Genomic DNA, 144,179 nt, shown 5'->3' with positions numbered 1-144,179 from the left:
CGGCGGGGAATCGATTTACGGTTTGAAATTCGAGGATGAGGGTTTTGAGCTGAAGCATGAGAGGAAAGGGATGTTGTCCATGGCGAATTCGGGCCCGGACACTAATGGCTCCCAGTTTTTTATCACTACCACTCGGACCCCTCACTTGGATGGGAAGCATGTGGTGTTTGGGAAGGTTCTTAAGGGGATGGGGGTGGTTCGTTCTGTTGAGCATCTTGCTACTGGGGAGAATGACCGTCCGGTTCAGGATGTTGTTGTGGCTGATTGTGGGGTGATTCCGGAAGGGGGGGATTATGGAGTGCTTAACTTTTTTAAGGATGGTGATAGTTATCCTGATTGGCCGGCGGATCTTGATGAGAAGCATGAGGAGCTTTCTTGGTGGATGAGTGCTGTGGATGCTATCAAAGGTTTTGGGAATGAGCAATATAAGGTGAAAGGTTTAGTTTTCATGCGAATGATTCCTTTGAGTGACTGTTTTTAGTACTGTGCTACCTTAGAGTATAATGTCTTACTATTACTTAGGAACTATGTGATTTTTGCATTATACGATAAACACAGTCTTATTTAGTGTTAGGTGAAAGGCTTAGTATACATAGGAATGATATGATTTGTATTCGTTTCAGTGATAGTTTTCACGAATATACGGCTTTAGAGCGTAATGTTTTATTGAGAATTTGGTGGCTGTCTTTCTTCTGATCATAAGCTTTGTCGTGTCGTGATGCATGGTTTCTGCAAACCAGAAGCAAGATTATAAGATGGCTGTCAGAAAGTACCGCAAAGCCTTGCGCTACTTGGACGAGTGTTGGGAGAAGGATGACATTGACAAAGGTCAATCTCATTGATTCGCTGCTCTTTTGCTGTCTTTTTTTATTTGTTGTCTGGGTTACTATATTGCTTCTTTAGTATCTTATCTTTTTGTTTTTTTGTTCTTGACTTAGCAGAAACGAGTGCTGCTTTGAGGAAGACCAAATCTCAAATCTTTACCAACAGTTCTGTAAGTACCTTGGCCATGTCATAATTTTATGTGAGCACAACTAGAGCATAGTTCTGCTACCAATTATTAGGATCTGAGATTTGAGACTAAAGATTATTATTTATTGTCAAGGACCAACTTTCCTACAAGCTTCAGTTGTTTAGGTAGATTCCTAAGCGTGGTTTTATATATCTAACCTTAACATGATTTTAGTTTTAGGGTATTATGAGGAGCTTACTTTCAATAATTAATTGTTAAGTTGAGCATCAGGCTTTCAGCATTTAGAAGCTTTAGCATGCTGAAAGACTCAAGATTGAAAATTGGAATCAATGCCTATGTTTGTTCCCCCCCCCCCTTAAAAATAAAATAAAATATACCAGATCTTCACATCTGCTTGGCTCATGTTTTACAGATTTGATGGTGTTCCTACTTTCCTGCCCTATAACTATTTTTCACTCAGTGGCCATCCACCTTATGAGTGATTATTTTATTAGAGACACCCGTGTGTTCTACACAAAAGCTCACTCTCTTAGGCTCAGACTCACAGGGCAGGGAGAAGGAGATACTGGATATGATCATGATCCAGCACACACCATCATACAATTATTATCGGACATACATACCACATACTTATACTCTGTATTTATCTTATTTTCATCAATCAGTTCACTTAAATAAATGACTTGAGTTCTGTGGTTTTGATTTTTAGGCTTGTAAATTGAAATTAGGCGATCTACAAGGAGCTGTACTAGATGCAGACTTTGCATTGCATGAGGGAGATAATGCAAAAGCTTTGTTCCGCAAAGGCCAGGTTGACATCTTACCCTGAAGAAAGTAGGATGTTGATGAAAGTGCTTAAATTGTGTGATCACTGATCACTGATCAGTGATGTATCTTTGAACAATTTAATCTGTTATTATACTTTTGAATTTTATGCAGCGCTTTTCTATTTTATTTTTTTGTAAAGCAAGATTAGACCTATGCTAGTAGGTCTCAGGCCTGTGTTTGCTTCCTTAGTTCATATGCTTTTGTGAATTGTTTGATGCCTTTAAGATTTTTTTTTGGATGTATGGTGGGAATGGGAAGGGAAAGGGAAAGGTTAAGGGGGAAGGAAAGGTAGATGCTTACCCTAGATTAGATGCAAGTATGCAACAAATTGAAAGGAATGGGTCACTAAAAGTGCATGAGAAAGATTTTATAGGGCATATGAGTATATGACAAATCCTCATTCCCTTCTTCTTTCTTACTAAACTCTGAAACAGGGAAAATACTAAAATAAGCCTTTCCCTTCCTTCTTTTTGTCTCCTAAATCCTCCATCCAAACAGATCCTCAAAAACTAATTTCGTGAGATATATCATTCATGAATTTGCAATCTTAAAATAATTATGTATATATTTAAAGCCAGTAATTTTGTTATATATGTTTTTGTCTGCCCAATCTCAGGCATATATGGCACTCAATGACATAGATGGTGCTGTTGAAAGCTTCAAGAAAGCATTAGAGTTGGAACCAAATGATGGTAGGTGGCTATTTAAATTTTGTGAATTTTAATTTCATTCATTGCTTGTGCTCATGGATGCTTTCTAGAAACTGCTTTTCTTAAATCATTTACTTTTTTTCTTCTCTTGAGAGAGGGTGTTGTTAGGAGTGAACTTCCCCGGTTGATGAAATTGTGAGGTTTTACTCATTTAGGACCATAGTTTTTGGCTTAAAGAATACCAGGGTTTAAGGAAGGCATCAATAATAACTTAATAAGGCACAATGCACAACATGATAGTCTAGTGTTTGTTCTAGCTAATAAATTACTTTCTCCATTAAATTATTTCTCTTTAGTCCCTATTTCATTGTTCTTAAACCATCCCTGTTTGGGTAAATGACACAATCACTTAAATATGAAATCTTTTGAAAGGAAATTATCTCATCAGTGTGTAGGAATTAGTATTTGTTTTTAAAGAATATGATCGTCCATGGTACATTACAATATTAAGCAGAAGTGAATGAATGTATAGAGATCTGACAAATTACTGGACCATGGCACTTGAATATTAACATTTTTGCCGGTGTTGCGAAGCCAACATGTGGTATTTCTAGTAAAGTGTAACAATTCCCTTCTCTGTTTTCAGGAGGGATCAAGAAAGAGTTTGCAGCTGCGAGGAAAAAGGTCAATAATTTCAACTTTTTTATTCCTCAACCATTTCATTTGCCATTTACTTCATGTTAGAATATAATATAAAACCATTGATGTGGCTCTTACCCAACAGCTTAAGCTTTTTGGATAAGTGGTTACTTAACATGGTATCAGAGCCTCTATGACCGAGAGGTCTAGAGTTCGATCCTTGCACCCCTCACTTTCTAATTAAAAAGTGGAATTTAATTAAGCACATGGTAGGCGGGCCGGTGCATTTATCCACGCTTCAAGCCCAAAGGGCTCTTGCGTGAGGGGGCGTGTTAAAATATAATATAAAACCATTGATGTGGCTCTTACCCAACAGCTTAAGCTTTTTGGGATAAGTGGTTACTTAACACTTCACTTTAATAGGTTTATTCTGATTACTGATTTTGGATACAGGTTGCTGATAGACGTGATCAAGAGAAAAAAGCTTATGCTAAGATGTTCAAATAGAGTTCCTGCTGTTATGGTGCATGTAGCAGCTGTATGATCTGAAAAGTTAGATTTTTGTGGGGGGTAGTCCATGTAAACATCATATATAGTATATGTTCTCGAATTTATGCTCTCTAGATTGTGAAGTTTTGATAGAGATAGTCATTTCATACCTTTTCCTTCTGCCAAACTCTTTGAGCGTCAACCATTAACTGTTGATTTTTGACAAAAGAGGCATATTGAGACGTCAGAATGAGTGCTCCCAAACTATGGTATTTGGTCGAATCACTAGTTTTTCTGGCAGCAAGTAAATATCAACCGTTCAAATCAGTAAAACTCCACTTTTGTTGATTTTTAGATTTAAGTGTTATCAGTTTTATTATAATATAGAAAGTCATATCGCTGTATGTAACTTGATTTTTGCTTTATGGATTGACTAAAGAATATGCAATGTCATCCACCCATTTTCCTTATCTTCTATTCAAGCCTTCAAGGCATTTTCTCATTTTGTACAAAAAGGATGGCTTTTTCTTTTCTGTTTTGATACTAATTCTTGATCCTCTGGACTGCTGTGGCTTTCCTCCTTCAAACTTGGCCAATGATTTGGCATTGGATGTGGGTGAAGCACTTTCTATGTTAGTTGCTACTTCCTCTTCAACAATTGCCTCTTGGCGTTTACCCTTTTCTGTGCACCATTCGCCTGTTTTGTTTCTTCTGTTCGTACTCAATGATCTGTTAGAGTAAAACTTGTTCAATCTTGATGATGCTAACTCACGGGTAGCCTCAGCAGCATGCTTTTGCTCCATAGAAGCAGAAATAAGCCAATTTGCTCGTGATATTTTTTCTCCAGCTTTTCTTTTTAGGGCATGGTAGTCTTCACGTGTAAGCTGTATGGCAGCTGTGTGACTTTCTGAATGGTTGATCTCTTGAATTGCTTCGGCGGTAGATTCTTCTACAACATCTGACTCGAGAAGCACAGCTTGAAGAGTGAGCTGCAAGGTTTGAGCTGTATTCCTCCTTAAATGCAGAGTTTGCCTCAGTTTTGCCCTTGTTTGCTTTTCTTTCTTTTCCTCAAGCTTGAGCCTTTCCATTTCATTACGCGTTTGATCCAAAACATGGTTCATCTCGTCTATCATCCTTTCTGTCTTGAGTTGGTCCTCCCTTTTGGATTTGATGCTCTCGAGTATAATCTCCAGCTTCAATTCCAACTCTGCAATGTCAGTTTCTGATGTATTTGAACTTTGTTGAGCATCAGCAAGATTAGCTTTCTGCCTCTCAAGTTCATCTATGAGAGGCTTGGAGTCAAGCCAGGATTGCATTGCACTCTCCTTAGCTCTCATGAGCTCTTCCTTTGCCTCAGCTAGTTCTGCTTTTATATCCTCGTGTCCAACACTCTGGTTATCTTCCTCTTCTCGTTCTTGGTACATGACTACCTCCAATGTTTCCTGCGTTGACTTCGTGAAGCCTTGGATAGATATAATGTGGCATCAATTATCTGTTTTGTGGTTGCTAGAATCAGTTAAATATAATGTGGTTACAGTTATCTGTTTTTTTGTGTCTGGTCGATGGGGACAATTATCTGAATGAAGTCACATTGTCATTTGAGATTTCCTAGGAAGATTGTCATCTGAAGTTGCATATTTATGAGATATCTACGAAGCATATTGTTTATACCGCTTTGCTACGTCTTGTGTGCATGTAAATACTTGGCTATATGATATGCTGCGATTGTGAGACTCATATGCTGAAAAAACCTGGTTTGGTAATTCTAGATAATTGGGAAACACCAAGGTTTGGATGTGTAGAGTTAGAGGCAGCCACCCAATAGATTCTCCTCCCCTTCTCCGTCCATAAGGTTAATTAGTATAACATCTGTGCGGCGCAGAATAATTAGTTGTCTTCTGAAGCATCAACAAAACAAAAAGAATAATGAGTTGTGATTAATAGTGTAGTTATATAACCAAAAGTATATATAGGACATAACCATCAATGCAACTTATAAAACTCGAAAATATGTAGATCCAAGTAGTAAAATATGTAAAAAAATAGATGTTCAAGAGTAGGGATTAGGATGATTTCATGTGAAAACTCTCTCATGTGCTATTATGTAATTCATTTTGTGTTTTTGTCTCTCTCTTCATATTTATTAAATATGTAAGACCCTTTAAATATTAATGAAGGGAGAAATAACACTTATGGACTACCGGTCAGGGTGTCAATGACATTCTAGGAGACCAACATAGTCTCACTTATGTTTGAGAGCGTCAGAGGATCTCTCCGAGAAGGGTTGTCAATCAACTGTGATTTTACTGGATGTATGAGGATTCAAACCCTTGACCTATGAAGATCGATGTCAAATTCAATTTGGAACTTGTGGACAGTTGTGCCAACTCAAGTTGATATAAGCAATAACGTTGATTTATTGATATATCAAGAAATGATGAATTATTTTAATCGAATCGTAGATACTTGTAAATATTCAATAAACAATCAATGAAGGTGTATATGTGTAAATGACTTAAACTATTTATCAAACTTACTTAATGATGTCAAGTGCATGCAAATTAGAATTAAACTAAACATTATAATTATAATAGTATATTATTTGTGATGTTCTTTGTTTTTTATCAGCCCAAACAGTCATACAACCCATAGTCACACATCTTGGTCGATCCAAAAGGCCTACAAATGAGTGAGCGTCATGCTGGTCGACGACTATGATGCAAAGCTGAAACTTGATCAGAGGAAAACTATAGCTAAATTGCTGAAAGTTAGTAAGACTACCCACAATGGTGTTGAAAGTGGGTAGTTTAATGTTGAAAGTGAGTTTTAATGGTGTTGAAAGTGAGTGTTGAAAGTTGGAAGGAGGAGAGAGGTGTTGAAAATTTTCAACTGTGTTGAAACCTGCCCGCGGTGACACGTGGCACGGCCTGGTTGGTTGATGCCAGGCGCGTGCCACACACGCGCAGACAGGGCGCATTACGGGCAGGCCGTGGCAGCAGGCGGGACTGTGGTGGGACGCGTGGCACGCGTCGGTTGGGCAACGACAGGCGCGTGCGTGCCACGCGTCAGAGGAGAGAGAGGACGGTCTGAGGGTGACGCGTGTCACGCGTTGATTGGTCCGGGCGATTTTTTTTTCCTAATATTTCCAACTCAATTATTTCATTCAAAAAAAATTTTAAAAAATATAAAAAATTACCAAAATTCATGATTTTTTTTTCTCTATAAATAGAGACTTGGTTCGTTTGATTTGGACACAGAAAAAAAAAAACCAAATTTTCCATCATCTTATTTATCTTATTATCTTTCTACTATCCCTTTGCTTTGAAATGGATCCCAACAAGTACCATTTCAACACCCAGAATTCTTCTAACCAAATTCCCAACAATTATCAACATCTAAATCAGTTTATTTAATTTAATTTTTATCGTAAATTTTAATTTTATGAAATCATAAAAAGAAAAATATAAAATTAAATCAAAATATGAAATAAAAGTGGTGGGGTAGGGGGTAGGGTGTTGAATGAAAAACCATTGGAGTGGGTAAAAGTTGAATGAAGTGTTGAACTGGAGAGAGAAGGTGATGTGGAGTGTTGGGAAGAGAAAAAGTGGAGTGTTGAGGGTGTTGAATGTTGAAACCATTGTGGGTAGTCTAACATGACATCCAAGAAAATGTTGGATGCCCTTAGACTACTTGCAATGGGGTAGTTGAATGGGTGTTGAAAAACCCATTCAACTGTTGAATGACTCCAATGGGGATGTTGAAAGGGTTGTTCAATGGATTCAACATGTTGAATGAATAGTGATTTGGTCCCACTCAATACACATGGCAAAATCTCATTAGTTGTTGTAATTTCCAGATTCTTATCTCATCATAATTATTTGGGGTCAATTATTTCATAGTAAATTTATTTTTTATTTAATTTTTTTTTCACCAAAATTCATCATTTTTTTTTGCATATATATAAAGACTTGGTTCATTTAATTTGGACAAAGAAAAAAAAACAACATTTTCCCCTCTAGTTTTTCTATTTAGCCTCCAATAAACTCTTGTTCGTAGCTCTAAACATATTTTTAGTGAAATGGATCCCAACAATAACCCTTTTAACACCCAAAACTCTGTCAATTACCTTTTTTGTAATTTCACTTGTTTTAATTAGTGTATTGTATTGCATTTTAAGTTTTTTGTAATTTCACTTGTTTTAATAATTACTATCCCTATATGTCGTTTTTTTTACTTGCAAGAAAAAATTAATTAAGAATATAAAATTACTAAACTAGAAAGAAAAAAAATTAACTCTAAATTATTTTAATTTAATTTAAATCGATAATTGTTATTAATATATAATCACAAAAACAAAATAATAAAAGAAAGTAAAGAATATGAAATAAAAGTGGTGGGTACTGGTAGGGTGTTGAATTTTATTAAACAGAACCATTGTAGTGAGTAAAAGTTGAATGTTTGTTGAATTATTAGATGGAAGAGAGAGAAGATAATGTGAAATGTAAAAAGTGAAAAAATATGATGTTGAATGAATTCAACCATTGTACATAGTCTTACAATCACACAACTCAATCAAACTATAGGTTTGGTCACTATTGTAAAACATTTAGTCATTACTACTGTACTTCCTTTTTTTGTCACTATTGTAAAACATTATTAATTACTACTCATATTTAGTACTTCCTCTTTTTAGAAAATTCTCTCTTTTTGTGTCTTTAGTCTTTACTCATTTGCAGGTATCTTTTCCACCTTGGACTCTCCTTACTCCCTCGGCCTCTATGCATCTCTTACCATTGTGCAAATGTACTTTCTCCTAACTTTCTCGAAGAACACTTTATCACCAACCAAAAATATTATCGATGATCAGAGTCAAGTAAGTTCTGGTTTCGTGCATGTTTAGTTTTCAGCTAGAAAGTCTGTTTGAAGTATTGAAATTCGAAATCACGATTTTCAATGCACATTCAGCCAACGGAATGCACTTGTTGGATTGAGTGAATGTGCTTTCACATTCACCCAACTGAAAACCAAACAAACTCTTCATACTCAGCTCCAAGCGCACCAAATTATGTAGCTACCAAGAAATGCCTCAACTAATAAAAAAGTCTTTTTGGTTTAAACCACACATAAGACCATTTTGTTCGAGTTAGGAGCACACCAAATTCTCTACTAAATACTTAATATAGATGCTGCCTTCACTAAGACTTAAACTCAAAATCTCTATTTAAATTAGAATAACCTCACGTCACTCCAGAGATGAATGAAGCACAAACGTGGCAACAGGGCACAGACATCCGAATTGAACGTGCTTCGTGCTTTCCTCTCAGAAGGAGCCTAGCTAATTCGGGAGTGAAAAAGACGATGAAAATATAGATTATATAATACTGTTTTGTGTTGCAAGCTATTAAAATAAAAGAAAGCGAAGCAACGATGAAATTAAGTTTGATGGTTGTTATAGACTCCGTCAACACAGAAAATATAAATTATAGTTAGCATGTTGAGTGATATATTAGAAAACAAAAAAGAGAAGCAACGAGGAAATGAAAATGTTAAAATAACATCATTTACATCCCTCGTGCTTCTTCTTATATTGTGCTTCAAATTCTTAGTTGTTCTTACCAAACCACGAACCTTAGTTCAACTGGTTAGTTGATTACTCTAGTCACATACACAGAATGGCTGAATCTTCCATCAACGATTCATTTTCAAGGTTAATTCCCCACTTTGGCTTTCCTTAACTTTGTTGCACTTCACATGGGAAATAGAGTAATCCATTTATGTCAACATTTATTTTTCACACTTGAATGTAACTATTGTAATGATAATTGAAAGTTTTCTGTTAATTTGTTCTCCTATTCCTTGTTCATTTCCATTCTTCCTTGGCAGTCCTTAAACTAATTGAAAAAATATGGTGTTGTTTAATTATAGCCATCCCCATCTAGATTTGACTGAGATTGTTGTGGTGCGTCACGGTGAAACAGCATGGAATGCTCAAGGACTGATTCAGGTACTTATTCTAATTTTCAGCTTCTGCATTATGAATTGACCGTGTGGACGGAACACTCGCTTTAACATTCTCTTTCCAACGTACATTCTCACATTTATCTGGTTAAATTCATATAGGGTTCACTAAAAATACGAGGTCAACTCCTACTTTAGTGAGGTCTACTTGAATTTCAACCAATAAATGAGAGTGTAGTAAGGTGAGTGAGTGAGTGAGTGTCACTCGCACTCTTCTTGAGTGAATAATGTTCAATAGTCACCAATAACCTTTTGTCTCTTTCACATGAAAACAAACTTTACATGTATGGTTCTGTCAAGTTTTCTTTTCTTGACTATGTTCAATTTTCTCTAATATATGTTAACAGGGACAAGCGGACATTGAATTGAATGAAGCTGGAAGAATGCAAGCAGCAGCAGTAAGTTGTTATTGTTGCATTCTTAATTTCTTTTCTTTATAGGAACCATGACTGAATTCTTGCCTCACAGTTTTGATTATTTATGCCATACAATATACCTAGCTAATTTCGGTGAATTTTACAATGGAGAATAGGTGGCTAAGAGACTATCCAGGGAACCAAAGATCTCTGCTGTATATTCTTCTGACGCTCAACGAGCACTAGAAACAGCACAGATAATTGCATCCACATGTGGAGGCCTAGAGGTTTGACCCCAAGCTCAATTTTGCATTTTAGTGCTAGCTTCACTTATCACTTAGATCACAATAACCTGATCATGATTTACAAGTGATCATGTGATATTTTGGTCTATTTTAACAATACTGAACTTTGATTGAAACTCCAGGTTTTCAAGGATTTTGACCTTAGGGAAAGACATATGGGGGAACTTCAAGGTCTTGTTTATCATGGACTAGAAAAGACTAATCCCATAGGTTACAAGGCTTTGAAGTCCGAGGATGAAAATCAAAAAATTCCAGTAAGTTATAACAATCGTTCGCATGTCCTAGTAATTTTGAGGAGAGAATTGAGATTATCGAAAGTTTAATATCTATTAACTGCTTGATGTTGACACAAGGGTACAGTATCTTCTGAGTGCTTAAGGAAAATTCAGTTTATATATGAATGTTATGAATAAGTAATTACAATGAAGTTGAATGCTTCACATGCATTATGTACAGGGCGGTGGAGAAAGTATTGTTCAACTATTTGAACGCTGCAAATCTGCATTGTTAAGGATTGGCAGAAATCATAAAGGTATAGTCCTTCCATATTGACTCCTTATGTGATCCTTCATATAGCTTTAATTGTCATGAAACTTACTTAATGTGTCCCTTTTCAAAGTTTGGTTCTCTCCCCATAGCTACATTAGATTGATGTTATATGTACTAATTGTTGCAGGGGAAAGAGTAGTTGTTGTCAGTCATGGAGCCTCCATCCACACACTTCACAAGTGGGCATGCCCAAATGAAAGGTCTACACATATACACAACACTTCCATTAGTGTTTTTCATTTGTATGGTGAAGACAAATGGACCTTGAAAATTTGGGGTGATGTTAGTCATCTCAACCAAAATGGGTTTCTGCAGTCTGGTTTTGGGGGTAACAAAACTTCTGCCTAGGCTGTAATGCTCTGTTTCCTATCTGATGTTAATGAAGATCTAAAGGAAAGAGAAGAAAGAAAGGAAAGGAATAATTTGGCCCCTATCATGGGCATGAAATTGTTCATATTTGATTTGTACCTTAGTACCAAAATTTATGTTACCATCACTGTTTAAAGGGTACAAACGGCTAGACAATAATATATTTTTGTGAGGTTTATAAATTAGCATGAAACTTATTGTTAATTGTTTCCAATTATGAGGTTTATATATTTGTATCCCTTTATCGCAAATCATCGTTTGTGAAAGTGTAATATGATATTGCGGAAATCCAACTTCTGGAAAATGTGGTTATATTACACTTATGGAGCTTGAACTTTCAAAAGCTAACCTGAATCGCCTCATCTATCCTCTTCATATGAAGTTTGGTTTCAAATCTCAGGATCGGGTCTCGTATTAGGAAGTCTAGGAGTAGTATTACTTACTTGGCCATTTTTTTTTCTGCTTTAGGTTACATTTGGTGGTCTTTGGCTGAACCATATTGCACATCATCATTTGTCTTGATTTTGGATTAATGAACAAGAAGGAACACAAAAATAGGGATACAAGTTTCTTATATGATTAGGAAGTCAGAAATATTACCATAAATAACATAAAACTTCTCCCCACACATAGATATCTAGAACTTGAAACTCTGAAAGCTAAAAAATTTAGCTTTTAGAAAGAAAGTGATGATTGAAGAACTAGCTCTTAATCCATCAATGGCAGCAAATTCTTGGACTTGTGCCACCTCTCGGGTCCGCGTCAACATCGTCTTTCAAGTCCTCGAAAGAAAATGGTGATTGAATTCAAAAAAGAGGGAAGAGAAATTAGTCGTTATGGTGCGGCACATAGCGAAGGCGATATGCCAACGACATAAACATCGTCGATGATACTATTCTCCAACTTCAACTGAAGGTTCTCGTAGGAGGACCTATCAGAGAACGTCGTAGGACTTGCAGCACATAAGCTACTCTCAATTTTAAATCTTTTATAAAATTTTAAAATTGAGATAACAAATATGTTGGTGTGTCTTCAACAGTTCGGAAAACAGTTACAAATCATTCTAACCATTGTCGTTTATGTATTTAAACTTGTACTTTTAGTGGCAGTCAAGAACCGCCGTTAATTGTATAAATGACCGCAAATAAACATCTTTTTTTATTTATTTAAAGGACTAAAATTAAATTTATTTGCAAGCTCAGGGAGTAATTTTAACATTAACTTTCAAACATCCACATAGACTTAAGTTATTTATGGTGTGTAAACTCATTCTTGGTGGCGCTTTAAAAATTGAGAAAAGCTACGCACGCAGCATTCTCACTCGCTCTCTCGTTCAGACTCACACAATGTCAGAGTCTTCCATCGACGATTCCAATTCCAGGTTCCTCAACTCATTCTTCATACTATTTTCGCATCACCATGTCCCCAATTCAATGAAAATCCCAAATTTTCATTGCTCTTCCTATTTCAATTTCAATTTTTCTCGAACTGATTAGTAAGATTATGCTCGTTTCAGCTCTCCCCATCCAGATTATGCTGAGATTGTAGTGGTGCGCCATGGTGAAACAGCTTGGAATGCTGCAAACAGAATCCAGGTGCATTTCATTGAATACGTTGTTTATGATAATCTACCTCATTTTTTTGTTGCATTAAACAAATTTGTTCATGACCATCAAGTTTTTTTTCATGAAATTCAAATAAAGATTGTTGTTATTCTGAAATAATTTCAATCACTTGGTTAGTTTCCAGCAATATCCTGAAATAACTGCTTAAGAACTCTGTACCTTTTCTTTTAGTCTTAGTTTTATATGATTAGGATTCCAATGTAGGCATACTAGGCTACATTTTTAGGAAAATTGTATATCGGTAGCTGTAGGTTATTTACAACATGAAATTTTATAAACTTCTGGTGTTTCACCAAAAGGGTCTTGTGTTTTTTCTTTTTTATAGGCAAAATGTTAGTTCTTATTTGTTACTCCCTCCGTCCCTTATTATAAGACCTTTTATTGTCTCACAATAAGGTCTTATAATAGGGGACAAAAGGAGTAGTAAATTAGTTCTTTGCCAGGGTTCACCCTGGTCCTTCACCCTGCAAATCCTTTCATTTCCCTTAACCCATCAAGTGAGGTACCCTTCCGCCCGTGAAAATATGTAACTATTGTCTCTGTCTTGTAAAAACAACTATACCGTATATCCAAAAGTTACAAACTTTGGCATTTGCGGAGGCAATGATAAAAAGTTATGGACTTCTAAAACATGAAACTAATGTTTAAAGTGAGTCTAGGATGTCCCTATTTTCTGATAGTGAATCTTAGAAAGGACCATTAATATAGTTTGCTTATTCTTTTCATACATACCCTTATGAGGCCATGACAGAGTGCTTTCTAGGTCTAACTGTTTTTCCTTGTCCTTCTACAGCAATATAAATATCTACCAACTATGTGTCTGCTATTACTAAGATTTTTTTTCTTGTGCATTATTCTTATATCAGTTTTCTTTAGAGTTTTCTGGCCTTGATTATGTTCATATTTCTTTAATATATGTAAACAGGGACAGCTGGATGTTGAATTAAATGAAACTGGTAGACAGCAAGCAGTTGCAGTAAGTTGAAACTGGCCATGACTTGATCCTTACATTACATTTTTGTTTATTTATACCTTCATTGCCCTAATTCCTGTAAACTTTTCAATTGAGGTGGCTGATAGACTATCCAGAGAATCAAAGGTCTCCATTATATATTCTTCTGACTTGCAACGGGCCTTTGAAACAGCACAGGTTATTGCATCCAAATGTGGAGGGGTAGAGGTTAGAACTCAATGTTTGCTTAATGTTGCATTTTTTATAATTTAATTGTAATAAGATAATAACCTAGTAAGGATTTCTATTTTCTAGTTTAATATGTTCAATACTTGAAGTCATTACTCCTTTGGTTTATAGGTATTCAAATGTTCTTTCTTATCATTATCAGGACCTATGGTTGACTATGCTTGACATAATCTTGCTGTTTTTGGTAATTATGAAATGCACAGTTATGAATGGTTTTTTTGCTTAGATAGTCTTAGGGTTGAAGCTATACGCGGGGAATGAGATAAAAATTGATCTGTGATGATTTGATATAAAACTTTTCCAATGGTCCTACTTTTATAAATTATTTGATCAAGACCTAGTTTAGTATTATTAGTTGCCTTAATCCAGATATACTAACTGCTAATATTAATTTTATAAGGAAATAAGGGAGGAAACACAGTGAATAGGCAACAACTCCTAAAGTTGGTTCCTCAATTAGATTACTAATTCATTTCACTATATGTTCTAAAGATATACTTAGATAACGTAAAGATATTTTAAAATCTTGACATATATACTAAAGATATTCTGAGATATTTTGTAGACTTTCTAATGTTGACATATATACTAAAGATATTCTGAGATATTTTGTAGACTTTCTAACAGATAGAAATAGAAAAATATCTCAAGTCTTACTTTAGTTGAATATTTCGTATATGCAATCTCTTCTATAACGTCACTCTTAAAATTTAAGTTTACTATTTTTTGTTTTTAATTCTTGACCAATTAAGTACAAGTGTTCTGTCAAATACTCTTCATTTTCCCCGCAATACTTACTTTTTTATTGAAACTTTAGGTTGTCAAGGATTCTGGCCTGCGGGAAAGACACCTCGGGGATCTGCAAGGCGTTGTGTATCATGAAATGACAAAATATCCCGCAGCTTATAAGGCTTTTATGTCTAAGAATGAAGATCAGGAAATACCAGTAAGTACCATAGAAGCCTACTTATAAGCATAAAATTCCTTGTCAATGAAATTACAAGGCGGTAAATTTGGACCATGCTACCTATAAACAGAAAAATAATTCAGTGGAGCATGTCCAAAGAATTTAGAAGATGATTGTTAATGATGACTTGCTGGAGGTGCATATATGCGGTTGCATATGGAAAACTGAAGAATCAGCCAAACTATGTCATATCATATGGCATAATTAAACATGAAAGATCAGTCAGATGAGTTTCGCTCATCTTCTAAATTTTCGGTTAGAGATATTTTTTTTAAAAAAGAAAATCATTTTATGCTCTGTTAGATTATCCATTTTCAAAAATCTAGAAATGCTAAGAACAACCTGTCTGACAATTCTAACAAATCATTTGGAGTCTGCTTTAAATTCCGATGTAGAACTAGCTTATTTATTCATGATCTAATTGTCCTATTTGTTTTATATAGTAACTAAATCATTGTCAGGTAGTCTTTCTTGTACCTCAGATATTTTTTTCTGGTGTTTCCGATTATAAGCTATGGCTGAAAGAAATGAGATTGTAAAAGTAAAGGTTCAACACCTGTGGCAGTGTGGCATAATGTGGAAACAAGGGTATATTCATGTATATTAAAACTTCCTATGGCATGATGTTTGTCATCCAGTTTATGTTTATGGATGCTTAATGAATATGTAAATGATAAATGCTTTAAATTTTGCATAAACATTACATTTATCCATGTACCATTATGTGCAGGGTGGTGGAGAAAGTTTTGTTCAACTTTTTGATCGCTCCACATCTGCATTGCAGAGAATCGCCTTAAAGCATCAAGGTAGGCTACCGGTAAAAGTTTTTCTGTCATGACATCTCATGGAAATTATGTTTATCCTATTAGTTATTGGTTTGATTATGAACCTTGTAGTTCATCCAATAATCTCAGTACTCTGCATGACACCCTGACTTGCCTGGTTAGATTGGCTTGAGATGCGAGTTACTTTGCCCCTATGGCACTTGATGTCTTGCTTAAACATCCTTGTCGTAAATTTATCTGAAAATCCTAATACATATATCTCATTTCAAAGTCCATTAACAGCTACATTAGGCTTATGTTATCTGTATTAATTAACTGCAGGGGAGCGTGTAGTCGTTGTCACTCATGGTGCATTCATTCGATCACTTTACAGGCGGGCCTGCCCAACCGGAAAGCCCGCTGGGAAGGTACTGAACACAAGCATCAGTGTTTTCCACTTGTATGGTGAGGACAAATGGATCTTAAAAGTGTGGGGCGATGTTAGCCATCTGAGCCAAACTGGGTTTCTGGAGTCTGGTTTTGGTGGTGATAAAACTTCTGGTTAGGCCATTGTTTCCCATCCAAAGGTAATAAAGTTTTGATTGTTTCCCATCCCAAGTTAAGGTTTAGAGGAAGAAGAGCGGAAAAGGATATTAAGTGGTGCTTTCAAATCTGATTTTGGCCTCCTATCATGGGAAGTACATATATTTTGTATGTTACCATGCAAATATATGCTCACCATGTAAGGATGTGCCTAAAGGCCTAAACAATGTTTTTTTTTGGCGGTGATGCATCAATCTGGCATTAAGAACTTTTTCTTTTTAAATCTATTCAAACTGTTAAATGTAGTGGAGAATGCAATGGTGTGCATTTCCCATTTTAGTATTATTACTTAAAAAAGGGTGAGCCTTTTGTAAGGCTACTTCAGTAGCAAGATTAATTTAAACGATGGAAATCTAAGGACTCGTTTGGCACGCCGTATTAGACATGATAGTATAAGCTTATACAATACATTATGAGTTTATTCATTGTTTGGTGATGACATTGTATTGTATAAGTTTATCCATCAAAGTCTCCTTATACGTTAAAATGACGTATAATTTAATCCATCATGTGAGTGAAGGATAAGGCATGATAAGGTTGTGACGTATAAGTCACCATCACCACCACCCTCCATTGCTGCCAACTTACACCACCATTGGCACCACCACCGCCACCGGTGTTGCCGCCACCATCCGATCACCACCGCCGTCGCCACCACCGCCCTACCGTCACCACTAGTGTTGCCGCCACCACCACCAGCGACACCACAACCACCACCCTATCGCCACCGCCACCATAATTGCCGCCACCACTCTATTGCCACCACCACCACCACTGACACCACAACCACCACCCTATCGCCACCACCACCACCATTGCCTCCACCCTCCACCGTCGCCACCATAATCGCCGCCACCACTCTATTGCCACCACCACCACCACCACTGACACCACAACCACCACCATTGCCTCCACCCTCCACCGTCGCCACCATAATCGCCGCCACCACCCTATCGCTACCACCACCACCATTGCCTTCACCTTCCACCGTCGCCGCCACCATACTGCAGCCGCCACCGCCACCGCCTTACCACCACCCTATCTTCGCCAACACCACAACCACCATCGCTGCCACCACCCGATCACCACCACTGTCGCTGCCACCATCGCCCTACCACCACCGACACCACAACCACCACCCTATCGCCACCACAACCACCATTGCCTCCACCATCCACCGTAGCCGCCACCCTACCGCAGACGCCACCCCCACCGCCTTACCACCACCACCACCACCACCACCCTATCATCGCCACCACCACAACCACCATTGTTGCCACCACCACCACCAACCTATCTCCACTGTCACCACCACCGCCACCAACACCAACCTACCACCATTGCCACCACCACCACCAACCGACCACTACTTCCATCACCACCGCCACCACCGTTATATTCACCTCCATATTTGATTTTTATTATATAACATTATTCAATACTTCACTAAACATAAAATTGCATTAATTTAAACGATATGGTAAATTATACAGAGCATGGCCAAACGCTGGATAGTATAAGAAAGTTATCAGGGCTTATACTATCAGGCCTAATACTATCAGGTCTTATACTATCAGGTCTTATACTATACGTCGCACTAAACGGGCCCTAAAGGTTTTTTACATTTCAAAGCCGAACACCAAACTAATCCTTCGGTCTAATCATTAATGAGTTAATAACACTGAGCACTTGAGTATATTATACGAAACTTTGGATGAACATATCACAACAGCTAGTTTGAGAATTGAGAGCTCAAAGCCTTTTTAAATATCGCACTGGAATCTCATATTTCTAATGTGGTAGCAAAGTCACATAGCATACTACATCCCACCCACGTGGGCTGGCTGTGCACTAGCCCTTTTTTTACTAGTCCTAGGCAAACATTGCAATATTGGCGTCACTACTCACGTGGCTCATTTGCAGCTAGTAGACTGGTGAAGGGTAAATGCACATTTTGATCTTTGAAAGTGGCAGGCGCTGTCAACTTGGTCCCTAAACTAAAAAAAAATCATCCTGCGGTTCCTAAAAGTGGCAAACATCTTTCAATTTAGTTCTTCTGTCTAAAAAAAGGGACGGACGTTAACGAAATCTCATTTTTCAAAAAAGTGGTTGAGGGGATTCAAACCTGAAATTTGAGGGAGTAAAAACAAGTCATTTACTAGTTGAACTAAACAATTTCATAGTTATAATTTGAACACAATTTTATTTATTTAACTTTCAGTTGAAACATTATCAACACCATCTTCATGGATTATCACCCCAGAAAATCTCTAATTGTTGCATTACTGTGGAACAATTTGAATTAGTATCATAGTATCATCTCAATTTATATTTACACCAACATCAAATCAAAAATATAAATTACGCAACATCATGACAGCGAATTTGCAACATAATCCAACAAAATGATTTTGAACTATTTCATTGTCCACATTATTCAACTAGGTCCTAGAAGTCATGAAACATATAAAGTTTTTTCATCTTTTTTTTCCTTTTCCTATTTTCTCTCTAATTTCTCTTTTCTTTGTATTCTTTTCATTTTGATTCCTTCTTCCGATTTTTGTATATCAACGTAAGATATACTATCTTAAACTATATGTTTAAAAAGATCTTCTAAAAGTGCGTCTCTTAAGAATGAAACTTTCAACCCCACTTCAATGATTCAAACAACCACTATGTATTAAGAAGTCATTAATTACGATTAATTAGTCTAAACTTAGAATCTTATTTGAATATTTTCTAACACTAAGAGCATCTCTAATGGTATTTCTTAGTTCTTAGTTCATAGCACTATTTATGTGGGTCGTACTGCCACATGTGCTTAAGCAACTCTTTGCAGATTTTGCTTCAATCACGAGTTCTTAGTTCTTAATACTATTCATCCGGTCCCACAATACCATTATATTAATATTTTTTATTTCCATATAATTTTGGTTTAAATGTAAATGCTAATTCAATACTTAAATTAAATGAATGAGAGAAAAAAAATTAATTTTTTATGATAAGAACTCAAAAAGTAAAACTCCTTATATAAGAACCTAATTCCTATTTTTAAGAACTCCACACCATCCCCTCCAGTGGTTAAGAACTCAGTTTTTAGTTCTTAACTCAAAAATAAGAACTAAAAATCTTGCATTGGAGATGCTCTAAAGGGCCGTCTCAACCCCTAGGCCAGTAAAGCCCTTGCTTAAGGCCCCAAATTTTTTGGTTTTTTTAAACTAGTATATATTTTAAAGGAAATTATCCAAGAATAGACTAATTAAATAACATATTGAGTGCCTAAAAGAATGGATCTTTTAAGTGCAATATTTATTTTTAATTAAATTCAATTTATTGTGTATTTTGAATTGATAAAAAGCAGAGGAAAAGTGTGATTTTTTATTTGGTCTCTCTGAATTCTTCTTCTTTTACTCTCTCCAATTCTTTCTCTATTGAAAAATAAATTTTAAGAAAAATAAATTATGATAATTTACTAAACGATTTTGCATCTTAAAAAGCCCGAGAAAATAAATTTTATTTAAATTATTTATATAAAAAAATTAATTTTATAAAAACTCAATTTTTAGAGTTCGCTTTAGGCATCAATATTTGTTGAGACGGCCCTGTCTAACTCAAGCGTACAAACTTGTTTTGTATATGATGCCGATCGGTCATAGCAAGGAATTGAACAATAAGATGCATGAAAAGTGAATGCTGACAAAGAATTGTCTTCACCAAACTTTTTTTTTCTCTCTCTCTTTGGCATCTCTCATACACACAAGTCGTTAGTTTTGCCTAATGGAGCGGAGGAAAGTGAGGAATGAATGAGTTAGAATTAATGGTGGCAGTGGTTGTGGGTGCAAAAATTTATTATTAGGTTTCCTTCTTAGTTGTGTTGTTGGGGTCTGAGAGAGTGAGCATGCGCTTTAATAGTGGGGCGCTCTGTTCAGTTTATAGGTGACAATTATGTGAGTGTCAAATGTTAAGTGCAAGCAATGTGTTTTTAAATATACATTTTTTTAAGTAAAAGATATGTATTATGAAGAAAATATTCAGGATATAATAATATACAATCCTTTTCAAAAGAAAGGGATAAAAACTTGTAAGCCGACAATAACTCAGTCTAAAAACAGAAATAACTAAATAAGAAAAACCAAAAAATACCAAGTAACAGAGGAAAGGGAAAAGAGACCCTCAACGCCAAAAACAACTCAAAAGTCTAAAAGATTCACAAATAAACACCGAAGAAACTACCTCAACTCCCTAAGAAGCTAGACTTGCGCGCATTGAGTACTTTTTTACTGTTTGATGAATTTTATTGAGAATAAGTTCAAGTAATTTTTGAAGATTTATATCATAGTTATAGATTTTGTTAACAAAACAAAAAATAAATATAATTTATTTATTAGTAATGAAAATTATTTATTAAATGCAGCATCGGATGCATGCATGAATCAACTGAAGAAGTATTCTTCTTTTGTTTTAGTAAATATTTACTATTTTTATAATCTTAATTTTTAATATAGTGAGCGAACAATTGTTTACCAATATTTATTCAGTATAAAAAAATATTACTAAGACTAAAGATATTGCATTACTTATGTTCATCAATGATTTCTTTCAGTTGGTTCTCAGTGGCATGATTGCCACAACTTCTTTTTCTAACATGCATCATTATGGTTTTAAAAAGGTCAACGCTTATATTTATTTGTACTTCTTGCTGTTGGGGCAGGCATGGACAGTAGGGAAAGAGGGAAGAGGAATGAAATTCATGGATGTTAACTTGGACCTTACAACTATTCCATCTGAATTATACCAAGGTGCATGCAGGTTGATCAGTTGTGTGTTCCAATTAAAGTTCCCGCAAAATTGACCAGATATGTCATATTTGGTTTTCAAATATTTCACTTGACCAACAAAAGAAGCCTCTCGTTTGTAGAAGAGATAGAGTCTCATATAGTTCAGGTTTGATCTATGAGCGGTGCGTATGGAAAAAACATTTGTTGGTGTTGGGGTTGATCGTTAAGTCTCACATTGCCAAATTTCTAAAATAAAGAAAGAGGTTAAAAATTAACTATTGGAGAAGTCCCACATTGCTTGGTATGGTGAAACAAGGGGAAGACCAAGGTTATATATTAGACCTAGATTCTTTATTTTTAGATGTATCAGTCATTAGCACTTTAAACTTATATCTGACTTAGTTTATATATTTGCTTTGTGAAAGTGTGGTTGTACCGGGGCATTGGGGTGAGAGTGAGAGAAGTATATGTGTTGTAACAATTTTCACATAGTGATAATTATCTGGTTGTCGGTTTAGACAACGGTCGTGGTTTTTTCTCCGGTTTTTGAGTTTCCACGTTGTATTCTTGTGTTGTTGATTGCGCTTCTGGTTTATTTCACTTCTTCAGCTGTGTTGTTTCCCAACAGTGGTATCAAGAGCTTCGGTTCGATGAGATATCACAATTTTTAGTATGCTCTGTGGTTGTAGTATTATCTGATCTTCCACATTAGAAAAGAAGTGTGATATTGTGAAGGTGCTGAAGAAGAAGTTTGCAGCTTCTATGTCTTATTCAAGCGCTATGAAATTTGACATAGAGAAGTTTGATGGAAGAATCAACTTTGACTTGTGGAAAGAACAAGTCAAGGATGTGCTGATACAATCAGGATTACACAAGGCGCTGAAAGGAAACACTTCCAACATGGAGGCCGACAAGTGAGAGGAACTAGGTTTGAGGGCTGCAAGTGCAATTCGTCTGTGTTTGCAAAAGAATGTTCTTGCAAATGTGCAGAATTTGTCATCAACCAATGAACTATGAGAGAAACTTGAAGGGTTATATCAGGCAAAGAGCATCTTAAATCGGTTGTTGCTGAAGGAGCAATTCCACAATCTGCGCATGGATGAAGGTACGAAAATATCTGATCATCTTAGTACTTTGAATAATATCATCTCCGAGCTGGAATCTATTAAGGTTGAGATTGATGATGAAGATAAAGCGTTAAGGCTCATTTTGTCCCTTCCATCTTCCTATGTTCATCTGAAACCTATTTTGATGTATGGGAAGGAAAGTTTGAGTTTTGAAGAAGTTGCAACTAAAATTATTTCTGAAGAAATGAGAATGAAAAATGATGAAAGCACTTCATCAAGCTCAATATTGCTAACTGGAGGTGGGGCTAATGGGAAGAAGATCCATGCAAAGAATCTGGTGTGCTGGAAGTGTGGAAAGTCTGGGCATGTGAAGAGAAATTGTCCAGGTGGAGTAGTATCTGAAAATGACTCTGAGGTAAGTACTAGCACGATCTCCCTTGTTCTGGGAGATGATGGTGATCTCATTGATGCAAGGTGTGTGGTGAGAGGTGTCGGTGGCTGAAAAACTTCCTGGAAGCCAACATGGGAGTTGCGCCATAAAATTTCAGCAAGGTTTCGACATGTGGAAATTCTTGGAATGGTTTAGTTCTAAGTGAAGAAAATTATTGGATGATTTATTTCCAAGTGATGTGTACTCTTTATGGTGGAGTATGATTGTCGGTATAGACAATGTAAGCGGAAGATGTGTAACTCTTACAATCAAGGTGAAGATTGTTGGGGTTGATTGTCAAGTCCCACATTGCCAAGTTTCTAAAATAAAGAATGAGGTTAAAAATTAGCTATTGGAGAAGTCTCACATTGCTTAGTGTGGTGAAGCAAGGGGAAGACCAAGGCTATATATTAGACCTAGGTTCTTTGTTTTTAGATGTATCAGTCAGTAGCACTTTAAGCTTATATCTGACTTAGTTTAAATATTTGTTTTGTGAGAGTGTGGTTGTACTGAGGCATTGGGTGAGAGTGAGAGAAGTCTGTGTGTTGTAACAATTTTCACATAGTGATAATTCTCTGGTTGTCGATTTAGACAACGGTCGTGGTTTTTTTTTTCTTCTGGTTTTGTAGTTTCCACGTTATATTCTTGTGTTGTTGATTGCGCTTCTAGTTTATTTCACTTCTCCAGTTGTGTTGTTTTCCAACAGTTGGGAGTGACCTACCTACTTAATGTGATTTTCAAGCATCGAGAAATTAGTCTCATGACTGTCGACTGTGGAGATACGTTCAGAAAAAAATATAAAATAAAAGATAGTGTTTCATAATCATGGGTACAATGAAATCGGTTGTATCAAACTAAACTCATGCAGCTAATTTGGATAAAATAATTAAATTTCATATCCTCAGTAGAAGCAAACTCCACAAGAACACCACGAGCCCCGAGTAATTTAACTTGCACTGAACTAAACCCATGCATGCGTAATTCATCCCTCACCCCTTCTATCAAACGAACTCCATACAAGGTAGCATACAAGCACTGCTTTGAAGCCATATCTTTTCCTCGTTATCCATAAGGTACACTGCATTCATATTCCGCTCCTGCGAATCTGCCTGAACCTGTTTAATATTCTTTTTTGGCCTCCATGCCTTCCCTTGCACCATAAAATCATTTGTGATGCCCTCCCCGGTGGTATGCCTGTCATGCTCTTTTATTAGTTGGTACCTCGCTTTCTTCACCTCTAGATAAGCTCCTTTCCAACTTGATACCATTGAACATGCGGATGACCCTCCATGTTTCTTAATCTAAATTGAATCTCACAAAACCAAACCTCAGACAACGCCTTGCCCTCTTTTGAGTTGGCACAAAAACATCTCACAATTCTCCTGTTTTCCAAAGTGTTCCATACTAAGGTCTACTTAAGGGATGAAGGAATATTCTTAGTAAACCCTAGTAGAGCATAAATGGAAAGATATGTAAAATAAGGAAATATTTTCATTAATGATAAAAAATGTCCCTAGTTCAATGATGGACCCCCCTTATATAGTGGGTGTAGTCCTTATCTAGAAGATTCTTGGATTTGGGCTCTATTTAGATAAGGCTCAAATCCCAATACAAATAGGACAGAATAGGCCCAGATTCATACATAAGGCATGTCCTTATTCGCTACTTTAATAGTCGCTCAGCTTAGCACCTACTTATCAGGCGAGGGTTCCTTGTGCCGCCCTTGTAGTTGCCCTTGCATTATTCACAATCCTTTCTTGGTGATTCCGGGCGGGTTAAGGCTTGTGACGTGCCCGCCCGGTCCACAAAGATTGCCTCAATTTTTGTACGAGTAACTCTGCCACTCAATCCATCAACGAAAACCGCAAAGGATCCCCCTAGGAACTACCTTCCTTCTATGTCGAACCTCCACTCTCTCCTTCCATGGAGCCACTGCCCTAGTAGATCTCCCTTCCATTTCCACTTAATTAACTCTCTACCGAGGATACTAGATTTTCAATTATATAAAAATACAGCTTTAGTCTATGAGATATAAATAATTTAAAATCACTTTTTAAAGTGAAAAACATTTATTATTTTTGTTGACAAATACAAATGATTTTTTTAATAAATCACTTAAAATAAAATTAATTACTTTTTGAAGACAAAATCATTTTTTAAGCAATAACAAATGGGCTCATTAATTAGTTGTTCAAGATAAATTTTATCCCATTAACATCATCTCATGATAACATTTTTTTTTGAAAGTAATCTCATGATAACTTAAGATATAAGAATACAGCAAAAAAAATAGGTGCTGGCTGTGGTACCTTGAGTCAATTCAAGGCGTGATATCCAAAATGAGTTAAATTAGTTGTAAAAACTTATATATTCGTCAAAAGTTTGACTTTATTATATCATAGTAATGTAGTATTTCATTCTCAGATACATGAATTTTGTTTGTTGTGCTTTTTAATCTTTGTTCTTCCGTAAAATATGGTAATTTGGCGCGCATCGCCACCATCATCGTTCGTCTTCACTACTCGTTTATTAAATAACTTAATGTGGGTATTACACCCAAAAATAATTATGGGTATCACAGAATTTACCAAAAAAAAATATTACACCAAAAATGATAACTTAAGAATGGAAAATTAATGTCATGATAAATACTACCTCCGGTCCTATTTATAAGCAACAAAAAAAAATTCACATAGTTTAAGAAATGTAGTTAAACTAGATAAAATGCATTAAATATGTCTTGAATCAAAATAAACTTTCAAAATTACCCTTCGTTATTAGTGTTGGAAAGTGGGAAAAAGAGAGAATAATTAATGAGACACATTTAACAAGTTAGAATTAATAAGGGTATCATGGGAAAAAATAATTAATATAGCTCAAACTTTCATTTGGTTCTTATAAAAATGACCAAAAATTTTCTTCTCTTTCATGCTTATAAATAAGACCGGAAGTAGTAGTTTTCAGTTGGATGTTCGCAGGTCAAATATCATCCGATATTTTAAAGGGGGTTGTCTATATAGGTGGTGATGTAAACACTGATACAAATATGTTGCGAATTATTTATTTTACAGTTAATTTTCGGATAACTAGATGGTACAACCTAGGGAAAGCCTATTTTTAAATTGAATAATTAAGCTCTGTGTAAAATCTATACTTATATTAAAACACTAATATTCCAAGAAATTTTCTGCAAAGAGAGCTATCCAACCCTCTTCCATCCAATCCCAAGTTTACACCTGTCCCCTCATGTATTATTTTATTACTTTTTTATTCTCTCTTTCTTCATTCTGATGGGGCCCTTTCTCTAAAATAATACTCCCTCCGGTCCTATTTATAAGCAACAAAAAAAAATTCACATAGTTTAAGAAATGTAGTTAAACTAGATAAAATGCATTAAATTTGTCTTAAATTAAAATGAACTTCCAAAATTACCCTTTGTTATTAGTGTTGGAAAGTGGAAAAGAGAGAGAATAATTAATGAGACACATTTTACAAGTTAGAATTAATAAGGGCATCATTGAAAAAAATTAATTAATATAGCTCAAACTTTCATTTGGTTCTTATAAAAGGACAAAGATTTTTCTTCTCTTTCATGCTTATAAATAGGACCGGAGGGAGTAATATTTTATTCTCTTTCTCTTCAGATGACCCCCTCCTCTCTCAAATAATATTATTTTATTCCCTCTCTCCTTCAATTTAATTTTTTCCTTCATTTGTTTTAATGATTCCCTTTTCCCATGCATTATTTCCCACACTTTATTTTATTTTCGAAATACTTTTAACCTTAAATTTGACTAACATTCATTATTAATTCACATTAATTATTCACTACCTACTTCTCATCCAATCACTATTTAACAACTTAAACAATTTGAAAAATTTGTTCACAATATTTAATGTCACCACTAACCTAGCCAATCAGATATTACTCACCATTTTTTAATCTATAATATAACTATCATTAATTATCACTACCCATTTATTGACTAATCAAATTTCTTCTGATATAAAAATTCATCCATAATTTTAGCTAAAATTAAAACCACCTCAATCATTGACCAATCAGATTTAAACAGCCCTTTATTCTCATTTAAATTCTACACGTGCAATGTCTTTTCAAACTCTCCACCTACTAATTCGATATTGTTCTAAATAAATAAAAAATCAATGCCTCCCAATTTGACCAGTAAGAAATGGAGAAATCAAAATCTGGTCAAATTTATGTTAACATGTGCTAAGCATTGCATTGAAACTAATTCCAATGACATTCATCATCTATATTCCCTATACAAGATTTAAGATTCAGAGTTTAATTTTATAGTTTCTATCAAAAATAATTTAGTGGATTCATGAGGCTTTACATATAAATAACACATGAATTTTGTTTCAAATAATCAAACCTTCTTTCTCTATACCCGTTTCTTCCTCCCCAAACTCTTCTCTCTCTTTTCAGTCCCTTTCTTCTGCCTCTCCCTCTTCCTCTCTAAGCATCTGATCTAACTACTTGATATTAACTTCCTCTTTTATTTCTATTTCGTACATTAGTCTGTATAATTTTTTCCCTCTGCTTTTTTCCCCTGTTTTTCATCGCTTCTTTCTCTTTACTACTATCTATCTCCCACTCTCCTCCCTCTTCCACTAACCCATTATCCTTTTGCAATAACACCTCATTTACCTCTCCTTCTTTTCAAGCCCATGATTTCAAGTGCGACTTTTCTTTGCCACCATGGTTGCGATTGTGGCTTTGAGATGATTAAAAATCGTGCTTACTATTTGGGAAAGGTAAATGTTTTCTTTTTTTATTTCTTTTTTTTTTATTTGGTTGAAGGATTTTGATTCTGATTTTATTTTGATTTTGAGTTTCCTTTGTTTTCCATGTTCATTTTCACTACTATATTTTGATTTTGGATCTTCTATATGTTTGTTATGATCTTGATTATGTTTCTAATTTATACCATTTTAAACTTAAATTTGCAGATCTGTTGCAACAATAGGTAAGAACAATTTGTCAGCTTAGTGACTTAATTTGATGTTCACTTAGTTTCAATTGTGTAAAGCACTCATTTATGTTTTGTAGACACAATATATATGGTTGTTAATTAAACATAATTTGCACTCATTGATGCTTTCAAGTTTTGCAGTTGGGACTAGAGGATCAAAATAGGTAATTTGGAAGTTAGCATTTCACCTTACTCTCCCTCTAGAGTTTCAATTTATTGGAAGTTTCCATTAATCAAGGTTCATTCTTTTCATTTTAGAGTTTACATTTATCAAAGATGTTTTTGTTTCCTTTCATATTTTGCCTTTGACGTTTTGGTTTTGTTTTTTTTTTTGGTACAAAACAGGTTAAAAAACCAAAAATCCAAAAGACTAAGGCCTCAAGAAAAGAGTGCTACGATAATCCTCTGATAACAAGGGGATGTATGGAGGGACATGTGTCATGTAACGAATTTAGTTGAATTTAGCTGCTTTTGAAATTCTTTTGAATAATTTTATTATAATATATATATATAATATTATCATTAATTATCGGGTAATACTAAAATAATCTCATGCAGCGGATATTGGACCTTTACATTACTTTTCTTTTTTCATGTATTATACGATAGTTAGTGGAAAATATAAAAATCAAATTTAGAGTTTAAATATTAAGAAAAAAAATAAGTTTTGATAGAAATTTTTTAAATGTAGCCTACATGAGAAACATTTTGCATGAAAATACTTTCAAATTGAAACTAACAGAAATTTGTTCATTTACAATTATAATATTTTTCCTAAACTTTTTAAATAATTTAAGAGTAGATATAAAGAAGCATTATGATTTGATTTGTATCTGTGTTTAATTCATTCTTTATTTTATAGGTACTTCCTGCAGAGATTGTAAAAGCAGCATTGCTACCTAAATATTGGGTTATGCGAGATCAGAAAAACGAGATATTTTACTGTGAATTGGTTTGAAACTCAATGAGATTCTGAGTGCACCTTCAAGAATGGGTGGAGGAAATTCATCAAAGCTAATAACTATTGAGAATCATTCTGTTTGGTTTGGACTTCATATAGATGATCCACATGTTATTCATGTTGGAGTCCTGAACCAATTAATTTCGTAAAAGAATTTCCTACATTTGGATCCAATCATGGGAATTTTTGCAGTTGTGTTTTTAATTTATCTTGGTGGTTAAAAATTGGATAAATTGGATTTTAAATCCAACAATTTTGTGTGCTGCCCTGGAATGTTGTATTTTTCCACCAAAGATATCTATGACAATTTTTAATTATATATTATTATAATATTATATATAATAGTATTATTATTGCATATTTTACATTTTTCGTATGATATAAATTGTGTATAATTATTTAGAGATAGAAAAAATGAAATAAAAAAATGAAAAATTATTTAATTTATTATATTCTTACATCATAAACACATTGATCAAATATAAAATTTATTTTATTGATATTTATCATTTATATAAAAATATTAATTCATATATTAAAAATAATTTATTATATGTTCAGAAATATACCCCCGTGCAACGACACTGATAAATACACTAGATTATAACTTGATTTTTCAAAACATAACTATTTGATGCAGTAAACAAATAATAAAAGTGCTTTAACCCACATTTGTAGAAAAAGTTGTGAAAAATGTTACCTAAAATCCTTAGTTTCATAAACTGACTCATTGATCTCTTCTTCTGACCTCCCACTAGAATATGCATCGTGTTTCTTTGATATAATAATATTTTTTTGATTCATTATTTATCTCTTATAGGGATAATGGCCATGGTTTGGATTAGACAAATTTTGCTTATATTAAAACACTAACATTCTAAGAAATTTTCTGCAAGGAGAGCTATCCAACCCTCTTCCATCCAATCCCAAGCTTACACCTGTCCCCTCATGTATTATTTTATTACTTTTTATTCTCTCTTTCTTTATGCTGATGAGGCTCTTTCTCTAAAATAATAATATTTTATTCTCTTTCTCTTCAGATGGCCCCCTCCTCTCTCAAATAATATTATTTTATTCCCTCTCTCCTTTAATTTAATTTTTTCCTTCATTTGTTTTAATGATTCCCTTTCCCCATGCATTATTTCCCACACTTTATTTTATTTTCGAAATACTTTTAACCTTAAGTTTGACTAACATCTATACTTATATTAAAACACTAACATTCCAAGAAATTTTTTGCAAGGAGAGCTATCCAACCCTCTTCCATCCAATCCCAAATTTTGCTTACCTATTGTGAGGTAAAGTAAGAGTTAAGGTTCTACCTGATTTGAAAAATCCTTGAGTTGATTATGCTTATCCACTCTTTCAAATACCCTGCACCCATTCATGATTTCTAATATGTACACTTTTATCCCTAACCTTGATATGATGATATGGCTACATAATTACAGATTAATAGCAGAGCTATAAGTTCAAAAACACTTAAATTGGTACACCTAAAAGTTCATGTGGTTTTCTTTATTTATTGATTGATCTACTGATCTATATTTGTTTTATAAACAATATGATAGTCTATTGTTACTAAAAGACTCTCTTTATTTGGCGTGAATCAGGCTAGAACATCTACTTGCTTACATTGATAGGCAAACAGAAGCAATTACGGGAAATGAGGTTTTGCTGGTGCGAATAATTGTTGGTAGAAATTGCTCTAAAGGAGGAAGATTTTCAATTGAATTATATAAATAAAATATTGTTTGTATAGGAGCGTATTGATAAATTAATCAACTGGTAATATATTTATGCTAACCGAAATGCTAACTTTTTTATTAATTTCAAATAAACTTCTTAAAAATTAAAATTTGATAGTTCGTAACTATTTCAGCATATGAAGTTAGGAATAATTATTATGATTTTTAAATATCATTGTAATATTATGTAATATTCTAATCTTATTAATTTTGACTTTTAAAATTTCTTCCAGTTTTGACCGGAAAGAACTTTTAATTATTATTATTGCTGCCAAGAATTTATAAAGAAATACTTCTTTTGCTAATTCAGACGGTGGCGTTATAATTCAATATTTTTAGAAGTAAAAATATATTAAACTATGATAAATATGGTGTGCTATTTTCCAAATCAGCCATTTTTGATAAAATTTTCTATGTTGTGAGATTTTATATGCTATTTTCAGACTTTTTAAATGATTTTAAGGAAATATATATATATAGAAGCATTATAATTTAATTGTGAAAATTGGGAAGTCAGAGGGATGGACATTTTCAGTTATACTTATTTATGTTTAAGTTACATATTAAAAAACTCATACGGGGAGGATCATTTTGCATGAAAATGATTTCAAGTTGAAACTAATAGAAAATGTTTTGTTATAATTTTAGTATTTTTATTTGATTGAGAATATATGGCTCCCACAAAGAATTAAAGAAGAATAAACATATTTAGTCTATATTAATTAATTATATAGTAAAAAGCTCCTGCATGAGATCAGTTTGCATGAAAATACTTTCAAATACAGTAGTAAACTTCGTCGTGCAACGCACGGGGAAAAACACCAATCAAATTCTTCTACTAGGAATAACATTTTAACAAGAAAATACTATCATGTTAAATCTATAGAAAAATAATTTTATGAGTAAATATATGTAAAAGTTGTGTGAAATTTTGCGGGTTGTGTGTTATTCGTTGTGGTGTTGTTTTGTTAAATGCTCATTTTTTTATTCTCTTAATTCTAACAGCTAAAAAATTGGTAAATAATGATTTTATTATATCAATTTTTTTTTGAATATTTGTATTTGTACATGCCTAAAAATAGAAAGATCCGTCACGTACGGGTCAGAACATTCTACATGGAAACACTTTCATGTTAAAACCACTGTAAAAATTTAGCTTCAAATAATTTAAGTGCACTGCCCATAGTTTTAAAATAAATTTAGAATTAGTTATATATATATATATATATGTGTGTGTATTTTGGTTTCACTTTGTAAGTCCCTAACCTAATAGTTTTAAATATATGTATTTACATCAAGGAAAAAATCATTTATACATCACATGTGGAAAATTGAAGATTTTTGGCTAATTAATTTTTTTTTTGTTATGAAATTTTTATATTGATTAAATCAGTGTATGAGTATAAAAACATTATAATTGAGTGCCCGAATTTATGCATTTTGAATATTTACTTCTTTATTATGATTGTTCTTTCATTTTTAGCATATTAAATTATTTATAATTAAAATAATTATTAATTTATCAAATATAACAAAAAAATTCGTCGTGCAGCGCACGGGAAAAAACACTAGTATAACTTGAAACTAACAAACAATATTGAATAGGATATATTATTACTGGGAATAACAGTGCAAAAGTAATAATTTATTTGTGTTGTAACAAAAAATAATAGTAATTTATTTGTGTGCTCTGATTTGGCTCCAAATACTATACGAAAAAGCTCTTTCAGCAAGACATTATCAGCATTACCATTTACCAATCATCATTGTGAAATCTAAGTCAAAACAGGAATCGAGTGGAGCAATATATAACATAATCATAATGGGCAGGATTTTACCAATTAAATATGATGATAATAAATCTGCTTTAGTATTGGATAAAACTTTTTTGGGTTTTATGTCAGTCATAAGTTATTATAAAATGCGTGTGTATTCGTGCTTCTTAACTAACTGAAGTTTATTTTGAAATTCATATTTCAATATTACTGAGTTACTATGAGATCAAAGGTGGCATATTAATTTTACACATCTAACATGTATTTAACATTAGATATTATCATTGGAGATGCTCTAAAAATAAATTAGTTTGAGATAGTTGAATTGCAGATGTTTTGTTTTAAAATGTCACTTCATCTTTAATTAATACTAATTTGTATTCATAGTTTTTAAAAATAAAAACAAATAATGATTAGAGGTAGCCAATAAATAAGAACTAAGTTATAAGTTTGAATTTCAGAAAAATATTTATATATTATGATAGACACGAAATCGTCCCTCAATTCCTCAAACAAGTGACAACATTCGTATTCATTAGAGATCGAAAAGAAATCAAGTTATAAGTAAGAAGAAACTTTACAAAGTGGGTCATCAATTACTTCAACACAAGGGTCAGATAGATACGTGTGCAGGTGCTACATTTATCCTTTTACATATATCAATCAAGTTCAAGGGGAAAAAGTAAAAATAAAATTGCACACTTCAAGCACAATTAAGTGGGGAGCTAAATTATGGTGGTGGCATAGTGAGTGGGTAGCAAGAAGAATACAAATTGAATCTACGTTGAGTCACCATATGTAGTTTCAACTCAAACGAATGAAACAATTAATAATACTAAAATGAAGTATGCATATATAGTTTGTGTTGGTTTACAAATAAGTGACTAGGTAGTTGTATGGGTCAGTTGAAGAAAACAAACGTAACGGTTTCATAATCAAGTGATTATTCGAGGAATGGATTATATTTCTGATCAATGCAGGTTCCTATGACACTTTAAAAAGCACTTTGTAATCACTAATTTAAAGCTTGTATTGGTGATAAAGGCTACTAAATAAAGTAAGGCGAAAATCTTGCCTTGACTAGTTGTCCTATCGGCTGGTTCTCTATGCTGGCCGGCGAGACGCTTCAGCTTCATTACTAGTCTTGCATGTTTTTCGATGCCAACAACTTGTCTATTTTACCATCCATATTCCATATTGTAACATTCCAATATGTTGGAATGTTTTGAAATCACAGTTTCCAATATGCTTTAGGTCAAAGTAAGAAATTAGTCCAGTTAATTAAAAGTAGGTATACGTTTTTTCTAACTAGACTAGAGTTCTATCATGTAAAAATTCTTTTAAGTTGAAATTTTGTGCATATCTTTCTCTTCATACACTATAAGAAAAGGTTGTTTTAGTGTCAAAAAAATAACGTCGAAGCTAATCTTTGATCTCTAGCGTAGGATTCCTCGACACTAGACGACTCAAAGCCGACGCAAAGTATCGAATTAAAATGTTGGTCCACTTATCTACTGTGTCAACTATGCCGATGATGATTAGCATCAGTTATTGTCAAGTAGTGTTGATTACTTACGAACACGCTGTCAAGGTGCATGCCAAAGTAAAATTGCAATGAAAGCAATACAAGGTGTGAGGCATCAGGATCGTCGTGTCTCTCATCTCTGACACCCCTGCCCTCAATGGAATGCATACCTCACATTTCCCCCTCTGCCAACTCCCCTTCAAATGGTCAGTGTCAGACTCTCAAACCAATCACCCGCACATTTCCGTCGCCCCCTCAATTTGTTGTCACCCTCTCCACGACTTTGTCGCCTATGCTCTCATATGCCATGTTTCCCTGCCCTCAACGCGTCTCCTCCCATGCCCTCAACGCCCCTCTTACCCTGTTCCCAACGCTCCGCTGCCCTTGCCCCGCCCTTCTAACATGCTGGTATGTACGTACTTTTCTCTGCTAAATATTCTTCACACTATGTAGTTTTGTAGGGCTTTCGGGTTCATTGTTATGAAAAATATTTTATATTAAGTTTAAATCTTTAGTTGGATTGTAGATGTTTGAGTTAATTTATAAGTTTTCCAATTTCGACTTCCTTCCTCTCGGACTTCTTTCATTTACAACAACTTAAATTCTAATTGCTAATCCGAACAACAATTTCTATTAGTAGCCAAACCATAAGATAATATATATGCAGAGTTACAAGTTTGTGGTGGTTCGGAAGCAATAGCTAGGCACATAGCCAAACCACATATTTATTGAATTTATATTTATTTGTCTAATAAATAAATTATTCTCTTATCCTTACGCATATATATGTTATACTTATATCTATAAGGAGATGGAGGTTTCCAGTTGGATGTAAAGCAAAAAGAGAAGTGGGGTTAACGAACATGTCCTTCAACTGTCCTTTAAATCCTTTCTGTTATTCGACAATTCAAAAAGGCTTGATGGGAAGGGAAGGTTCAACATCACGTAGCTTACAGGTATTTGGATAATCTCACATTAATTTCTCATGTATTAAAAAGCAAAAAATACAATTTTTTTTTTGATTACATGAGGAAAATTAAACAGACAACTAAACTATGCACACATGTTTAAATAAAGCGAAGCATAAGCATCCGGTGGTGGTTGTCCCCACACACGGTGCGATTATCTCTCCCGCGCCGCTTTCCTTGCCAGAAAATACTCATAGTTTGGTAATTAAGTTATATTTTTAAATTTCTTTTATAAAATCGTGCATATATATAGAATGAAATTAAGATTTTAAAGTCAATTTAAAAAAAAAATTAAAATATAAGATTTAGTGCAATTATTGATAAAAAAATCTTTAAAAAATTGAATAATTGAAATATATGCCTTGAAGGCTTTGCAACAATTATTGAATGGATTTTGAAAGGTGTCGTAGCTTAACACTTTTGAGGATGAGATGAGTTATCTCGAAGCTCCTCTCACGATCATGTGTCAATTTTTTCCCTATATTTTGAGGAAAGTTGTCCTTACGTGGTTCCACGATCATGTGTCAAACTCAATGAGTCTTGTGTTTGTGTTAAGTGTTTAAGTTTCTAGTGCACACTAAAAGTATTACAAATGAAAGAGTGGAAGACTTAAGAAAGGGAATCACCATGTGCGGTATGTAATTGTATATACTAGTGATTATCATTTTTTTTTTTGTAAAACTAGTCTTCGGTCTTTCTTGGTAATTTGGTTGTTGGGAAATTAGGGTTCTTCTCCTTAGTCTTCAAGCTCATCAAACGGTCTTTCGTCTTTCATTACATGCATATGTCTATTGTTGTCCTATGATTTAGCACCTTTATCTTGAACTTCAGAGAGTGGGAAACAATACATTCCACTTTCGTACACTCTAATGAGTTGACCTTGAGTATATGTTTTTCGGTCATTGGAAAGTCACATTTGGAAGTGCACACTTTGTCAAACATCCGATGATAGATGTCAATATTAATCTTTGGCTTGTACTTGATCTAGATGTGAGACGAATGATGTTGCCCTAGAGTGGACAAAGCATCTTTTTTTCATAGTTAATGTAAGGCTTGAATTAATCATATTCTTGATATTTCAAACTATTATTATCAAGTACTTGCTTGCATAAACTTTATCACTTTTGCATTTCTGTCATCAAAACATTAATTTGTGTTTAGGTATCTAAGTTAAGACTAAACAAAGCGACCTCAAGTCCCTAGTATAGGAGTGCCCATTGCAGTTTGGAAGGCACGTTATACAAATTATAACTCACTACAAGAAAAAGATGTCACTTACCGATACCCTCTCATCCGGTCGACCTTAGGGACACACCCTTCAACCAAGGAATCTTGAGTCCAGCCCAAGCTTTATCAAGACACACAAGTGTACTCACTTTTAAGCTCAAGAGTCAAGACTTAAGGGGGTGCGTACTCTCCCACCCAATCGGCCCAAAGGGCACACTTTGGGCTAACCCAAGTTTCATCAAGGCACACAAGTTTACTCACTTCTAAGCTTTAACTTAAGGGGTTGTGTACCCTCTCATCCCGTTGCCCTAAGGGACACACCTTTCAACCAATGTTCATGAGTCCAATCCAAGCTTCATCATGGCACACAAGTTTGATCGCTTCTATGCTATAGACTTAAGGGGTTGTGTACCCTCTCACTCAATCGACCTAGTGGACACACCCTTCAGTCACTATGTCATGAGTCAAACCTAAGCTTCATCAAGGCATACAAGTCTGCTCGTTTCTATGCTATAGACTTAAAGGGTTATACACCTGATCAGCCTAGTGGATACACCCATAAGCTAAAGTATCCCAAGTTCAACCTCGACTAATGTATCCCTACAGAATCATTATCTCAGCCAAACTTTATAATATTAACAGACAAAAATCATTTTTCTCATAACTATATTCAAATACAAAATAACTTTACTTTTCAACTCACCTTTTCACGACAAATTGGCTATGGTGGCCTCTTGCGAGATGCTTATGCTTGTTGGTTGTGTGCTTTTTCGGGGACCTCTTCTGATTTGTGTGCCCTCCTTGAGGATGTCTTGGCCTTCAAACATAGTTTTCTCTTAGCTTGAGATTTGAGTTATCATGTTCTGTGCGAGAGCGACTCACTAGTGCTATTAGGATGTTGGAGCCCTTTTCTTTATCATTGCATTTGGAAGCCGTGTTGTTGGATATTGTGGATATTTCTACCGTCCCCGGCGTGTCTCCTTTCATGACGTTCGAAGAGAAGCTCATGCATGTGCATATAGACTTAGCTCTGTCGATTTACGTTGTCAGGTCGATCTTCATTGATGGCGTCTTCCGCTTGTTGAATTAAATCCACTCCTTGCTTCGGACCGGCATTGCTGCGCTGTGTAGTGTAGTTTTGTTTTCTTGTATTTCATTGATTAAAAACTACAATTATTTACTTAATTGTGTTTTATGGTTAATTAGTTAAATTTAAAACGGTTCTTCCTACTCTAATATCACGCATCAAGCCATGGTCCTCAACAACAAACATAAGAAACAAATTCTAATTTGGCTGTTTCCTTTCCGTGCAGCAAAAAAAGCGAAACTCTCGTCGTTTCTTTATTAGTAACATTTCTTCTACATAATATACACATCTCTCTCTCTCTCTCTCTCTCTCTCTGTTCTTGTCCAAACCAAACACCATTTCTTAAACTCCACAAATCCATCATCAACAACCTCAATTCCCACGAAACCCCATTTTCTCCAAAATCCCATGATCCAAATCTCCTTGTTCCAGAACCACAACTGCTTCATCTTTCAGCTTGGATCACCTTAGAATCACCACACTCACACTCTCAACACTCACACTTCCATTTCCAAATGGGTCTATGCACTTCCAAACCACACTCTCCTCCAAATTCCAAACCCCATTCACCTTCCAATCACACTGAACCAGACACCACTTCCACTACCAAGCCTCATTCCAATGGCCAAAACCCTACTCCCCACACACCTACCCACCTCAAAACCGGTAAGAAATCTCCCCTTTTCCCCTTTTACAGTCCCAGCCCTGCCCACCATTTATTCTCCGGTAAATCTCCGGCTGCCGGAACTCCCCGGCGGTTTTTCCGGCCGCCGTCGCCGGCCAAGCACATAAGGGCCGTGCTTGCTCGCCGGCACGGGTCCGTTAAGCCGAATGAGGTCGCCATTCCTGAAGGGAGTGAAGCTGAGGTTGCTGTTGCTTTGGACAAGAGTTTTGGATTCTCCAAGCATTTTGGGCACAAGTTTCAGCTTGGGGATGAGGTTGGTAGAGGCCACTTTGGCTACACTTGTGCTGCTAAATTCATCAAGGGTGATCTCAAAGGTCACCAGGTTGCTGTCAAGATCATCCCAAAATCCAAGGTTCAGTGATCTTTCTCTCCATTTTTACAAGTTTTTGTTTTTTAGTTTTATTTTATTTAAGATACTCCAAATTTGTGGTATTTTTTTTAATGTTTTCTTTTCAAGCTATTCATCATTTTGTAGTTCAGCTTGGTTCTTTTTTGTTTCATTCCATTTGTTATCTCCATATCTAAACCATGTCTTAGATCTTGTTCACATTGATTTTCTTATGGATTTGACTTTTCTAAAATGAAAGTACTCCTACATTCTTAGAGACAAAAGGTGGGGATTTACTACTGTTGATTGGAAAATGCATGGATTTTCCTCATAAATTTGGTCTTTGATTTTCCAATTGACTCTACAGTTTTCCTTCTAAAGACCCTACTTTGTATTGGTCAAATTGTTTTCATGCATAGCTGTCTTTAGCTTTTACTTGTAATTTGTTGATTTGAACACGGTCTTGTTAGGTGAAAATAAAGGAAACTCACATGGTTCATGCACAACTTTCATGCCCTTTTTTAAAAAAAGAATTAATTTATGTAGTAGTCGGTTTTGATAGATATGCTTTGAATTGTAGATGACTACTGCCATCGCTATTGAGGATGTAAGAAGGGAAGTGAAAATATTGAGAGCTTTGACTGGACACAAGAATCTGATACAATTCTACGATGCATATGAAGACCATGATAATGTCTATATTGTAATGGAGTATGTTCTGATTGCTGTGCTTATTTAACTTACATGCTAATTTTAATTTTTGTTACGATTTGGTTTGTAATTGTCAAGATTCTTGTTGTCATCTTCTTTCTTGTTGTTAAGTTCATTTGTAGTCAATGTTGTAACAAGTTTTCTCAAACCCTTATGCATCTTAGATTGTGCGAAGGAGGGGAGCTCTTGGACAGAATATTATCAAGGTATTTGTTTTGTAAACATTCATTCTTTTGAATGTGCAATATTTGGAAGCTGATTTGGGGGATAAGGATAAAATATTATAAGGGAAACATAAAATGATTTGTGGCTGAAATATCTCTTTCCTCTTGCAGAGGTGGGAAATATACTGAGGAAGATGCAAGAACTGTAATGACACAAATACTGAATGTTGTTGCATTTTGCCATCTACAGGGTGTTGTGCATCGTGATCTTAAACCTGAGGTGAAGTATATTGCAATTTGTTTTTCTTGAATCATAAGATTGAGACCCCCTGGGTATAAGACAGAGAGAGAAAGGAAAAGGCTGAAGTTGCAAAATAAATTCTCTTTTGAAAAAAAAAAAGGAAGGCAACTTGAAGACCCCCATATTCTATCACGATGGTCTTTGATAACCTATGTAATAATTTGGTTGTGGTTATGTTTGATTTGCTTCATAGTTCTTGTCCTATAATTTTTGTCTAGTATTAACTTCAAAGGATGGGTGATTTCTGGACCAGAACTTCCTGTTCACATCCAAAGATGAGAACTCAGAGCTGAAGGCCATAGATTTTGGGTTGTCAGATTTTGTTAAACCAGGTCTGTTTTGAGTCCTCTTTTGTACCTTGCACGTCATGCAGTACATGGGTTTGGGTTAAATTTTGACTTTTCATTATGCTTTATAGATGAAAGGCTAAATGATATTGTTGGTAGCGCATACTATGTGGCTCCTGAAGTTCTGCATAGAGCTTACAGTTCAGAGGCTGATGTCTGGAGCATTGGTGTGATTGCATACATTTTATTATGTGGCAGCCGTCCATTTTGGGCACGGACTGAATCTGGGATCTTTCGTGCTGTATTGAAAGCTGACCCAAGTTTTGATGAACCTCCTTGGCCCTCTCTGTCTGATGAGGCAAAGGATTTTGTTAAGCGACTACTAAATAAAGATCCAAGGAAAAGAATGACTGCCGCACAGGCCTTAGGTGAAATTCTCATCTATCACTGGAGGGTCTTGGTTTATCTTTGACTCTATGTGTTCCTTACAAGTGTATACTGCAGGTCATCCGTGGATTAAAAATTATAAGGATGTAAAAGTACCGTTGGATATTATAGTGCTCAAGCTCATGAGGGTGTACATGCGTTCCTCCTCTCTACGAAAAGCAGCTTTACGGGTGTGTATATTTATCCAGAGCTTGCTTTAATAATCTTGATATTGAATGGAAAACAGCCTTTGGTGAACTGTATATCTGCCGGCAGTTGGTATCTTCTCTTCTGATTTTTACTAATGGATCTATGCTTTCAATTGCTTTTATATTCTCCACCTTACTAATAAGTGTTTTGCTTATGCAAAAGTTTACTTCATAGAATGCTTGAAATCAGTTTGAGTTCATTGTTGTATGAATGATCTGGGTGACAGTCAGTCAATTTTCGTTTATGTTTCCAACTAGTGGGGCTTAAAATCTATGTACTTATGAAGTTCTATTTGGAAGTTCAAAGTTAAAGATGGTAGGAAATTGTACATGTACAATATCATAGTTTTCAAGATTGCTTTTTTATCTAATTTTGTTTGCTACTCACAATAATGTACTAGCATTTTATTTTCATGGTGACCGGGACAGGCTCTGTCTAAAACGTTAGCTATTGATGAGCTGAATTATTTGAGGGAGCAATTTGCAGTTTTAGAGCCTAATAAAAATGGCACCATTAGCTTGGACAATATCAAAGCGGTTGGTTTTTTTTTGAACTTTTTTTATTTACCATGTAATCTCATAAAAAGATGATGCTTGAAATCTCATAATTTGAATTGGCCAGGCCTTGATGAAGAATGCAACAGATGCTATGAAGGAGTCACGCATTACAGATTTTCTGGCATCAGTAAGTTCTTTGATTTTACTGTGGAATACCTCTAAGTATGGCATAACCGATATTTGCTTCATGTTTTGGTGATTGATGCAAATGCTTTTGGGTGGCAGCTTAATGCATTACAATATAGAAGGATGGATTTTGATGAGTTCTGTGCAGCTGCACTTAGTGTTCATCAACTTGAAGCCCTTGACCGGTGGGAGCAACATGCACGCTGTGCCTATGAACTTTTTGAAAAAGATGGAAATAGGGCTATTATGATTGAGGAACTAGCTTCGGTATGCTTGATTGCTTGCGATATACTTTATACATGCATGTCTCTGGTGTTCTTTATACTGATAATCTTACCCTGTCAGCTGTTTCTTTAATGGAGATATCTAAATTTTCAACTTTGGTGGGTTGCAACTTACAATTTCTGGCAGCCTAGTAATCTCTAAATTGATAAAGCAGAAATTTCAACATTGGAGTATAAATATTGCAAGAAACTAGTTTCAGTTGTTGTAAAGTTTATGGGCTAATTTGTTGTTGGTTTCTTATCAGCAGTCATATAGGACTTCTTTGATTTCCTTTTTAGTTTTTTGAATTTATAAACTATTTTTATAAATAATGTTTAAAACCTGTTTTTCACAACAAGAAAAGAAAAAAAAAACTGTTTGAACGAGATGTTTTATAAGGTTGAAAGACCGGTGACTTAAAGATTAAAAAACGATTCAAAAAACATCTGTGATGTTTTGAGAAAAAATTGTTCTACAAAACAGTAATCAAATAGACCCTGTGATATTCCTGTTAGGGTTTCAGTTTAACACCAATTTCTCTGATTATGCAAATACATTTCTCATGTATGGTTTTAAATAAATAAACAGGAGCTTGGCCTTGGTCCATCTGTCCCTGTTCACGCTGTTCTTCATGACTGGATCAGGCACACAGATGGAAAGTTGAGCTTCCTTGGGTTTGTTAAATTGTTGCATGGTCCATCTCGAAGTCTTGCAAGACCTCAGTAGAAAGTTCAGAAACCATTCACAAGACCCAAGCATGCTCAATCCTCAATTATACTCTGATTATGTGGCCAATAAAATACTGGTCCACACATCACATTCCTATCATCAAGGGATCTTTACCACTGTTTGATTGTACTCAGCATATATAAATCATCTGGGGTTCGTTCCCGCGTTTTATAAGGTTGAAGCACTTCTACACTTGGAGCAGGAGTCAAAACCTTCTCCCACAGGCATTTATATATTTTCCACTGTAAAGCTGTTGTGTGTCATAGTTTGTGATTGTTATTAGACGATTAACATTCTAACATGTTCTGAGATTCACAATTGTGGAGTATCATTCTTGTCGACGGTTGAATGAAAGAAGTTTTCAGAGCTCTAGCTTTCAATGTTGTTGTAGTACCTTTTGAGAATATGGTTTTACTGGATGATCTTCTCATCATTTAATGGTGCTAGCTAGTTGGTACTTGGTAGTTGCTTATGTGTTTTGGAGCTTTCAGGCGTTGGTACTTGGTAGTTGCTAATACACTGTGGAGCTAGCTGAAGCAGCATGTGAAGTAACTATGTCCTCTCTCTCTTTCTGTGTGTGTGTCATATCAAACTCAGATATCCAAGACCCAAAAAAGTAAAAGAGTGTTCAGCATATGTAATGACTTTGGATGACATGCTGATGTAAAATTGATGGGGGTTGGAGAGTAACAATATTGTTAGTGGGGGACAGAAATTATGAGGCACGATTGGTATGCGTTCATTTGACCTGGGTGTTACAATTTGTTTGGTTGATATTTTTTTCATTATGCTTTTGTCTTTAAACACTCCATGTTTTTTTTTTTTTGATATGCAAAGAATATATTGATTAAGCACAAGGGGTGCTAACCCATATACAAAGAGAGGAAAGAAGAAGAGAGAAGAGAAAATTACAAAATAGTAGCAAGTTACACCAGCAAGACAAACAGACAAGCCCAAACGCACCCTACACTGAAACCAAACTAATACAAGACACTGTAATGAACCAAAGCAGCAAAAACCAGCAAAAAAATCCCCTCCAATACGTGACAATATCAGCCTGAAAATGTAGCAGCAATGAATCAGCTACTAAACTCCTCCTTTCCACGCCATGCTCACCTTAAGACCAAATTGAAATTCCCTACTCCCCAACTTACACCCACAACCAAAGAAAGACATAACAGCACCCCAAAATAATTCACAGAAAGCTAGACAGCAGGCCCCCATACAAGAGAGCAGCAGCATAAGCATTAACACTGCAACTACAAGGAGTGAATACAAGCCTCCAGAGTCCAGACAGTTTTTCCATTCAAATAATGAGAACCCCACCCCCTTCATCTTATGGCGAATCCAATTCCAAGAGCGAAATTGAACCATATCTAACAAATAATCCTTATCAAACAATGCATCCCTAAAAATAACGTCATTTCTAAGGATCCACACCGACCATACCACAGCGAGCCAAACAACAATCTCTCCCATTCTTTGATTTCTACTCCAGCCATGACAAGCAAAGTGCATCAGATGATCGCGCGGTGAATCATACAGAGTTAGAGTGCCTCCCATCCAACTATTACAAAGCGTCCAAACCTCACGAACCTTTTGACAAGACGACATCAAATAGGCAGCCGTCTCCAACTCCAGACGGCAGAAGGCACAACGAGCATCACCAGTAACTTGAATCACCCCTCTGCGAAGCAATTGTTGTCTAGTTTGAAGTCTATCCAACAACAGTCGCCATCCAAACGCCTTGACATTAGATGGCACAGGTGCTGCCCACAACAGTTGCATAGCTTGATCAGGTTCTTCCTCACTATTACCCTGCAAAAAAGAGTAAGCACTATTAGTCGTAAAAGCCCCCCCTTGGTTTGGTGACCACAACCACTTATCGCATTGGTTTTCTACCAAGCTCACACCCCTCACACATATTTAGGACCCACCCCTGCTCTCTCTCACTCAAACCTCGCCTCCAATGAAAAATCCAAGACCACACCCCCCCAACCCAAGCACCCATCTCCTTAACAGTAGCATACTTCTGCCGAGACAGATTAAAGAGCCTATGAAAGCGATCCTTGAGCATACCACATCCTGACCAGTCCTCCAACCGAAACCGCGTGGCATCCCCATTTTTAACTACTTTAGACAGTCCTAGTTCAAACCAATTACCCCCTGAATCATTGAGACACGCCGCCTGAACCTCCCTCCACCAAGGAGACTTCGCTGACCTGCTCCTGTTTGCAAGCTTAGCTCTGACAACACGACACCAAAGACTATCAGGCTCCAACAAGTAACGCCACTTCCACTTCCCAAGTAAAGCTTTGTTAAATTTAGTCAAGTCCTTGAGTCCAAGGCCCCCTACCTCCTTAGGTCTGCAGACCCGCTCCCAACTCACCCAAGCTATTTTCTGACCATCACCTAAACCACCCCATAAAAAATCACGCATGATTCTCCTGCATTCTTTCTCAACTCCCACTGGAATTTTGAAAAAAGAAAGAAAGAACAGCGGAAGAGCAGACAAGACACTCTGAATCAAGCAAACCCGCCCACCAAATGAAATGTGACGGCGCCGCCAAGGATTAAGCTTTGCGCGCATTTTTTGAAGGATCGGAGTCCACGTAGAAGACAAGTAAGCCCTGCTGCCCACCGGGATACCAAGATAGACAAAAGGGATAGTCATCACCTTACAATGCAATAGAGAGGCCATTCTGCTAGTTGTTCTTTCCTCCACAGCAATTGTTGCCAATTTACTCTTGTGAAAATTAATCTTCAAACCGGACACCAACTCAAAACACCGCAAGATACATTTCACCACCCTAACATTCTGGACACATGCCTTCCCAAAGAAGATAGTATCATCGGCAAACTGAAGAATTGGCACCTCTACTTTCCCCCCTACACGGTATCCTTTAAACTTACCCAGACTCACTGCTTGCTTAAGCAGACCATTAAGTCCCTCTGCCACAATCAGAAAGAGGAACGGCGCAAGCGGATCCCCTTGTCTCAAGCCCTTCGCCATGCTAAACTCTGGTGTAGGACTCCCATTAAGCAGGACAGAAACTGAAGCAGATTCAAGACAACTCTTTATCCACTTAACCCATATTGGGCTGAACTGCATCATTTCCATCATATAAGTGAGGATATCCCATTCTACCGAGTCATATGCCTTCTCATAGTCGGCTTTGAACACCAAAGTTGGTTTCTTTTGCCGCTTGGCCTCATGGATAATCTCATTTGCAATCACAACACTATCCAGCATGTTCCGCCCATGTCATTTAGCACTGCAGGTTTCCTTAATATAAGATCATGAGTTTATAATGTTTGATCACTTGGTCGAGCTTCTTAAACTCTTTAGGCTATGTTTGCACCCCTCAATGTGCTTTTGATCTGCACTGAACATTGTGCCATTATGTTTGGGTAGCTTAAACCCACTTTTATTCTAAGTCAATTTTGGTCCAAAACTCACTTTCACCCAACTTGACACAACCCTTACTTCTACATTGGATGAATGTTGGTTAGTACATTGATGTTAAACTTTATAGAAATTATACACATGAAAGTGTTTTTGATTAATATTATCCAAACATGATTAATTCATCAAACTTACTTTTAAAATAAAAGTATCCAAACATAAATCACATTACAACAAACTCACATTCATCTAAACTATGTTTTGCATACCCACATTGACTCAAACTTTGTTTGCAAACTGAAATCCATATACACACTTAATTGGTTGCGGACCATTTCAACAACTCGAACTGCAACAGCTTAACTGATTAGCTTAACTGATTACCAGACACTATTTATTGAAGTAGTAACTTGTAACTTCAACAAAAAACGCTTTGAAATGTGTTATTTTTTCGTTTTCAAAATCATCCCCCTGGCCATACCCCCACTGGTTGAGTTAACATACATTGTACCCATTTAACTTCGGGAATTGTTATTAAGACCCCCCCAGCTATTCAGACAGAAGGAATTTTCTGAAACTCGAAATTATCCCTTTCGAACGCACCTTTAACTTGCGTGATGGTCGCAGTTTGAACATCATTTTCCGAGTGCGACACTAACGCACACTGAGAGTGTGTTGTTGACGCACTTTGAGAGTGCGTTAAAAACGCACCGACCATTAACCATGAGTTAACAACCGGTAAAACTCATTAAATGAGTCATTAAGTGCGTCGTTACAACCTAAGGCACCGTAGCTCTATAAAAAGGGCTTCCCAATCCTTCATTTTCACACAAAATCTATCTTCTTCCTCCCCTCCTCTTCTATGACTTTCTTATGTCTTGTTTTTAGGGGGTTTTGAGTGGTTGAGGTCATGTGGATGTTATCCTCAACATTAGCAACTTTGAGTACTTTGAAAGTGAAATTTCAAATTCAGAGTGCCAAAGTTGCTAATGTAGGGGTGACCATCCTTGCTCATCCTTGCTTGTTCAAAGTACTCAAAGTTGCTAAATAGAATAGGTCCACGCTCCAGTAGAAAATGCCCTCCGGCGTCTCCTTTTTGTGATGGAAACATCAAGGCTGCACTGGATCCATCCGGAATGCCGAGGAGCAGAAGACAATGAAGAGGACCTCAGAAGCCAAGAAAGAGACCTGAAGAAGAAGAAGAAGACTGCCTCCTCTTGGTTGTATCCCATATAAGGGTCATTGTACTTGTATATGTCAAACACTAGGGTTAGGACTTAGGGTCTAGGGGTCATTGTACTTGTATGTTCGAAAATTTTGTAATGTACCATCAAAAAATTATGAATAAAGTCCTTTTTCTTGGATATGTTTATGTTCATGCCTGTTTCATCATGTTTCTATTTCAGATCTGTTTCTGGTTTGGAGTTACAAATCGCACTCTCATGATGCGTCTGAGACGCACCATGGAGAAGCGTCTAGGACGCATCATGAGAGTGCGATTAATTCAGAACTTGTGTAATGTACAGGGACCCTGGCCTTAAAGTTACTGTTTGAACATAGATTTTGTTACACGTCGCACTCTCATGGAGCGTCTAAGACGCATCTTGAGGGTACAATTCAGTCGCACCCTGAGTGTGCGATGTTCGCGCACCCTGATAGTGCGTTTATAAAGGAACTCTGCAACAAAAACGTTTCAGGCAAAACAGAAACATTAAAACAGTAAATGGTACAAAAACAGAAACATGATAAGAAACATAGCAGGTAAATGGTACAAAACACAACAATTGGAGACTAAATTAATCACATCACAACATAACATAACATGTCAACATAAATTAATCCTAGGTGAAAAGTAATTTGTCTTCAATACAGTCTCCATAAATTAATCCTAAAACACTAGACCTAACTAGTCTTCGAGGTAGATGCTTTTCCTTTCTTCTTTCTATCAGGGCCACCACCACCATGAGGTGCAACCCCATTGCCACTGCCACTGTCATCATCATCACCTCCATACTCCAAGTGCTGCAGTATGATATCCCGCATACGCTGGTTTGCCTCGAGGATCCGCTGAGGCGTCTCACAGGTGTAACGCCCCGAATTTCAGGGGTTACGGTAACAATCTGATAAAGTAAATATGCAATGTTTTCCAAAAGGATTTATAAACACGAGTATTATTTTTTTCTTCTCAAAGTATTTTCAAAACATGTCATGCATACTCTCAACTGTAAATAAATTTACATCGAGCCTTAAATAAGGCAAGTACCCGAAGGTAAACCCGAAAGCACCCAACCTACAAAACCTAACCAATAGAAACAACTCAACAAAGAACCTATTATGCAATGACACCATAAATCTGAAATACTCCCTACGATCTCCACATCGGGGAACCGCAGGAAAGCAATGCATTGGAAACTACCCGAAACCTCAAATATAAATTCATAAAATCATTATGCAAGCTTAAACCAATAACGGTAAGCTCTCTAACCCAAGGCTCTATTCCTACACCCGACTCTATTCTTTGAGTCTTCCATAATTCTTCAAGTCCTCATCTCGAACTCGCACGAAGTTCAACCTTCATCGAAGATTCTCCATCGCCTAATAGCGTTAAGCGCCCAAGCAACAAATAGCAAACAGAAAGGGTTAACTCCATGCAATTACCACGTATAAAAGGGAAAAACATGTTATTAAAGTTTAAGTGCATAGCATGGCACATAAGCTAGCAACTTAATTCCAGATAGATGACGACATATATCCAATGACATAAAATCAAATCAGATATTAACAATATAGGTTTAAATCAGATATCAGCAACATAACAACAGATTTAAATCAGATAATAATAACCTCAACAGTATAACCAGTGTTATCAGACTCGGACCGGTGATCGACTCGGTCGAGGCACTGGGTCAATGAGTCAATGGTTCAACCACTGGGTCACTGGTTGAACCGTTTGACTCGGTTGATAATAAAAAAAATTCAAAATACCATAATAATAAAAACATACAGTGTGATTTAGAGAAAATTAAGACAAGGTTCCATTATTTTCCAATGTTTTATGTATATGGGCCTGTGTATTTTAGCTATATCCTTTGTAACCGTTTGGGCTTTGCCCTTTCAATACCTTTGACCAAAGCCGTTAAAAGGTAATGTTCATTGAAAAAAAGTAAGGCAGCCAAAAAGTAAAGTAAACAACATATATTTAATATTTCTGTAAAGTAGCTTTCTTCAACAAACAAAAGAAACAGATCTGGATCTGTCTGTCTTCTTCCATTTACAAACCTTGCTAAGTTTCAACTTGTTCATGTGTGCAGCAAGCTTGCCTCTCAAAATTGAAAGAAACCCAGAAAGCATAGCAGACAGATGATCAGTTTGCCCACAAATCCCTCCTCCTTCCTCCCACACCCCTCTCCCCTCAACTATTTTGCCAACGGAGCCAAGCCAGGGAGCCCGGGCAAGCGCCTAGGGTCGCCGGGCGGTGGCTCCGCCACTGCGCGTAAAGGCTTGGGACTGGAACTGAAACGTGCCAGGAAGAGAAGAATGGCGACGGGCCTATACGTGGTGGAGTGGTGGAGCGGTGACGGCGAAGGCTACGTGGTGGAGCGGCGGCGGCGCAGGCGACGTGGTGGAGCGGCGGCGAAGACTTGAAACTCGTCGATTGCAGTAGGAACTAGGAAGAGAAGAATGGAGAAGTTCTGTTTCTGTTATTAGAGTTTTCATTTTTTTTTTTATTTTAAATAGCAAACCGGTCCAACCGTAAGTACCGAGTCACCGGTTTTCTGACTGAACCGGCCGGTTTTTTCCGGTTCGCAGCGAGTGGATTGCATGGCCGATCTGATGCTCGGCTCGAACCGGTTTAGGGTCCGGTTCCCGGCTCAACCGGTCGAACCGGCCGGTTCGAGCCGAGTTTTATAATACTGAGTATAACAATCAGTCAGATATCAACAACCTCAAAAATATAACATCAAATCAGATATCAACAAACTTCAACAACATAACATTAAATCAGATATCAACAATCCTCAATATAAGTGCCCTGTAGTACAACTATGTGTTACTACCAAGACAGGTCCAATCAAAAGCGTCTCGCAAGACGGGACAAACGGAGAACGATAACTCCTGAATGTCACTTAATAACGCCCCTGCTGGACGGGACAGACGGAGAACGATAACTCCTGAATACCACTTAATATGCCACACAGGCTCCACACGTACAACGGCACAAAGCCCACACAGTATGCCACACAATACGCCACACAGGCCACACAGTACGCCACACAGGCCACACAGTACGCCACTCAGGCCACACAGTATGCCACACAGGCCCCATAATACGCCACGCAGGCCACACAGTACAATCCAACAATGCATATACACAAATATCAACAATTTCAAATCAAATAATCAAGACAGAGTAACCCTATGTTACTCTTAATATCAACAAGCATACGTCAATTCAGTTCCATACCAGCACAAACACATCAAGCTCTATTGAGCGATGAATCAATAATTCAATGTTGTAAAACATAACCCTGTCATATCCACTAGAAAGCAGTAATGACAGAAACCAGTAAACGGCCGAAGCCTCTCAGAAAACGGAGACACACGTCTCAATAAGTTCACTCGGCCGAAGCCTCCAGAAAACATTTTCCCAGTTCAACACAACAGTCATAATCAAATGCCAATCAATTTAAACACCTTCATCTCAAACGCAGGCAGTGCGATAAAAGCAGGAAAGACTCAAAGACACGCTAAAACTGAGTTACCCTTACCTTAGCCAATTTCATGCTTAAACTGCAACTCCAATCCAATCACACCCTTGCTTTCCCGTGTCGGCTCGCTTCCTTTTTTTGTCCTTTGGCTTCGTCGCCAAGCGCTTCCGTTATTCGTACCCTTCATAAGTACACATAACGTAATTACTAATTGAGCTACCTACTTCCCGAGTCTAGAGCTACGACCTCAAGCAATTGACTCGAAGAAAACACAAGTTAAACGTAATCTTCGTAATGATTATAAACCATTAGGATCATACTAGGAAGTCAAGACAAGTTGTCATAATGACAACAAACAATAACACAATTTACGATGCTTCAAAAGCTTTTGACTTATAAAATGAACTTAAGGAGATAATAACAAAACTCTTATTCCCTAACATTCCAAAAACTTGTTCGACTTTCAAAACCTTTCGCATTCGGTTTTTAACGAATACCCGTGTGTAAAACTCAAATGTTCTCTATTTTCATAAACGAATAAACAACGTACGTAAGTAAAGTACAAAAGAGGTTTTCCTACTCTAAAGCATTGTAATATCATTTTAAAATAAAAGATGTTCTCGTCTATTTTCCAAAGCAACTCTTTGCACTTGAAATAACTAATTTTGTCAAACGATTATAAACTGTACATGTTTTGTAAATACCTATAAATTTTCAAGTCTAAATTCGAAGTACAAAATTCAGGAAAAATAAAACACTAACAGTAGTTCGTGAGAAACGGGACAGCTTAACTAAAATGCGCATAACTTCAGCTACACGAGTCGGAACGACATGAAACCAGCGGCAAACGTTTTCTAACGAAAAGATCTACAATTCTTATGAAGACAACTTCTTCAAATTCGTTCGACAACACAGACTAAGAAAGAGTTCAATAGTTCGTGAATTGCGACGGATTTGTCATTCTAAAAACCTTAACACTTTTTTTTATCCACTCAAATCACTAAGTTCGCAAAACCTAACAAGTACAGAAGAAGCTTATAAGGTTTGAAATGATACAACTACAACTTAATACATGAAAGCATATACATTTTCTTAGGGCTATCCCCAAAACTGTCCAAGGCAATTGCCATGATCAAACTAAGCACAAGACACTTAAGTAATCCTCTCTCTACCTCAAGTCTCATTGCTAGGGTTCTGAATTTAACTTCTGTCTCTTCTCTAGCAGCAACTTTTCCTTCCTCTGAGGACCACAAAGCTGAACAGGAATAACACACAACTCAGGGATTGGAATTTAGGATATGAACAAGACAAAAGCTAGGGTTTTGAAAAGGGGGATTCAAAATTGACAAGGAAAATCACCTCTTAGTAATGATTTGGCCTTGGATACAAGATGAGGAGGTCAAGAGCTTCAAGAAATTGGTCTTCTTTCTCATAACAAAGCTCGCCGGAGAAAACGGTGGTTGGCAGCGGCCGGCGGCGGAGATCGCCGGAACAACAAATTGATTGATGGGTTTTGTTGCGGATAGTGAGGGGAGTTCAATAATGGTGTGGTTGGTTTTCCCAGAAACGGAACGGTTCGCCGGAGATCGGGGAAGAAAAGTGGCGGTTTTAGGGTTTTGTTTTCTCAACCTTTTTCTTCTGATTTCTGCGTCCATGGTGGTTGGAGCTCGTGGTGGTTGTAGCCATGGAGTAGAGGGACTCACGGTGGTACCGGTGCTGATCGTGGTTGAGGAACCAGAGGATAAAAACGCGTGGTGGTGGCGTTTTGGCACGCGGTGGTGGCGGTGGTTGGCTGCGGGCTAGCGTGAGGAGGGCGCGGTGGCGGCGGCTTGGCCATGGGTGGCGGCTGCTTGGCCATGGGTGAAGAAGAAGAAGATGGTGTTGTGTTCTTTTAGGGTTGTAGAGGAAAACAGGTTTGGAGAGGAAGAGAGAAAGAGAGATGTCGAGAGTGAGGGAGCCAGGATCCTCTCAAGTGTAAAAAAACTTTAGAGTGTCAAGTTTTACCATCTCACCATTAACTTTTGTTTAGATAATAAATGAAAAATAAAATAAAATAAAATTAATGGTGAGATGATGAAACTTGACACTCTCAAGTTTTTTTACACATGAGAGGATCCAAACCCGAGAGGTGGGGGAGAGAAAAGTGAGAGAGACCGTGAATGAGTGAGGAAGAGAGAAAGATTAAGTCTGATTGGGTGTGGGTGGGACCCACGCGGAGAGAGAAAGATAGAATAGAAATTTGAAATTTGAATGAGTGGTTGGAAATAGAGATGGTGAGTTGGAAAGATAAGAATGAATTAATTTGGTGGTTGAGGTGAGAAAAGAATAAAGGATATTCATTTATGATAGGCTATCACAAGTAAATAACAGAGGTGACCTGTTAGAGCAGGTTATCACTTCATAAAAGGGAGAGATAATTAAAGAATAGAAATTATTAAAATTAAAAATAAAATAATACACACAAAAATAATTATAATTTTTATTCTTGTATTTAAATAAACTCTATAAAATCAAAATATTGAAATTAATTAAATAAGCTAGTTATTTATTTCAGGGTCTTACAACTCGGGTCAACTGTGATATCACTCAACTCCTGTAATTGTTCGAGAACATCCTACAAGCAACAATGAAACAGAATCATAAATTGTAACATAAACAAAATCAAACTAGTCATTAAATTATTGATCCTTACCACAAAAGTTACTGCCACAGGACCTCTTGTTTCAGGAGGGACCACAAAGTGGTGTGAGATTGACTTGTACCACTCAAAGTAGCGAGGCGTTGTCGTTGGAGTGTCAGTACGTTGAGCAGCCACGCAATGAGTCATGTTCTCAAACCTCTCATCAATATCCTCAACAGGGGGAATGTTTGCCGGTGGTAAATTGGGTTGATCCTGGAGCGTATGGAACTGCCTCAACACACGCTCTGGCAGATATTGGCGGATGATGCCTGAATGCCGAATCCACCCACTGTAAAGACACTCATGCCGAAATGGCCAATCCACTCTATGCCTGTCATATGGAGTCCATATAACACTGCTATCCATAAGGTGATCTAGGATTAGCCTCTTCGCATGCAGGTCCACAGTCCCCCTCTTGGTGACCCATTTGCAAGCTCGCGGGTCTTTCTCACTGTATTTCCTGTTCAGGTTTCTATCAAACAATGAAGCAGGGAAGTTCTCAAATATCCATGCTTGAAACAGATTTAAGTATCCTCCAAGGCTAGTGGTGCAGACTTTGGTGACGTCCTTCAGCTGGTCATAAAGGAAAGCCAATGCCATGGCGCCCCATGCATACTCCCCAACCTTCTCCAAGTCCATGAACATCCCCAAATATGCAATATCCACCTTGTTGTTTGTCTTCCCACAGAAGATCGTCATCCCCACCAAACGCAACAAGAAGGCTCTAGCAGCTTTCTTGGTCTTCCCTTCCTTAGCCATGTCCTCAACCACCTTCAACAACCATGTATAACGAGCATAAGGTCCTAAGGACTTCCGGATCTCCTCTTCAGCAGCTGCTTGTGTAACACCAAGCTGTTTATGCAATACAGTGGCTGCTTCCTCACAAGTCAGGACTAGGAGAGTGAAGAATTTCCCCTTCACAGGAATGTGTAGCAAAGAACTAATATCATCCGGTGTGATGGTCATCTCCCCAAATGGCATATGGAAAGAGGATGTCTCCGGCTGCCATCTCTCCACAAATGCTGTTAGCATGGTCTTGTCAACAGAGGGAATGTTGCATGTCAACAAAGGCAATAGACCAGCATCCTCAACCCTTCCCTTTACATAAGTCGAAAAGCATTTTTTCACATCGTTATGCTTCTCCTTATCATTCCCAAGCATAGCATTCCCATGGTGGTAGGTTTTCAAGACACGCCTATCAAGCACTTCAGCAGGTTTCTTGTAATGCTTCCACACCTCCAGTGATATATGTTTCTTGAAGCTCTTCAGCAAGGTATTGTCATAAGGCCCCCCAGGAAAGAATATGTCATCATCATCATCTTCCTCACCTTGTTCTGCTTGTTTATCCCTGTCCTCTTCTTCCTCCTCCTCTTCCTCCTCCTCCTCAGTAGAACCCTCCTCCTCTTCTTCACCAGAACTCTCCTCCTCTCCTTCACCAAAACTCTGTTCTGCATCAACCATATGATCATCTTCAGGCTCCTGTACTGGTTCAGGTTCAAGCCCAGGCTCAGGCTCCTGTACTACACTGGTAGCAGTCGTTGCACTACCTGCACACCTTTTACGGGTTGCCTCGTCACGCCTTTTACGTGCTTCTTCTTTCTTTCGTAGGGCGGCGGCTTCACGCTCCTTACGTATCGATGTCGTGGGGGGGGGATTCTCCTTTCTTTGGCCGGGGGCACATTCAAATTTTTTGTTCTTGCCATATCTTAACCAACATTGGAAACATAAGACTCAAAATAGAACAAAAATATAAAGCCATTGAAGCTTTGACAGATAAGGGTCTATGACGCACTCTTATGGTGCTTCTGTGTCGCCCCTTAAAAGTGCGTCTCAAGCGCACCCTTAAGGTGCGTGCATTCTGAACACGCACCTTCAAGCTGCGACACAGACGCATCTACAAGGTGCGATCAAAACCATAACATAATGGGTCGGGTCGAGTAACAAACCTGGGTTTCTGGAAGAATTTTGCAGCAGAAGGTGGCGATGGGGGTGGCAGCGACTCCACTCGGTTGCGGTGTCACTGGCGATGGCGGTGGCAGGCGGAGGCAGTGGAGGAGATGCGTGAGAGAGGGAGGAAGATTTTGAATGAGTGAAATGTATTTGGGGGAGGGGGGTTTCAGAAGTTTGAAGAAGTGGGATAAGGGGGAAGTAGGAGGGGGGGGGGGGGGAGGAGTTAGTGGGGAAAGTGGGAAGTTTTTTTTTAAACAGGGGCATTTTGGACAATTCACCAATTTGAGGGGTCTGAATAGCTATCGGGGGGGTCTGAATAACAATTCCCTTTAACTTCATCTCACCCACGGGTTATGCACGTGTTTGAGATAATTTACGTAAATAACTTATGAGCTGTCAATAAGATGTTTTGAGTTCATCTTCATAAACTATTTAGTGCATATCTGGATATATGGTGGGAAATTATGGTAAGGCTAAAATCATGGTGTGCAAATTCTAAGGGAAGTTGCTTATGTCAAGCGTGATTTAGCTTCACTTTAGTTTTTCACCATGTATTTAAACATGCAGTTAGATTAATTTATGCATATGTCTTCCTAAAACCTATTTTGAATTTAACTCAATAAACTTATAAATTAGCTTATGAAAGCGTTTATGTGATAAATGCCACAAATGATTAGTTAAACTATTTATTCAAACACACCCTTGGTTTGTAATGTTCATATTACTCTTTAACAAAGTGCTAATGGAGGGCCAAAACCCCTCCTAACTCGATTGTGTCATCTCCAAAAATGGGAGATCGAAGGGGAAATATTTCGTCAAACAAAATGTTATTCCTAGTGTTTAGTTGCTCAAAAGAAGTAAGGTAACAAAAGTAAATGTTATAAAATCTCTCATTGAACCAACAGAAAATGAGTTATTTCTCCTCTCTCCTCTTAACTAAAAACGAAAACTAAAAACGACAATATTTAAAATCACTTATCTACCCCATTAAAATCCATCATCTTATTTGAACCTAACACACGATAAAGTTCATACATTGTGCCAAAAGACCTTTTAAAAAAAATTAAGTCTTAACCGATTTCAGATGTAAGATGCACAAGAGTCAAGACATACAAATTTAACTCAGAAAATTTTTATGAAAAAAATGTCGTTTGTGAATCTGTGATGCTCCTTGCATCCAAGTTCCAAAGAACACCTATAGTTATGATGATGACAACAATTAAGAGTTCATTTCAAACCAAAGTAAATAGAACTTGTTCTGTCTTTAGCCTGATGGGGGTTTCAGAATTACTTGATCACATATTAGTTTTACTACATTGGCGATGGATGAAGTGCATGTTTACATACACGATAGAACACAATGGTGAACTAAAATTATGGTGAACATAGACAATTTTCCTTAACTTTCTTCTATTCATCATAATTTATCTTAACCGTGATTTTTGTATTGTGCATCCAAGCATGCACATACATTTACTCCAGCACTCGAATATGTTATAGAGCCGCACATTAATATAGTGTGTGTTTTAACTAACCCCTACAATTCTTAGAATCAGTTCTAAGTTTCTAACTTGTAGGAACTACTCTCAAGCTTTTCATCTTGGTGACTGCAAATCTAGTTATAAATCGCGTAAACAAACATGCTTGGAAGATGAACGTTTTTTTTTTCCAAGATGAGTTAGCTTTTTTATTTTTATTTTGGTAGAGCTAAGATGAAGGTACACAAAATGCCCTTTCAAGTTTCATCATATGAAGAGTAGGTGGGCCTTCTAGCCTATTGATTGTTAATATGATAGACAAGAGAGCATGGCCCAAAGACATATTTTGGGGTTGGATTCCTTGGACATGCTACTAGCTATAGCTTGACTTGCTTGGGATTAGACCAATTTTGCCAGCAAAATGCAGAATTCCCCTATGAAAAGTTGAGCATAATTTAATTCTATGAAACGATGGGTTTACCCTTAATAGGGTTAAACCTCATGCCAATACACATTATGATCATCACCTACTTTACGTCTACTACTTGCACAACCACCGACGGCATCAACACTAAGTCCCCAACGGATTCACGGATTATAATTCTCTTATGTGAAAAATTATTTTGTGTTTTCTCATATTAAAATTTTGTATCTATCTTTTTGTTTATAAATATTTAAATGGTCTCATATATATATATATATGACCTTTCTGATGTACCAAAATATATATATATATATATATATATATATACTTATTTATGCACAAAGTTTTAACATGAGAGAAAATAAGTGAATTTTCACTTGAGATGAACATATCCTCCTTGCAATGCAAATATTTTTATTAACTCTTGAGTTTTGCCAATCAAATTCGAACATATGGGTGCCCTCAATTTTGACTCTGACTTTAACGGGGAAACTCACTTTAACTAGATTTAGAGCAAATTTGCACTCAAAACCGAAGAGGCAGACACGAGGGTTGGTTAACTCATATACCCTCAATTTTGTGGAATATTTCTGTTAGTTATCTCAGGCTTTAAGCGGAGCGTAAATACCCACCTTGATGGAATAACTATATAATTTGAATTGTAATAGTAGTTAAATAACAACATCTAACTCATAACTCATATATTTTGGTAAAAATATAATATAATTTTTAAGTTTCTTATATTTTTAAGATTCTTACTTTTTTTAATTTTAATTAAAATATGTTTTCTATTTAATATATATATATATATATATAAATAAAGTGAATAAGATTGAATAAAAAGATCTGATTTTTGAAAAAGAATAAAAAGATCTAAAAGTAAGGAAGACATGATTTCTCAAACCCTATGAGGATAAGCTTCAATATCATATTTGAATTTCCGCCTTCCTCAAATCTATCCCCAACCCTGTCGTGCTAGCTCTTAGTGAAAGTGGAGGTGAGAACAGATAAACTCACTCTTGCCGGCCCCACCCCTTTGTCATCATACCCTCTTCTTCTACCATCTTCGTAGTTAGCAAAACTCATCATGCATAATCCATTGTACACTATAAGCTCTTGAATCCAATTGATACCATTGACTCTAACTCATCACTGTTTCAGATTTGGATTTGGTGCAATAAAGAATGATATAGTCATCCAAATCATCAAATCATGGCTAATGGAGATTGGATATTACTCAAATTTTGAGTTCAAATTAAATTTTAATTAAAGTTAGCTTCAGACCATTTAATTTAACGTCATTTCCAATGTTGACGCTAAGCTAATGCTAAAATTCAATGTTAATCAACGGTTTTCTTATAGCGTAAAAGGATTAAGCCGATGCTAATTAGTAATTAACTCATGTGATACATGAGTCTTTATTACTATGCTAACTTATTTAGGGTACCATACCTTGACCTGAAGTAAGGTACTACAGCAAGCACCATTTTCTTATAGTATATAAGGGGACTATTTTTTTTTTCTTCAACCAAATCTCTCCTTAGAACCTCTTAAACTATGAAACAAACAAACTGATAATTTGTTGGAATTCTTTTACAGCCATTCTATCTTATCAAGCATGACCTAAGATGCTAAACTCTTATTACAAGCCAACAAAGTCATTAATGAGGGGTTGTCGATCGTGAGAGTAGCAATACACAGTTGTTGCAACTAAACTTCTCAGATTTGACTTGTGGACCACTTTGGCTGAGCCTGTAATGATGTGATGAAATGTCATACCAATCATCATATGGTTGTATGAACTATGAACTATATACATCACAAGCTTCACCAATCATCTAATACACTATCACACCCACCATTTCATGGGATGGAGCCCTCTCATCGTCATCAACCTAGCTATTCCTATTCCTAGTAGCTGTCCTTTGCAGTTGTACATGTCTGATGGCTACTTCGATAAATACACGAAGTTGATTATGTTTTGCCCCACGAGCTATCACTCTTCGTTTCTCCTTCTTCCCTTAATTTGCTAAGCTTTTGTCATGTTATGTCCATTTGTATATAAGTGAAACAAGTTCACACAATTTTCTTATGCTATCACATGGAATGAATTCTCTGTAGTCTATATACTATACTATTTTTCTTTTTCTTAATGTGTGCAAAATGAGCTAAAGCTTTGGTCATCATCACTGCCTTAGTCATCACTGATTCTTGATCTTTATCTCAAACTGAGAATAGTCTAAGATGATGACTAAAGCTCGTTGCAAAATGAGCTAATTCTCTATAGTCTAAGATGATGACAAAAGCTCGTTTAGTGCAGCGGATAAAAGATCAGAAAGATAAACGATAAAAACACAGGCGATACGATATTCCTGTGGACGATAATGCGTCGGGGGTTCATTTCTCGTTGCACTAGAGCCTTAGTCATTACTGCCTTAGTCATCACTGCTTCTTGATCTTTATCTCGAACTGAGAATAGTCTAAGATGATGACTAAACCTCGTTGCAAAATGAGCTTATTCTTTGTAGTCCAAGATGATGACTAAAGCTCGTTTGGTACAGTGGATAAAAGACCAAAAAGATAAACGATAAAAACACAGGCGATATATTCTGGTTCACCCACAAACGATGGAGCTACGTCCAGTCATTGGCTTAACCAATATTTCACTAAACATGTATATATCAAGGACTTCTCCTACACCAATTACGTATTCGATAGGAATTCTCCCAACCAAATCAATTGACATGAACCCATAATGAGATCATTGTGTTGTTTGATCTCTACAAACCTCTCCATAAAGAAGATCTCTGCATCCGCAAGCGTATTTTCCATGTTGTCCTTGGATTTGAACACCAACACCGCATCCTTTGCTCCAAAACATCTTCATCTTAAAATTTGAGAGCTCATTTGCGCAGAAATAATCCTGGACAGGGCCGGCCCTGGGCCTGTGCAAGCAGACCCACAGCCCAAGGCTTCCAAAAAGAAGGGGTCCAAAAAAAATCGATTTTGTTTTACAGCAGTTTAGACCGCTGTATAGTCTTTTACAGTGGCGAGCTCTACAGCGGGTCCGAACCACTGTAAAAGGCCGAATTTAACCGTTATAAAAGGCATTTTTTGGCGTAGTGTTCCCATTAAACTTTCTCCAAAAAAAAATTAGAGGTCCATTTTAATTATTTACCCAGGGCCTCCAAAATGTCGGGATCGGCCCTGATCCCGGAGACATTCAAGACCTATGACTTCATGCAAATATATGCATAAGCACATCTCTACACTCACGTCTTCTGTTTGTCCTCTGTTGAAAATTCCTTGCAAGTGTTAGTGTTTCTCTTTCCCTCTATCTTCTCGATATGTCGCTCCGGAAAAGTCTTATGAGGCCATATACGTCCTTGGTCATCCTTCCTGCACTGGAGATTCTCTTGATGTTGACTTCTCCATCTTGCCACCACTTGCGTCTCCCATGGCGCTCTAAGCTGCTCCTTAACGAGCAGCCCATTGAAATGCCTAATTGATGTCCAAGCCTCCTAATTGTCGCATATCCAACTTTAAATCTACTTTCTTATTTGCGTCGTTGTTGTTCAAAAACATGGTGAAGATTCCCTTTCTTGGAAAAAATATCTCGAATCTGTCTTTGATAAGTGTCGTTTTTACTTATATTTGGATATCATTTTATACACTTATTTGACATGTATGCTTAACTTATTAATCATTTTATCTCTCAAAGTAGATAAAATAGTAAATACTTAATGTGAGCTTGGAATAATGTAAATATTATTTATTTCATGTGCTTAACTTGGACTTTTGATGCAGGGAAGAAATTCATGAAGAATCCAAGTCTAAAGTGAAAATTTGCATTTTTAGAGAAGCAAAGCGCCTAAGGCGGCCAAAAAACTCAATTTTGAAGAAAGTTGGGCGTTGAGCAGCCTTTGAAGGGCTCTAAGCGCCGTCAGCCGCCTCAAACACTTATAAATGGCCAGAAATCAGATTTTGTAAGGATCTTTCACCATTTTCTCTCGAAATTCAGAGCAAGAGAGTTAGGCACGACTCTAGAAGGACCCCTAGGCTAGGATTGGATGGATTGGAACTTTAAGATGTTGATGGCAGCCATGGGAGGACAGAGACAACCTCCTGGAAGCCACGGAAAGCTTGGGAGAGCTTCCATGGCCGTGGTTACGTCTTCTCCTCTTGGGTTTCAGTTCTTTCTTTCCTTTCCCTTGTAGTTGTTGTTTTATGTTTGTGTATTTAGATTGTATAGCTTGATTCTTTGATTGTTGTAAGTTCATTCATTGATATAAATTGAAATATTTCATGTATGGTGTTTCTTTCTATGCTTAACTCTTCTAACCATTCAATTGATAATCAAAGAGCTTCACTAATTCATAAATAAATCGAGAGGTTGATATAAATTGGTGTATGCTTAGTTCAATGGACGTAGAACTCCTATGTCTTAGGTCATGTCGTGTGTTAAAGTTTTACTTTCTGCCCTTCAAGTATCAGTGATTTGTGTTAGATTTCTATGGACTAGCATGATATCGGGAAATAATTGCGGGTCCGTTTCTAGAGAAAAATCACTCAATGAACTAGTTTTCTAAGGGTGATATTATCTTAGGTAGGAATATTAGTGGACTTCCACGTGATAGGTGGGGTTTTGAGTTCTAATAGGAGTTTTCGGGGTGACAACAGGGATTCGCAAGCCTAGGATACATTGTTTGAGGATAGATTTATCATTGAGAATGTTTTGAGAGAGAATTCGAGCTATATTGTTCCTTTTGGGTTTTCTAGATGGTAATGAATTATGTCTAGGAATTTCATCTAATAGATTCACCTAGGTTAGAGATAGTTAGGTGGATAAGTCTTGGCATCATAAATGAAATGAATCATTACAAAAGTGTTTGAGTTTAAAGTAATTAGCGGATTAGGTGAATGCATTATAAGTATGTTTTCTTCTTCGTTGCCTCTGTAAACCTTCTTTTACCGCTTTTATTATACTGAAAATCACAAAAACAATTTATCAAACATATTTATATCCGCTCATATCAATGTTTAACTAGTGGAACTAATGTTCACACAATCCTTGAGGACAATAATCCCATATCTGCTTTACTACGATTGAATCATAAGAGTTTGGTTCCAAGGCAGTACAATCAAGGAAAAAACCTTTATTAGTCTTGCAGAAACCATGTCTCTAAATCCATTAATGAATACTGAGAATGAATCCATTTCCTTTCCATCTGCTTCTCCCCCCGCGGTCTCGCCTTAAACTATCGATCTTCACTCTTGCTTCTGGTTCGCTGAACTCTCCATGCAGCATTGGACTGATTACTGATAGATGAGAAACATCCACAAATATGATGATGGCTCTCGCGATCATAGTAACGTTCTCGACTGGCCTTCATTCATGACGCAACACTATGTCTTCATGCTTTTTTTAGATAAGCCAAAAACTTTTGTGTCGACGAAATCTTCCTCCAATACCAACGTCCATGTAGTTCATTTCCCCTAGAAAACCTGGATGATCCCTCCCTTCATAGCCTCTCTATCTATTTTAGCGATTTCTCTTTAATGTTTTGTCGATCATGGCACCTTGCACCTCCAGCGACATCCCTTGTCCAGCGACTCAGTCCTCCTAGGGGTCAACCATGATGAGAAAATAATAATTAAGTGTTAAAGATAAATATTAATAAAATTATCTTCATAAAAATTAAAAGAAAAAAATAATCAAGACATATGTTGAAACTTATAAATTAATTTACCATCAAATTCATAATTGTTACTTAAGCAAAAAATTAAACTCATTAAATTATAAATAATTTAAAATATATTTTCAAAACAAAAATTTAAAATACATTAATTATAAAAATAATGAATTGAAAAAGTGATTTATCATAACGTTAATCGTCACTAATCATATAGAAAAATATGACAGTAAAATATATTAAAAAATAATTTAATGACAGTATTGACTAATTTAGTACATCATCATGACTAGAGTTTGAACTTTTTAAGCACAATAGTCTTTGTTATATTTCATTTTGAATAATAACTTTATCAAAAATTATAATTTTAATATTGAACAAAAAAATCATAAATTACACCAAATGTATGGTAAAGAGTTGATAATTATTTAATTACACTTAATATCATTATACTTTTTATCAATAATGACTTAATTATTTATCGCATTATTTACATGTTTAAATTATAATAATTTCTAAATAATTTACAGAATGTATTCTTAAGTAATATATTGAAAATAACACATAAATAAACTCGTGCAATGGACGTGCATTCTTTTTTTTAGAAAGCAAAATATTGTATTAGCTAAAAGACTTGTAAAACAAGGAAAGAAAATAAACACGGAAATCAGCCCCAGCTAAAAGAAAGCTAACCATCAAGCAACGCTAAAGAACCCCCACAAATCGTGAAAAAAATCCAATTAAAGAACCCATGCACAAGCCCTCACACATGCATTCTTAATTTATTACTTCATTCAATATTAAGTCATACTATTAAATAATTTCTATGCACCGACGGTGTAAAAAGTTTTACACCGTCATTCAATCACAACCTTCAATTTCCTATTTTTAGATATTCTTAAATTCAAAATTAAGTGTGAGCTAACAAAATGGAGGAATGTGATTGAATGATGGTATAAAACCTGTTTACACCGTCGGTGCATAGAAATTAATCTCATTAAATATATTACCTATAAATTATTAAATAGTAAAATCAAGGTATTTTATCACAAAAGTAATCATCAATATGTAACCAAAAAAAAAAAGTAATCATCAATATTGAGTAGAAAAAATGATAACATTCTACATATTAATACCATTAAAAATAGTTTAGTGAAAGTATTTACTAAATTATTAATTGCGTGTAAGAATATTTTTTCGATAACAAAAGAGATTTATTCAATAGAAAAAGGAATGAGAAACAACATTTCTCAATAGGAACCCAACAATTATTTATTTAACTATATGATGTACAACACTACAACTAATTGAATATAGCAATCATATAAATACAATTAAATTTGATAGTTACTCTACCAATCATAGATTTATCACATCAACATGTTACAAATTATTTCAATCCATATATTTATTATTAGTTAATATTGTTACTAATAAATTTGGACCCAAAAGTAAAAAATGTTAAGTTATAATAATAACTACAAATTAACACAAATTTTTTCTTAATAGGCATTAAGCATTAACACATACAGCTGGTTATATTCACAATTGCTCATTATACTAAGACTATAATTAATGACACATAGGAAAAATATTAAATGTATAAGAAAAATAGTCTTGAACCATTAATATATTAAGCATATAGTATATATTTTGATGATATGTTCATAACTAAAAAGTTTCAATACTAATTTTTAATTCCGAAAATATGTTAAAATGGTCACACATATATATATATATATTATAATACAATAGAATAATTATAGAGTAAAAATATAGAAATTACTATCATAACTTTAAAGCATTTTCTAAATTTTAATGATATTTTAACAATGTAAATGTTTGAAGATATCCAATCTCAAAAAAAAAAATCAAACTTATAAATAATTTAAATGTAATAATTACTCCATAAATTATATACTTAAATTACCAATATATTACAAATTATTAATCAATAGTACTATCAATAAATATAAAGCCTAGGGTAAACACCATTATATAGGCTATGAAAATAACTAAAAATTAACAGGGTTGTTTCATATTCATAACAGATGTAGTCCTCTTGTAACAAAAAAAATCATAACATATACTCCGAATTATAATTATTGTGGTTAGTATTCATAACCGCTCATAATTATATTGTTATTATAAGACATATAATGACGTAATAAAAAAATATTAAATTTATAAAATTCACATTGACTTCAAATATTATATTAAATGTATATAATTAATAATAATGTCATGTAAATAATGAAAATTTTAATTTCCATTCAAAAGAAAATGAAAATTTTAATTTTTACTTTTAAATTTCAAAATATGTTGAAATGGTCAAACATATTAATTTAGGAAATGATTTCTATAAATATTAAAGCATCATATATAAATTCACTTTGTAGTAAATTTAATATAAAAAAATTCACACTTTCATAATATTGCAACTTTGACCTACATAAGGGGAAGAGATATTATACTGCCATGAAACGGTTATATAAGTCATAAGTCAACCACAAAATAAAAAATTTTAAATTTAAAAATATGCATATTGAGCATAATGCAGATTGAGTAATTTAATTATGAATGTGAATAATTATTGTGCTTATGTATATCAAATAATTTCTTTTTTCAAACATGCGTATATATATTATATATAATTTATTTAAAAATGGACCATCATTTCGTGTAACCTTCTTAAAATATAATTTTGAAAACTATTTACTTACCTTACATGATACTTTTGATAGATAAAAAGTAAATTAATATATGATTATAATTATAAAATTAATATAAATATGGTCTTATTTTAATATTCAACCACATCTAAATACATGTTTAATTTTTTATTTATCTTAATAAAATAAATAGTAAAAATGTTTAAATTAGTGGAAAAATTTAAAGCATGAGTAATAGTTCTAATATATTTAACTATGGAATGTGATCGAAGATACCAAGCATATAATTATATTAAAATTCATCAATTATCACATACAGCTGGTTATATTCATAATTGCTCATTATACTAAGACTATTATTAATGACACATAGGAAAAATATTAAATGTATAAGAAAAATTGACTTGAACCATTAATATATTAATCATATATATAGTATATATATTGATGATATGTGCATTACTAAAAAGTTTCAATATTAAATTTTTAATTCCAAAAATATGTTAAACTGGTCACACTACCACAAAAAAGGGCTTGGGTAGCGGTTAAGTTCAACGTTGGGTAGCGGTTAAGGGGGTGGTGCTAAACTCAGCGTTGCTAAAATTGGGTAGCGGTTCTGAACCGCTACGCAATTAAAATTAAGGTAGCGGTTCCGTGAACCGGTTCCCATCTCTATACACTAGCAGCCGTTATAACCGCTACGCAAGTGTGGAATTTGTTTTTCCGGAACCGCTACCTTACTCCTTTTTTTTTTTTTTTTTTCATTTGCTACCTACACATTAGCAGCAGTTATAACCGCTACGCAAATACGGAAATATTTTTTTAAGAACCGCTACCTTACTCTTTTTTTTTTAATCGCTACCTACACATTAGCTGCGGTTATAACTGCTACCTTACTCTTTCTTCTTCTTAATTTAGTCCATTTTTTTAACAGAAACCAATAAATTCGTTTTTTGACAAAAGAAACCAATAAAATTAGAGCAATATTACTAATTTCACAGTTGATACTCAATCCATATAATTGCTAAAACCATAACAAATTTCATAGTTCTGAAATCTCAAATAAATTCTACCCATAAACTAAATAAGCAGACATTGATTGTAAACTACACCTAGCAACCGAATTAATTAAAAATCGTCCACCAAAACAAATTTCATAGATCTGAGATCCTCGAAACTAGATACCAACAACTACATTGTCAGTGACATTCCTCTCATGGTAGGCATAGTCTATTACCATTTCTCCAAATGAAACAACCAGTGAACTTGTTTCCTTGCAATTAGTCTTCCTTCACAGTAGTAAAGGCAACATAGAACTTCCATTCAACAGCAGACTATTTTCTTTCCTGGTATCAAAAACATCTCTGATAGAATTATTTAGATTAGATAAAGATATATAAAAATCAATCACCTTTCATTCCTTGCAATTAGTCTTCCTTCACAGTAGCAAAGGCTTAGATCTCTCGAATATCAGGAGTGTTAACAAGTTTTCTTCAATATACAATTCTTTCTTTCCAAAAAAAAACACTAAAAAAGAAATAAGAGGAGAGACAAAACCAGTAGGAAACATGTATATAAGGATAAAAGAAAGAAAGCTTCAAAGCCATGATCTTACTTCTTTATCACACCTTTAGCACCAAGTATGCCTTTCTTTTTCTTTTGTGGAGTATCACCAACCTGAAAATCGGAAACAAAATAACTTTCTGAAAATTGCAGAGTATCACCGACCTGAAAATTTGAAGAATGCCCATATACTATAATAATCTAGTTTTTTTAATTTCAAGGAACGAAGGTACAAAATTTTATCCAAATAATGAATTTCTCCAATTCCTTTATATATCAGCCAATAGAACTCTTAGGTAGAAGCCATGACTAAACATCATAAACCAATTAAATTTTCATAGATACAGGAAAAATAAAATAAATGTGCGAAAGTCCATATCTAATATACATAGAAAGCACGAACCTTCTCTAGTAGGAAAGCACGAACCTTCTCTAGTATCCCAAATACAATTTTATACAATATGGAGAAAATTTCAGAGTTGGTTGAAGGAGAATATGTAAGTGCCTTCAAGGATTGTAGTCTTCGAGCATGAACTACAAAGCATAAGTGAAAAAGGAATCAAGACATCATCTCAAAATGGAAGACATCCTTCAACATGCACACATCCTTTTTTGGTCTCCACAAATTCAATAGAAAAATTTGATATTCCTCTTAAGTCTGAAAATGCACTAAAATAGAATGCATCTATAAGTTAAAAGTTATATACAAATTTTCTCTCCCTTCAAAAGCTACATAAGTTATGACTTTGACATGCATTAAGTCCTGTTCCAGGAATGGACATTCAAGAGAGGTATAGTACCCAGAGGTAGAGGGATTGTGCTAAGAGATAATCAGAATGAGAGAGAGTGTGCTGAATTTCCAGTGTTATTTCATCCAATGAGCCAAAAGGTCCCCTACACTTGATAACTACCTCCTATTTATAGAGCTTGGGTACTACCTATTGGGCCAATTGGGCCTCCGAGGTCAAGGCCCATCTGAAGGCCAGGGCCCCGCCTCAGGGCGGGATACATGCTGGGCGTTGCCCCTCTAGGGGCTCGCCCAGTCCACTAGTCCACAAGACACCGAGCTCGAGGTACGAGAGCTAAGGGTGTCTTTTAAATGCTTTTACATATGTCTTACAGTACACCAGAATCTGCACTGCCAACATGGCTTGAGAAAAGAGAAGTAAACTATATCGCCAACATGGCGTGAGCAAAAGGAAACTTGCATTTTCAGTTACCCAGTCCACTGACTTGACGAGCAACCCGAGCTGGCAAGTCCACTAGTCCACAAGCGGCGAGAACGATTACTTCGTATTGGCGATAAGTTGGGGCAGGTGTATGATCGTTCGCCGGCGGAAAAGGTGGCAGGCATGGGTCATGTGCTGATCATTCAATCACCGACTGGCGGTAACCCCGGCGAGCGACTGAACTTTGTTGTTGGTGTCACCTGCCAGGCGATGGTGTTTGATCTTTATAATGGCGAGGCTTTTCGCGCTTTCCCACAAACAATAACAATTGGGTTTGACAGCCAAAAGATGAAGGGCGAGCGCCCTTGGTCCGCAAGTCCACAAGCTCGAAGCAGGAGAGCGAAGTGTGTCTCCAAACTGTGACCGTCAATCTCTGTCCCCTTGTGATTCCCTAGCAAGTCGCCCGTTGCCACTTTCCACTTGGTACGGCGTTCCTCGGCTGGCGGTTTCGACCAACGCGCAGGAACTATTCCCAAGTTTCTAGTTGCAATAGCTTCCCCGCCTAGAAGATCACCTAGCCACGCTACTTGGCGGGATCAACAAAGGATGTATAAAGTGTGTAGGTCGCCGACATGGCGCAAATGAAACACAAACCGCCAATAGCGCAAGGAAATACGCAAATACATGAATCTCCGATTGACGCGGGACCTAGAAAGATGGTGTACAAACGCCTACAAGATTAAGGAGTCGTGGTGGCCCGCCTTATATGACGTGACTCGCTGAATAGAAGCTGGCTCGCCTGATGACACGGTCTCCCGCCAATCTCCCCCGCATCCGCCCCTCGTAGCATCTTCATGGATCAAGTTGCTTCCTGGGCGAGCCCCCTAATATGGCGAAGGGACTCAACCAGTCCACAAGACACCGAGCTCGAAGCATGAGAGCACAATGTGTCTTCAAGCTGAAGTCGCCGCCGCATCGTCCCTAGGAGAAGATCCGCCCAGCACGCATGCTCCTTCACTCGCCATAGTCTACAAGTCCACCAGACTCTGTGTCCAAGTCATGAGGAGTAGGAGTGTCCTCACTTGCCGCATCGCCATCACCATCTTGCTTTAGCCTTATAAGAAATTAGTTTGACTTGCTCGCCACTCTCAGCGTAAGGCCGCCACCATTTTGCGGTAGGTCGCTACCCTCATTTTTGGCGGTAGGTCGCAACCCTCTTGCGGTAGGTCGCGACCCTCTTGCGGTAGGTCGCCACCATTTTGCGGTAGGTCGCTACCCTCATTTTTGGCGGTAGGTCGCGACCCTTTAGCGGTAGGTCGCCATCCTCTTGCGGTAGGTCGCGACCCTTAGCGTGAGGTCGCCACCCTTTTGGCGACTTTTGTGTGTCTAAAAACTGAGTCTTACAGGTCGCCACCCATAGCGTTTGGTCGCCACCCTTTGGCATGAGGTCACCACCCTAGCGGTAGGTCGCCACCCTTGGTGTGATCGTCCCATTTCGGGACTCAAAGTGCTTTGGGTTCCAATGGCCAGTTGGATTACCAAAGCGGTGCTCAGTAGAATGGGCAATTTGTACCCCACACATCGCCAATGAATCCGGTGGTTACGTGGGCTTTTCCGGGGCTAATTTAGTTCATCGTGAAAGTTGTTTCACTTTGTAACTAAATCGCGCCATCAGGAGCTTGTCCCACCCAATAACAAACCGCTTATGGAAGAGTCTTCCAAGTTTCATAAAACTTTAATGGTGTGCCTCAATTCACCCACTCCTTCTCTTTGATCCGATTTGCTCCTCTCTGTCTGAATCAAAACCAGTGAAGACAATGTAACTTCTAATATCAACTTCAAAATAAGAAAATTAGGAAATACAACAACTGAGAAGGGAATCAAATGAAAGATGGAGGAAAAGTTTGAAGGAATTGAAAAATTTGTTGCCAGCGATCTTAACCATAGCAACGCTTTACTCGCCAAACTTCCACGGCCAAAACAAAACGTGCCCGCCAGAATTCCGCCGCCAGAGTAAAACGTGCTTGCCAGATTCCAACGCCAGCGACGTTCTCCCGCCGCCGAACTCCATTGCCAACAACACTTGCTCGCCGCCTAACCTCAAAACGTGCTCGCCAAAGCCAACGCGTGCTCGCCAAAGCAAACGTGATCGCTAGAATTCCAACGCCTCATAAAAAAAAAAAAACGTCTCGGGATTGGCTCTGCTCTTCGTGTATTGTGCTCTGGACAGATTCCTCGCCTTCGTTCTTTTCTTCGTCATTACCAATCTGCTCTCCCTCGCCTACATGCTTCCTCGATCTGAAGCTTCACCTCTGTTGACGCTCTTCATTGTCGGTCTGAACCGTGTTGCTCCGATCTGCCATCGCTGGATGCGCCTTGAAGAATCTCGATCTGTCATTCTCTCGTGAACGCACCTTGTTCTTTCCCCTCCGCCTTGCCACCGATCTGAAACTCCTCCTTTTATCGCTGCTTGGGCGACGTGTCGCCCTTTTCCAACTTCGCGCGCTTTCTTTTGAAAGCGTCGTCCTCCTCATCAAGAATATAAGTGCTGGCGCGAGCACGCATCTCCTCCATCGAACGCGCCGGCTTACGTGTCAATTTGCTGTTCAACCCTCCCGGTAGCAAACCGTTTTTAAATGCTAAAGCACAAGCTCGAGGCTCCTCGTCCTCAACCTTGACCGCCGCTGCGCTGTACCTTGCCATGTACCCTTTCAGTGATTCTCCTTCTTGCTGGCGAATATTATATAGGTCGTTGATCGTCACCGGCTGATTCCTATTCGCCGAGAATTGCACTAGAAACTTGGATGAGAAGTCTCTGAAATTTGAAATCGATCCGCGCGGCAAAGTTGTGAACCACGCCATCGCCGTCGATTTGAACGTCGATGGAAACATCCTGCACTTCACCGCATCTGACGCCGCAATTATCACCATCTTCGTATTAAAATACAGAAGATGATCCTTCGGATCGGAATCTCCGCTGTAAGAATCCAGAACTAACGTTTTCATGTTATCCAGAATCGCCACACTCTCGACATCTTCCGAGAACGGACGGAACTCAGCCACGGAATCCGCTTCTCTGCTTCCATCACCTCGCTGCTCGCGGCGGTAGAAATCTAACTGAGCCTGTAGATGCTCATTCCGCTGCTGGATGTTGCCAATGCTGCGCATCACATGGCGCCATTGCTCCTGCGTCACCGCCGGTTGTTGTTCCGGAGCAGGTGAATTCTCTGGTGAGCGCTCCAGAGATCCCACCTGTGAAGGCGATGGAGGAGGTGGTGGTACAGGAGGTGATGGAGGAGGAGAAGGCGATTGTACTCCTGTCGTTCGTACCGGAGAATCCAGGACCACACGATGAGGCCGCCGAGGCGGCGAAATCCGCTGTCGCATTGGTGAATGATGTTGCCTCCTGCGTCGAGTCTCCATCCAAACCAGAAACGATGCAAACTCGATCGGAAAACCAATCACTAATCACAGAATCAAAATCAGAAAACCAGAGAATTGCCTAATCACAATCAGAGGTAACTTCATGCACAATCAATCCACGTGAATGGGAGTAGAGAGTTTACAGTCCCCACAGACGGCGCCAAAATGTTCCAGGAATGGACATTCAAGAGAGGTATAGTACCCAGAGGTAGAGGGATTGTGCTAAGAGATAATCAGAATGAGAGAGAGTGTGCTGAATTTCCAGTGTTATTTCATCCAATGAGCCAAAAGGTCCCCTACACTTGATAACTACCTCCTATTTATAGAGCTTGGGTACTACCTATTGGGCCAATTGGGCCTCCGAGGTCAAGGCCCATCTGAAGGCCAGGGCCCCGCCTCAGGGCGGGATACATGCTGGGCGTTGCCCCTCTAGGGGCTCGCCCAGTCCAAGTCCCTACAGTTTTTACCAAGAAAACTTGTTACTATAATGGTTGAAGCCAAAATTACAACCGCACTACCAAAGATCCATCCTAGTCAAAAAGGAATTTAAAGGCATCTAGCATTTTTGTATAAGACTTATCCTTGCAGTGACAGAGGAATTTATAAACATGCCATTATTTTTTTGAGCAAAGTTAACTTAATTTCAGCTGGAAGCCAATGTTACAAGGCATTATATGAAAGAGTATCTGTAAACCCCCCAAAAATGAAGACACATCAGAACAATGTGGCATTCACAAAGCTTTTTAGCTAGCACTGTGTGTGTGTATATTTAAGTAAAGTTTTTCATCAGAAAAAGAAAGCGTATTTGAACCTTCACTTTTCAAATCGTTCAACCTTGAGGAAGTAAGCGCAAGTAGGATGAATTTTTTTTTTTATCACCAAAGATTACAAATTCATTGAAGGGAGTATAAGGGGAACTTCAATCCCATATACATATAAAGAGAGAGGAAAAGAAAAAGAACTGGACAGAACAGAGTAAAAAACAGAACAGAGCAAGGTCATATAATAACTAAGACCAATGCAAATAAACAAAGCTTATAACCTTCCAAAACCCAAACCACGAGACCAAGTAGTGAAAGTTAGAATTGCAGGTAGCAGCTTGTAAACCAACAAAAAACTAGAAGATCTATGTGGTAAAATTCAGTGCAGCAACGACACACACCAAGGCCTCACTGTCTTCAATTCTGGTCCAAAAAGAGAGAATACCATGGCTGTAACTACAGGGATCCCAAACAGACAAGAGAATTTGAACTCCAATCAATTGATGAAAAATGAAAGAAACTTAAGGAAACATAAGGGCCTTCAAATTACCAATCCGCAAGGTATCTGCATCTGCCTCAGAATTATGCAGAAGAAAACAGTAACAGCCCTCCAAAAAACTTAACAAGTTTTAGACCCCCAAATTACAAAGCCATATATCTGCTAAAGATAAAACTCCTAGAAACTAAAGGCTAGATTACCCAAGATGAAAAGAAAAGCATTTAAAAAACTACATAACCAAATAGCATTCAGCCCCAATTTGAATTGGCCAGCTTAGAGACACAAACCAGAACACAACACAACACTTTTGATGTCACCACACCAGAAAACACCAGCAAGAACATTTAGGTTGTTTCCTTTGTAAAATTCTAACAATAATAAATATTCAATTTGAGTCAATGTTCTTTTCAACACACAAACAACCTTGATCAGTCATATTTCACAATTTTACAAGACCCACAGATGGAAATTGAAACTCCCATCTTCTTTCAAAGAAAATAGGGAACATACAGCAGGCGAGGAAGAAAACTGAACAAGAAAAAAACTGACCTTATCACAGAGGAAGAGTCGTTGAAGGGGAGCCTCTGGTGTGGTGGGTGCGCTGCCGGCGGACTGTCGAGCTTGTGTCGAGCGTCGAGCACTGGCGGAAGTGAAGGAAACACCTGCTGAATGTGCGACAGTTACAACAGCAAGGAAGAGTTACGGCATCGAGCAAGGGTTGAGAAAAGTGGACTAGCAGCGGAGGATTGTGGTTCAGATGGGGAGAGGTTACAAGGGAGCAAGGTTTGCAGCGTGCAGTCGAGTGAGGGAAGAGAAAAGGGATTCGCGGTTAGGGTTTTGTGAAATTTAATTTAGGGAAAAATATATTAACTTGGGTAGTGGTTCAATTAACCGCTCCCTAACAACCAGAATTGCAACTTGGGTAGCGGTTCCATATAAGATAGAGTTTTTATATTTTTTTTAATTTTAAAAATTGTTGCTTTTATGTAATTTTTTTTTTATAACACTTGGGCAGCACTAACATTGAACCGCTACCCCATAGCTGCTGCCCAACCCCCTTTTTGTGGTAGTGTCAAACATATTAAGCTATGTAATGATTAATATGTGGAGAGGAAATGTGGAGAGGAAAGGAGGGTGGGGTTGTAGGTTGGGTCTCTTTTTTATTTTCTGTGTAAACTTTCTTGTGAATCCCTTTTGACGCTATAAATGGGGTACTCTTTTTCCTTGTTAGGTTTTTTCAAGGGGGTTTTGTCCTAGCAAGGTTTTAATGAGGTCCCTTTTATAGTGTCCTTTCTCAAGAAGGTAGTGGGTGGGTAGTGGGTGGGTAGATTTGACATTTGTTGGAATCTTGTCTCTTAAGTATTTTTATTATGCTGTTAGTTAGTTGCTCTCTCACTTGTATTGGGTTGAAGTACCCCTTGTACTTCTATTCAATATAATTCAATATAATTTTATTGCCTACCAAAAAAAAATGTAATGATTAATATAAATTGACTTTATATATATATATATATATATATTATAATACAATAGAATAATTATAGAGTAAAAATATAGAAATTACTATCATAACTTAAAAGCATTTTCTAAATTTTTATGATATCTAAACTATGTAAATGTTTGATATCCAATCTCAAAAAAATATCAAATTAAATGTAAGAATTACTCCATAAATCATATTTTTTTTAAAACAAAAATATTATTGATTGAAAAAAAAAAATCCAAGAGAACACCCCTTTCAAGGTAAGGCTATGAGTTCAAAACACCTCTCAAACTAACACCCCCCCGGAACCAAGCCGAGCTAAGGGAGTGAGCCTCATTAAAACTTTACTAAGAAAAATCCAGTAGGAAAAAACCTTGTAAGAAAAAAGAGTACTCAAACCCAAAGCAAACAACAACAGCAAATAGGCTATGATAATAACTATAAATTAACAGAGTTGTTTCATATTCATAACAAATGTATTTATTTCTCTTGTAACCAAAAAAAAAATCATAACAGATACTCCGAATTATAATTATTGTGGTTAATATTCATAACCGCTCATATTGTAATTTTTTTTTTTGAAATACCGCTCATATTGTTATTAATAGACATATAATGACGTAATGAAAAAATATTAAATTTATAAAAGTAACATTGACTTCAAATATAACTAGCGGGATTACCCGTGCCCTGCACGGGTGACTTTTGTTATTTACAATTTAAATTTCATGTAATATTATGTTTTGTATCTTTTTAGTAAATATATTTTAACAATTGTTTCAACTATATGTTCTTAATAGTTCTTAATAGTGATAATTATGTATTAATCTACCACAACTTTTTACTTATAAATTTTTAATTATTTAAATATGAAAAAAATTAAATATTTTAAATTATAAGACTTAAATTCACTCAAATTTTTATATATGCATTAAATCAGTATTTTAATTTTTTTATACATGTTTAATTATTAATATTTGATTGATTATTTTTCATATCAATGTTTCTATTTATAATAGCAATAACACTAATAATAATATATATATTTTGATTCAAAATGTTTGGTGAATGTGCATTTCCTTAAGGGATTTCGCCTAGGCTTCTGGTCCGGGTTCGATCCCCTCTAAGGGAAAATATAATACATTTGTGGTCAGGGACATTACTACCGTATCCCGAGCCAGATTAGTCACGTGGGGCTCTTTTCCCCCGTGGTGACTGGTGGCCAAAGGACAAAAAATAAACATGTAACAACAAAATAAAACCCCACTTCTAATAAAACTCAAATCAAATCATAGGAGAAAATCGCCAGATTAAATAAACCAAAATAATAGATAATTTATGAAAATTATTTAGATCCAGAGGCTTCTCTTATTTTTGAATAAACTCTCATGTGACTATTACTTTTAAGTTTGAACTCGTTCCTCTTTTTTGTCCTTGACTCTTCGATCATACCTTTGGTAACCACCGCCTACCAGGGACGATGGAGGAAAAATTCATTTTATCAATCCAAGCAGATAAATTGAAGGATGTTCGTCTTTCCCCTTCATGATTTAAAAAAGGGGTGAAACAATATATGATGGTGAATAAAAAATGGATGAATAAGTAAATAATAGGATCATGAAATAGGGGTGTTCATAACCGAACCAAACCAATTAAAACCGCTCAAATCGATCCAAAAAAACCAAAAACTGAAAAACCGAAAATAGCAAAAACCAATATTTACGCTAATGGATCGGATTGGTTTTTAGTTCCCATGTTCTAAATCGTACTGATCCAAACCAAACCAAAAGTATTTATTTATTTAAATTTTGACATACATAATTACCCATTTAACCATACTTATAATATTTTATTTCATGTATACCCAAACCTTTACAGTAATGTGTTTAACATTTTCCACGTTAGGAGACATATGTCTTCTTTTCATTCAGCGAAAGTGAAACATATCAGTGCGTATATAATTCATTTCTTACAGTATTGATGTTAGTGTTAAACATGATATCTTGTCTCTGTAACTTTTACAATGCTTCTTGCTTTATGATTTTATTTTCTATTTTGTTATGTATTTCAAGATTTTTACTTTCTTGGAAAAACTGAAATCCAATCCAATCCAAACCGATAAAAATTGGATCGGATTTGAAAAAAAATTTGGGTAATTAAATTATAAAACCGAAACGATTGATAAATTATTTTTCTCTATAGTTGTTTCAAATGAAAGAAAAATTGAAGGTGAAAGTTCCTTATTATGAAATTGAATAAAGAATTGAGAAACAGAAAAATGAAAGGGAGGAAATAGAGGAGTATGAAAAATATGGAAGAAAGTTGAAAATACTTACCATGGAGTAGACGAACGGAGAAAAAAACAGGATGGGTTTTTTTCATAAGAAATTTCAAAGATGGGAAGAAGAAGTATAAGATGAATAGGAAATGGAGGAAAATGAAAGTCCTTGCCTTGTTTTTGAGGAGGTATGCACAAAAGGATGCTGAAATATTTTGATTTATTAATGTTTAATTTTTTCCTAAAATAAAATACTCATTATTGGTCAATGAAAAATTAATCAGAAATTAAACATATCAACAAAATTATTTGTATTAAATGTTCTAAGGATTCATTAATTAAATTATATCAAAATGTTATAGATTAAATAAATAATGTGAGAAATGTCTCAAAAGAGCAAATGAATTCTCTAACCAATCTATATATATATGTAAAGCTCACTTGAGCTTTTGCATTAAACTCATTAGCAAAGAGTATTAAATGCATTAAACCATATAATTCTCAAATTAAAAACTAAAAAAAATTATTGTCAATATTAAAAATTAATTTTGTTAAAAAAACTGAAATTTTCTTTAGTTTTGCATTTGACAAATATTGAAAATTAAAATTAGTTAATAATAAAATAATATTTTTAATAAATAATGTAGATAAATAGTTTGGTTTAAAAGCTCATTTGGTCCCCCACGAATGCGATTTGTGCAAAAGTGGTCCCTAAACTATTTTTTTAGCATTTCCAATCCCACACATTATGCTCCGTTAATACTGTTCGTCCCTCATTCTTTTTCCGTCAAATATTAACGTTTTAAGCTTACGTGTCATCTTTTAATAACATTTGAATAGAGAAAATTAATAAAAAATAAAAAATTATCACTCAATTAACAAAAAAAAGGAGGCTCTGCTAGCCAACGCAGGAAGATCATCCTTCCACCCCAGCGCCGCCACCTCCGCAAGCCAGCGCCGCCACGCCGACCGCCGCTCTTTCCACTCCGTCCACCATGCCGTTCCGCCAGCGAGTTGCGCAACCCCTAGTTCCCCCTCTTATCCGCATCGTCTCTCTATTTAGTGACCCACTCAACACCCAGATCTTGTTCTGTGCCTCGCATGTGTTGTGCGTTTGGCCAAGTGCGAGTGATAGAGGCATTGCTTGAATTTGGGGAGAGGTGCGATTTGAGTTCGAGATTCCGATCTGCTATTCCTCGACCCGGAAACCTCAAGGTGCGATTCAAGCTACAAACCCAGAAATTGAGAAAGAAGCAGAAACAGGATGATGTTGTTGTGGCTGGATCTTGGGCTATGCTTACATGTAGATCTATTTTGTTTAAAGTGATAGATCTAACCCGATCTGCACCTTCAACAGCAAAAGGCTTAATCTATTGTTGTTAAAAGGCAGAGAGTTGGATCTGTTTGAACCTGTCATGTTTTCGTGATGCTTTCCCATCAAAGGCATGAAGGTTTTAAATAAGAAATGTAGGGAGGCTGCAAGTTAGCCTTACTGTCGTATGCTTGGCCCTAATGTCTCCTGGTTTGTCTTTCTCAATTAAACAATATTAACCATTTTTATGCTGGTGTTGGGTCGTTAGTCATTATTCTACCTCTTACTTAATCTTGCTTAATGGGTGGTGGTGCTATTGATGTAAACTATTTGAACTCAATTTAAGGAATTGTTATGGGTTTTAATTAAGAATGACAGTTTTAATTTGGGGTTTTAAAAGATTTTTCTGGGTTTTTGGGTTTGAAGGTGATGAAGATGATATAGGAAGAAGATGAAGATCATGTGTTTTGAAGATGAAGATGAAGATGAAGAACAAGATTGAATGTTTCTGGGTTTTTAATATTTATATTTTTAATTAATTTTTTAATTCATCTGTGTGCCATCTTGCTTCGCCTCTCTCCTAATAAGCCTCCACGTCATTTAAAGATATGTCACATGGGAGAAAAACGTTAGAAAATTGACAGAAGGACCAACTATGATAAAAGGAGATAACGTGGGGGACTGAAAATGCTAAAAAGTTAGTTTAGGGACCACTTTTGCACAAAACGCATTCGTGGGGGACCAAATGTGCTTTTAAGCCAAATAGTTTTAAAATTAAAAAGCGCCGCTAAAATGAATTTAAAGTTAACTATAACATATATGTGCATTATTGAAAAAATATCTAATAATAATTTTGATCTATGATATATTAGTAAAAACTACTTATCCATGAGAGGGTTGTTCTCATGAATCATTTTCTATTAATAATATTCATATTTTGTTGTAAAAAAAATTACTTAAGGAAGCATAATAGAGATAAATAATAATGGTCAAAGTTGAATAAATGTTCGTTGTGAGAGGCATATCCATTTAATGTGATCGTAGAACCTCGAGAGATTATAAGTCTCTTGGCTATCGGCTTTGAGAAAACATTCGGAAACCAAATAAGTTAAATAAATTTAAATTCGCTTGATAATATTTTAAGCTATTTATGTTATCACTTATCATAATTCTAAAATTTAAAATTAATTTATTCTTCTTGACCTTGACAAGTCACAACAAATGACTTTCTTCGTAAAAAGTTGGATTGGGCGAGCCCCCCACACCCTATAGGAACTTGCCCAGGGACGAACAAGACCTAAAAGAGAGGAACTCGCTAGGGGCGAGAGAAAGGACTTAGGAGATTAGGGACCCCCTTAGGGCAAGCGCCAGGGGCGGTTGATGTATGTAAGGGAGTTGGGCCGAGTGAGGTACGACCCAACAAGCCCCATTAGTGGCAAAGTTAGGGTTTCATGTAACCTCTATAAAAGGGGACTTTATGATCATTGCAAAGGATCATTCGGCATTTATTCTAAAGGATTAGGCTATTACTAGACTTTTATTTCATGACACTAGCACTTAACATTTTTTTACGTAATTTAAATATTTCAAATTAACTTAATAATTTTTCATAAATTTTTTTATTTCTAAAAATCATTTCTATGCTAATAATTAAATATCAATAATAAAATTTGAGTAATATTAATTATTTATACAAAAAAATCTAATAATATTTATTGAAATGTCTTAACACAGTTTATTTACAATTATAATTAAAAAATATTTATTTATTTATTTAAACTATAATAATGTATATATAATGTTTAAAAATATTGTAAGTAAACCCATGCAACGCACGGGTATAATATCTAGTGCACATGTATAGCAAAATTAATTATTTTTGCATTAAGATTAAATTAAAGCATTACCTAGCACATGATTGATAAATTATTTTTCTCTATAATTGTTACAAATGAAAGAAAAATTGAAGGTGAAAGTTGCTTAACATGAAATTGAATAAAGAATTGAGAAACAGAAAAATGAAAGGGAGGAAAGAGAGGAGTATGAAAAATATGGAAGAAAGTTGAAAATACTTACCATGGAGCAGACGAACGGAGAGAAAAACATGATGGGTTTTTTTCATAAGGAATTCCAAAGATGGGAGGAAGAAGTATAAGTTGAATAGGAAATGGAGGAAAATGAAAGTCATTACCTTGTTTTCGAGGAGGTATGCACAAAATGATGCTGAAATATTTTGATTTATTTATGCTTAATTTTTTCCTAAAATAAAATATTCATTATTGGTCAGTGAAAAATTAATCAGAAATTAAACATATCAACAAAATTATTTGTATTAAATGTTCTAAGGATTCATTAATTAAATTATATCAATTTAATTTCAAAATTGTGGAATACTTCATTTTTGAAATTTCAATTCTTTAATTAATCTTGTCTAATTTAATTAATTTTTTTCGTTATTTCTTACAAATTATTTCATTGTTCCAATAAATTATCAATTCTTGAGCATCAAGGTTTTTAAAAATTGAATTTCAAAAGACAATTAATTATACTCATTAATTGTAGGAATTAATTAGAGCCATTAATTTCAATTATAAGAAATCAAAATTGTAGTATCTAAAATAGGAATATTTATTCAATTGCAAAATTTTCAAAAAATTAAAAAAAAAGAAAAATGATGCTAAAATTTTTTAAAAAATATATTTATTTTATTTTCAAAAAATTATTTGCTCATCACACTCATTTTACAACTAATCTAGTAATAATTAGATTTTAAACGATTACTATAGTAAAGGAAATTCGAATTTCAAAAAAATTAATTTATATTTTAAAATCATTTTAACCATAATATTAAAGAAAAACAAATAAATGAATTTTAGAAAAATAAAAATTAAAAGATCCAATATTTATTTCTATTTGAAATAATTACGAATATTTATTATATCTATTTAGAATATTGTTAATTAAAAAAAAGGGATTGCAATTATTTTTATGAATCGTATTTTCAAATTTGTAATATTTTTTTAAAATATTTGATTTATCTTAAAAAATAATTTCAGGGAAAATAAAAATTTTATTTTTTTTAATCAGAATTGATTATTTTCAAAAAAAATTAATCTAATTATGAATTTTTAATAATGGATGAAATGAAATAGGTTTAGAGATGTTCATGTATTGTATCATGTTTTCGAAAATATGGAGGGGCAGAAAATAATATTATTTGGAATTATATCCTTACTTTGATAGTTTTTATAAGTATTACTTATGTTTTATTCTTAATAAATATTTTACCTATATTAAACTTAGCAATTAATGTGACAAAAAAAGTGGAAATATATATTTTTGTTTTGGAAGGAAAATGAATTACTTAAGAGGAGACATGTGGCATAGGTCTTCTAGAAGAAAACCTTCTTTTCATATATATATAGATAGATATAGATTGAAAAATTAAAATAACATTTACGTTGAAAATTAAATTAAAAAGGATTTAAATTAATTTTATTTTCTGATTTTTTATTATTTTTGTTCTATTTTCGAATTCAATTTTTTTTATTATATTAGATATATTTTCAAATAAAATTCCTAGTAAAGGTTACATAAAAAATTGAAATTAAAATCAATATTAAATATTGAAAATCTGTACTTTCGAAACAGATGAAAAATTAAAATAATAATTACGTTGAAAATTAAATTAAGAAGTATTTTTTCCGATTTGTGATTATTATTTTTTATTTTCGAATTTAATTTTTCTTATCATATTTGTAATGTTTTCAAATATAATTCAAAGTAAAGGTTATATAAAAAATCGAAATTAAATATTAAATATTAAAAAATTAAAACATTAATTGTTGTGATAATTCAATTAAAAAGGATTTAAAATATTTTTGAACTTTTAAATAAAGGTTACATAAAAATTGGAATTACATTAAATGATATTAAATATGGTGAGTCATGATTGTATGTTGTGACAAAAAAGTAGAATGAATATTTTTTTTCTTGGAGAGAAAATGGATGAATATGGAGGTGCCATGTGTCATAGATCTTCTAGAATAAACCTTATTTTCACATATATAGATTTTTGGAATATTCCATTTCTTGGAGAAAAAATTCCAGAATATGCTCTAGCTTTTTGGATCAAATAGGATAATAAGGTCCGCTAATGGAAAAAACCTTGGAAATTTGTTTAGTAATGAAATGTTTATTAATGATGTGTGTCTCACATATAAATTATTTGTTTGATTTGTAGAAGTTTTAGCAAAAAAAAAAAGCAAAATTTTTAAAAAATTGATTTTTTTTTCATTTTTGAATTTAAAAAAGGTAATTAATTATATCCATTGACTTTAGTTATTAATTAGAGTCATTAATAACTATTATAAGGATAAAATGTTTAATATAGATTAAAATTTCGGAAGAATAAATCAAACTTAATAAAAACATGATGCTTATTTTCCAATTTACCAAAAAATCATGATGCTGGAAAAAAAATATTTATTTGATTTGAAAACATTCATTTTCTCATCTAAGTAAACCAACAACCAATAATATTAATTAGATTTTCAACAATTATTATAATGAAGAAAGTTAAATTTCAAATGTAAAATTAATATAATATTTCCTTCCAATAAATTTTTTAAAAAATTTAAATATATTTTTTAAAAACATGTTAAAGACATAAATTATAGGTTAGGAAATAATGATAGTTTAAATTAAAAGTTTCAATATTTATTATCAACATTGCTGTTGGAGTTGAACAAACAAAGGATTCCAATTTTTGTTGTGTATTATATTTTTTAATTTGTAATAAAAAAAACTAATGTTAGATTTATTTTTAAAATAATTTCAAGTAATTTTTATATTTAAAATTTAAAAAGTGAGAAAAAGATTTCGAAATAATCATTTTTTTTTGAAATAGATTTCGTAATATTACTTGAATTGTCACAAACTTTCAAAAATATAATATTTAAAAATATACATTCAAGTGTATCATATAGGATAAGGAATTATTAATAATAAATGAAATTAAATAGGTGAGAGATGAAATATGTTGTAACAAAAAAGTGGGATGTCTTTTTTTTTCTTGGAGGGAAATTGGAAGAATTTGGGGGTGCCATGTGGCATAGGCTTCTAGAAGGAAACATTATTTTCATATATATATAGATATTAAATGTATATAATCAATAATAATGTCATGTAAATAATGAAATATTTTTACTTTTTAATTTCAAAATATGTTGAAATAGTCAAACATATTAATTTAGAAAATATATTGGCCGGATCTTCCTATGTAACCAAAAAAATATTAATTTAGGAAATGATTTATATAAATATTAAAGCTTCATATAAATTCACTTTGTAGTAAATTTAATAAGATAATAATTTTTTTTCATACTTTCATAATATTGCAACTTTGACCTACATAAGGGGAAAGAGATATTATAATGCCATGAAACGGTTATATAAGTCATAAGCCAACCATAAAATAAAAAGTTATAAATTTTAAAATATGCATATTGAGCATAATGCAGATTGAATAATTTAATTATGAATGTGAATAATTATTGTGCTTATCTGTGTCAAATAATTTCTTTTTTCAAACATGCGTAATACTCCTTACATGGAGTATAATTTATTTAAAAATGGATCATCAATAATAAGACTCTTTGTGTAACCTTCTTAAAATATAATTTAGAATACTATTTACTTACCTTACATGATACTTTTGATAGACTTGGCTTATCAAAAAAAATTATAAAATTAATATAAATATGGTCTTATTTTACTATTGAACCACATCTAAATATACATGTTTAATTTTTCTATTTAGCTTTTAAAGTAACTTCGTATGATAATACTATTTTTAATTAGTTTTGCTTTCAAACTAGCTAAAATGCATTCACACTTCCACAACGAACATGTGGAATTTGAGTCTAGACCAGAAATGTAGAGGAAGGAGCTTCTCGAGGTCATTTAGGAAAATAATGTGAAAATGGTGTCTTAATAAAATAAAAAGTGAAAATGTTGAAATTAGTGGAAAAAATTAAAGAATGAGTAATGGTTCTAATATATTTAACTATAGAATGTGATCGAAGATACCAAGCATATAATTACATTAAAATGTGATAATTATTCATCAATTATATATATTTATCACGTCCATAAAATATAATATAATGAAAAACCATGAATTTCCTTCTATAGGAGTTATGATTCTTCCTATCTTGCATCTTAATTCTTTTACAACATTGATGACGCTGCATTTTATTTAGCTATAAATTGGTGTATGTCTCAATGAACTAGATGCGTTTACAAAGTATTCACCCAAAGAGTTTAGACAAAGCCCCTTTGAGATGGGGGACCTGATCATGACTTATGAGGACAAGGATGGACGTGTTAGGTTGTTACCGGGGTACAAGTTTGATCCCACTGATGAGGTTCTTGTGGATTTCTACTTGAAGAGAAGAGTCTTTGCTCAACCTCTTCCTTTTCAAATCATCTCAGATTTTGATGTGTTTCAGACCGAGCCTTGGGGTCTGCCAGGAGGAGGTTGGTGAAACATTTTATTTTTAAATTAAATCTCTCTTTTTTCCATTCTATGAATTCAATTTAACACTCTCTTTTCAACATTCTCTCTTTAATGAGTTAAAATCATGTGAGTTCAACTAAATTGGAAGTTTGACCCATATTTTTCAATGTTCTATAAACTCTTTAATCTTTTATAGCCCTTGTATCCAAAGAATGAGAATTAGCCCTGTCACACTACAAGATCAAAAATTTCCCATGTCCCATGAATATTATGTGTTGCTTTCAAGTGTGAATTGAACCAAGATGATGTTTCAAATTTAATTTTTATCCTCGCAGATGGAAAGATTTTCAATGAGCGGAAGTGCTTCTTCTACAACACGATGGGTCATGGCATTGAAAACCTTGACGTGAGAGTTGTTGGAAGTGGAGAGTGGAGAGTTATGGAGAAAGGAAAAGATGTTCCTATCCCTCAAAACAAAAAGGTGATTGGGAAGAGGAACACTCTGAAATTCTGGAAAGTGCAAGGAGCCAGTGTTAGGAGGACCAAATGGGTGATGCATGAGTTCCGTCTTGCATTAATAGCTAACCAATCTAATTAAGGTAAAAGATTAATACAATAGACTTATTGACTATGGTTAATATCTCACATTGACTAGAGATACAGTCAAATAAGCCCCTAAAAGTTGTAGAGCAATCATCACTTTTAAGCTAATTTTTTTGTGTAGAGTTAGGCTAAAACCGAATTTTATGACTAACCTTTTTCATTATCATAAAAAGATTAAACAGAGATTTAAAGTTATGTATTTTGAATTATCAGGAAAATAGGTAGGGTCATTTTCGTAGTTATTTCCTTTTGTATTATTCATCATAATATTTGATAACTGAACTTTTATTACTTAAAATGAAGATGGCAAATTAGGCTGTGTACCGAATCTTTCAGAATGAGGACGCAAAGGAGAAGGCAACAGGTTCTAATGGTGAAATCTCAAACGGTGGCAGAAATACTACAAGTATTGAAGTTATTGATTTCAATGTTAAGCGTGGCAGTTTCTCAAATCTTCCCCCAATGACCCCTTCCTCAAGTGAGGGAACTGAATCTCCTTAAACAAAACTTTTTCATGCCCTGTTTATTGGTGTCCTCTCTTATAATTGACAAAATATATTACTTAATGATAAATGTCATGTCATGATATAAAATAAAAAGTTGGTGCAATTTTAAAATTGACATTTTAGTATATTAAAAAGAAAAGGACACAACCCAATCGAGTTATTTTGTTACACTTAATAGCTCATAAAAGCCTTCAAATTTTATAAAAATCTTGTGAAAAAACTCCATCTAAACATACAACAGTGGACTGGGCGAGCCCCTAGAGAGGCAACGCCCAACATGTATTCCGCCCTGAGGCGGGGCCCTGGCCTTCAGTTGGGCCTTGACCTCGGAGGCCCAATTGGCCCAATAGGTAGTACCCAAGCTCTATAAATAGGAGGTAGTTATCAAGTGTAAGAGACTTTTTGGCTCATTTGAGAAAATCACGCATGAAATTCAGCACTCTCCCTCTCATTCTCTCTTAGCACAATCCTCTACCTCTAGGTACTATACCTCTCTTCAATGTTCATTCCAAGAACATTTGGCGCCGTCTGTGGGGATCGAACCCACGACCACGTGGTAATAAAAGTGAGCTTAAGTATTTGGGAGTTCTTGAGAGGTCAGCGCCCTCAAGGACTGTTGTGCAGTCAAGGATGGGAAGTGGGGCAAGGAGATTAAGAAAGGCTTTGTCGTTGGCGGACAAAGATTCCTCTGAGGGATCGGTGATCCCATTGGGCTTCTCCGTCCAGTAAAGAGGAAAAAGGGCGGTCCCGTCTCTAAGGGTGAATGCCTCTGGGTAGGCGGGATGAACCGCCACACGGAAGTACTTCCGCGCGAAGGAGGACTTCGCGTTACTTTTGTGGGGATGCAAGCACTTCCGGCCGGCTCGGGCCTTCAAGGAAATCCATCCTTTGTTTTTGATGGACTTGGGGTCGACGTCGTAGAGGTAGAAGAAACTGGTGGGGGATGGGGCGATGCCGACAGTGGCGCTTAAGATTTCAAAACATCGAATGAAGGCCCAGGCGTTGGGGTGGAGTTGGCAGGGAGCCGCGTTGATGTCGCGGAGGACGGTTTGGACAAAGGGCGAGAAAGGAAGCCTGATTCCAAGCTCGCTAAACATGTATTCATACGCAAAGAAAAAATGGGATCTCTTTACGTCGCCGTCTGGCTTATGAAGCCAGGGGCGATCCCCAGGACTGCAAATCCAGATCCTGAGTTTGACGTTAAACTCATCGTCATTAGACAAACCACCCAGGGAGTTCACGAACTGCACGATGAGATCGCTATTCTGGAAAATAAAGGGTTGGTCTATAGCCTCGTGAGTGGGGGCTATTTGGACTGGAAGGGGCAGAGTGGCGTAGGTTTTTAGTCGGTAAGGTGGGATCTCCGGGACCTCTAAACGGAGGCCGCCGGCGGCGGTGGCATCAGGGTCGCTTCCGGAGGAAGAAGAGGAGTGGTTAGGGGAGGTAGGGTTTGAAGCCATTTTTAGAAGACAGTGAAGTGAAAGAAAGAAAAAGATGAGTATGTGTATGATGCAAAGATAAGGACAGTGGGACTCACCGGAGTAGGATGTGAAGAGTGGGTAGCGGAAAGGGTGATAAGCGACGGCTCCGGAACGGAAGTGGGCAGAGGGAGTTTGGTAAGCGATTAGGGAAGTAAAGAGAGGTCTCGGAAAGGGATGACTGTGGGGAAGAAGGGTTTTTATAGGAGAAGGGGGGAAGCTGGAAGGGTGACGCGTGTTGGACGCGTGGGGAAGGTTGGAAGTCATGATGGTTTTGGGGAGGTGGGTCGCGTGCAATGGGGAGTTACTGCGCACGATGGGGCGGTTATGAAAGGTGAAGTGACGGTTCCGGAGAAAGAGGGAAATTGATGTAACTGACACATCACGTGGGGCAGTCACGTGGGGCAGATAGGGATTTGAAAGGGTTTTAAAATAAGGGAAAGCGCGAAAAGCCTCGCCACTATAAAGATCAAACACCATCGCCTGACAGGTGACACCAACAACAAAGTTCAGTCGCTCGCCGGGGTTACCGCCAGTCAATGATTGAATGATCAGCACGTGACCCATGCCTGCCACCTTTCCCGCCGGCGAACGATCATACACCTGCTCCAACTTATCGCCAATACAAAGTAATCGCTCTCGCCGCTCGTGGACTTGTGGACTTGCCAGCTCGGGTTGCTCGTCAAGTCAGTGGACTGGGTAACTGAAAATGCTAGTTTCCTTTTGCTCACGCCATGTTGGCGATATAGTTTACTTCTCTTTTCTCAAGCCATGTTGGCAGTGCAGATTCCGGTGTACTGTAAGACATATGTAAAAGCATTTAAAAGACACACTTAGCTCTCATACTTCGAGCTCGGTGTCTTGTGGACTAGTGGACTGGGCGAGCCCCTAGAGGGGTAACGCCCAACATGTATCCCGCCCTGAGGCGGGGCCCTGGCCTTCAGTTGGGCCTTGACCTCGGAGGCCCAATTGGCCCAATAGGTAGTACCCAAGCTCTATAAATAGGAGGTAGTTATCAAGTGTAAGAGACTTTTTGGCTCATTTGAGAAAATCACGCATGAAATTCAGCACTCTCTCTCATTCTCATTCTCTCTTAGCACAATCCTCTACCTCTAGGTACTATACCTCTCTTCAATGTTCATTCCAAGAACAAACAGCAAGATGGAATAGAAACAAAATTGGCTAACCGGCCTAACCCAATAAGGGAAGAAGGCAGAATGATGGAAAGAAAAAGACAAGGATAAATATTTATACACACTTTGACGCTCATATGATCAATCAAACATTTCAATGCAGTAAAATCTTTATACACACAATTCAGCACAGTGCATTAGCTGATCAGGAACATCATTAATTAATTCTAAATTGATGGTGAGACATCAGTGTTGGAAATGATTGAAAGACAGAAAATTATAATTGAGGGACATAAAATACGGAAGGTAGGGAAAGAGCAGACAAAAAATTAATATAATGTAGGAGTCACTAGTAGAATACAGAAGAAGAGGAACGAAGATCCATCTCCTGAGTCCAAGCGTTTTTGTCCTGAACGTGCAATTGCCAGTAGCTTTGAGCCACTGCGTCTGGGTCCATGTTAACCGAACCTCTCTGCGACGACGACGCTGTTGTACTTGTTCCTCTGCATTCCCCACCAAAACATGCATGTGCTAATCATTTAGTGCCTCAACTTGCATATATGAATTAACATGCATGATTTATTGGACGTAATGTATAAATTAACAATCAGACAACAATTCAAGATATTGAAATATGGCTTAAAAAAGTTTACTATTCTAGAATATACTTCATTTTTATTTTTAGTCCGTACAAAAATTATCATTTTTCATCCTCTAAAATCATCGGTTTCATTTTTAATTAATATTTGACGTTAATTTTTCATCCAACTTTGACGGAAGTCCACATGGACTTAACATGGCATTTTTTAAAACTTGAAAAGTTTTTGGTCATTCAAATATCCCCATTTTCATTTTTACTCCTTACAAAAAAAATTATCTCTCTAAAACTAACAATTTTGGTTTTAGTCTTTGATGTTAAACAACCAATGACAAGAACCTTTCGCCCTTCAAACAACCAATGAGGCCAATGACAAAAATGGAAGAAAAATCAACTTCAGATCTCCACCTTCATTGAAAACCTTTCACTGATCCAGCTCCTGATGTCGTCATTGGACCCGACGAGACCACTGGAGCAGGGGAACTTCCTCTTGTCAAACCCTAATATCCCTCCACCATCTATTCTCTCTCTCGAAGGCGTCATGGACGGTATGGTTTAGCACCACGAAGAAGTAGATGCAAAACTATTTGGCCAAAGGTTATTTCTAAGGGGGTGGGGAGAGAAGATGGGACGTGGGCTGCTTTGGGCAAATGAGGTGGGGGTGAGAAGGGGAAGCGGTGGGTGGGAAAATGAGTGCTAGAGGAGAGGGAGAAGATGGGCAAAGGGTGAGGGGAGGGGGAGTGTTGGGGGAAGGAGAAGGGGTGATGGGGAAGGGGAAGGGGAAGGAGATAGTGTGGATTGAGGAGGGGGGCAAAGATAGGGGTGGGAGTAGGTGGTGGGAGAAGGGGGAGAGTGTGCGTGGTGGACTGGTGGGTCAATTAATGTTTCCTCGTGCAATTTAAATGTAATTAAAGTTGCAACATGCCATGTCTTTTTTAGATACTATTGTTCGGGATTGTATTTTTTCGCTTTCAGACTTTGATGTTTTCTCCTTATTGTTTGTCCGCCGGACAGGTAACTGTGCGGCCGACGCTTTAGCGTCACAAGGTGAGTTTGTGTGGATTGAGGATGTCCCTCCTCAGCTTATTGGCATTATCCAATCTGATGTACTGGCCTCAGTGCCTCCTACTTCTTCTTAATTGAATGAGTTTTGATTTAAAAAAATGAAAAAATTAACGTACACTAAAAACGAAACTAATAGTTTTAGAGGGAAGAAAAACATAATTTTTTTTTGCAAGGACTAGAGACGAAGCAAAAAAAAATTTAAGCCTTGAAATTAAAATAGTTTTAGTATGAATTTACATGATTTTATTATTATATTGAACTAAATTAACTTTTACTCACTTGTTTTTTTTAATAAGTAAACTCTTAGGACAATTGATAACTCAAGTGGTAAGAGTTATGGGACATATGTATATGGGTTGAGTGAGGGAGGTGCAGAGTTCAATCCCTGAAGTGTGCAATTTATCTTTCCGATTTAAAAAAAAAAAAAACTTTTAGCTATAGGACATTCTACTAAGCAAATAAATAATTAGTTTAACTTCTATGATCATTTCATCCTCATTTAAGCAATGAAGCATACAACCAATTGATTCCACTCATATTTCGTTCTATCAATCCAAACATCGCATTACTTAAAATAGTAAAATGCTATGATGATGACATTCTTGACATATGTTCTTAATTGCCCCTTTTGGGGGTATATGTGCATGTGGATTGTGTGGAATAAAAAAACGGAATCGATTCAATGGATTGGCATTGACAACTAGCTAGTAAAAGATCCGAATGAATGATTGATATTGAGAAAAAGGGAAAGGATCTATCTAGCTAGGAGAAAAACAGAGGAAACGAACCTGGGTGGGCCAATAACACCATCAATGATAACATGGGCTACATGCACTCCTTGAGGTTGAAATTCCCTGGCCAGGCATTGTGAAAGTGCCCTCAAAGCGAATTTCCCACAGCCTGTCTCATGTCCCCCCATTGTGTGAAGCAGAAATGCAGTGTTATTCTCACATATTAATTCAACTAATTCAAAATCAAACTCAGATAAATACACTATTTTAGCCAAACGGTAAACACATACATCTTTGAAAATGATTAATTCATGAGACAATTGTTTGAAAAAAAAAACTAATAAAAAAGTGCGTTGAAAAGTGTTGGAAAATAGACTAGCAGCCACTTTTTAGGTTTTTTTTTTATAAGTCAAATTTATTTGGAGGTACATGGTAAGCCATTTTTAGGTAAAAAGAAGTACTTTTCTTAAAGTAATTATCAATATATTTAATGTTATATTATTTTAATCAGAATTAATTTGTTATAGAAGAATACTAACAACAACACCCTCTTTCCAACGGTTTTTCCATTGATTGATAAAAAATTTAGGTAGTATCCACTAAAAACGAGTTTCATTTCACTTCTAATTTAATATGAGTCACGTAAATTTCATTTAATTAATGAAAAAGTCAAAAAAAATGTTTGAAAAAAAAAACCATTACTAGCAATACTCATTTTCTTAAACAAATTACTATTCGTCTTTATAGTTGTAAGTAATTAATCTCTGAGTGAAATTTACACTGAGGTTTGAATTTAATTTGTATTACATGTACCGAAATTTATAGTTTGTTTAGCACTGACCAACATGTTATTAGAAAATAAAACTTAATAGTAATCTATATATAGTTCTATACTATAATAAGGATAAATGAAGGAAAGAAAAGGAGTGGTGGTTACATAGTTCAGAGTATCCAGCAATGCCGTTAAGAGAAGCGGAGCAGCCAGTAAAGAGAATCGTGCCCTTTCCTCTTTCAACCATGCCCGGCAGCACCTTAATTAATTTCACCAAACAAACACTCATAGAATCATGTAAAATTAAGAATCAATCAAATAAAAACAGTAGAATGAATAATATTCATATATTTAGCACAAATGATAGATAGTTAGGCCGGTACGTGTTGAGCGCAGAGGAAAGCACCGAGGGATGAAACATCTAGCGATTTCTCGAAGGATTGAAGAGGGAGGTGTAGGAAGGAGGTGGGTGCGGAAGAGAATGGTGGGTGGTGCGCTGCATTGTAAACCAGAACCTCCACGTATCCCAGTGACAGCACCCCTTCAAATGCCTCTCTCACGCTCTTGGAATCGGAACAGTCGATTCTTATCGCAAACACCTGTGCCATTTCTTCCCTCGCTATTTCTTCCGCGAATCTTGAAAGCCTCCCTATCATGAAATATCTAATTAGTTACTGAATTAATCTCCACATAATGAGAATAATAACAAAAATAGCTAAGGAAAAGAGAATAAGAGACACAACACAACTAGCTATACATATATCTGTCACTTTGTGAACATATATATATATATATTATTATATATATGTGTGTGCTGAGTAGATAAGAATAAGAGATCTGATAATGAGTAGATATAAGAAAGAAGCTGGATAATAATACTATTATAATAATATATTGAGCTAAGGTACCTAAGTCACGAGCGAGAATGGCGACGGTGTAGCCTTCATGAGCGAACTTGCGAGCGATGGACAGGCCGAGGTTGGGCCCTACACCAACGATGGCTGCAATGCCTCGTGATGAAGCAGAACTTGCCATGTTGCGCATCTTTGTTTCTCTTCTCTTCTCTTGTGTTGTGTATAGTGTCTCTCTCTGGTAATGAGTTAAGAACACGATCGAGGAAAATTAAGGTGGAATATTTTGATTAGTAACTAAGGATTTTGGAAGGAGTAATGGAGTAGTGAAGGTCGATGGAGGAGAGGAGATTTGGGAGAATTGAAGGTGAGGAAGGAGTACTTCTCTTTTCTCGATCTGTCTGTTTTTGAACCTCAACACACAGTTTAATTTCTTCTCTCTTACGTCTTCTTTGTCCCTCCAAATCAACACTTCCTCACCTCACTTATACTATGTTTTGGGTCAACTTGCAAGGTAGAGTACTGTACGTATCTGTATGTATGAATTGAAGATAATTTTGGGGCAAAATACATTATTCTACTATGACTTCTGACCTGATATCTATACTAGATACAAAACACAAGCCCTTTACAACGAAAAAAATCCAACGCGGCCTTCTCTCAACATTTTGCCACGCGTGCGTCAGTTTGGCAGCCTTCATTCGATTACCCTTCTGGCAATGGAGTTATATGTTTTGTCCCACTGTAGATACATATGTGTTTCGATTTCCTTCTGTTTGCTAGCTGGAATGTAGTTATATGTTTTGTCTCACTTTTGAATCTCAGTTTTACTCTTGCATATTATTCTTGGCACTATAAATAACGATGTAAATCTCATAAAAAATGCACACCCTTCCTAACTGATTCAGTTGTGTTCCATATATTGAGTTCACCTTTTTCTGTCGTGATCCGATATGGAGTTTGTTTACCACAATGTTGATGAGCTTCGTTCTGGGAAGCAACATTGGAGGATTTTGGTGAAGGTGGTTCGAATTTGGTATAGCCAAGGATTTGCCACATCGAAGCTGCCCCTTTCTCTTGAGTTGGTGCTGATGGATGACAAGGTATGATAGTAATCCTCTGTTTATATTTGGTATTTTTTTTTGTAAATCAGGGTAATTGTAGGATGTTGGTATACATGACAGGGTTCCAAGATCCATGGGATTATTAAGAAGACTCTGATGTACAAGTTTGAGAAGTTACTGGTTGAGGGCAATGTCTACAGTTTGTCTTCCTTCGTTTTAGTGGATAGCAGTGGGGATTACAAAACTACGAGGCACAATTACAAGATTTGTTTCATGTATAACACTGAAGTGCGCCACATGCCCCAGATTACTATTGATGAGTTTCCATACAGCTTTGTATCTCTTGCTGACATTTTAGCCCCTAGCTATGATTCGGCTTATCTGATTGGTAAGACTTGCTACATGTATACGTGTTTGTAAAATAGTACATACAACAAAGCTTTTGCTTATCTAACCTGTTTTGAATTATGTTTGCAGATGTCATTGGCATTTTGACTGGTGTTGGAGTTGAGAGGGAGATTGTCACTGATGGAAAGAAATTGAAGATGAATGTCATTGAGATTGAGTCTGCAGGGTAATTTAATCAAATGAGTTTTAGCTTTTTAATTTCAAATTGCAGACAACCTTTTAGTATTACTGATTTTTATCTTTTAACAGCCTCAGGGTTGAGTGTGCCCTCTTTGGCGCCTATGTTCATGAGTTAGCTAATTTTATTGGAGGTGGTAAACTCAACAACCCGATGGTCATTATTCAGTTTGCCAAAGTGAAATCATTCGAGGGGAACAACAGTCTTCAGAATGTGCATGGTGCTACAAAAATAGTGTTTGACCCTGCATGTTATGGCAGTTTACCCAAGGTTGGTTGATTTCAGTTGTAATCATATACAAAGTTCCTTTCGGCTAAATATTGTTTTAGCAGAAGAAAATAAATCAATTTGTGACAGTGTCTAAAATGTGTACATAGGTTCCGTCTTCAAGTGAGGGTGGAAGATAACTCTGGCAGTGCTAATTTCATCCTCTTTGCCAAGGAAGCCACAACACTGATTGGCAAAACATGCACTGAGATGGTTGATTCATGTGACAGGGTACATTAATGATATATTGATTTCATCCCGAATAACGTTTATATATTCATGTATTTCATTCAAGCCTTGCATTTGATTTTGTTGCATTTATAGAATGAAGGTGGTATTGGGATGCCTGTTGAATGGACCAGTGTGGTTGGGAGATCTGCTCTTTTCAAAATCGAGGTGAAGAATTTTCAGGGTCAGAGGTTTGATAGGTCCAGATTTGAGACTTCGTATCGTGTTAAGAGCGTTTGCACTGATGAATTGATTATCGAGCAGTTCAAACATTTGCAGTTAGATCTCAGTGTACATGTTTATCTCCCTTATTTTTGTTATGCTTATTTACCTAATGTCGGGGTTGATCTTAATGAATACGGGATAAAGGTTGGTGCATCTTCTAGCCGTTTGCTGCTGACCCCTCAGTCCACACTCAACACTGAAGTCCTCCGGAATGAAGACATAGGGAAGGTATTCATTGAGTTTCATTTTTGTTGGGTCATATTTGTGAATTGGCATACATCAAGCTTGAAAAATAATTTATTTGCTTAATTTGTGTAGGATTTGCTGGATGAGTTTGTCGTGGTCTCCAGTGAGAAGGTTACAATGCCTGATTTGTCTTCTGAACTTCCAACCACTGACCTGGATGCAAATACTCAGGAGACCATAAGTCCGAAGAGGAGTCCCTCCCCTGACAACGAAGGTGTTCAGGTTCTGTCCAACAGGAAGAAGAAGGTGATTCCAAAGGCGAAGAAGGATAAGATTTGATATCTATCATATCGACGATGCAGCTGTTTGAAGTCAGAGTATTAAGTCCATGCTTATGTTGCTAAAATGCAGTGTATGCTTGCAGTTTGTTGTTTAGCCGTATTACGTACGTTTGTTTTTAAGATTCATGTGGCGTTTGTGTTTTACTATCGTGTGTTCCAAGGTTTTAATGAGGTCATCTCTATAAAGTCTTTTTTCAAGGAGGTAGGGGGTGGGTAGATATGTCTTTGGTAAGATTTGTGTTCCTTGTATTTGTTCTAGTCTCTCCTCTTTTCCTCTCTTCTTTGTATTGGGTTGAAGTACCCCTTGTACTTCTATTCAATATAATTCTTTGCCTATATAAAAAAAAACTATCGTGTGTTCCAAAAAATACCAGTTCCTTTGAACATGGTTATGACTATGAATAACACTAATGTCGTTTGCATCTTCAACTTTGTGTTATTAAAATATCGTTATGTTCATTTGGCGTGAATAAAATCAAAAGGGGTTATATATTTAAAAGCCTAAAAGTTTGGGTTCCATTTTTTTTTTTAGGGCTGGCTGGATTAGCGTCACCAGTCTGTCTAAGAACTGGTGACACAAGTTTGTCACAAGCTTGATGAATATAGTTGAAGCATATTTTTCTTAATAAAAAGATCTAGCATGTATCCGTGTTTAATACTATTTTTCGTACAGCGTTAACATAATATCCATTACAGCTTGGTGTAGCCAACTAAAATAATTAGTTGGTGTTTCATTTTGCTGATACTATGGGGGAGCCTTTGAGTCTAACTCGTTTCCCCCGTCTGAGACTGAGTGTCTGACCCCGTATGATGTTGATGAGGTCCCTCGTCATCAGCTCTCTGATGTGTCTGTTGGTTTGGTTGCACCGTCTTTGGTACCTTTGGCTTCTCTTCCTCGTAGGAGAGGACGCCCAAAAAAGGTCAAGAGAGGTCGCAAACCTCGCCAGGAGCCTCTGGAGGGTTGTGTGGGTTTGGTTGCGGCTGATGGTGGAGGTCCTTCCTCGAGTGCGATCTTGCCCTCGGTTTGTTCTACTCCACTGGTTTCAGAGAGCACTCATCGTGGCCGTTATTGGACCCGGGCCATGAAGGCGTGGATGCTTGGTAAGCTTGTGGGTTGTTCGTTTGACGGTGGGGACGAGGCCGCTATCCGTGGTCTGGCTGAAGAAATGGAGGAGTGGTGGCCGCCTTGAGCAATGATATGCTCTTGATGTTGGCTTTTGGTTTTGGTTTAGGTCGTCGCTTTTGCATCGATTTGTTTTTCTCTTTTTGTTTAGGGAGGTTCTTGTTGTTTATATTTTTCAGGGATGGTTAAGTGATTGTGTATTCTTGTGGATGATTGAGGACTTTTGTTTTTGTTTCCTCTTTGTCCTATTCTCGAGCTTAGCCTCTCTATTATTATATATATTAATATATTTGAATTTTCAAAAAAAAAATTTGCTGATACTATGATCTCCTTCGGGTATAATTGCATATAGGATGTGAATCTACAAATTTTATGGTTAAGCCCTTTAAGATATTATGAGTTGTTCAGATCAGCTCTAAACAGATGGGTGGATACTAAATACATGCTGTATCGTAACTAAATAGCATGTTGGGTGACTAAAAAAAATGAATTGGATAGAAAGACTGAATTGGCTGAATTCTAACTTCAAATACCTGTATTCTAACTAAAAAAAATGAATTGACTAGAAATATCTACAGGTAATCGGTTGGTGATTCATCTTGATATCCTTAAGCTTGAATAGGAACATAGGATGTGAAGTTAAGGATTTTTTTGTTAAAGCCTTTAAGTTATTATGAGTAGTTCAGTTCAAAGATCATTGCTCCAACAATCTAATTATCTTGAGTACTTTAATTCCTCTAGAAACACAAACCCGTAAATTTAAGCATGTTGAATATAATTTTAAAAAGCAATTAGCACACAAGGAGGGGACTAATTATATGATTTTCTTAAAGCACACTTGGAGGGGAATATTGACAGGATTTTATTAAATTCGTGTCGCGTCGTAATATAATTTTTATGAAAACATTTAAACTTAATGTCAAAACAATGTATGAGTCATATCTCAAAAAACAAGTTACCTTGCTAATTGAAGTGGCAAAAACATATGAGAATGTGTGCGTTGAGTTAGTTATATCTTTTCGGTGGGAGCTGAGAATGTGTGCGTTGAGTTAGTTATATCTTTTCAGTGGGAGCTGTAAAGTTCTCCATATTTAAGTTCAAAATCAAGTGATATTTATTTGAGATCCTGCTATGGTATAATCTATTTTATTTAAAATCCTGGTATGGTACAATATATTTCACAACGAATTATGGAAAATAAAAATTACTCCATTTGAACGTATATGTGTATAGATTTGGAAACTCTATAGGAATTCATATAATTTATAATATATAAGAACTTCAGTTAAAGGTTGTTGCAGATTGAACTAACATTATTGTAGCAAGAAATCACTTATCTTATATTATTTTGCACCTATTGTTGCGATGCATGATAATAACTCAAATAATGTCATTAAAGTGCATGTATTATTTTCTATAATAGACTCATACGTTAATTGTGAAAGTCAACCATAGTTAACATAAAATTCATAATAAATTTCACCATTAATGGCAATATTTGTGGTTACCACCATTGCAGGTGCAAAATATGGTTATGCATCATATCATATAATTCATGAAGGAAAAGAAATATCAATAGAAATCCACCTACAACTACGAAGGGTAGTTGATGTGAGACGAATGCATTTAATGCTTTCTTTTCCATTCCCGCGTCCAACGCACAAATCCTTGTCAATTTTTAAGGGAACCTTGCGCCACAAATATCCTTCGTAGGTGCACGGGAATATGTAGTTTATATGCAGTTTGTATTTAGTTCTACTGTAGGGAAAGCTTCGAATGCACAGATGGTTGAATCATCTAATAATAGTAGTGTATACTACCCCGAATAAAGTTATACGTGCCACATGGAAGATCTTTTGTAAAATCCATTAAATGTTTGTACTTGGGTACCATTACTCCAATGTCTCACATCATATATACAAATGCTATTTGTTTTACTATAGTGCCTTTATGGTGGGTTCTGAACAAGCAGTGTTTTGCAATCTAGATACAAAACATTAAAATCTATTGTGGAAGTGGCAAATTAGGTGTAACAATAGCATTCGAAGCGGCAAAAAATGGGCCTTCACTTGCACACTTTGCTATAAATATACCCCTTTGTTAAGATGCATTTCATGAATTTGGTCTGATACACTTCCTATCTCAAATAAAACTCTGCATCCTATTTCCCTTCCATAATGGTTCACTTGGTGCCATGGGGCGGGTACATGGATATGATAGGCATCTTGCCGCGCAAAAATGATGTACGGCTTTTACATTGTCTTCAACTAGAGCTTTTGTTGTGTTGATTTCTTACAAACTGGAGTAAATATAACCTTACCATAAACTTGGCAAAACCATACATCATGCATGTTTCACACTTTGATTTGAAAACTTTGATTATCATACCAACTCTATATCTTTTGTTGTAGTTACATTTTTCAAGGTTGAGTTAATGGAATATAATCAGCCAGAATTTCTAAACTTGCTTTAGTCTTACAAATCTTTTACAAGACTTTGTGTAGAGTATATTCATGGACAAGATTCCCTTTTTTTTTTGGTTACTCACGCAATAGAGTTATGGCGTGATGCCCTTTGTTTTTGGCATTGTTTGGAAAACACCTTCTTCAACTAGAAATATGATCTGTTGTAAGTTTTCATTACTTCTATGATTGTTGCTGTAGGATTTCGTGGTCATTGAACAAGCATTTGCATATCCTGGTCTTCTTGGACAGAAGTGGTTAATTGAGGACCCTTTGCAGAGGTTTTACGTGGTGGACTTTAACATGAATTTCGCTAAGCCCGTCCTGGCCCAAGGATGGAATTCTATAGTTGACGCATATGGATTGGATCAGACTCATGTGTGTATACTGAACATGGTTGTTCCCTCTCATTTTCATTTGAGAGTATACGATTTGTACCAACAAGAGATAAGCTATCTACCATTGGGAGTTGTTAGGGAAGGATCTGGATCTGTACACGAGGAGGAGACTCTACGTGAGAGCATATCTATAGCCATGTCGGATGAAGAAGAGTTGTCACAAGCAATGGCCTTGGTTCTTTACGACGGCCAGCCCTCCATGGAGGAGCCACGCGTTGAGCCTGATCATGAAATTGGCTCTGCCACCGGATCAGCTGGATCACTGGTGGAAGGTGATGAAGCCAAACCTCAGTATGTCTTCAATCTCACAACGGAACTCACTCCTCACCGTGCTTATCCATGTCAGTTTGTAAGTCAAACTAATTAACTTTATCGACGTTGTTTATATCGAAAAGCAATCAGCTTTCATGGAATTAACTTCTCATAGTGCTTATACCCGTGTTTCTTAAAAAATAATCTATGAGCATATTTGTTTGCTATGTAGTGCTTGTCCGGGAAGGCTGCTAAATTTGTGCGCGAGAATGGGCTGCAGCCATGGTATATAAGAGGCCCAAACCGTGTCAAACGTAAAATCAACGTCCTCTTCAAACATAAGCAACCTTACACAAAGCTGGGGAGGGGATGAAGAAAGTTCTGCAAGAGCCAAGGCGTCCAACATGGTCAAAAAGTGTCTATGAACTTCACAGATGGGCTCACCAGGTTGATTGATGTTGAGTTTCTAAAGTAGTTGTTTTGTTTGGCCAAATGGAATGGGATTACGGTACTTGCTGGGGCATCTTTTTGGAATGTTTTTGGGAAGAAAAATATGTTATCCAACCAGTCTTGGACTGCCTGTAGTGAAGTTCTCATTGTCAAGTGTAGTTCGTGTTTAATGTGTGTGTTTGTTCTATTAGTTCTTTTTGTTCAAGGTTGCACTCTCAAGGGTATTTGTAAAATATCATCGAAACTAAGCCGGTTTACCATATCTCATATGTGAAGTGTTTCCATCTATGGTTAATATTTCAGACTTCAAACATTACTTAATTTGGGTTGATCTTCAGCTCCAGCCGAATAATATCCCTATATGCACGCTAGGACAAAAACAGAAAATTTAATAAGACAATATGTAATATATGGTTAAGAGAACATGTCAACAAGTTAACATAAAATGACATAAGAAAATTAATTAAGACACAATACATTGTATAAATGTGCCCAAAGTGGCATATGATATAGAATACCACGGTAGTGATACATTGATATATTAGTATGAATTTTCAGATGGACTGATAATATTATCTTGGGTTTTGTCGTTCATGGTGTCATGTGTTATTATAAGAGAGTGGGGGAAAATATCTATGGAGCATGATCATATATATATTCAGTGTTATGTTGTCATAAGTATTCGGTAGTAAGCTTTGCTTGCCTATTTGTTCCACCAAATAGGTAATAAACACCATTGTTGCTTCATGGAGTTTCCACCTGGGCACGTATTCAATCCTGTTAATTGTGAAAAAAATGTAATCTTTCGTAAAACGAAATCGAACTTCTGTTTCTAATGGTCCTGAAGTTTCCATTTAAGTGTGCTTCATCACGATGGTGTTAGATTTAATAGTGTATTCGTCTATATGCTGCAGAAGCTTTGGGGAGAACATGCAGGAGTAATAGGAAGCAACTTATGCAACGGAAGAGAAATTCCGAAGGTCTAGACCTGAACAAAGGTTGTGGGAGCAGTGGACAAGGCAAGCATTGTTATATGAACCCTGCATTAATTTGTATTGTATTGAATTGTAGCGACAATCGTCTGGTTAGCTTCTGCATATAATTGGTAAAATATGACTAAATTTAAACACAATGGGTATATATTGTCTTACTACTTATAGTATGTAGTAGTTTTTATAATCTCACCCTATTTCGACAACAGTAACAAAGTCCAGGAAAATGATCCAAAGCTCCATGTTATTAGACATAACTAATATCAAGTCGGATGGAACTGGTGGACGCATTAGTCGCATGAGTTTGGATAGAGCTGTTAGAATTCCATGTTCAACGCCTAATGTCGTGTCCACTAATAGCACAATTTGTAAGAACCATTATTAGATATTGTAGACCTCTTGAAATAATAAAATGGGAGTATTTTACCAGGAGGACTTACATCCTGCTTTTATGCAGGTGATTTAAACTCAAGCTCTTTGACAAATAGGAATCTATTATCTATTTTGCAAGATGGACCGTTAATTCATTCCCAACAAAGAGGTATGTACTGATTAGTGACAAATTAACTTACATATTGGTATGGTCAGTTGATCAGTTGACAAAATCAGGATTTTGTCTCCCATTGTCCAGGTACAAATATTAGTAGCAACCAACAAGCAACCGCTGCAAGGTTGAAGAGGTGGTTATATCTAAGAAAAAAAAAAAATCCATTGTTATGGACAAGGAGAATTTGGCCGGAGCTTATACCGACAAAGGTGTGTACACCCAAAATTCATTGATTTGGTTTTTTTAACTGGTTAATATTCAAGGGGTCAACAGCTGAAACGTCTTTATGTTGTTCAGTTAACTCAAGGTACATTAAAGGTGGTAAAACTAAGGTCCTTCCGAAACAACTTGTTGATAAAAGGATCTTCTGTAAAAGCAACTAGTTAAGCCGGAATCAAGCAACATCTTCAAAAGATCCCTTCGTTGCCCATACGCCTGAGGAGTATCTTTGTATCGTCAATTGGTTTGTGAGTTTGATAGAGCAGCTGACCCACAACCGAATGTTTCAGACATATTTGAAGTCGCTGAGTTAATAGGTAAATAGTTAGAAATTTCAATTTTTTTGTCTATACATTCGTAACCTCCAAACTTAACCAGCGTGATGATGTTACCAATTAACTTTTGTAGAAGAGGTCGATCTCGGTGATGCTTCATTTGTATGTTGCTACTGTTCTGCTTTGATGTGGTATGACGAACGGCTGGCTAAAAGTAAGCACTCATTAAATCCGGAATTCACAAGGTGCTGTATGAAAGGGAAGGTAATGTTGCCATTTCTATCAAAACCACCCCTTCTTTTATATAATCTGCTTCATGGGGTGAATGGTCACTTTCGTCCCTAAAGTTATTAACGTCGGGCATATTAGTCCATATTCTTCAGAAATGCCTCCCGTAGTCCCTAATGTTTGCAAATGTCGATCACGTTGGTCCCTGGGTTCGCTTCCGTTAGTAAACGTTAACAGGAATGGTGATTTGACACGTTATGTGTCCTGGTGGAATTTCCACATGGATTTAAATATTGGGAAATTTTTGGAAAACTTAAAAACTTCAATTTAGTCCTAGCCCAAAATCAGAAAATCTTCAATCTCTTCATCATCTTCTTCCTCCTCATCATCTTACCAAAAAACAATCAATTCTAGAAACATTTCTACCTTAAAGACTAAACAAAAATACAAAAGAAATAAAACTGCAGAAATACAGCAACAAAGACAATTCCCTACCCAGCAAAAACAAGAACAAGCCAAAACAAAAGTCACAAAAAGACAACCCACCAAGCCAATACACAATTCCATGATAAAGCCAACCCAGCACCGAAACTTCAAGCTTGGACACCTTGCAAGCAATGAAATCCACCCAACAATAAATTTTTTTTTTTGATAAGCCATTATATTATTAATAATAAGGCACAATGGGTGCCATCCATGTAACAAACAACAAGAGAAAAAGAAAAAGAAAAAGAGATACAAGAGCACACAATAGCAAGTAGCAGGGGAGGGAAAAACAGAATAAACAGAACCAAGGCAAGATAGAACCCCTCATGAACCTTCCAACCATTTACTGGTAAAAGTTGTAGCATTAGAATCCCAAACACACCCTGCAGCAACAAATCTCACGCTTTCTCCAACCAGATATAGTACCATGGGACATAAATCACTAATCAAGGACCACAAGCCAATTAAAGGTCCAAGATGAAGACTTAACCATTCAAATTCCATACATGAGATGGGACTTTGTCAATTTCAGCAACTGCACCTTGTTCATCTCCTTCTTCCTCACTTTTCATAACTTCATCACACCTTTGCATAATCTCCCTCATAAGATCCTCCATCTTTATCAACTTCTGCAAGCACATCCAAAAAAATGAAAACAGAGAAAACCCATGATTCCCAACCCAAAAAAGAGATCGAGAGAGAGAGAGGGGAGGAGGAACTTCAAACCCAGAATCAGATATCCCTCCTTCATCTTGCAATTAGCCTATTGATCTGAGCTTAGAGATCGATTTGAACCTAGATTGAGACTCAGAACTCGTTGATGGTCATAGCTTTGAACCCAGACATCCAAGTTGGAGGGATTGGAGTTGAAAACTTTTTCCTCTGTTAATCTCCCTATCATTAAATTCTGCATTTGGAAGATTTGCTTCTCCCACAACATGGATGTCTCCCAGTTCGAGACCCAGAACTTAGTTTAGGGTTGGGATGGTGGCTGGTAAGGGATAGAACAAGGTGTTGAAGTGATGGGTTTAGGGTTGTGGCCGATGATTGTGCGTGTAGAGGAGAGGTTATATGAGTTTAAGAGAGCTTCAATTTTTTTTCATCTTTTATTCTTCATGTGGTAGATCTGGAAGATGATGAAGATGAAGATGATGAGATGAAGAAAAAATCAGGAATATGAAGAATAAAGAGATAAATCAAAAGAGTTTTTGTTTATATTGTATTTTAATTAGTTATTTTAGTTTTAATGATGTGGAAATTTCTAAATTTAAATGGAAAAGAAAATACAAGTGCTTAAATCCACGTGGCAGGTCCACTGAGGCATATAACGTGCCAAATCATCATTCTCGTTAACGTTTACTAACGGAAGCCAACCCAGGGACCAACGTGATCGACGTTTGTAAACATTAGGGACTACGAGAGGCATTTTTGAAGAATATGGACTAATATGCCCGACGCCAGTAACTTTAGGGACGAAAGTGACCATTCACCCCTGCTTCATGGTATAGATCCCCTATCGAAACACTTTAAGGAAAATATTAGGGCATATAATAGTATGTTTGCCTTTACTTCGATCGGTGGAAAGGTGGAAACAACTGTCAACAATGGAGGGGGCCCCCCACAATTTGTCCTCAGTGGCCAAAATTATCACCGGATAGGTACCCTATTACCTCAACCCGGTGAAATTCCGAAATTTGCTCAGCTATATATATATATATGACACTCATAATGAAAATGCAAATAGAATGAAACCGTTTGAGTAAGTTTTATTAATTATGGCTTTAATATTGAATTATTTGTCAATCTTGAAGTTGGATATTATATTTATCAAGTGGTGTGTACTATGTGCAGTTCATTAAACACAGCTGATAAATTGAATATATCATTAGTTGATGAATTGAAGCAAATGATTGATGAGAGTAATGTTTTGGCAAAATCATTTCGCAAAGTGAGAGATTATATCAATTCTCCACAAGGTTCAATGTTTGCTTTGAGACTTTTTCGCAAACGAGGTAAGGACCCTCGAACATATAACCTTCCCACGTCTGATGAGATAGCTGCACTTATTGTAGGGGATTTTGACACAGTAGAAGTTGGCAGAGATATCATTGTAAAAAAAGAAGGGGTTCTAACTAGGATTCACGAAACTCACACTTCATTTATTCCATTACAATATATGTTGATGTTTCCTTTTGGTGAAGATGGTTGGCAAGAAGATATCCCTTTATCTGGTATTGCTGCATCAACTAGCTCTCGAGTGAAACCTCGCGTCGCATTGAGGGAATTCCTATGCTTCAGAATACAAGTGAGGAATAATGAGAATGGGAATGTTTTATTATGCAGACGGCTTTTTCAACAGTTTGTGGTTGATTGTTATACAATGTTAGAATCTCAAAGGCTTTCATATCTTCGCAACAACTAAAACCTTATTCGAGCTGATTTTCTGAGTGTCTTTGAAGAAGCCATGTCTAGTGGTGAAACTGGCCCAAGTTCTTTGGGGACGTGTATTGTGTTACCGACATCATTTGTTGGTGGGAAACGGTATATGTTTGATTGTTTCCAAGACGCAATGGCTATACGCAAGCGCTATGGTTATCCCGATCTTTTCATTACTATGACCTCCAATTCTGCGTGGAAAGAAATTGACAGGTTTGTTTGAAAACGAAACCTACGAGCTGATGAAAGACCCGATGTTTGTTGTCGAGTGTTTAAAATCAAGCTAGACCACTTAATAGCAACATTGCAAAGTGGTATTATTTTTGGTCCTCTACAAGCAGGTGCGGTTTTTCGTAATTATTTAATTATGTCATTTGTAAAGCATTTTTGTGTAATCACTGACGATGTTGTTAACTTAGAGGGATGTATACAATTGAATTCCAAAAAAGAGGATTACCACACGCGCATATTTTGTTATGGCTTAGCAAGGAGAACAAGTTAGTTACAACATCTGACATTGATAAATGCATATGCGCTGAGATTCCTGACAAGAAGGTATGTCCTAAATTAAACAAAGTTGTCTCTACTTATATGTTGCATGACCCGTGCGGTCCTGGTTATGGTAAATCTCCTTGCATGGCTAATGGAAAATGCAGCAAATTTTTTCCTAAAAAATTCCAAGAAACCACATTAATTGATGAAGATGGTTATCCTGTATATAAAAGGAGAGACACTGGAATTTATGTTGAGAAGAAAGGGATTCGTATGGACAATAGTTACGTTGTCCCTTATAATCCTCAACTTCTGATGCTATACAATGGTCACATCAATGTAGAATACTGCAACAAGTCAAATGCGATCAAATACCTGTTTAAATATGTCAGCAAAGGCCCTGATAGAGTAAATGTTGAGATTTCCAATCACAAAAATGATTCCACAGATCCTGAGGTGAAAGACGAGATTAAGCAATATTATGATTGCAGATATTTGACTCCATGTGAAGCTGTTTGGAGGACCTTCAAATATTACATTCATGTTAAGTGGCCTTCGGTTAAGAAAATGACCTTTCACCTACCGAATAAGCAAAGTGTATGTTTTAGAGATCATGGTGATTTGAACCACATTGTTGAAAAAGCCTCTGATAAAGACACTATGTTTATAGCCTGGATGAAAGCCAATGGTAGGTATGAAGAGGGTAAAGCCTTTACATATGCAGAGTTCGCATCATATTTTGTTTATGATGAGGACAACCAGACATGACATCCAAGGAAAAAAGGTCAATCTATTGGAAGACTCCAATATATCCCTCATGGAGTTGGAGAACTTTACTACTTGAGAGTTCTACTAACTATACAGAAAGGTTGCACAAGTTGGGAGAGCATTCGAACCATTGATGGTGTTGTATGTCCATCATTTCAAGACGCATGTTATGCATTAGGATTGTTAGCTGATGACAAAAAATTTATAGATGCAATAATTGAAGCAAATGATCTAGCATCAGGTTAGTACTATACAATTCACGTTATTTATACCTTCAGAAACACACAACATGCTTTGTGTTTGCTAGAGTTTATCCACGCATGTGTAATATATATTGGGCTGGATTTTTTATGTAGGTATTCAGCTTCAGAAGTTCTTTGTCATGTGGCTTACTACAAACACTATGAGCAAGCCTGAATTCGTGTGGGAGAAAAGTTGGAGGATTTTGTCTGACGAGATAGTTTATGAAAGGAGGAAAAAACTACGCATTCTAGGTTCTTCTAATAAAACCAATATATTTCAACTAATACACATATAGTAGCATGAAACATTAACTGGTTAAATTCTTATGTAGATCTACATGTAAATGATGAGGATCTGAGAAATCTTTGTTTAATAGAACTGGAGAAGCTGCTGAATATGAATGGAAGGTCATTAAAAGATTATTCAGGCCTACCCTTTCCTGATTTATTTGATGTCAGTCAGTATGAGAACAAATTATCAACTGATGAGTTGAATTATGATCCAACTGAGATGGGAGGTTTGCACGATTCATTACTCAATTCATTAACTGCAGAACAACATCAAATATACAATTCTGTAATGGATGCTGTTAAAAGTACTATTGGAGGTCTTTTTTTTTATATGGATTCGGAGGTACTGGTAAAAGGTATATGTGGAATACATTATCTGCTGCAGTAAGGGCACAAGGGTTGATTGTATTAAATGTTGCTTCAAGTGGAATTGCATCATTACTTCTACCTGGGGGAAGAACTGCGCATTCTCGATTTTCTATTCCCATTTCTATAAAAGAGAGCTCAACTTGCAATGTGGCGCAGGGTTCTTTAAAAGTAGAGCTGTTACAAAAAACAAGTCTGATCATATGGGATGAAGCACCAATGCTTAATAGATTTTGTTTTGAAGCCTTGGACAGGACTTTAAATGACATAATGAAGTCGCATCCAAGTGGTACTAATGGCATGCCTTTTGGTGGTAAAGTTGTTGTGTTGGGGGGAGGACTTCAGGCAAATATTACCAGTTATATAGAGAGGAAGTCGCTGTGATATAGTTAATGCCACCACAAATTCGTCATATCTTTGAAAGAAGTGTTCTGTTCTTAAATTGACCAAAAACATGAGGCTGACAAGTTCTTAATCCCTTGATGAAAACCCGGAGATTACAAAGTTCGTTGATTGGCTACTCATTGGTGATGGAAAGGTGAATCCAAGTGGGGATGGGGAATCTATCATTCAGATACCAGACGACCTTCTTATTCTTGACTCTGATAATCCAATTCAAAGTTTGATTGATTTTTCTTACCCTCATATGTTGGAGAACTTGAGAAGAAAGAATTACAAGTTCTTTGAAGAACGTGCTATTCTGGCCCCCACTTTAGAAAGTGTAGAAGCTATCAACAATGAGATGCTGTCTAAAATATCAGGAGAGGTTAGAGAATATTTGAGTTGTGATTCTACTTGCAAGTCAGATGAAGATTCCGAGGTTGAAGCAGAGTGGTTCACAAGTGAGTTCTTGAATAATATTCAATGTTCCAGCATACCAAATCACAAATTGACTTTGAAGGTCGGTGTCTCTATCATGTTGTTGCGCAACATTGACCAAGCAGGTGGACTTTGTAATGGCACAAGAATGATTGTTAAAGAATTGGGTAAAAATGTTATTGTTGCAAATGTTGTTTCTGAGAAGCAGTTAGGGGGGAAGGTGCTTATATCTAGAATGGATTTAGTTCCTTCCGACTCCGGTGTTCCCTTTAAATTTGTCAGGCGACAATTTCCAATCTCTTTATGTTTTGCAATGACGATTAATAAAAGCCAAGGCCAGACGCTATCTCATGTCGGTCTGTATCTACCCAAACCAGTGTTTACTCATGGTCAGTTATATGTGTCATTATTAAGGGTAAAGTCAAGAAAATGTTTGAAAATTTTGATCTTGGATGAAGACGGTTTAATCTCGAGTGTAACAAAAAATGTGGTATACAAGGATGTTTTTAATAATCTTTGATGGACATCCTTCAGTTAAAATATGTAAGTTATTGCAATGAACTTTTATTTCAGCATAATTATGTATTTCCGTTATGATCCCATCGTATGAAATAACCTTATACATGTCCATTTCTATTTGCAGACTTAATCCTGGAAGATACAATTTTCGTGGAATATGTAATAAGAGTGATTGTATAGAGATGGCAGCTCCATGGTCACTATCATTCATATATGATGCCCACCCATTTCTATTGTGATCATTACTCAATAATTTTGCGTATACACAGTCACAAAGATAAATACTTCTACTCAATTTTGACAACTTCTATTTCAACATTTATCAATAAGCAAATAGTAATCTTATCTTCTGCCATTATTGATGTTGACATCAATTTCGTTCATGGTTATTTAATCTAGCCAAATTAATCCACTATACCCATGCCAAATTATATATACGTTCAACTACTGGGAAATATAATTTGTGATGCATAAGACAACAACTAAAGTAAATATTCAGAATATATTCACTATGTTTGGGTAAACAACGGAATTAAACTGGTTACAAGTACTAAATAAGAAACCCGTTTAAATCAACTTCAAATGAGGGATACGCATAACGCGTTTTCTATATTATGGTAAACTAGATAGATTAATATGACAAACTTGGCTCTGTGAATTCAATGCGTGTCAGCCAATTCAAGCATATCATTTGAATAACATTGACTTATGGAAACTTTCATTCATTTGCTTTGAACAACATTGTCATGAATATTAAATTCTGCCATAATATAATAGCTAAGTGTATTGTCGAGTACTTATATGCAGCTTTAGACAAACGAGATTGCGGTGAATTTCTTTGCAAGGATCAAAACGCATCTCTGTAAATGGAGCTGAATTTCGGAGATGATCTTCTAGGATGTAGAGATTCAATTGCCATTCTCTCATTACCTGAGCAGGTAACTATCATTGTATAACTTAATTGTTTTATGTTCTAATTTATTTAGGATCTGACAACAGAACTACGTATTTTCATTGTTCAAGAACTAGCATTCGTTTCACCCAGATTTGTTGTCGAATTTGATCATGAACTAACCAAGCAGTGGAAGTTGTTTGATCCCATTGGAAAGATGCATTTGGTTTTATATGAAAGCAAATATGAAAAGTCTTTTTTGTTTCAAGGGTTATTGGAGATCCGCAAGTATTATTCATTGGAAGGGCTGAACTGGTGCCTTCTTAAATACCAGGGTTTTTCCAACTTTGATTTATTTATACACAATGAAGGTATTGAGGAAGTATGTTACCTTCCTCCACCTCCACCTCCAGTTATAACTCCCCCTTCTTCTGCGCTTGGTGTTGCAAACTCCACAGAGTCCGACTGCGAAGAGATACAAACTCCTCAGGATCGAGATTGGATATTGTATCCATGCTTCTTCTCTTGCAGACTCTCACTTAATCAATCAATTTCGAGTCAGATGGTATGGTGTAACCAATTTACTTTTCATTTGTAGTTCTAAAACAATGATTCTAATAGTATGAGTTGTGTTTTGCAGAATTTGCCTGCTCATGTTTATGACTATCTGCTCCAGGGTGAACTATACAACTGGCTATTGAGAGGTCCAACTGGCAAAGAAGTTCGTTGTAAAATTCTTGGTGTTCCAGAACAACGGACATATGCGAGGATTGGTAGGGTTGGAGAGCTTTCTGCAAACTACATGCATTGAAAGAGGGTGACTCTTTAACCTTTTTTTTCACCAGTGAAGAAGTTGGCCTCATTGATGTATTAATACACGACGACACCCAATAGCTAGGATGCACTGTATGTTGTACTGTTAACTTCATTTTGGCATGTAATGACTTTTATGATGTACTGGGTTGTCTCTTAATACTATGGACCTGGGCAATGGTATATCTTACCTTTTATAAGTGAAGAATTTAGTTTGGGTAAGAAAAATTTTGAAAAATTACTCACCGTGCAAAGCACGGGCTACTATACTAGTATAAATAGATTTGAGAATAAAACACTTGTCAAAAGAAGGAGTATTGAATACCTTTTAAGAGAAATGAACATCTTTTATTTTTACGTTAGAATTTATTTTAGGTGTATGAGATTTATAAAATTCAATTACATATTCACTTTTCTAATCTAATTAACTTTAGGCTTAATTGCAGTTTTGGTCCCTCATCTTTCACCTATGTGTGATTTACATCCCTCATGTTTAAAATGAGCGAATTTAATCCCTTATGTTCCAATTTGTGAAAATCAACTCCTTCCGTTAAGTTGCCATCCAATTTCAGACGGAAATCGTCTATGTGGACTTTATTAACGACGTGGCTCTGAAATTACGCGACACTGGGATAAAAAATGTTTGGTGAACCACATTACATTACGGGATACCTCGATATCGCGGCGATTTTAAGCTGCCATAGAATGTGTTTTATTTAATTTTTCACTCTGTGGCGGTCTAAAATTGTCACAAAATAAGTGTCTGGGCACCAAAAAGTGGTATGTGAATCACCACTGAACATCATACTCCTTTCATGTGTAAGTTTTGATACATACACATATCATTTTTTTCTCTCATCTCAATTCTGCTCTTTTTCTCTCCGTACCGTGCTCTCTTATTTTTCTATCACACATTAACACTTGCCATACATATCATTTAGGCATGCAGAAGTGGATTTCATGTATGAATATAACTTTTTTTTCAAGTTTCATTGTCAATGTTTCTTCAGACTCTAAATTCACTTACCCTTATGCTTTGTTTGGTTGGTGAGAGAAAGAAAGAAAGAGAGAAGATGAGTAGAGAGAAAGAGATAAAAGATAGAGTAAGATTTTATATGTTGTTTGGTATGATAGAAATAAAAGAGAAAGAGAATAAAAAGAAGGATGTGAAATCTCTCTCCTATCGTTTGTTAGAATAGAAAGTTGAAAAGGAGAATATTAATTTGTCTAAAATGAAAATTTTAACATAAAAATATAAATATTTATAAATAAGTATAATAATAATGAAGAGCTAAAATGGGAAAGTGAAATAAAAATTAACTCTCTCTCTCTCTAGACTCTTTTCAAATATCGAAGTGATATAAAAAACTGGAAAGACCCATCACTTTTATCTCTCTATCTCTTCTTCACCAAACAAGCAAACCAACCTCTATCTTTGCTATCTCTTTCTAGTAACTCCTTCTTAAACAAATGTTAGTTGTTAGTAATGTTACTAAATTAGTCCATCCTCAGGATTCAGACCCTGGACCCTTCACCCTTCATCTTACCCAACTCTTATGTCCCCTAACCCTTACCACTTGAGCTAACACTTGGGGACAATAACACCTTCTTCTATATTTCTCTTCTAGCAAACAAACTGTTAGAGTGAATATGAAGAAAAATGATTCATACATATGATATGTGATGTAATAGGAAGAGAAAGTAAATGAAAATAATATAAAAGAGATAAAGAAGTGTGAGTGTTTCAAAATCGTTTATCGTCTCATTCTCATTCAACCTCTAGTACATATCTTTCATAAAAAAAATTGACCTCTTAGTTGCGCGTTTGTTGTACGATCTCCATTGACAATCAATGTATTTTATGGTTAAAGCAAAGCACTTTCAATTCTAGACATCGGTTCAAGGTTCAATGGTCGAGCCACAATTAAATCGGTAATAATTAAATAATACTATTACCATTAAATTAGTATAATATGTAATATATTTACATACGATACTAAAAAAATTAGATTAATTCAATTTCAACTCATGTGTCCACCAGCTCTTACCACTTGAGCTATCATTCGAGGACAATTCGAATTTTATAGGTTGTGCATCTTATATATTTATATGATAAAAATTAAATAATGTTAAAAATAATTTTTTCAAAACAATAAAAGTAAAATAAAAATTGACTGGTTCGACGTGGTTTTAATTAGTGATTCTGTCAATTTTTGAAGGTGACTAAACTGGTCACCAGTTCGGTCCAGTTTTTAAAACGCTACTGTTGAACGTAGCGGAAGCAACAACACGTCACTGTAAATGATGACAAGCACACATGGTGGTATTATTGTCCAACGGGCGGATTCGAGCCGAAACGCCGGTTTTGGTCAGTTGAAAAGCCATCAAACCACCAGGCTGCCACCGTCCGGTTACCTTGGTGGTTTCATTCGGTTTACACAACCAGAAAAATTCAAAAAAAAAGAAGATAAGAAAAATCTTTAACAGATCTGAAAAAATTACATGAGAGAAGAAGGTGAAAATAGATTGTTAATAGATCTGTATAACACTAGAGAAGAAAGCTTTAAATCTTGACATATATGTACAACAAAGCTTTAACTAGATGCCTAGATCTGAATCCACAAGTTGTCACTCCGTCGTTGCTTGTCCCTCTGGCACTCCAACTTCGAGAACTTCGACGTTGGCGGCGGGTTGCTTGGATGACAGCCATTGAAGCAGTGGAAGCTATGAATGTTCTTTGTTGTGATAAGGGTGTGTTTCGAGAAAAACTCTGTCGAGATCAGGGAGGAAGGAGAAGGAGGAGTGTGGTCGTGTTGCGGTGGGGCGGGAGGAGGAGGAGGAGTGTGGTCGTGTTGCGGTGGGGAGGGAGGAGGGGTTTCAGAGAGGGAAGAGGGTGACGACTACTAGTGAGAGCATACAGTGAGGGTGAGAGTAGGGTTGGCAACAGGCCCCGCGGGTGTGGGTTTGACCATTCCCACATCCGAACCCGAACTTAACACTCAAATCCAAACCTAATACGGGTGTAAAAGTTAAACCCAAACCCCTTGATTTCGGGCTACCCGAGCCCAAAACCCGATGTGAGAACCGAACCCAAAAAAACCCAAAAACTCGACCCGGAAACAACATGTACATAAGAGAACAACATGAACATAAGCTGATTAAACCTCATCATCTTTCCAATACAAAGGAAAAAATATAGTTTATCATGAACATAAGCTAATAAACAACATAATTAATGAATTTTTTACGTTAAAAAAAAACCCTATTAGTAACTTTAGTAATATATATAAGGGCTGATAATTACATGCATAAGGCTTCGGGTTTGAGTTTGGGTTTGGGTGCGGGTTTAATCAATTTCACACCCAAACCCAAACAAGTTTTAAAATTCGGGTGAAATCCAAACCCAAAGAAATCGGGTTTCACCCGACATTTCAGGTTGGGTTCGGGTCGAGCCCCACGTGGTGTGGGTTTTCTTGCCATCTCTAAGTGAGAGCGACACCGACTAGGGTTATGTTATGGATTGAGCTGTTTTTTTTTAATAAATAGAGTTACTTCGGTCGGGCCGAATTCGACGGTCAAACCAACTTGAACCCATAAAACTAATTCGGCCAAACCCACGGCCGAACCGACCCATTCAGTAAAACACCGCTGGTTTGACCAGGTTCGGATCGGTCCGGTCCAGTATGGACAACCCTACATGGTGGGGCCATTTATTGATCATTATTGTTGATGATGCTTTTGTTTTTTTCCCTCCCTTTTAGAAATACAACCAAACAAAGGAAATAAAAGTTTTGGGCCAGTTTTCTTTCCATCATCAATCTTTCCATTCCTTTTCCATCAAACCAAACGCAGCGTAAATTTCCGAGTCTCATTCTCATTTTTATAAATCAAAAAACAAAAGCAAGAGCTCCTTCTTCTGCTAACTCTTTTTCCTCTTTGATCTTCTTCTCCCAGTTTTCCATCCAAGCTATTCCTTCTGCTCCGTGATCTCACAATTCCCATTTTCTCTTCCAATTCCCTCTCGTTCCATTTCAGATCGACAGTAACACTATCTGATAGCACCGATTCCATGTCGCTGTAGCTTCTTCGGAGCAAGATCTGAATTCTCCTTCGTATTTGGCGACGCGATTCGATGGAGTGGACCACGCTGCAGCATCTGGATCTCCGCCACATTGGCCGTGGCGTCAGACCCTTGCAGCCTCATGCTGCTTGCTTCCATCACCACCAGGCCCTCGTCGCCGTCGCCATTGGTACCTACATCGTTGGTGAGCCACTAACCTCAACTCTCTCTCTCTCTGTGCCTTCAGTTCTGTAAGCTTAGTTAGTTCACTGTGTTTCGTCGAATCGACTTTGACGGTTGTGTGCTTCGCCAATTTGGAACTTGAAACTTGTGATTGATACAGGAAGAAGAAATAGAGTTGAACTTTCTGTTAATTTTTATGTAATGCTTGTTAAATGTATGTTGCTTATGTGAAGCTTTGGGTTTAGAAGGCGTTTACGAATGAAAGCGATCCTCTGTGTTGAGTTGATGGTGTTTGTTATAGATATTGACTAGCATCTAGTTATGAACTATGAAGCAGAAGCTAACATTGGGACATACCTAATTGTGTGTGTGTTGTGTGTGAGCTTAGAGATTTATAATGTCTTAGTATATGTCATGTGTCGATACTTGACATTTTGTAAGCCCTTACGGAAAAACATTGGGCATCATTTCTATTGATATTTTCCGAAACACTTTCCTTTCAAAACTTGTCCTAGGCGAACTGTCCATGTAAAACGAAAAATTAACTACAATAGTGGCTAAGGAAAAATTGCTTATATGTTTATAATGTAGCCAACCTTTATTTGTTTGTTCCTTTTCAAATTTTAAATGGCCTTGTCTATGTCGTCTAATAACTGTTTCGGAGCTAGGAAATTTTAAAATTAGACTTGCATGTATGTGTGGTGGATACGTGTCATTAGTGAATCCTACAGGGTTGTGTCAGATACGGAATCGTCGTGCGCCATGCAGACACGGCTCCAAGATGATTTATCTTTATTTAATATGTTATGATTAGCTTTGATATTGTCGACTACTGTTAGCAACTTAGCATAATAGATTTAGTTTTCTTTTTTTTTTCATTGTCGTTTTTTAAAAATTTGGCTAGGGATTCTTAAGGAACTAGTGATCTATTATAAATCTTTTGAGTTTCTCTGTCAGCTGGAGCTATCATTGTTGCATGATGCATTTCTTTGCTTGTTGACTTGATTTTGTTTCTTGACACAACTGTTTTACTTATTGGTTTGTTTCCATGTATGTTTGCAGAATTAGATGCATTGTTGCATGATGCATTTCTTTGCTTGCTGACTTGATTTTGTGTCTTGACACAACTGTTTTACTTATTGGTTTGTTTCCACGTATGTTTGCAGAATTAGATGCATTAACAGGGAGCAAGATTTCTGCTCTTGGCGTTGGTGCGCCCGTTGTTCGAATGTCTTACAGTCCTACAAGTGGGCATACTGTGATTGCAATTCTCCAGGTTTGCTTTACTTGAACTTTTTATTTGACTGTCTCCTCCCTAATTAATCGTTTTACTGTTTCTTAATTATTCAATAGAAAGTTGACACATATTTTTGTTGTTATAAAAGGACTTAGTGTTGCAAAAGATCGTGATTTAATCAGAAACATAATCAGGTGTTTGTCATTGATATCTTGACGCCCATAAATGTCCAGAAATCTTTTGTATTTTTGGTTATAGAGGAAGTTATAGGAAAATATAATCATGATTGATGTATTTTCAGACGATGGAGACAATATTGTAGGGTTGAAGTGTTTTAATTGATGAAGTACAGAAAAAACCATAATACATTAGGAGTTTCTATTTTTAAATGCTTATAATTGTTATTTGATTCAACTATTATCATTCTTTAAGATTCGAAGATGCACTAGCAAAGATTCTCTTGTTCAGTGAACTTTTGTTTTGTTTATTTATTTATTTTTGGTTACTTGTTCTGTTTGCTTTGTCAATTTCATTTCTTAATATAACATCTGTTACTTTTACATTTGTAGGATTGTACAATACGGTCTTGTGATTTTGACTTAGAGCAAACATGTGTGTTGCATTCCCCAGAAAAGAAGACTGAACAAATTTCTTCTGATTCAGAAGTTCATATGGCTTTGACCCCTCTACAACCTGTTGTGTTTTTTGGGTTCCATAAACGAATGAGCGTGACAGGTTGGTCTGGTTTATCATAGTGTAGATGATGTATTTGTAGTGGTTTGATTACTGATGGTGATGATTAATTTTCAATGTCTGTTTTTCCACAAATGAAGTTGTTGGAACTGTTGAAGGTGGTAGAGCACCTACCAAAATTAAGACAGACTTGAAGAAGCCTATTGTAAATCTTGCTTGTCATCCTCGCCTCCCTATTCTGGTAATGTGTACAGTGTATTTCTTATCAATATTTCATGGGATTTGTATTTTTGCTGGAGAACATGTCTATTGTTGAGTCTCTTATGTTAATGACATACTTCTACCCTATCCTTCCTGGAATTGACTTCATTTTTTTCCCATCCCAGTATGTTGCTTATGCAGAAGGTTTGATTCGAGCATATAACATTCAGTCCTATGCTATTCATTACACACTACAACGTGAGATGATTTCGTACACATTACTTTCCTGTTGATATGGTTTATCTTTCTCATGTATGTCCTATCTGGAGTATTATTTATATTTTGTTTTCTGTTCAGTTGACAACACCATAAAGCTTGTTGGTGCTGGTGCATTTGCATTTCATCCAACTCTGGAATGGGTTTTTGTGGGGGATCGACGGGGTACACTTTTGGCATGGGATGTATCAACTGAAAGACCTAGTATGATTGGAATGTAAGTGTATTTTATGCGCGATCTATCTTTCCTCATTCTGTAACTGAGCCCTAGTATCATTGTCTCCTAAAGTTTTTATTTGTCATTATATTGTTGTCATTTGTAAATATTTAGGTTTCGGCTTGTTATTTTGGTTAGATCTGATGTTTTGTTATTGAAATTTCAGAAAACAAGTTGGTTCACAGCCAATAAAATCAGTGGCTTGGCTCCCCATGTTGCGTTTACTTGTAACTCTATCCAAGGATGGAAATCTGCAAGTTTGGGAAACACGTATTACAGTTAATCCTAATAGACCTCCAATGGCAGCTAATTTTTTTGAGCCTGCAGGTTAGCTATATTGACTCTTTCTACCTTTACCTTGCATACCTAATGACTTTATGTTGGTTTTGATAGCTTGCTTATGGTAAGTATATTGCAGAAGATTTCTGCTGCTGCCCCCTCCCCACCCTTCCAGAATCTTTTAATAGAGGCAGAGATACCAATGATTATCTTGCTTTGTTAGTGTACCATTCTTTTAATTTAAAAGTGTTTGGCTGATATGTATTACATTCTGGTGCAGCAATTGAATCGATTGATGTCCCTCGCCTCCTTTCCCAACAGGGTGGAGAAGCAGTTTATCCATTGCCGCGAATTAAAGCTATAGAATTTCATCCAAAATCTAATCTAGCAGCACTAGTATTTGCAGTTATGTGGTACCTTGCATTATTTATACCTAACTTTATGGTGGATATGGTTTCTTGCTACTTTGGATTATTTATACCTTACATGATGGTGAATATGGGTTATAAAATTGATGTTTATTTTGACAGAATGTGACAAGTGCAGACACTTCAAAAAATAAGGCCGCATACAGTAGAGAAGGGAGAAAGCAACTTTTTGCAGTTTTACAAAGTGCACGGGGATCTTCAGGTGATGTTTTTCATTTTATCTAGAATCATGGTTAAACAAGCCTTCATAGCATGTTTACCGACTACTTATTTTGGAGAAATTATGTCCTTTTTGAATGCTCTTTCTAGAAGCTGCAATTTTTGTTTTATTCTATAACTGCTAATTAAGCGCTTATGACAATAAGCGCCTATTCATAAGCTTATTTGAGAAGCCTATTAAAATAAGTTCAAAATAGCTAACAGGTAGGTGTAAACACTTATTCATAAGCTAATATGAGGAGCTTATGAAAAGGAGCTCAAAATAGCTTATAGGTAGGTCATAGACTATTTTTGTAAGCTTACCCCAAAACACTTGCATTAGTGTTTATAATATTAGTTTAAATAAGCTCTTCCAAACCTCAGAGGTTGAACTAGTTACAGCTGATGGTACTGTGAAATAGTGACATGAACTGTGGATTGATGACATATTTAGTTATGTAGGTTGTGTTCGTAATTATTAGAATTTGGGAGGCCTAACTCTACCCCAAAAGCTAGTTTGGAGGTGAGGATTGCCTTCTCAACAGTTATTATTTTGTAATTTGTTCATTTTTTGTGCATTTTATTGATCTCGTAGGAAAGCGGTTTGATTGTTGTTATTGTTGCATTTTTTTGCCACTCATTTGTTGCATTTGTTTTTGGCATTGTATCTTCCACACTGTTCTTTCTATTAGTGTATTGCATGTCATATTTGTGTATATTTCTTCTGTTTCCATTCTTCTTTTTAATCAGTTATGCTGATGGTAGAGGTGCTATGCAGCATCTGTCTTAAGGGAAAAACTTTCAGCCTTGGGTTCATCAGGAGTGCTAGCGGACCATCAACTTCAAGCAAAACTACAAGAGCATACTCTGAAAGGGTGAGTTAGAATTTGCAGTTAGTTAAAGGAATATATATTCGTTACTGGTCTTTTGATGGATAAAGTGGTTTTAGCATCCATGAAGTTAATTATATAATTCTGTATGGACTCTAAATCCCCTGCTACTCTTGTTCTGAGTTTTTGGTATTAATTGGGTGGTACAGCCTATTATGTATTATCTGAAACTACACTTGAATGATATACCTTATATGTATATATATATGGGGAATGCTAACTTACTCCCACTTGTTTTTTAGAAGGAGTAAGTTAGCACTCAACACCTTTTGCTTTGGACAAAAGGCTCCAACTCTCTCTTCAACGCAGATTTAAATTCTGATTCAAATTGAAGGTTACTTATGTAATTTTGTTTAAATCTTTTATTTAAAAAAAATTCTAATTTCTCTCTCTTGTTTCGCTTCCCAAAGTTCTTTCCTGTTCAATCTCCCATATCCATCTAGAGCAAGCAAGTCGAGACTACCATGGAGCAAGGTCATTGCCTTCATCGTGAAATTCTGATTACCCTACCAACGGCAGAAAAATCGATTTTTCGCCAGCAAAAACACTATCACCGATTACCACCTACAGGGCCCAAATTGGAGCCATCGTTGCCGTAGACCCACGTCGAACCCATTTCAAAGCCTTTTTCCTTACTCCTAAACCAACGCCAACGAACAACCAATTTGGCCTCCAATCCTCCATTGATTAATAACAGAGTGACATTTTCATGAACTTACTGGCCGAGGTATCATAGTAATTGTTGAATTTCTGCCCAAAAGATTAAGTTATACTAATAAAAGGGAAGACTTGGTGGCGTTAATTGAAAGCCTTGTTCAATTTCTTCATAGCAACCATGGTTCAAGATGTGTCTTGGAGAAAGGAGAGAGAAAAGGTTGAAGATGAAGAAAGGAGAGAGAAAAAGGCTGCAGGTTTTCAAAAATCAAAACAAATGGTAATTAATGATAGTTTAAATTACTTAAGTACCCATGACTAAAACTATTTGTATTGAAGAGAGAGCTGGAGCTTTTTGTCCAAAATAAAAGGTGTTGAGTGCTAACTTACTCCTTCTAAAAAACAAGTGGGAGTAAGTTAGCATTCCCCTATATATATATATGGGTTTACTTTAGTTGCAAAAATGTGATATTGTTGAAGTCTCAGGTTTAACAACAAAGCCTGGGTATAAGGTTAATTTGTGATAAGGTTTTGGGGTGCTTCATTCCCATGGTGTCTATATTTCATTTTGACCATTTGATTGATTTGCCAATTAGCAGATAGCTCTGAAATTTTAGTTTAGTGATTGTTTTTCTGCATGTAATGTGAAACTTTTTCATAGTCTTCGAGAAACACAAAATTAAACTTCTAGAGAATCTTGGTTTCTATATAAGTGTTATTTTGATACTCTAAGATCTGGAGAAGGCATAGAACTTACCATCATCTTGAAGTGCTCATCAGCTGCTTAAACACTGACTAGGTGCACGTTTGGTCCCCCTGTGTGGCTTCCACCAGAAGGCCAAAAGCACACTAGTTCTGATTGAATATAATAAGTGTTGTCAAATCCCAGATAGCGGCATGTAGCGGCCGACCCCAAAACCGCTATAGCGGTATAGCAGGACGGCCGCTGTATTGAATTTTCTTATATATTTATATAAATTATATTATACACATAAATGGTTAATAATGATAAAAAGGCACTCCAAATTCATGAAATTGAGACATTCATAGTTAATAGCCAAAGAACAGTTCCAATGCTTGCAACTTCTCCGGACAGTGCTTGATACTTCAATGTTCCTACATTAAACAATTAAAATTGATAATTCCAAAAGGAACCTGATGAAAATTTCTAAATCCTAAATTGAAATCAGTTTTATGTAAATCACAGTCATGATACTACTGAGTACATGTTTATATGCTATATAATGTAAAGCAATCTGAAAATTCCTATGGATTTATCAAAGGTCAATTATCTGCTCCAATCAATTTGTAAGGTCCAAGATTATCCATGATTTGATAATAAAATTATAGACAAGAATTGGACTTCTGGGAAACTTTACTTTAAGATTAATCTTTTAGTCACTAATTTGAGATGTGAAACTGATCAGATTCCATTGTAACTAATTACTAATGCTTGATCATTTTCTCCTTTACTTTGTTACTCAGCATATATTGAATAGTGTCATGAACCAACTATCCCGAAAGCTTAAACTGTTGGGTGAAGATACATGAATTGTTATGTTTCTAGCATGCCTTCTCATGCAAGAGCCCGTTGCCTCTCATCAATGGATGTTCAGTTGGCTCTTGGGTTGACGATTCATAGACCCACATGCCTTGTGCTGAAGTTCAACTTTTTATTAGATTATAGGGACGAGGATCGAATTCCAAACCACTTGGTTGTAGGAGCTTGGATACCTTGTCATGAACAAACTATCCCAAAAGCTTAAGCTGTTGGGTGAAGACATGTGAATGATTTTATATTATATTTCTGACTAGTAGATATCATATCACTTGTTGCACTTAATAATGATCTTATATCATTGTTGACATCTGCACTCTTTCTTGCAGCCGCAGTCATCTTACAATATCAGACATTGCAAGGAAGGCTTTTCTTTACAGTGTATGTTTCTTTATTGTTTTCTTCATTTTTTTGCTATGGTATAAACGTTTATCGTCACATGCTAAGATAAGCCTGAACGCAAAGAAATAGAAGCAGATGTAACTCAAATCACTTACTGCACTTCATTTAATTCCCTAACTTTTTTTAAAGGTTTCCAGACGCTTGAGCTAGTTTAGCATTCTAGCCTGTGTTTTTTATATGTTTTTCTAATATAGAAAGGAATTTCATTAACAAATAACAGAAAAGCATTAAGGATAAGACATCTTCAGAAGGAAATTCTGAAGAAACACGTAGAGATTAGGACATTTAGTCATGTAACAAGGCATGCCAATATCTCTACATGTCTAACAGAGAAACACCTCTAAAACATTCCTTGAGTAAGTCACGGCAGACAAGCCATAAGTCTTACCTTTTCCCTAATGTTGCGTAGAGATCACAAAGACGCCTTGAAAAGTCAGTCATTCCTTTCCAGCTAAAGACATCTGAGGACAGCAAAGACCAATACTGCATTGAATTTTAGCTTCTTTACAAAAACTAAAACCCTCTGGATTTATTAAAGAGAAGCTGATTCCAGTACTTTGGATGGAACTAATTCTCATCCCACACAGCATATTCCAAAGAAAATTTCCAACAGGACAATGCAAAAATAAAAATAAAAATGGTGATTAACCATATCCTAACAAGAACAGCACAGTACACATGTTAGGAGACAAATCATTCATAGGACATCGTTTTTGCTTCTTATCAAATTTTTCTGAATGGGATTTTACATGATTTTTGTAGCATTTTATGGAAGGCCATGCAAAAATTTCTCCAATATCACGTGTCCCTCTCATCACTGTTCTAGATACCAAGCATCATCTGAATGATTTTCCAGTTTGCGAGGTATGATACTGGTTACTATTTGATTTTGAGACATCTTTTTATTAGATTTGTTATGCTCAATCAAATAACGCCACTTATCCACTGCCAGCCATTTCATTTGGAGCTAAATTTCTTTAATAAAGCCAACCGAGTTCTTCATTATCCAGCCAGAGCGTTCTATGTGGATGGACTGAACCTAATGGCACATAACCTATCGTCTGGATCTGACAGTATCTACCGGAAGCTCTATAATTCGGTAATGTAGAGAGTAGTTTTTTGGACAATATCATGTATTTGTAATTATTTTTCAGTCTAATGAGACATTCATTTGATCATTTCACATGATATTGATATGTTATAAATATTTATTTATTGTAAGTGAAAATCACAACAAATTGGCAAATTCAACGATGTAATATTGTTCATTAATTTTCTATAGATTCCTGGAAGTGTGGAGTACCGAGCAAAATACTTGGTGTACAGTAAAAAGCAGCGGTTATTTCTTGTAGTTTATGAGTTTAGTGGTGCTACAAATGAAGTTGTATTTTACTGGGAAAATACTGATGCACAGACAGCAAACAGTAAGAGCAGCACCGTTAAAGGTATTTTGTCAGTGGAATGCATTTTTCTCTTTATGCCAGAGTTTGTTCATGCACTATGTGTTAATAATTCAAGTAATCATCTTGTAGGTCGAGATGCAGCATTTATTGGCTCCAATGAGAACCAATTTGCTATTCTTGATGACGACAGAACAGGGTTGGCTGTATATACTCTACCAGGAGGGGCTTCTAAAGAAGCTAAGGACAATGATAAAGTTTTTGAAGAAAACCAACCTGCAGAGACTAGTGTTGGTTCAATTCGTGGCCCGACGCCATTTATGTTTGAAACTGAAGTTGATCGTATCTTTTCTACACCAATAGGTTCTTGAACATGCGTATATCACATAATTTATGCATCTATCTACACACTTGTATACAATGTTATCCCTTTTTATACAAGCTTAGCATTAGTTTTTCGGTGGCATAACCCATAAAATTGAGAGTGGTTTCTCTGATTATAGATTCAACTTTGATGTTTGCTTCTCATGGGAACCAAATTGGCCAAGTAAAGCTCATACAAGGGTACCGCTTATCGACTTCAACTGCCAATGGCCATTATATCTCAACCAACAGTGAGGGAAAAAAGTCAATTAAGTTGAAAAGAAACGAGATTGTTCTTCAGGTATAATTTAGAGCGTGCTTCTTAATTATGATTGAAAGTGGCATAGCATACATCTCTTAGTTAAGTGGAACAATTAGAAGATAAGAGTAAAGGAAAAAAAGGAAATTGATTAGAGAAAATAGGATTTTTTTGTTTTGTTTTTTAATTTCATATTAATTTCTAAAATATATTTAAATTTTTAAAAATTCTCTTTAAATTATTTTTGAATTGTATATAACCAAAAACTCGATAACTAATGAACTTTTAGCTCACAATGCATTGGTATGAGTCTTAAGATGTGTCAACAATACATTGATTCAACCTACCTTGTGTTGAATATGTTTAGAGCTTGTTTCTTAGTCCTATGGGTTACTTACAGCCATTCTCTCCCTTCCCCCCCCCCCCAAAAATAATTTTTTTGATCCCTTTTCCTTTCTTCCCTTTGGGTGAAGTCATTGATTATAGCATTCTTCTTTGGGGAAATATTAATAAGTAGCTCTGTATTAATCCTTGTTTCTAAAAATTCGACAGGTGCACTGGCAAGAAACTCTTAGGGGTTATGTTGCTGGAATTTTAACGACACACAGAGTCCTTATTGTTTCAGCGGCCCTTGATATACTCGCAGGCACTTCTACCAATTTTGACAAGGGACTTCCTTCAATATCCTTTTTGTTTGTTTATAAAATAGAGAAATTGTTTATTCACATTAAATTTCCCGTGTCACGATATTTTCTATTTTGAAACCCTAACTCAAGCTCACTATAGATCTCTCCTGTGGGTTGGACCTGCCCTTCTTTTCTCGACTGCTACTGCAATCAGTATACTTGGTTGGGATGGAAAAGTGAGGTCAATCCTCTCAATCAGTATGCCTTATGCAGGTAATTTTCTTGCGGCATACTGGGATGTCCTAATTTTTATATCCACTATTTCCCAGGCGTGTTCTTTTGCTTCAACTACTGTACTTTTTTTTTCTCGACAATGTCCTGATTTTTTTATATGAATTTATTTGGCAGTCTTGGTTGGTTCTTTGAATGACCGGTTATTGCTGGCTAACCCTACTGAAATAAATCCCAGACAGAAAAAGGGAGTAGAGATCAAAAGCTGTCTTGTTGGTCTCCTTGAACCAATTCTTATTGGATTTGTCACAATGCAGCTAAGTTTTGAGCAGAAGCTTGATCTGTCAGAAATATTATACCAAATAACTTCGAGGTTTTCTTTTATGCCTTTGAATTTTAAACTAGTTTTAGAAAAATTCAATTTAGTTTTGTTATGTAGACCTTGCACCAAAATTTACACCATGTTTGGAAATAATCCTGGGTATTTATCAAATTGCACCTTTTGGGTAAAAGAACCACGATTTAGATTTCAAGAGCACATTTAATTTTTGGGTTATATATGTTCCAAGTCCCTGACACGGTGAAATCCAAATAGGTCCCCATAATTTTTTATTTAACTTTTGGTCCTCAACAATTTTTTGTAATTCAAATAAGGACAAGTGACATCATGGTGCTTGCATTGCCAGTCCACGTGGACTTTTTACATACTTTTTGGTCATTCTAAAATTTCTTTATCACTTTTGGTCCTTCTCCCCCGTTCCACTTCTTCCTCTTCTCACTCAACCTCCACAACCACCACCTAGCCCCCAGTTCCCTTCCTTCTCCCTTTCCCCAGCTCGTGAACGGGAATGAATCTCGGTTGGCTTCCTGATAATAAATCCATCCTAAACCAATTTCCTGATGTCTTGGCCTGGAAAGTAATGATTGTATTGCAGAAAAAATTGTACCATAGAGAATGAGAGTAGATATCAGACAACTTGAGGGCTGTTTTATCTCTTTTTTTTCAAACTTTTCAATTGATCACACAATTTAGGGAAAGGGTAACAACGTATTTGCAAGTTCTTCAAACATCAGTTAGAAACTAGAATCATGTTGAAATAAGACCAAAATAAAGAAATTTCAGACATAATTTAAATGCAATATTTCAACGGAAAGGATAAGTGACAGCACACAAGCTAAAGTTAATTAGATGGAGCATTCATTCTGCTGACAGTGATGAAAATAAGTACTTGAAGCCAAAGCATCAGCAGACGAATCAATAATTAAAAAGAAAATAAGTGACTATAGTCAATAATGTAAACTAAATGTTATATGTGTAATCGCTGTGTGCCATAGATTTGCTAGTTTTTGGTTCTGGGAAAGGGGGAGGGAGGGAGTTTAGGTGTGGACTGGGTGGTGGTTGTGGAGGTTGGGTGGTGGCTGTGGAGGTTGGGTGGGAGGAGGAAGAGGAAGAGGGAGAGGAAAAAGGGGAAAGGGGATGACAAGGACCAAAAGTGATTAAAAAAAAATTTAGAATGACCAAAAGTGATGTGAAAAATCCATGTATACTGGCCCCGTACAAGCACCATAATGTCGTCCTTATTTGATTTAAAAAAAAATGCAGTCATAATTTTTTTTCTAGGGACCTATTTGGATTTCATCCTATATGTCAGGGACTGGAACATGTTTAACCCTTAATTTTTTATTAAATTTACATTAAAGCTGATTGTCATGAGCCAATTATCCTAAAAACTTAAGATATTGGATGAAGACACATGAATAGTTCAATATTATATATCTAACACGCCTCTTACGTAAGAGTGTATTGTGCTTGAAGTGTGGACAATGCATAGACCTGCCTATCTAGGATAGAACCGATACTGTGTCATGAACCAATTATCTTAAAAGCTTAAGCTATTAGGTGAAGACACATGATTGATTTTATATCATATTTCTCATACTGATACATTGACACGTTAACTTCTTAACTGATGAAGGTTTGACAGCTTGCGCATAACACCAAGGTCTCTGGACATACTTGCTAGAGGATCTCCGGTTTGTGGAGATTTAGCTGTGTCCTTATCACAATCAGGTCCTCATTTCACCCAGGTAAGCAGTGAAATTCTTTGTCTTGGAAATTTTGTGTTGGTCTCTCTGAACTCCTGAGCATGTTGAATATTTGATCTTCAGGTGATGCGGGGTGTTTATGCTGTGAAAGCTCTTCGTTTTTCCACTGCTTTATCTGTTTTGAAAGATGAATTTCTGCGATCTAGAGATTATCCAAGATGTCCTCCCACATCTCATTTATTTCACCGGTTCAGGCAGTTGGGTAATGCCTGTATCAGGTAAGCAATTGGCTTATGATTCTGCATTTACTTTTGGTAATTATTGAACTATTATTGAACTATGATACATGGACAGCACACTCATTTCATAACTCTACTCTGTATAAAATATGTTATAGCTTACACGTTTTTCCGTTCTAGGAACAATTGTCCCCCTGTATAATTAATTCTTAAAATTACTTTGACCATTTATTTGCTTGTTTATATGCGAATAATGCTTTCCCAGTAAACTATTAGTAGTATTATTCTGTCATTGATTCTTAGCTCCACCTGTATCAATTGCGATCTATGACATGCGTGTATCTGTTACCTACAGTGTTGGAAATGATTGATGATTTACTGAGTAGTTGGTAGTGGTACTGTAGTTAATTATATAGCGTGATACACAAGTTGGCTGTTACTTCATAATGTCATGTCACTTGCAGGTTCGGTCAATTTGATAGTGCAAAAGAAACATTTGAAGTTATAGCAGACTATGAAAGCATGCTTGATCTGTTTATATGCCACCTTAATCCCAGCGCCATGCGTCGTCTTGCTCAGAAATTGGAAGAAGAAGGTCTTGACTCAGAATTGAGGCGTTATTGTGAAAGGATATTACGAGTTCGATCTAGTGGATGGACACAGGGTATATTTGCTAACTTTGCTGCTGAGAGTATGGTTCCAAAAGGACCTGAATGGGGTGGTGGAAACTGGGAAATTAAAACCCCAACTACTGTCAAGGATATACCTAAGTGGGAGCTTGCTGCGGAAGTGACACCATACATGAAGACTGATGAGGGTACGATTCCATCCATTATTGTAGATCATATTGGTGTCTATTTAGGCTTAATTAGAGGAAGGGGCAATATTGTTGAGGTGAGGGAAGATAGCTTGGTTAAGGCCTTTATGCCAGGAGGTAACGAGAATAAATTAAACGGTCTTGAAGCATCTTCAGTTAAATCCATATCTAATCAATCGGATGTGAATCCCAGAGGTGGTTCAATGATGGGTCTGGAAAGCCTTAATAAACAACTTGCTAGTTCCTCTGCTGATGAGCAGGCTAAAGCAGAAGAAGAATTTAAGAAATCCATGTATGGAGCTGCTGATGGTAGCAGCAGTGATGAAGAAGGAGTATCCAAAAAGAAAATACACATTAAAATTCGAGACCCAATTTCCTCTTCTACTGTGGATGTAAATAAGATTAAAGAAGCCACTAGACAGCTTAAACTTGGTGAAGGGTTACCTCCTCCAACGAGGACCAGGTCGTCAATCAGTGGAAACCAGGATCTTGGCCAGATTTTGTCCCTGCCACCAGCAACTACTGGAATGGGTTCTGCTACTGCTTCAACTCCTGCTGACCCTTTTGGTACAGACGCCTTCACTCAACCTGATTCCACTTCGCAGCCAACTATTGGGGTTGTGAGTGGGGGAGCTAAAGCAGGACCTATTCCAGAGGATTTCTTTCAGCATACAGTTTCTTCCCTTCAGGTTGCTGCATCGCTGCCTCCTGCTGGAACTTTTCTCTCAAGATTCACTCCAGGGGGTCCAATAAGCAACACAACTCCAAATCAGGTTAGCGTTTCTGAAGCTGATGTTGGGTTTCAAGGTGGTGTTCCCCCTCAAGCCATTCAACAACCTGCTGTTCCAATCGAGTCCATAGGACTTCCTGATGGTGGTGTCCCTCCGCAATCCTCAGCACAGGCTGTGGTCATGCCCCAATCTCAGTTGCAGGCTGCTCAGGCACAATTTTCTAGCCAACCTCTTGATCTTAGTGTACTTGGAGTACCAAATTCTGCTGATTCAGGGAAGCCTTCACAAAGTAGTTCTGCACCGGTTTCTGTACATCCTGGACAGGTATAAACAAAATACATGCATAGGTGTCCATATTTGTGCTAAATGCCAACAAATTTTATTCATGTGGGGAAGAATGTGGGAAATGCAAGATTAGATGTTCTAGAATGAACTGGCATCTACAAGAAACAGAAAGGAACAATACTTTTTTTGTTTTTCCTATCATAATTTTGTGGATGCTAGAGAAATTAGTAAGTCTGCGGAGAAAAGGTTCTGATATAGCTATTGTACATATGAACAGGATAGGGATTATTAATGGCACGGCTAATGAACCTACTGAGACACGTGTTGGTTTTTCATTATTTCCTTTCTCATGGCTTCTTATGACAGGTTCCCCGTGGGGCTGCTGCTTCTGTATGTTTCAAGATTGGACTTGCTCACCTTGAGCTAAATAATCTTTCAGATGCATTGTCTTGCTTTGATGAAGCTTTTCTTGCATTAGCTAAGGAACAATCTCGTGGAAGTGATATAAAAGCTCAAGCAACAATCTGTGCTCAATACAAATTAGCAGTCACTCTTCTTCGGGTACTTATACCATTCTTCAGTTTTAAACTACATAGGTAGAATGGATAACTGCAGAAAAAAGATAATTAAGTTATGTACATGAGCTTTTGTTTCTCTTGACCATAAGCCTCATGTATTCGAGAAACAGAATTGAGATGTCAATATTTATTTTCAACTTGCTCCTAAGCGAGATGAGAAAACGGATGATCTCTGCTACTGTTTTCGTGCATCTGACTATATCGGAAGAAAATGTCATTTTTATCCTTATTAATTAGGGACATTCAGGCTCTTACTTTATTTCATTTCATTTGACATATGACATTAAATTTCAATCTGTTGACACTGGATTCTAGCTGGGGTCTAAGTTGCAAGACAGATAATAAACCATTGTCCACACTCTAATTAAGCTGAAACCATTTTTATTCATGCCTTGGTGGTTGATCAGACATGGTAAATTACATTGGAAAGTCTTATACCTCGTGGCCTAAAACTGTTGAGTTTCCCTTTTAGACATGAATCAACGAATTTGGTTTCAGTTTTTACGTAAAATGTTGGGTGACTGGAAATTTTTCCTTCATTATTTCAGGAAATTGGACGTCTACAGAAGGTCCATGGTCCAAGTGCAATCAGTGCAAAAGATGAGATGGCGAGACTTTCACGTCACCTCGGTTCATTGCCTCTTCTTGCTAAACACAGAATAAACTGCATTCGAACTGCCATCAAAAGAAACATGGAGGTCCAGAATTATGCATATTCAAAGCAAATGCTAGAACTACTATTTACCAAAGCGCCTCCAAGCAAGCAAGAGGAATTTAGAACCTTGATTGACCTGTGTGTTCAGAGGGGTTTGACTAATAAATCCATTGATCCCTTGGAAGATCCCTCACAGTTCTGTTCTGCCACTTTAAGCAGGCTTTCAACCATTGGATATGATGTCTGTGATCTCTGCGGAGCCAAATTTTCAGCAGTGACTGCACCCGGATGCATTGTCTGTGGAATGGGTAGCATCAAAAGATCAGATGCTGTTGCAGGACCAGTTTCTTCACCGTTTGGTTGAGTCTCCTAAGATGGTTTTGTAACATGTGGTATCCCTAGTGAAGCTGTTGTAAAGATAGAACTTCTTTGTAGAGAAAATAGCAAGGGGGGAGGGAAACAAAATTCTTGCACAAAATCTGTAGAGATTGTATGGTTTGTCTATTTTGTACACTGCTTTTGAGTTTCTGTGTGATGGTTTCCTCGGCTTTTTGTCTTCCTTCCCCGATGATGAATTCTGTGATTACAGAATATGTTGTTTACATATACTTTTGTAATTATCTTAAACCTTTGCAAGGATAGAAGCACCAAGTTACAGAGCATATTGTATTCGCATCTAATGGTTTTTTTGAGAAAGGCTTGCTTGCGTCATAATACTTTACCATTGATAGAATCATTCATTATGTTTACACCAGTCATGCATGTGCATTTACCCGTGACTGATTGTACGCCCAGGAAAGGAATGGACAGAACATCAAGTTAGTTGATGAAAAAAAAATATTAAAAAAAAATTCTGATAGTGTTATTTATAAGTTAATTTGGAAGGTAAACCCTGAAGAGAAAAAGTTTGATGCACCGACGGTGTAAAGTTTTTTTACACGTCAACCAATCAGATTTCAAGGATGTGAGAAAATCTCTCTTTTCATTTAATTTCTTTAATTGACATGTCACATCCTTGAAATCTGATTGGTTGACGGTGTAAAAATACTTTACACCGTCGATGCATCAAAATTAAACTCAACCCTGAAAGGTTCCTATAAATTTTAATAATATCTTACTGGGACTGAGATGAATATTAATATTGAAGTTTATGTTTTTAGGAAGCAGGGAGGCTTGCCACGTATATATTTAAGGTGGAAAATGTTGAATACTAGTTGACGGGTAGCCTACTTGACCAATAACTCTTTTAACTCATGATTGAACTATTGTCGTGAGTAGGACTGTTCATGGTTCGGTTCTTTGCTTGAACCGAATCGAACCTGAACCAAAATTTTGGTTCGAGAGAACCGAACCAAACCGACATAGTATGGTTCGAACCGAACCGAACCGGTTTCAAATTTCGGTTAACCAGTTCGGTAAAACATGCATATTTATAGATGGTTCGAACCGAACCGAACCGATATACTATGGTTCGAACCGAACCGAACTTGAATTGGTAGTTGATATTTTGGTTCGGTTACCGAACTGGTTTTTCAATTTAGGTTCGAGTTCGGTTCGGTTCTTAAAGGTTCGGTTCTTAAATGGTTTGGTTTTCGGTTCGGTTCTTGCTTAGCTTCGGTTCTCAGAGAACCATGAACAGTCCTAGTCGTGAGAGTCATAAGGGCGTGGTATGTTGAAGATGAAGAGGAATGACACGACGATTCGTTCTATAATCTTTTATTGATGGATCGAAAGGTTAGTAATGAAAAAAACTCACGTTATTATTGAATATCAAAATATAGTTTAATTTACTTCACGGACATACATTCATATTCTTATAAAGGGACAAATAATCCATACATAGTGTAGGCATAGCCTTCCCGAACGTTTTGCCAATAAAATCACTGAAGGTTTAGTCTACCGTTTTGAATATTTCTGGGTATGACATAATTTTCGAGGTGTCAAATATCAGATCATGCACAGGAAACACAATTTCATTATATTGAAACATCCTTCTTTTACTCTGCAAATGTATCTTGTGTGGATGCCTAAATGCACTCAGACCTCAGAAATTATGTCATACCCAAAAATATTCAAAACGGTAGACTAAACCTTCAGTGATTTTATTAGCAAAACGTTCGGGAAGGCTACGCCTACACTCTGTGTGGATTTTTTGTCCCTATAAGTGAAGAAGGTTCATATGAATATGAATGTATGTCCGTGAAGTAAATTAAACTATATTTTGATTACTAACCTTTCGATCCATCAATAACGTGAGTTTTTTACATTACTAACCTTTCGATTCATCAACAACAGATTATAGAACGAATCGTCGTGTCATTCCTCTTTATCTTCATGCCTTTCCTCTTCATCTTCAGCATACCACAACCTTATGACTCTCACGACAATAATCCAATCATGAGTTAAAGGAGTTATTTGGTCAAGTAGACTATAGCGTGGATCCTTGATGCAAGTACGTATAGGAGATGAAAACTAACGTCTGATGCTTATGACCCGAACTTGTGTTACAAAGGAGATGTATACTAAATTATATATATAGACTTATTGCTCATGATTTCAGATTAATTGTTTAGTGATTTTTTATAAGTTTAACATTTTTTATAATTTACTTCGTATTTGTTTTTTTTTTATTGTGATTTCGGTTTTTATATGGTTAATGGTTAATGCACATAATTAATGCACACAATTTCGAATATTAATTTTATATAATTAAATGATTATAGTTAATGAATTAATGTATTTAAACTATTTTGGGATTTAGAATTTAATGTACAAAATCTCGTTATTAATTCAGTGAATTTGAATTAATTATATCAAATTGTCGTAATTAATTTTTCACGCATTAAAAATTAACTTCTTAAAAATTAAGAAAATGAATTGAATAATAAAATAACATTAATGATGTTTTCGATTTTTTTATAATTTATAGAAAAAAAGGTCAAGAATTAAAATCAATTGATTTGATTTTCCTATAAATTAATGATTGAATAATACACATTATAATCATTGTTATATTAAAAAAATTTAATGCGTGTTATTAACAATTGACTAAAACTTAATGTAGGAAAAAATCATTAAATTTGTGATTAATTTTTTTTTTAAATAATAGGATATAGAAATAAATGTTTTTATTCATTGCCTAAAAATCAATTTTTCAAAAAAACCGTAGATTAAGCGTATTAAATTCATTTTTGTTAAAAAAGGGAAATGAACATGGTAGTTAATGATACATAAATATCAATATCAATATATATTAGAAAAGAAGAACTTCTATCAGACTGATTTAGTGACGTGTCGTTCTCACGTTAATTCTTAGTGACGTGTCATTCTCATAAAAAAATTCCATGTGTCATTCTCAGGTTAATTCTCATAAAAAATAATTTTTTTAAATCTTAGATTTGATTAGGATTTAGGTTGTCATTCTCACGTTAATTTTCATACAAAAATTCCACGTGTCATTCTCATAAAAAAATACATTTTTAAATTTTATATTTGACTTAATTAATTCATGATTTTATAAGTTTTTATTGTGATCATGATTTTATGAGTTTTTATTGTGATTTGCGAGATTTTGATAGTTTTTATCTATATTTATTTAGTACCTTTTTAAATTTTAGATTTGATTGAGATTTAGGTTAAAAAATTCCACGTGTCATTCTCAGGTTAATTCTCATGAAAAAAATACATTTTTAAATTTTAGATTTGATTAGGATTTAGGTTGTTTATTTCTTGATTTTATCTTAATTTATTTTTTATTCATTTTTAGAGTATTAATTAATTTTTATGGTATTTTTATTAAATTTTTTGATTTTTAATTAATTCAGGATTTTATGAGTTTTTATTGTGATTTGCTAGATTTTGATAGTTTTTATCTATATTTATTTAGTGCCTTTTTATATTTTAGATTTGATTAGGCTTTAGGTTGTTTATTTCATGATTTTATCTTTTTTTTTGAGAAGCAACTGATATATATATATAAGAAAAAGAAGAATAAAGCCATGAGAACAATCCTCTCATGTGGACAAAAAGTCTCAAAAACTGCTAAAGAGATGTGGTTAGGAAACCCGGCCAAGGAGAAAGCCTCATCAAAACCTCTCCAAGGGAAAACCCAGTGGGAAAAACCCAAGGAGAGGAAAAAGAGTACTCTAACCAAGGCAACCAACCACAAAACAGAGATAACAAGCAGAGGAGGCATAACTTATGCAAAGTGAAGTACATGAAACCGCAAGCATAAAACATCCTACTAGAAAGATAAGGAAAGCTAGCCAATATAGAGTACAATTCCCACACGGTTTACACTACTACTCGACCCTCGAAGAAAAGTCCTGTGTTATTGATGATGGCTGGGAGTCTTGAAGTAATATAGGTCCCTCGGATGATCAGCTCCTCGCTTAGCCAATTTATCAGCTTCGCTGTTTGCCTCTCTAAAAATGTGTTTCACCGATAAACAATTTACCTCCGCAACCCACAGGTCAATCTGATTAAGCTTGTTCAACAATTTCCATGGTCTGTTGCTTCGATTATTGACCCAACCGACAGCTAGAGAAGAATCACTTTCAATTGTTAGATTTCTCAATTGTTTGTTAACACAGATCGTAAGTGCCTCAAAGATCGCCCACACCTCAGCTTCAAAAGCAAAGCCTTCCCCAGCATGTTTAGAGAAAAAACCCAGAATCTCATTATCACTATTTCGAATTATACCACCGATACCACATCTTCCCGGCGACCCTCTGGCAGCACCATCTACGTTAATTTTAATTAAACCCACTTCAGGAGGAGTCCAACTAGCATGTCTTGCAGTAGGCAATTTGGACCCAAATCTGATTAGCTCGAAATTCCTGGCCAATTGTTCAATACTGTAAGCATTTTGAAAGAGCAAATCATGCGTCCACCACCCAATTCGTGAGAGATGAAGATCCCATACTTCTGTACAATTGAAAGTCTTCTGATTAAAGCACACATTATTCCTTTCAATCCAAATTGACCATGATAGTGCATATGGTATTAAACTCCAAAGCAGCTTGTCAGAAAGTTTGGGTAAATGGTCCCATTCAGTTATGAGTCCTTCTAGAGACGAAGGAACAACCCAATAAAAACCTTCACGATTTATAATCGAGCACCACAGAGACCAAGAATGTTTTTGATTGATAAGAAATTATTCTTACTCTCTCACTCTAACTTTATTTCTTTATTTTATCTTAATTTATCTTATTATTTATTTAATGTTAATTTTAGGAAGTATTTTATTTTATTTTAGAGTTATTTTTTGAGTTTAAATTGAAACCTTTTTCATTATCTCTTTAAATTAGGAAAAGTCTCAAGCCTAATTTAGTGCATATTTCATAAAATATTAAAATTTTAAAAGATTTGCCCTAATTATCTAAGATTTACCTAGATTAAATAAAAAACTAAAAATTCAATAAAAATACTATAAAAATTAATTAATAAAAACTACCAAATCAAAATAAAAACTCTTAAAATCCTTAATTAAATAAAAATCCGAAAATTCAATAAAAATAACATAAAATTTAATTAATACTCTAAAAATAAAATTTAATTAATACTCTTACGTCTACACCCGCCACACTTTTGGTGATCACAAACACAAGTAATGTTTTTGATTGATATCTCCAAATTAGAGTGAGAGAGTAAGAATAATTTCTTATTTAGGGGATTCTTCTTGGGTTTTTTTTTAGGTTTATGTTGATGTTGGCGAATGAGAGTTTCAATATTTGGAGCATATTGTGTAATAACTGAAACACTGATATTTCCAAAGACAAGGAGAGATTGGAAAAGATTCAGCGTGAAGGTGAATATTTGTCTCTTCCATTTTCCCAATATATTCAACCTTTGTAGAGGATCATGCTTAATGTAATTTGTTTGTTTAATCTTTGTTAAAATGTACCATGCACTATGTACCAAAGACTCTTTTGGAGCACCTGATTAAACTGATGCTTTTTATTTGGAATATTTGAAGTATTATATGATTGTGGATTGGTAGGAATTGAGATGAGAACTGGTGGTATATTGACCAGAGTTGTCTCCCTAATAGTCTTAGCTTCTCATTTTCAAGTACTTATCTAATTTGATTTGGGTCCTTATTGCATGGACTTTTATGCTTTATTATACTTTGAAGTGATTTGCTGGATAATGTGAACTATAACTTAATTTTGATTACAACTGATCATGGCATGCTGCATAACAGAGCGAACGAGGAATAAAAAATATTAATACATATGTATTATAAATTTATGACCTAAATTTATTAGTACTAACAAATTAGAGTTACGAGATCTCACAGGGATGAACATTTTACATGAAAAATGAAAAATTCATTTTTTCTATAACTTAAGTGTATTTTTAATAATTTAAATATTCGCAAACAAAATTCAGTTATACCTCACATATGCAAAACTTAAAGATTTTGGTCTATTAACTTATGTGTTTTTCGAAATCTTTATATTAGTTAATTCAATGTATGCTTACAAAAACTAGAATTGAGTGTCTGAATTTATGCTCTTTAAATATTTACATATTTATTATGATTGTTTTTACATTCTTAGTATCTTAAATTTTTTATAATTTAAAATATTGATGATGTATCAAATACGATAGACAAATTTCCCGTGCAACGCGCGGGTAAAAAACACTAGTTTATTTTTAAAAGGAAATAGAATATAGGACATTTTAATTTTTTATAATTTATAAAATTTAATGTATTAAATAACATCAAATGATATTTGCCTATGTACCAAAAAAAAATAACATCAAATGACAATCAATTAAAAACGTATTTTTTATAACGAAATAAAAACCAATTAAAAATGTTTTAATAATTTTGCATTAAAAACCATTTAAATAGGTGTATTAAATCCGATTTTTGTTAAAAAGGAAAATGATTATAGTATTTAATGTTTTGATTATTTACTAAAATTAATGCATATAAAATGGGGTTGTTTAAATGACCCATGATAAAGTTTGTGTTAAATAACCCATCATCCAATCACATTGAAAATAAGTGAGTTGGAATTTGTATATTTTATTTATTAATTTATTTCCAACTCACTTATCTCCAATGTGATTGGATGATGGGTTATTTAACCCAAACTTTATCATGGGCCATTTAGACAACCCCATATAAAATACATTGACAGGAAATGAATATACTACCTTCATTTCTATTTAACTGTTGAGAGATATAAGAAACACACATATTAAGAAGTGCAATTAATTTAGTTGATTTTCAGGAAAATATTATTTGTTTTCCTATTTCCCCCTTTAGAATGTATTCTTATCTTTCATCATTTAATGTTCATGCAAGGGCATTTCTTGGAAATACATTATTTAATGCTCTCTTGAAACTCTAAGTGAACAGATATATAGGAACCATTTTCTTTTTTTTAAAGTGAATAGTTAATAAGGAACGGATGTAGTAGTAGTTAATTTCTAGTATTAATTTTGCATTAAAAACCATTTAAACACGTGCATTAAAAAGGAAAGGATTATAGTAGTTAATGATTTGATCATTGACTAAAATTAAAGTATTTAAAATACTTTAAATAGGTGTGATAAAAACATTTTTGTTAAAACGAAATGAATATATCAGAAATGTGATTCCTTTGATTTCTAACGAGTGCAATTTATCTTTTCGATGTATAAAAAAATAGATTAAAATTCGTACAATTGAATAACTAACAAAAATATGCTTAACCAAATCTCAAATTCTGCAAAAAATATCAGGGGATGATTTAATGATGGCTAATAAACAATAGCTGATTTAATCTACAGTGAAAAAAGAAAAAAAATCTTTATGAACGTGATTATGCGAGTTCGTTTTCACACAGTAAAATAAACTAAGCTTGACCTAGATCAACAGAAAATCATTTCACATTCTTCATGAACATGAAGAAAATAGCACAAAGCGTAGATATAAGAAATCACCAACAAAGCATTCAAAACACATATTAATCTTAGAAAAAAAAGGATGTGATAGTAGCACAAATTATAAAGTATGAGATCATTTTATGTTTATACCAAGTCATCCAAGTTTGAGCCAATATTGCAGAAATCATTAGAAAAACTATGAACAATTTACTTAAATCATATATGAAATGTTATTTTCTTATTATGTTTGACATTAAAGCATTTCCATGCTTAAATGTTCTTTCCCGTAGGAGTTTTTTGCCTGTAATTTGAACAAAATAAAAATAAATTATATTGTTATGTAGAACATGTTTAATATGAAATTACATTGTAAAATAGTGACATTTTACTAAAATTTATTTTTTGTTAATTTTACATGAATTTTCATGTAAAATGTTCCTCCCCGTAGGAACTATTAACCCTATATTTTAACTTAACCAAAAATATATTATATATGTACTAATGTTTCTGGAAGTAACACCTCATCAAATTGGCCTGAGAATTAATTTGGGAGTGACACCTCAGCAAATTGACCTGATGGAAGCTCTTCTTTTCTAATATATATTGATTGATATTAATTGATATTGATATTGATTTTAATATTTAATTTTTTAAAGATACATTTATATTTTTTTAGATGTCATTTTTGATATTGATATTACGTGAAATGTCATTTTTTTTAGATTTTCGAAATTAAAATAAAAGTTTTAAGAAGAAAAAATTATTTTGTTTTGGAATCGAAAGAAATGGCTCTGTTCCCTTAGGATAGCTTAAGTGTGGTAGGAGCTGGGGGACATATGAGTTGGGTAGGAGGAGGTTTTAGAATCGATTCATGGCGAGTGCAATTTATCTTTCCGATGTACAAAAAAAAATGGCTCCCGGATTTGTGTAATCAATAAGGGAGATTGTTATAATCATAAAAGAATAAATGCACTTTAATTTTAAATCCTTAACTAAAGTCATAATTATTAGTTAAATAAACAAATCATTATTAATATGACAATAAGTTGATTATTTATTCAAAAATTTAAGAATAATATTATGTATTTTTTGCGAAAATCATAATTAATTTCAGCTATTAATTTAATTAAAATACACATTTATTTTATGCATAAAACATCTGTTATCCCATAAATTTGGCGGCACATTATATGATTATAAGCATGGAATTCAGCCTTAATTTTGTTCATAAAAACGAAATTAACCTAAAATTTTTGGATTTTACTAGAATACATAAATTGTTATTATGCATTGATTTGATTTTCTTTTTAAATTCAAATTATTTCCATTTTAATAGCATGAAGACTTTAATAGTATTAATAATTTTAGGTTAATTTCTTATACTAATTTCAAGGCTAATTTTTAAGTTTAATTCGTAGACTAATTTTAAGGCTATTTTGAAGACTTTATTGAGTGATAGCATTAATTTTATTGTGAGGCTGATTTTAAGGTTAATTTGTTTTTAGGTTAATTGGTAGGCTAATAATTTAATATTAAATGTGTTATTTATGCATTTTTTGAATGTTTAGTTTTCGTTGTTTTAGTTTTACGTTTGTTTACAAAAAATATTCAATTTCTTAAATTTTTTAATTTGAGTTACTTGGAAATATGATTAATAATGGTTCAATTAATCTTTTTTTATATATTTTCATATTGTATATATCACGGAACAAATGGTGAAATAAAATTTAATAAAACCAAACTAGAATTTATTCTGCTGCTGAAAAAAAAATTTGATTACAGACTTTAAAAAGCTTAAATACATATTTCATATATTGTCAAACACTTCTTTGTAAATTGCGTTCTTAGTAGTGTTTGTCACTTTTCTTCCTCATCCAACACTAATAATTCGAGTCCTTTTCTTAATCTTACCATGGAGAGAGCAACGTACAGTTGGTCATGTGTGAAAACCGGACGAGAAAGATATAGGCCAACGTGGGATAATGACTGACATTAACTTTTATTTATTGTCATTGCAAAGCACATATTGATCGTTGTCAATAATTTTCTATAAATAATGACATTAATTAAATACAAAGATAATTGATTAATCAACATTAAAGATGTGTCGTATTTTGCTCTAAATATGTAAATAATTAAAGGCAATTAATTTCATGTGATTATTAATTTTGATATAAAAAATTTCACAAATAATATCAATTAATACTTAATTTTGATTAATAGTTTCGACATTAATTATTCTATTAATAATAAAATTGATTTGACTAAATATTCAGATAGAAAATTAATTAAAACAATTAAAATGTGTGTTTTATGATATATTAATTATTCCATTATAGTCAATGATAAAAATATTTTAATGTATTTAAAAATGATTAAATAGGTTCATTATTATACACGTTTTTTTAAAACAGATATTTAGTAATTAATGTTTTTATGATTGACTAAAAATTATGTATTTTAAAACCAGTAAATAGATGTATTAAAAACTTTTTTTTGTAAGGAAATAAATATATAATTTATTGTACTTTTTAACTAACTAAACATTAATGTATTAAAGAATCATTAAATAGGTTTACCAAAAACGTTTTTTTTTTATAAAATAACATAAATTTAGCAGTTAATGTTATTATATTTGACTTACTTTAATTGTGAAAATAATCATTAAATAGGTATATTTAAAAGATTTTTTTTATAAAAGTGTCGAATATAGCATATATTGTATAGCAGTTAATGTCTTTAAATAATTGATTAAAAATGAATGTATTTAAAAACAATTAAATAAGTGTATGAAAACCCTTTTTTTATTAAAGGAATATATCATTTATTTTATTTGTAAATTCACATAAAATTAATGTTTTATAAAATCTTTAAATAAGTGCACTATCACGAATTTTTAAAATCATCACTCATTTTACCTCCCGTCCCTCCAAGAAAATTTATATAGCATTTATTGTTTCTACCATTGACTCTTGATGAATATATTTAAAAACGGTTAAATAGGAGAAAAATAGCGGTTAATGATATTAATATTTGACTAACACTAATTTTGGAAATAATAATTAAATCGGTGTATTAAAAATGTTTTTTTATGGAAAACAATATATCATTTATTGTATTTTTTTAATTGAGTAAAACTTAACATATTAAAGAATCATTAAGTAGGTGTATTAACAACAATTTATTTTTTTATAAAAGGAAATGAACTCAGCAATTAATGTTATTGATATTTGACTAACTTTAATTTTTGAAATAATTATTAAATAGGTTAATTCAAAATGTTTTTTAAAAAAGTTTCAAATATATTATTTAATGTCCTTTTTTAATTACCTTAAAATTAATGTCATTAAAAACCATTAAATAAGTGTATTAAAACCTTTTTTAGGAAAATAATATAACATTTATTGTATTTATTAATTGAGTAAAAATTAATGTAATAAAGAATCATTAAATAGGTGTATTAAAAACAGTTTTTTTATAAAAGGAAATTAACTCAGTAGTTAATCTTTTGAATATTTAACTAACTTTAATTTTTAAAATAATCATTAAATAGGTTAATTCAAAGGTCTTTTTATAAAAGTTTCGAATATAGTATTTGTTGTATATATACTCCCTCCGTCCCTAATTATAAGCTAAAGTTGTAAAAATCACACTTATTAAGAAAACCTTAATTGATGCATTGGTTTTTAAAAATATCGTACAATCATTCATATTTACCCCTATTTAAGTGGGTAGTACTAGGAGGAAAGAGAATAAAAGTGAGTTCAATTTCAAAATTTTGGAATTCGAAAACCAATAAATGCGAGGAAAAATATGGAAAAAAAATTACCTTTTGCATAGTTAAGTTATATTTAGTGACACCACATAAATCTCAATGCTAGCTTATAATTAGGGACAGAGGGAGTAGCATTTAATGTATTGTATTAATTGATTAAAATTAATGTAATTAAAAACAATTAAATATGTGTATTAAACTTTTTTTAAGAAAGAAATATAGCATTTATTGAATTTATTAATTGAGTAAAAATTAATGTATTAAAGAATGATGAGATTAATTTCTATGCACCGACGGTGTAAAAAGTTTTACATCATCATTCAATCACAACCTTCCATTTTCTATTTTAGATATTATTAAATTCAATGATGGTGTAAAACTTATTTACACCGTCGGTGCATAGAAATTAATCTCTTAAAGAATCGTTCAATAGATGTATTAAAAACGATTTTTTTTGTAAAAGGAAATTAATTCGGCAATTAATGTTTTTGATATTTGACTAACTTAATTTTTGAAATAATCATTAAATAATTAATTCAAAAGTTTTTTTTAAAAAGTTTAGAATATAACATTTATTGTATATATAGCATTTAATGTCTTTTATTACTCCATCCATTCCTAAATAACTGACACTATTTCTAGCTAAATTTTGTTCCTAATTATCTGCCACTTTACAAAGTTCAAGAGAGTATTAATTATACTTTACCAATTGTACCCTTCATTTATTGGTGGTAGAAAAGTTGAAAAGTTAAAATTAATTTGAGAGATAAAGGGTATAGTAGGAAGTTAGATTGTAATTTTAATAAAACAAGAACATTAATTGCTATTTCTTAATACTTGTGCAACAACCTTAAAATGTCAGTTATTTAGGAACGGAGGGAGTAATTGACTAAAAATGAATGTATTTAAAAACAATTAAATAAGTGTATTATTTAAAACCTTTTTATAGTAGAGAAATATAAAATTTATTGAATTTACTAATTAACCATAATTAATGTATTTAAAAATCATTAACTAAGTGCACTAATCACAAAATAAAAAAAAACGAAAGAGATATAGTTTTATTGTTTTTACCATTGACTAATGGTCAATGTATTAAAAATGTATCATAGCAGTTAATGATATTAATACTCCCTCCGTTCCAATATATTTTTTTTTAGAGCAAAGGTGTTAGTGCTTTTATTAGAACTGAAAAAAAAAGGCTCTATGAGAACAACCCTCTCATAGTAGAATATAACGACCTAATAAATAAACGGGGACTAAAAATGGGGTGATAACATTATCTTATGGTTAGTCCTCGTTAAAACCTCCCTTGAAAAAATCCAGTGGGAAAAACCCAAGGAGAGGAAAAAGAGTACCTAACCACAAGCCTATACCCACACAAGAAGCAAAGTCCCCTGTTTAAGCAATATGTAACTAGAATACAGCCACAGTGCAACATAAAAGAAAAATTTAAGCATCAATGGTTGTGTTCAGATAGAAAAGAGGTCTTTCATACGCCGCTCCACGCTTCGCTAAAGCATCCGCTTCAGTATTAGCCTCACGATAAATATGTCGAACCTCCAAGCAATTGACCACTGGTATGAGCTCATCAATCTTGTTCAGGATGCTTATAATTTTCCATGGCCTGTTCTTTTTGGTGTTCACCCACCCAACAGCAATAGAAGAATCACATTCTAATATAATATTATAAATCGATTGTTGGTGACACAGAGATAATGCCTCATGAATAGCCATCGTTTCTGCTTCAAAAGCAAAGCATCTCCCCACATTCTTAGAGAAAAATCCTTTCACTTCATTTCTTGCATTTTTCAAGATCCCACCTATCCCACTTGGCCCAGGACTTCCCCTTGAGGCACCATCAACATTTACCTTTTCAAGATCCCACCTATCCCACTTGATCATACGCTTTAGAAAAATCGACCTTTAATATCACTCCTCCCTCCCTTCTTTTTGTTAGCAAATAAGTAATTTCATTGGCAATTGCAATACAATCCACAATTTGTCTTCCGGGCACAAGCGCGAATTGATTCCATGAGATCAGCTTTGGCATGACTTTTTGTAATCTAGCTGCCAGAACTTTTGTTATAAGCTTGTATGTGCTTCCAATTAAACTGATGGGGCGAAAATCAGATAAGTTATTACCTTCACCCTGTTTTGGTATTAGTGTTATGAATGCTGCATTTATCCCTCGCGCCACTTTTCCAGATTTATGAAAATCAGCAAAGAGAGCACTTACATCATTTTTTATGAGAGACCAGAATTCCTTGAAGAATTGGAAGTTAAAGCCGTTTGGTTCTTTTTTTGTTCCTATATAACTCATACTTTTACAATTTCAAGAGAGTATTAATTATACTTTACCAATTGTACCATTCATTTATTGGTGGTAAGAAAATTGAAAAGTTAGAATTAATAAGAGAGATAAAATGTTTAATACGAAGTTAGATAATCATTTTAATAAACACAAGAATATTAATTGCTATTTCTTACTACTTGTACAATAACCTTAAAGTATCAGTTATATAGGGACTGAGAGTGTATTTGACTAACTTTTGAAATAATTATTATATAGGTTTATTCAAAATATTTTTTTTAAAATTTTTGAATATAGCATTTATTGTCCTTCTTTTGCTTTCAAAAAAATTAATTGACTAAAAATTAATGTATTAAAATTCAATTAAATAAATGTATTAAAACCTTTTTTTGCAAAGGAATATAACATTTATTGTATTTATTAATTGATAAAAAATTAATGAATTAGTAAAAAATTAATGTATTAATAAATTAATGTATTAAAAAATTATTAAATTAAATAAGTGCACTAATCAAGAAAGTTAAAAAAAATAAAGAGAGATATAATATTTATTGTTTTTACCATTGACTAATTATTAATGTATTTAAAAACGGTTAAAAATGATTTTTTATTTTATAAAAGGAAATAATCATTAAATAGGTTTATTCAAAATTTATTTAAAAAATTTATGAATATAGCATTAAAATATTTGACTAAAAATTAATGAATTTTTAATACAACTTATCAGTTGACAAAAAAATAAATGTATACAAAAGTCATCAAATATGTGCTTGGCATCACGAAAAATTTTCAAAAAATTGAACGGGATATAGTATTAGTTAGACATAATCAAATCTGAAGTTTAAACTACAAATTCAATAATGGGATATAGTATTAGTTAGACATAATTAAATCAGAAGTTTAAACTACAAATTTAATAATAGGAAATTGCTGATGTTTGTGCATTAGGAAATCAAATCAGAAAATTAAAACCTTTTTGGACGTGATGTTTGTGCATTGAGACTCTGGAATTGCTGCTGAATCGGTACTCTGGAATTTGGACTGTAGTGGAACTCTGTGCTCTGGGGAGTTTTGTAGACTTGATACTCATAATTTAAAATTATTTGTAAGTTTGAGTCCATCATCGTCCACCTGATACATTCAACGCATATGATATATCAAAAAATTAACTTTCATATTCCGATAAACATTCAATGCACATGATATATCACATGAAACTTTTTTTTTCCTAAAATCAATAAGTTATGAGAGAACATTACATGGAGATAAAAAAATCGATTAGGAAA

At 35.3% G+C, this 144,179-nt stretch overlaps 8 protein-coding genes, 1 long non-coding RNA gene and 1 pseudogene across 10 annotated transcripts in view; 9 read left to right on the top strand and 1 right to left on the bottom strand.

Annotated features, from left to right (window-relative positions):
• LOC130713484 (peptidyl-prolyl cis-trans isomerase CYP40-like) overlaps positions 1 to 4,049 on the top strand; it is a 4,482-nt gene extending 433 nt beyond the window's left edge. The window contains exons 2-8 of the mRNA XM_057563248.1: positions 1 to 430; positions 741 to 828; positions 942 to 994; positions 1,683 to 1,784; positions 2,418 to 2,493; positions 3,098 to 3,135; positions 3,544 to 4,049. The exon at positions 1 to 430 is cut by the window's left edge and continues 71 nt beyond it. Coding sequence (XP_057419231.1) covers positions 1 to 430; positions 741 to 828; positions 942 to 994; positions 1,683 to 1,784; positions 2,418 to 2,493; positions 3,098 to 3,135; positions 3,544 to 3,597 — 841 coding nt within the window. The 3' untranslated portion in view covers positions 3,598 to 4,049. The remainder of the gene's footprint in view (positions 431 to 740; positions 829 to 941; positions 995 to 1,682; positions 1,785 to 2,417; positions 2,494 to 3,097; positions 3,136 to 3,543) is intronic.
• Positions 4,050 to 9,134: 5,085 nt separating this feature from the next.
• Positions 9,135 to 11,361, top strand: LOC130713762 (phosphoglycerate mutase-like protein 4). The gene is made up of 7 exons (XM_057563557.1): positions 9,135 to 9,286; positions 9,505 to 9,583; positions 9,945 to 9,995; positions 10,130 to 10,240; positions 10,381 to 10,512; positions 10,715 to 10,790; positions 10,935 to 11,361. The coding sequence occupies exons 1-7, from the start codon at positions 9,252 to 9,254 to the stop codon at positions 11,153 to 11,155; spliced, it is 705 nt and encodes a 234-aa protein (XP_057419540.1). The 5' UTR covers positions 9,135 to 9,251; the 3' UTR covers positions 11,156 to 11,361.
• Positions 11,362 to 12,422: 1,061 nt separating this feature from the next.
• LOC130713761 (phosphoglycerate mutase-like protein 4) lies at positions 12,423 to 16,707 on the top strand. The gene is made up of 7 exons (XM_057563556.1): positions 12,423 to 12,557; positions 12,693 to 12,771; positions 13,727 to 13,777; positions 13,871 to 13,981; positions 14,820 to 14,948; positions 15,700 to 15,775; positions 16,076 to 16,707. The coding sequence occupies exons 1-7, from the start codon at positions 12,430 to 12,432 to the stop codon at positions 16,297 to 16,299; spliced, it is 798 nt and encodes a 265-aa protein (XP_057419539.1). The 5' UTR covers positions 12,423 to 12,429; the 3' UTR covers positions 16,300 to 16,707.
• A 10,290-nt stretch (positions 16,708 to 26,997) lies between these two features.
• LOC130713592 (uncharacterized) lies at positions 26,998 to 28,871 on the top strand. Its single transcript, XR_009010936.1, has 4 exons — positions 26,998 to 27,393; positions 27,589 to 27,605; positions 27,753 to 28,053; positions 28,474 to 28,871. It is a non-coding gene; the product is annotated as an uncharacterized LOC130713592 (long non-coding RNA).
• Positions 28,872 to 37,173: 8,302 nt separating this feature from the next.
• LOC130711465 (CDPK-related protein kinase) lies at positions 37,174 to 42,094 on the top strand. 2 transcript variants are annotated; one of them, XM_057561092.1, is made up of 11 exons: positions 37,174 to 37,939; positions 38,496 to 38,626; positions 38,791 to 38,832; positions 38,962 to 39,070; positions 39,345 to 39,423; positions 39,510 to 39,806; positions 39,883 to 39,995; positions 40,443 to 40,550; positions 40,636 to 40,698; positions 40,797 to 40,964; positions 41,550 to 42,094. In XM_057561092.1, the coding sequence occupies exons 1-11, from the start codon at positions 37,418 to 37,420 to the stop codon at positions 41,685 to 41,687; spliced, it is 1,770 nt and encodes a 589-aa protein (XP_057417075.1). In that variant the 5' UTR covers positions 37,174 to 37,417; the 3' UTR covers positions 41,688 to 42,094. The 2 variants fall into 2 exon arrangements, with proteins under 2 accessions (XP_057417075.1, XP_057417076.1); XM_057561093.1 differs by lacking the exon at positions 37,174 to 37,939 and adding an exon at positions 38,083 to 38,200.
• Positions 42,095 to 83,534: 41,440 nt separating this feature from the next.
• On the top strand, positions 83,535 to 84,814 carry LOC130712354 (NAC domain-containing protein 83-like). Its single transcript, XM_057562188.1, has 3 exons — positions 83,535 to 83,730; positions 84,046 to 84,260; positions 84,629 to 84,814. The coding sequence occupies exons 1-3, from the start codon at positions 83,535 to 83,537 to the stop codon at positions 84,812 to 84,814; spliced, it is 597 nt and encodes a 198-aa protein (XP_057418171.1).
• A 2,746-nt stretch (positions 84,815 to 87,560) lies between these two features.
• On the bottom strand, positions 87,561 to 92,115 carry LOC130710048 (uncharacterized). The gene is made up of 5 exons (XM_057559202.1): positions 91,505 to 92,115; positions 90,980 to 91,245; positions 90,762 to 90,855; positions 89,882 to 89,993; positions 87,561 to 87,933 (listed from the first exon to the last, which is right to left on the bottom strand). The coding sequence occupies exons 1-5, from the start codon at positions 91,638 to 91,640 to the stop codon at positions 87,780 to 87,782; spliced, it is 762 nt and encodes a 253-aa protein (XP_057415185.1). The 5' UTR covers positions 91,641 to 92,115; the 3' UTR covers positions 87,561 to 87,779.
• Positions 92,116 to 97,604: 5,489 nt separating this feature from the next.
• On the top strand, positions 97,605 to 99,276 carry LOC130715562 (uncharacterized). The gene is made up of 3 exons (XM_057565679.1): positions 97,605 to 97,710; positions 98,131 to 98,676; positions 98,812 to 99,276. The coding sequence occupies exons 1-3, from the start codon at positions 97,645 to 97,647 to the stop codon at positions 98,950 to 98,952; spliced, it is 753 nt and encodes a 250-aa protein (XP_057421662.1). The 5' UTR covers positions 97,605 to 97,644; the 3' UTR covers positions 98,953 to 99,276.
• A 5,069-nt stretch (positions 99,277 to 104,345) lies between these two features.
• LOC130712353 (uncharacterized) lies at positions 104,346 to 107,710 on the top strand (annotated as a pseudogene).
• A 5,612-nt stretch (positions 107,711 to 113,322) lies between these two features.
• On the top strand, positions 113,323 to 129,582 carry LOC130710425 (uncharacterized). The gene is made up of 24 exons (XM_057559702.1): positions 113,323 to 113,679; positions 114,824 to 114,933; positions 115,464 to 115,629; positions 115,728 to 115,828; positions 115,974 to 116,046; positions 116,146 to 116,281; positions 116,448 to 116,608; positions 116,841 to 116,965; positions 117,091 to 117,190; positions 117,965 to 118,061; positions 120,618 to 120,669; positions 121,453 to 121,554; positions 121,643 to 121,789; positions 121,973 to 122,135; positions 122,223 to 122,453; positions 122,594 to 122,754; positions 123,265 to 123,393; positions 123,494 to 123,611; positions 123,747 to 123,942; positions 125,546 to 125,657; positions 125,739 to 125,893; positions 126,319 to 127,726; positions 128,054 to 128,248; positions 128,814 to 129,582. Exons 1-24 carry the CDS (start codon positions 113,547 to 113,549, stop codon positions 129,282 to 129,284), a joined length of 4,842 nt encoding a protein of 1,613 aa, XP_057415685.1. The 5' UTR covers positions 113,323 to 113,546; the 3' UTR covers positions 129,285 to 129,582.
• Positions 129,583 to 144,179: the final 14,597 nt, after the last annotated feature.

This window comes from Lotus japonicus, chromosome 4 (genome assembly GCF_012489685.1).
Source record: "Lotus japonicus ecotype B-129 chromosome 4, LjGifu_v1.2".
NCBI lineage: Eukaryota > Viridiplantae > Streptophyta > Magnoliopsida > Fabales > Fabaceae > Lotus > Lotus japonicus.
The sequence above is the reverse complement of the archived record's forward strand: the minus strand, read 5'-3'. Positions and strand labels throughout refer to the sequence as shown.

What these genes read in the sequence shown, in the direction of transcription:
- LOC130713762 (XM_057563557.1), top strand. Translation starts at nt 9,252, where the DNA reads ATGGCTGAATCTTCCATCAACGATTCATTTTCAAG. An exon ending in ATCAACGATTCATTTTCAAG is followed by an intron (nt 9,287 to 9,504) that starts GTTAATTCCCCA and finishes GTTTAATTATAG; the next exon opens with CCATCCCCATCTAGATTTGA. An exon ending in ATGAAAATCAAAAAATTCCA is followed by an intron (nt 10,513 to 10,714) that starts GTAAGTTATAAC and finishes CATTATGTACAG; the next exon opens with GGCGGTGGAGAAAGTATTGT.
- LOC130713761 (XM_057563556.1), top strand. Translation starts at nt 12,430, where the DNA reads ATGGTGTGTAAACTCATTCTTGGTGGCGCTTTAAAAATTGAGAAAAGC. An exon ending in ATCGACGATTCCAATTCCAG is followed by an intron (nt 12,558 to 12,692) that starts GTTCCTCAACTC and finishes TGCTCGTTTCAG; the next exon opens with CTCTCCCCATCCAGATTATG. An exon ending in AATCGCCTTAAAGCATCAAG is followed by an intron (nt 15,776 to 16,075) that starts GTAGGCTACCGG and finishes AATTAACTGCAG; the next exon opens with GGGAGCGTGTAGTCGTTGTC.
- LOC130711465 (XM_057561092.1), top strand. Translation starts at nt 37,418, where the DNA reads ATGGGTCTATGCACTTCCAAACCACACTCTCCTCCAAATTCCAAACCC. An exon ending in AATGTCTATATTGTAATGGA is followed by an intron (nt 38,627 to 38,790) that starts GTATGTTCTGAT and finishes TATGCATCTTAG; the next exon opens with ATTGTGCGAAGGAGGGGAGC. An exon ending in TTGGACAGAATATTATCAAG is followed by an intron (nt 38,833 to 38,961) that starts GTATTTGTTTTG and finishes TTCCTCTTGCAG; the next exon opens with AGGTGGGAAATATACTGAGG.
- LOC130712354 (XM_057562188.1), top strand. Translation starts at nt 83,535, where the DNA reads ATGGGGGACCTGATCATGACTTATGAGGACAAGGATGGACGTGTTAGG. An exon ending in TTGGGGTCTGCCAGGAGGAG is followed by an intron (nt 83,731 to 84,045) that starts GTTGGTGAAACA and finishes TTATCCTCGCAG; the next exon opens with ATGGAAAGATTTTCAATGAG. An exon ending in GTGTTAGGAGGACCAAATGG is followed by an intron (nt 84,261 to 84,628) that starts GTGATGCATGAG and finishes ATGGCAAATTAG; the next exon opens with GCTGTGTACCGAATCTTTCA.
- LOC130710048 (XM_057559202.1), bottom strand. Translation starts at nt 91,640, where the DNA reads ATGCGCAACATGGCAAGTTCTGCTTCATCACGAGGCATTGCAGCCATC. An exon ending in CTTTCCTCTGCGCTCAACAC is followed by an intron (nt 90,856 to 90,979) that starts GTACCGGCCTAA and finishes AAATTAATTAAG; the next exon opens with GTGCTGCCGGGCATGGTTGA. An exon ending in TGCTGGATACTCTGAACTAT is followed by an intron (nt 89,994 to 90,761) that starts GTAACCACCACT and finishes GACATGAGACAG; the next exon opens with GCTGTGGGAAATTCGCTTTG.
- LOC130715562 (XM_057565679.1), top strand. Translation starts at nt 97,645, where the DNA reads ATGGTTCACTTGGTGCCATGGGGCGGGTACATGGATATGATAGGCATC. An exon ending in TCTTGCCGCGCAAAAATGAT is followed by an intron (nt 97,711 to 98,130) that starts GTACGGCTTTTA and finishes TTGTTGCTGTAG; the next exon opens with GATTTCGTGGTCATTGAACA. An exon ending in GTGCTTATCCATGTCAGTTT is followed by an intron (nt 98,677 to 98,811) that starts GTAAGTCAAACT and finishes TTTGCTATGTAG; the next exon opens with TGCTTGTCCGGGAAGGCTGC.
- LOC130710425 (XM_057559702.1), top strand. Translation starts at nt 113,547, where the DNA reads ATGGAGTGGACCACGCTGCAGCATCTGGATCTCCGCCACATTGGCCGT. An exon ending in TAAACGAATGAGCGTGACAG is followed by an intron (nt 115,630 to 115,727) that starts GTTGGTCTGGTT and finishes CCACAAATGAAG; the next exon opens with TTGTTGGAACTGTTGAAGGT. An exon ending in AGACCTAGTATGATTGGAAT is followed by an intron (nt 116,282 to 116,447) that starts GTAAGTGTATTT and finishes TTGAAATTTCAG; the next exon opens with AAAACAAGTTGGTTCACAGC.